Source organism: Oncorhynchus nerka, linkage group LG24 (genome assembly GCF_034236695.1).
Source record: "Oncorhynchus nerka isolate Pitt River linkage group LG24, Oner_Uvic_2.0, whole genome shotgun sequence".
In the NCBI taxonomy this organism is placed as follows: domain Eukaryota; kingdom Metazoa; phylum Chordata; class Actinopteri; order Salmoniformes; family Salmonidae; genus Oncorhynchus; species Oncorhynchus nerka.
Genome location: NC_088419.1, coordinates 69,726,575 through 69,843,584, shown reverse-complemented (window position 1 = coordinate 69,843,584; position 117,010 = coordinate 69,726,575). Strand labels below are relative to the sequence as shown.

At 44.9% G+C, this 117,010-nt stretch overlaps 4 protein-coding genes across 10 annotated transcripts; 1 reads left to right on the top strand and 3 right to left on the bottom strand.

Moving 5' to 3' along the window:
• The first annotated feature begins 4,668 nt into the window (after positions 1–4,668).
• Positions 4,669–22,487, top strand: LOC115108511 (F-box/LRR-repeat protein 5). The gene is made up of 11 exons (XM_029632925.1): positions 4,669–4,848; positions 6,665–6,880; positions 13,888–13,983; positions 18,003–18,198; positions 18,634–18,816; positions 18,971–19,096; positions 19,266–19,414; positions 19,579–19,661; positions 19,768–20,484; positions 20,607–20,755; positions 21,445–22,487. Exons 1-11 carry the CDS (start codon positions 4,765–4,767, stop codon positions 21,519–21,521), a joined length of 2,076 nt encoding a protein of 691 aa, XP_029488785.1. The 5' UTR covers positions 4,669–4,764; the 3' UTR covers positions 21,522–22,487.
• A 43-nt stretch (positions 22,488–22,530) lies between these two features.
• On the bottom strand, positions 22,531–59,877 carry cc2d2a (coiled-coil and C2 domain containing 2A). 3 transcript variants are annotated; one of them, XM_029632920.2, is made up of 39 exons: positions 59,741–59,877; positions 59,304–59,433; positions 59,061–59,145; positions 52,699–52,755; positions 52,249–52,329; positions 50,425–50,584; positions 50,161–50,261; positions 49,885–49,989; positions 49,603–49,704; positions 49,304–49,501; positions 42,105–42,264; positions 41,483–41,619; positions 41,232–41,363; positions 40,357–40,566; positions 39,905–40,152; positions 39,542–39,698; positions 39,190–39,449; positions 38,775–38,952; positions 38,457–38,610; positions 38,202–38,346; positions 37,919–38,057; positions 37,580–37,783; positions 37,400–37,492; positions 37,205–37,296; positions 36,576–36,590; positions 35,871–36,038; positions 35,570–35,675; positions 35,335–35,444; positions 35,093–35,189; positions 34,839–34,937; positions 34,556–34,732; positions 33,874–34,077; positions 33,637–33,726; positions 33,427–33,540; positions 30,789–30,923; positions 30,565–30,687; positions 30,385–30,443; positions 26,948–27,125; positions 22,531–23,227 (listed from the first exon to the last, which is right to left on the bottom strand). In XM_029632920.2, the coding sequence occupies exons 2-39, from the start codon at positions 59,315–59,317 to the stop codon at positions 23,039–23,041; spliced, it is 5,076 nt and encodes a 1,691-aa protein (XP_029488780.1). In that variant the 5' UTR covers positions 59,318–59,433; positions 59,741–59,877; the 3' UTR covers positions 22,531–23,038. The 3 variants fall into 3 exon arrangements, with proteins under 3 accessions (XP_029488780.1, XP_029488784.1, XP_064865177.1); XM_029632924.2 differs by lacking the exon at positions 36,576–36,590; XM_065009105.1 differs by lacking the exon at positions 52,699–52,755.
• A 955-nt stretch (positions 59,878–60,832) lies between these two features.
• Positions 60,833–76,135, bottom strand: LOC115108509 (complement C1q tumor necrosis factor-related protein 7-like). Of its 3 annotated transcripts, none has more exons than XM_029632915.2 (3): positions 75,858–76,135; positions 65,634–65,873; positions 60,833–62,573 (listed from the first exon to the last, which is right to left on the bottom strand). In XM_029632915.2, the coding sequence occupies exons 2-3, from the start codon at positions 65,863–65,865 to the stop codon at positions 61,945–61,947; spliced, it is 861 nt and encodes a 286-aa protein (XP_029488775.1). In that variant the 5' UTR covers positions 65,866–65,873; positions 75,858–76,135; the 3' UTR covers positions 60,833–61,944. The 3 variants fall into 3 exon arrangements, with proteins under 3 accessions (XP_029488775.1, XP_029488774.1, XP_064865180.1); XM_029632914.2 differs by lacking the exon at positions 75,858–76,135 and adding an exon at positions 66,286–66,531; XM_065009108.1 differs by lacking the exon at positions 75,858–76,135 and adding an exon at positions 66,281–66,385.
• A 1,424-nt stretch (positions 76,136–77,559) lies between these two features.
• On the bottom strand, positions 77,560–106,991 carry LOC115108507 (cytoplasmic polyadenylation element-binding protein 2-like). Of its 3 annotated transcripts, XM_029632911.2 has the most exons (11): positions 105,472–106,991; positions 102,018–102,290; positions 87,943–88,033; positions 85,556–85,606; positions 84,757–84,780; positions 83,569–83,736; positions 83,329–83,418; positions 82,912–83,030; positions 82,655–82,769; positions 82,151–82,332; positions 77,560–81,657 (listed from the first exon to the last, which is right to left on the bottom strand). In XM_029632911.2, exons 1-11 carry the CDS (start codon positions 105,997–105,999, stop codon positions 81,430–81,432), a joined length of 1,869 nt encoding a protein of 622 aa, XP_029488771.1. In that variant the 5' UTR covers positions 106,000–106,991; the 3' UTR covers positions 77,560–81,429. The 3 variants fall into 3 exon arrangements, with proteins under 3 accessions (XP_029488771.1, XP_029488772.1, XP_029488773.1); XM_029632912.2 differs by lacking the exon at positions 84,757–84,780; XM_029632913.2 differs by lacking the exons at positions 84,757–84,780; positions 85,556–85,606.
• Between the last annotated feature and the right edge of the window lie 10,019 nt (positions 106,992–117,010).

Genomic DNA, 117,010 nt, shown 5'->3' with positions numbered 1-117,010 from the left:
TAGACCGGTAGTAGTCCATGATATACAGTAACATGAAAATCCCAGCATCTCCCACACTAGACCGGTAGTAGTCCATGATATACAGTAACATGAAAATCCCAGCATCTCCCACACTAGACCGGTAGTAGTCCATGATATACAGTAACATGAAAATCCCAGCATCTCACACAAATAGTTGAGGATCTTCCACAACTGGCTCACATTAAACGACACGCCCATTACACTCTTTGTCAGCAAAAGTGAAAACTAACAAACCAATGTCCAATGCGGTGTAGTTCATTTATAAAATCCTAAAGATGCAAAGAATGATGCACAACAAAAATATATTTTGGTTTCCAACACCACCGACTCTGTCACAGGTGGCCATGAGGTGGGGTTAAGATGGCGGACAGGAAAAAAAGGAGAAAAGTGAAACAAACTCAGCAAAAAAAGAAACGTCCCATTTTCAGGACCCTGTCTTTCAAAGATAATTTGTAAAAATCCATATAACTTCACAGATCTTCATTGTAAAGGGTTTAAACACTGTTTCCCATGATTGTTCAATGAACCATAAACAATTAATGAACATGCACCTGTGGAACGGTCGTTAACACACTAACAGCTTACAGACGGTAGGCAATTAAGGTCACAGTTATGAAAACCTAGGACACTAAAGAGGCCCTTCTACTGACTGAAAAACACCAAAAGAAAGATGCCCAGGGTCCCTGCTCATCTGTGTGAACATGCCTTAGGCATGCTGCAAGGAGGCATGAGGACTGCAGATGTGGCCAGGGACATTAATTGCAATGTCCGTATTGTGAGACGCCTAAGACAGCGCTACAGGGAGACAGGACGGACAGCTGATCGTCCTCGCAGTGGCAGACCACATGTAACAACACCTGCACAGGATCGGTACATCCGAACATCACACCTGCGGGACAGGTACAGGACGGCAACAACAACTGCCCGAGTTACACCAGGAATGCACAAGCCCTCCATCAGTGCTCAGACTGTCTGCAACAGGCTGAGAGAGGCTGGACTGAGGGCTTGTAGGCCTGTTGTAAGGCAGGTCCTCACCAGACATCACCAGCAATCACCAGACATCACCGGCAACAACGTCTCCTATGGGCACAAACCCACCGTCGCTGGACCAGACAGGACTGGCAAAAAGTGCTCTTCACTGACGAGTTGCGGTTTTGTCTCACCAGGGGTGCTGGTCAGATTCGCATTTATGGTCGAAGGAATGAGCGTTACACCGAGGCCTGTACTCTGGAGCGGGATTGATTTGGAGGTGGAGGGTACGTCATGGTCTGGGGCGGTGTGTCACAGCATCTTCGGACTGAGCTTGTTGTCATTGCAGATAATCTCAATGCTGTGCGTTACAGGGAAGACATCCTCCTCCCTCATGTGGTACCCTTCCTGCAGGCTCATCCTGACATGACCCTCCAGCATGACAATGCCACCAGTCATACTGCTCGTTCTGTGCAGGATTTCCTGCAAGACAGGAATGTCAGTGCTCTGCCATGGCCAGCGAAGAGCCCGGATTTCAATCCCATTGAGCACGTCTGGGACCTGTTGGATCGGAGGGTGAGGGCCATTCCCCACAGAAATGTCCGGGAACTTGCAGGTTCCTTGGTGGAAGAGTAGGGTAACATCTCAAGAACTGGCAAATCTGGTGCAGTCCATCAGGAGGAGATGCACTGCAGTACTTAATGCAGCTGGTGGCCACACCAGATACTGACTGTTACTTTTGATTTTGACCCCCTCTTTGTTCAGGGACACATTATTCCATTTATGTTAGTCACATGTCTGTGGAACTTGTTCAGTTTATTTCTTAATTGTTGAATCTTATGTTCATACAAATATTTACACATGTTAAGTTTGCTGAAAATAAGCGTCGTTGACAGTGTGAGGACGTTTGTTTTTTTGCTGAGTTTATAAGTAAATATGGAATGGGGAACGCACAAGCCTTCTGGAACATCTGATCAAGGGGAAGATGGTTGGACAGGACCAAAAGGAGAAAAGTGGAACATGGTTTGAGTGAATATGGAGTGGTGGATCACACAGAGCTTTTGGAAGAGTCACAGAAGGAAACTGAACATGACAAGAGTGAGGATGAATTAACTGCGGTGGCAGGTGTTTGAGCCTCGTCCTGATGATGACAAAGATGATTCTGGCCCAGTGGGAGTGAGATGGCCCATTTGGAGAGAATGGATCCTTGCCTTCTGGCAGATCCATATGTGGTGTCAGTTTGGATGGTGAAGAGGTTGGGGAATGTTGGGTTGGTGAAAGTGACCTGAAGTGGAATTGTGTCGATTTTTTGCGTTTCTGCTGTCCAGAGAGAGTGTGCGCTCCGCACCACACGACTGGGGACAAGAAATGTGACTTGCTTTCCTCTCCGGAGTAGGGCGCAGTTGGAGTGTTACGGTGGATTTGGAAAGTATTCAGACCCCTTGACTTTTTCCACATTTTGTTACGTTACAGCCTTATTCTAGAATGGATTAAATAGTTTATTTCCCTCATCAATCTACACACAATACCCCATAATGACAAGGCAAAACCAGATTTTTTTAAATGTTAGAAAATGTTTTTAAAATAAATGTAAATATTACATTTACATAAGTTTTCAAATCAAATTTTATTTGTCACATGCGGAATCCAACAGGTGTAGACCTTGTGGTGAAATGCTTACTTATAAGCCCTGAACCAACAATTGAGTTCAAGAAATAGAGTTAAGAAAATATTTACTAAATAAACTAAAGTAAAAAGTAACACAATAAAATTCCATAACAATAACGAGGCTATATACTGGGGGTACTGGTACTGACTCAATGTGCGGGGGTACACGTTAGTCGAGGTAGTTTGTACATTTAAGTTGTGGTAAAGCATAGATAATAAACAGTGAGTAGCAGCATTGTGTAAAAACAAAGGGGAAGGGGGATCAATAAAATAGGCTTGGTGGCCATTAGATTCATTGTTCAGCAGTTTTATAGCTTGGGGGTAGAAACTGTTAAGGAGCCTTTTGGACCTCGACTTGGCGCTCCGTTACCGCTTGGCAAGCAGTAGCAGAGAGAACAGTCTATGACATGGGTGACTGGAGTCTTAGATACTGTTTTGGGCCTTCCCCTGACACCACCTAGTATATAGGCCCTGGATGGCAGGAAGTTTGGTCCCAGTGATGTACTGGGCTGTAAAGCACTACCCTCTGTAGCTCCTTACGGTCGGGTGCCGAGCAGTTGCCATACCAGGCAGTGATGCAACCGGTCACGATGCTCTCGATGAGGCAGCTGTAGAACTTTTTGAGGATCTGGGGACCCAGATTTTCAGACCCTTTACTCAGTACTTTTTTGAAGCACCTTTGGCAGCGATTACAGCCTCAAGTCTACTTGGGTATGATGCTACAAGCTTGGCACACCTGTATTTTGGGAATTTCTCCCATTCTTCTCTGCAAATCAGCTCAAGTTCTGTCAGGTTGGATGAGGAGTGTCGCTGCACAGCTATTTTCAGGTCTCTCCAGAGATGTTAGGTTGGGTTCAAGTCCAGGCTCTGGTTGGGCCAATCAAGGATATTCAGAGACTTGTCCCGAAGCCACTTCTGCATTGTCTTGGCTGTGTGCTTATGGTCATTGTCCTGTTGGTCGTTGTCCTGTGAACCTTCGCCCCAGTCTGAGGTCCTGAGCAGGTTTTCATAATGGATCTCTGTGTACTTTGCTCTGTTAATCTTTCCCTCAATCTTGACTAGTCTCCCAGCCCCTGCTGCTGAAAAACATCCCCATAGCATGTTGGCCAGGTGATGAGTGGTGCCTGGTTTCCTCCAAATGTGGGGCTTGGCATTCAGGCCAAAGAGTTAAATCTTGGTTTCATCAGACCAGAGAATCTTGTTTCTCGTGGTTCGAGAGTGCTTTATGTGCCTTTTGGCAAACTCCAAGCAGGCTGTCATGTGCCTTTTACTGAGGAGTGGCTTCCGTCGAGCCACTCTACCATAAATTCCAGAACGATCTCCCATTTCCACAAATGAACTCTAGAGCTCTGTCAGAGTGACCATCGGTTTCTTGGTCACCTCCCTGACAAAGGCCCTTCTCCCTCAATTGCTCAGTTTGGCCAGGCGGCCGGCTCTAGGTAGAGTCTTGGTGGTTCCAAACTTCTTCCATTTAGGAGGCCACTGTGTTCTTTGGTATCTTCAATGGTGAAGACATTTTTTTGGTTTCCTTTCCCCAGATCTGTGCCTCGACACAATCCTGTCTCAGAGCTCGACTGACATGGCTTGGTTTTTGCTATGACATACACTGTCAACTATGGGACCGTATATAGACAGGTGTGTGCCTTCCCAAATCATGTCCAATCAATTGAATTTACAACAAGTGGATTCCAAAGTTGTAGAATCATCTACATGATCAATGGAAACAGGATGCACCTGAGCTCAATTTCGAGTCTCATAGCAAAGGATCTGTATACTTATGTAAATAAGGTATTTCCGTTTTTTTTTTTTTTTTATACATTTGCACCATTTAAAAAACATATATTTTAGAATAAGGCTGTAATGTAACAATATGTGGAAAAGGTGAAGAGGTCTAAATATTTTCCGAAAACACTGTAACTGGAGTGGCGTTAAGTGTTGAGGAGGATCAACTTTCCCGGTGTCTGTGACGCCCGCTGTCTGGTACGTGGAGAAACAGGAGTGCGCATGCCCATTATCACTTCCCCAATGCTAAGCTAACCAATTAGCATCTAATACGCGACGCAAGAAGCAACTCAGTCAGTGCTGATTAGTTTCTATGGAGTGAAGATGGCTCCTTTTCCCGACGAGGTGGATGTTTTCACTGGGCCACACTGGCGAATGAAACAGTTGGTGGGACTTTACTGTGAGAAGGTCTGTATAAAGCAATATGAATTTGCCCAAATAACGTAAGCTATGTAGCTAGCATTCTGCCTGTTATTTGTTACGCAGTGGTTAGCTAGCTAGTCGGAGAAATGGGTGTAGTGTTTTTGGCATAGTTGTTATGTCCGTCGCTGGCTAACGTTACTTGGGAAATATCTAAACTAGCATGTTAGCTGGCTAGCAACTTCAATGACATTATAATTTTGCCAACTTGTATAGCAAACAGTTATAGCTAGTTAGTTACGTGGATTAACCAGTCTGAAGTTTGCGTGTCACGTTGTTATGCAACACGTTGTGCTAGCAGGGTTGGAGATTACCTTCTAGTGTAATCTGTTAGTTGGCTACCAACGTTAGTTACCTGTCAAATTGTAACCAGTAACGTCATTTTTGGAATACCCAAACTCAGTCATTTAATATGATTTACTTTTCCCGTAAGAGGCATTAGAAGAAGACTAAAATTATCAATCAAACGCATTTAGTCTGGACTGTGGTGAGCCTCGCTCAAGTGGAACATAACATACATTTGCGCCTTTTTTCAATGGTGAATTGAATGTCAACATAAAGGTGTCATAATGTATTTTTTTCTCACACATCCTTTCTGGATTTTTAAAAGTAATCTATTAAGTACTTATTTCGTTTTTCAAAGTATCTAATTTGATTACAGTATTTTTGCTGCTAATGTAACTGATTATAGTTCGTTTGTTTGTGATTACATGTTACTCCCAGTGATGTATAAAAACCCTGGATTGCTAATGCTATTATGGCACGTAATAAGCTTTGACGCCACCGTCGGCCATATTGGCACTCCCCAGAAGGAATGAATGGAATTCGACAGTTTTTCAATTACATTTTTTAAGGGCAAAATTACATGTATTTTGTTTATAATGGGTACAGTAACATAGCTTTCAAAAAATATATACTTTAGGGAAAATGTTTATTTTCTCATATTTAGCTCACATAATGATTTATTTAGTATTTATAAAAAACTATGCATCTGTAATAGATTACATGTGACAACAACAACTGTATATGTTAATAAATGCACTTCTATAACTTTATAAAAAATTACACTGGGGGGAGTGCCAAAATGGAGATGTGACGCTTCAAAACAGCGCCCACTGTTAGTCATCTAGCGTATATAGCAATTATTGGTTCTCCCCAACCCTGCTAGCCAGCTATTTACTACGCAGTACCGTGGCTAACTGTATTTTCCCCCAAGCTTTTACCTAATGTCACATAACTTGGCATGAGCAAAACACAATGAAATTGGTGAATACTGATCCTTCCTCACAACCTGTCCTCCATTTATGGGGTTGTTTTGGCCCAAGTTCCTCTCATACAGGCATGTTCACAATTATGTTGCTTATGTGTTCACGTCCGCAAGATAAATATATTGTAGTTTACACACACACACACAAAGGTGGTAGGCTGCCTAGTGGTTAGAACGTTGGGCCAGTAACCGAAAGGTTGCTAGTTCGAATCCCTGAGACAAGGTATAAAAAAAAATATCCCACTGTGCCCTTGAGCAAGGCACTTAAATCGAATTGCTCCAGGGTCGCAGCTGATAATGGCAGACCCTGGCTGAGGGTGTCTCAAGGAGAGTTGGGATATGCAAAAAAAACATCCAATTCACCCATGAGCATTTATACACACTTGTATATGTATTAAATAGGACAAATATAAGTCCCCACTAAATTATTATATTACAGTACACACATACACACACTTTGTTAATTAGCAACACACAGCTTTATACTTTTGTTATCTGAGTAACTTTGACATGTTATTTTTCTCCATTCTACAACAGCTGTCACAGACCAACTTCTCCAACAACAATGACTTCCGCTCATTTCTTCAGTCGCTGTGTGCTACCTTCAAGGAGTTCAAGATGCATGAACAGATTGAGAATGAGTACATCATCGGCCTGTTGCAGCAGCGCAGCTGCAATGTGTATAATGTACACTCCGACAACAAGCTCTCAGAGATGTTGTCCCTGTTTGAGAAAGGGCTGAGAAGCATTAAGGTGATATCAGCAGAAGCACTGACACTAACATAATGACATTTATGAAAAAGGCTCTCAAATAATCCCTGTTGCCCTTGAGGCTTTGTGTTGTGTCCAATTGAGTCATGCTTTTTATGAAATGGTAGACTATCACTGTAGTGATTCATCCTACAGACAGGCATGTAATATTACTAATCAAATCACATTTATTTATAAAGCCCTTTTTACATCAGCTGATATCTCAAAGTGCTGTACAGAAACCCAGCCTAAAACCCCAAACAGCAAGCAATGCAGGTGTAGAAGCACAGTGGCTAGGAAATACTCCCTAGAAAGTCCAGAACCTAGGAAGAAACCAGTCCTCTTCTGTCTGTGCCGGGTGGAGATTATATCAGAACATGGCCAAGATGTTCAAATGTTCATAGATGACCAGCAGGGTCAAATAATAATAATAATAATAATAATCACAGTGGTTGTCGAGGGTACAACAGGTCAGCACCTCAGGAGTAAATGTCAGTTGGCTTTTTCATAGTCGATCATCTACAGCTCCTGCTGTCTCTAGAGAGTTGAAAACAACAGGTCTGGGACAGGTAGCACGTCCGGTGAACAGGTCAGGGTTTTTTTTTTATTTTTTTTTTTTTATTTCACCTTTATTTAACCAGGTAGGCTAGTTGAGAACAAGTTCTCATTTGCAACTGCGACCTGGCCAAGATAAAGCATAGCAGTGTGAACAGACAACACAGAGTTACACATGGAGTAAGCAATTAACAAGTCAATAACACAGTAGAAATAAAATGGGCAGTCTATATACAATGTGTGCAAAAGGCATGAGGAGGTAGGCGAATAATACAATTTTGCAGATTAACACTGGGGTGATAAAAGATCAGATGGTCATGTACAGGTAGAGATATTGGTGTGCAAAAGAGCAGAAAAGTAAATAAATAAATAAATAAAATTTAAAAAAACAGTATAAAAACAGTATGGGGATGAGGTAGGTGAAAATGGGTGGGCTATTTACCAATAGACTATGTACAGCTGCAGCGATCGGTTAGCTGCTCGGATAGCTGATGTTTGAAGTTGGTGAGGGAGATAAAAGTCTCCAACTTCAGCGATTTTTGCAGTTCATTCCAGTCACAGGCAGCAGAGTACTGGAACGAAAGGCGGCCAAATGAGGTGTTGGCTTTAGGGATGATCAGTGAGATACACCTGCTGGAGCGTGTGCTACGGATGGGTGTTGCCATCGTGACCAGTGAACTGAGATAAGGCGGAGCTTTACCTAGCATGGACTTGTAGATGACCTGGAGCCAGTGGGTCTGGCGACGAATATGTAGCGAGGGCCAGCCGACTAGAGCATACAAGTCGCAGTGGTGGGTGGTATAAGGTGCTTTGGTGACAAAACGGATGGCACTATGATAGACTGCATCCAGTTTGCTGAGTAGAGTGTTGGAAGCCATTTTGTAGATGACATCGCCGAAATCGAGGATCGGTAGGATAGTCAGTTTTACTAGGGTAAGCTTGGCGGCGTGAGTGAAGGAGGCTTTGTTGCGGAATAGAAAGCCGACTCTTGATTTGATTTTCGATTGGAGATGTTTGATGTGAGTCTGGAAGGAGAGTTTGCAGTCTAGCCAGACACCTAGGTACTTATAGATGTCCACATATTCAAGGTCGGAACCATCCAGGGTGGTGATGCTAGTCGGGCATGCGGGTGCAGGCAGCGATCGGTTGAAAAGCATGCATTTGGTTTTACTCGCGTTTAAGAGCAGTTGGAGGCCACGGAAGGAGTGCTGTATGGCATTGAAGCTCGTTTGGAGGTTAGATAGCACAGTGTCCAATGACGGGCCGAAAGTATATAGAATGGTGTCGTCTGCGTAGAGGTGGATCAGGGAATCGCCCGCAGCAAGAGCAACATCATTGATATATACAGAGAAAAGAGTCGGCCCGAGAATTGAACCCTGTGGCACCCCCATAGAGACTGCCAGAGGACCGGACAGCATGCCCTCCGATTTGACACACTGAACTCTGTCTGCAAAGTAATTGGTGAACCAGGCAAGGCAGTCATCCGAGAAACCGAGGCTACTGAGTCTGCCGATAAGAATATGGTGATTGACAGAGTCGAAAGCCTTGGCGAGGTCGATGAAGACGGCTGCACAGTACTGTCTTTTATCGATAGCGGTTATGATATCGTTTAGTACCTTGAGCGTGGCTGAGGTGCACCCATGACCGGCTCGGAAACCAGATTGCACAGCGGAGAAGGTACGGTGGGATTCGAGATGGTCAGTGACCTGTTTGTTGACTTGGCTTTCAAGACCTTAGATAGGCAGGGCAGGATGGATATAGGTCTATAGCAGTTTGGGTCCAGGTGTCTCCCCCTTTGAAGAGGGGATGACTGCGGCAGCTTTCAATCCTTGGGGATCTCAGACGATATGAAAGAGAGGTTGAACAGGCTGGTAATAGGGGTTGCGACAATGGCGGCAGATAGTTTCAGAAATAGAGGGTCCAGATTGTCAAGCCCAGCTGATTTGTACGGGTCTAGGTTTTGCAGCTCTTTCAGAACATCTGCTATCTGGATTTGGGTAAAGGAGAACCTGGAGAGGCTTGGGCGAGGAGCTGCGGGGGGCGGAGCTGTTGGCCGAGGTTGGAGTAGCCAGGCGGAAGGCATGGCCAGCCGTTGAGAAGTGCTTATTGAAGCTTTCGATAATCGTGGATTTATCGGTGGAGACCGTGTTACCTAGCCTCAGTGCAGTGGGCAGCTGGGAGGAGGTACTCTTGTTCTCCATGGACTTCACAGTGTCCCAGAACTTTTGGAGTTGGAGCTACAGGATGCAAACTTCTGCCTGAAGAAGCTGGCCTTAGCTTTCCTGACTGACTGCGTGTATTGGTTCCTGACTTCCCTGAACAGTTGCATATCACGGGGGCTATTCGATGCTATTGCAGTCCGCCACAGGATGTTTTTGTGCTGGTCGAGGGCAGTCAGGTCTGGAGTGAACCAAGGGCTGTATCTGTTCTTGGTTCTGCATTTTTGAACGGAGCATGCTTATCTAAAATGGTGAGGAAGTTACTTTTAAAGAATGACCAGGCATCCTCAACTGACGGGATGAGGTCAATGTCCTTCCAGGATACCCGGGCCAGGTCGATTAGAAAGGCCTGCTCACAGAAGTGTTTTAGGGAGCGTTTGACAGTGATGAGGGGTGGTCGTTTGACTGCGGCTCCGTGGCGGATACAGGCAATGAGGCAGTGATCGCTGAGATCCTGGTTGAAGACAGCGGAGGTGTATTTGGAGGGCCAGTTGGTCAGGATGACGTCTATGAGAGTGCCCTTGTTTACAGAGTTAAGGTTGTACCTGGTGGGTTCCTTGATGATTTGAGTGAGATTGAGGGCATCTAGCTTACATTGTAGGACTGCCGGGGTGTTAAGCATATCCCAGTTTAGGTCACCTAACAGAACAAACTCTGAAGCTAGATGGGGGGCGATCAATTCACAAATGGTGTCCAGGGCACAGCTGGGAGCTGAGGGTTCCATAGCCGCAGGCAGAACAGTTGAAACTGGAGCAGTAGCAAGGCCAGGTGGACTGGGGACAGCAAGGAGTCATCAGGCCAGGTAGTCCTGAGGCATGGTCCTAGGGCTCAGGTCCTCAGAGAGAAATAAAGAATTAGAGAGCATACTTAAATTCACACAAGACAGGAGAAATACTCTACATATAACAGACTGACCCTAGCCCCCTGACACAAACTACTGCAGCATAAATACTGGAGCCTGAGACAGGAGGGGTCAGGAGACACTGTGGACCTGTCCGACGATACAGGACAGGGCCAACCAGGCAGGATATAACCCCACCCACTTTGCCAAAGCACAGCCCCCACGCTAGAGGTCGACCGATTAATCGGAATGGCCGATTTCAAGTTTTCATAACAATCGGAAATCGATTGGCCGATTTTGCCGATTGTTTTTAAATATTTTTTTTACTACTTTATTTAACGATGCAAGTCAGTTAAGAACACGTTCAAGGACAGCCTAGGAACGGTGTGTTAACTGCCTTGTTCAGGGGAAGAACGACAGATTTTTACCCGGTCAGCTCAGGGATTCAATCTCGCAACCTTATGGTTAACTAGTCCATCGCTCTAACCACCTGCCTCACTAGGAGCCTGCCTGTTATGCAAATGCAAAAGAAGCCAAGGTAAATTGCTAGCTAGCATTAAACTTCTCTTATAAAAAACAATCAATCAATCATATTCACTATTCATGGTTGATGATATTACTAGTTTATCTAGTGTGTCCTGCGTTGCATATAATCGATGCGGTGCGCATTCTTGAAAAAGGACTGTCGTTGCTCCAATGTGTACCTAACCATAAATATCAATGCCTTTTTTAAAATCAATACACAGAAGTATATATTTTTAAACCTGCATATTTAGCTAAAAGAATGGTTAGCAGGCAATATTAACCAGGTGAAATTGTGTCACTTCTCTTGCGTTCATTGCATGCAGAGTCAGGGTATATGCAACAGTTTGGGCCGCCTGGCTAATTGCGAACTAATATGCCAGAATTTTACGTGATTATGACATAACATTGAATGTTGTGCAGCAATATTTACACTTAGGGATGCCATCCGTTAGATAAAATACGTAACGGTTCTGTATTTCACTGAAAGAATAAACGTTTTGTTTTCGAAATGATAGTTTCCGGATTCGACCATATTAATGACCAAAGGCTCGTATTTCTGTGTATTATTATGTTATAATTAAGTCTATGATTTGATAGAGCAGTCTGACTGAGCGATGGTAGGCACCAGCAGGCTCGTAAGCATTCATTTAAACAGCACTTTCGTGCGTTTTGCCAGCAGCTCTTCCCTGGGCTTCAAGCATTGCGCTGTTTATGACTTCAAGCCTATCAACTCCCGAGATTAGGCTGGTGTAACCGATGTGAAATGGCTAGCTAGTTAGCGGGGTGTGCGCTAATAGCATTTCAAACGTCACTCGCTCTGAGACTTCGAGTAGTTGTTCTCCTTGCTCTGCATGGGTAACGCTGCTTCGAGGGTGGCTGTTGTCGATGTGTTCCTGGTTCGAGCCCAGGTAGCGGCAAGGAGAGGGATGGAAGCTATACTGTTACACTAGCAATACTAAAGTGCCTATAAGAACATCCAATAGTCAAAGGTATATGAAATACAAATCGTATAGAGAGAAATAGTCCTATAATTCCTATAATAACTACAACCTAAAATTTCTTACCTGGGAATATTGAAGACTCATGTTAAAAGGAACCACCAGCTTTCATATGTTCTCATGTTCTGAGCAAGGAACTTAAACGTTAGCTTTCTTACATGGCACATATTGCACTTTTACTTTCTTCTCTAACACTTTGTTTTTGCATTATTTAAACCAAATTGAACATGTTTCATTATTTATTTGAGGCTAAATTGATTTTATTGATGTATCATATTAAGTTAAAATAAGTGTTCATTCAGTATTGTTGTAATTGTCATTATTACAAATCTTCTTCTTTTTTTTTAAATCGGCCGATTAATCGGTATCGCCTTTTTTTTTGGGATCCTCCAATAATCGGTATCTGCGTTGAAAAATCGTAATCGGTCGACCTCTACCCCACACCACTAGAGGGATATCTTCAACCACCAACTTACCATCCTGAGACAAGGCTGAGTATAGCCCACAAAGATCTCCGCCATGGCACAACCCAAAGGGGGGCTCCAACGCAGACAGGAAGATCACGTCAGTGACGCACCCCTCCTAGGGACGGCATGGAAGAGCACCAGTAAGCCAGTGACTCAGCCCCTCTAATAGGGTTAGAGGCAGAGAATCCCAGTGGAGAGGGGAACCGGCCAGGCAGAGACAGCGGTTCGTTGCTCCAGTGCCTTTGCGTTCAACTTCACTCAACATAGGACCTACTGAAGAGATGAGTCTTCAATAAAGACTTCAAAGTTGAGACCGAGTCTGCGTCTCTCACATGGGTAGGCAGACCATTCCATAAAAATGGAGTTCTATAGGAGAAAGCCCTGCCTCCAGCTGTTTGCTTAGAAATTCCAGGGACCGTTAGAAGGCCTGCGTCTTGTGACCGTAGCGTACGTGTAGGTATGTACGGCAGGACCAAATCAGAGACATTTAGGTAGGAGCAAGCCCATGTACTACAATGACAACAGTCTGGTTAAAGAAGGTCTTGGTTTCCTGATAACCGTTTAAACACTTTTTTACTTTAGTGAAACTGGCGTTTCTAAACGCAACACACAATATGCCTCAATTCAGAAAAGAGAAATGGTTAGCAATTCTATGGTAGATGCATGCATTTTGAACAGAAATAAAATAATTGAGAGATCTTTTGAGTTCTTGGCATTATGTTGCTTGTATACAATTATGATATATATGTTTGGTGTTAGGAGGTACTTTATTTTGTAGCTTGTAGAGAGCGCCAAGCAGAACATGCATTAAATGGGCCTGTGGACATCGTTTATAGACAGAAAAAAAATGTTTTTAGAGAGGTAGCCTAATTCAAATGCTTTTTGTTGCATTTTTTTTGTTGCTCTAGATTGCAGGAAATTGCAGTTGCAGGTGTTCCTCAGCAGCACCACCTTGTTAAAAATATCCTGAGGAGAACCCGGAGTCTGTCCCAGGCTCAGTTTGCTAAAAAACAAATGAAAATTCCACTGTTTGGGCAGTGGGATTTAGTCTTCAACTAGGAGAGGAAAGAATGTTTTAATTAAACCTCATAAACAAGACTTTGTTACATTTTTTGTAAATGCCATTAGAATGCTTTTTGGTTTAGAGAGTACAGATTTGTTGATGAAATGCATGAATTGGAGGAAAACATTGCTCAGTTAAATCGAGGGTATTTCAAGTTTAGCCTCAAACATGTTTATTTTCTTATCCTGCAAGGGAAAGTATTTGAGTGTTTTGCTGTTCTGTTGACTCTTGTATGTTTGACAGTATTGATTTGGCAGAAGTGGAGGATTGCTGGCATTCTTAGGGGGAGTGAATGACAGTCAGTTGTTTGTGTCTGATGTGTAATGTTTGATATATTTGCAGAGTGAAAATGAGCAGCTCAACTATGCCCAGCAGCTGAAGGAAAGACTTGAGGCATTCACACAGGACTTCTTACCCCATATGAAGGAGGAGGAAGAGGTATGATATAATAATCTACAAGTCATTTTAATGTAGGGTATTCTGATGTAGGACTTTCTGTGTACAGTATTAATACACTGCTCAAAAAAATAAAGGGAACACTAAAATAACACATCCTAGATCTGAATGAATGAAATATTCTTATTAAATACTTTTTTCTTTACATAGTTGAATGTGCTGACAACAAAATCATACAAATTATCAATGGAAATCAAATTTATCAACCCATGGAGGTCTGGATTTGGAGTCACACTCAAAATGAAAGTGGAAAACCACACTACAGGCTGATCCAACTTTGATGTAATGTCCTTAAAACAAGTCAAAATGAGGCTCAGTAGTGTGTGTGGCCTCCATGTGCCTGTATGACCTCCCTACAACGCCTGGGCATGCTCCTGATGAGGTGGCGGATGGTCTCCCAGACTTGGGCCAGTCCATAGCATCAATGCCTTCCTCTTGCAGGAACTGCTGACACACTCCAGCCACATGAGGTCTAGCATTGTCTTGCATTAGGAGGAACCCAGGGCCAACCGCACCAGCATATGGTCTCACAAGGGTTCTGAGGATCTCATCTCGATACCTAATGGCAGTCAGGCTACCTCTAGCGAGCACATGGAGGGCTGTGCTGACCCACCATCAAACCGGTCATGCTGGAGGATGTTGCAGGCAGCAGAACATTCTCCATGGCGTCTCCAGACTCTGTCACGTCTGTCACATGTGCTCAGTGTGAACCTGCTTTCATCTGTGAAGAGCACGGGGCACCAGTGACAAATTTGCCAATCTTGGTGTTCTCTGGCAAATGCCAAACGTCCTGCACGGTGTTGGGCTGTAAGCCCAACCCCCACCTGTGGACGCCGGGCCCTCATGGAGTCTGTTTCTGACCGTTTGAGCAGACACATGCACATTTGTGGCCTGCTGGAGGTCATTTTTGCGGGGCTCTGGCAGTGCTCCTGCTCCTCCTTGCACAAAGGCGGAGGTAGCGGTCCTGTTGCTGGGCTGTTGCCCTCCTACGGCCTCCTCCACGTCTCCTGATGTACTGGCCTGTCTCCTGGTAGCGCCTCCATGCTCTGGACACTACGCTGACAGACATGGCAAACCTTATTGCCACAGCTCGCATTGATGTCCCGTCCTGGATGAACTGCACTACCTGAGCCACTTGTGTGGGTTGTAGACTCCGTCTCATGCTACCACTAGAGTGAAAGCACCACCAGTATTCAAAAGTGACCAAAACATCAGCCAGGAAGCATAGGAACTGAGAAGTGGTCTGTGGTCACCACCTGCAGAACCACTCCTTTATTGGGGGTGTCTTGCTAATTGCCTATAATGTCCACCTGTTGTCTATTCCATTGCACAACAGCATGTGCAATTTATTGTCAATCAGTGTTGCTTCCTAAGTGGACAGTTTTATTTCACAGACGTGTGATTGACTTGGAGTTACATTGTGTTTAAGTGTTCCCTTTCTTTTTTTGAGCGGTGTACATATTTGTTACACTTACCGTTCAAAAGTTTGGGTTCACTTAGAAATGTCTTTGCTTTTGAAAGAAAATAACATTTTTTGTCCATTTAAAATAACATCAACTTGATCAGAAATACAGTGTTAGACATTGTTAATGCTGTAAATGACTATTGTAGCTGGAAACGGCTGATTTAAAAAAAAAAAAAAAAAAAAAATGGAATATCTACATAGGCGTACAGAGGCCCATTATCAGCAACCATCACTCCTGTGTTTCAATGGCACGTGTTAGCTAATCCAAGTTTATCATTTTAAAAGGCTAACTGATCATTAGAAAACCCTTTTGCAATTATGTTAGCACAGCTGCAAACTGTTGTCCCGATTTTAAAGAAGCAATAAAACTGGCCTTTAGACTATTTGAGTATCTGGAGCAACAGAATTTTGTGGGTTCGATTACAGGCTCAAAATGGCCAGAAGCAAATAACTTTCTTCTGAAACTCGTCAGTCTATTGTTGTTCTGAGAAATGAAGGCTATTCCATGCGAGAAATTGCCAAGAAACTGAAGATTTCGTACTACTCCCTTCACAGAACAGCGCAAACTGGCTCTGACCAGAATAGAAAGAGGAGTGGGAGGACAAGTACTGTACTTTAGAGTATCTAGTTTGAGAAACAGACTCCTCACAAGTCCTCAACTGGCAGCTTCATTAAATAGTACCTGCAAAACACCAGTCTCAACAGCAACAGTGAAGAGACGACTCCGGGATGCTGGCCTTCTAGGCAGAGTTTCTCTGTCCAGTGTCTGTGTTCTTTTGCGCATCTTAATATTTTATTTTTATTCGCCAGTCTGAGATTTGTTGACGTTGAGACTGGTGCTTTGCGGTTATTTTTAATGAAGCTGACATTAACAATGTCTACACAGTATTTCTGATCAATTTGATGCTATTTTAATGGACAATTTATTTATTTTTTATTCAAAAAACAAGGACATTTCTAACTGACCCCAACCTTACATTTACATTTACATTTAAGTCATTTAGCAGACGCTCTTATCCAGAGCGACTTACAAATTGGTGCTTTCACCTTATGACATCCAGTGGAACAGCCACTTTACAATAGTGCATCTAGGTCTTTTAAGGGGGGAGGGGGAGAAGGATTACTTTATCCACCTTTTGAACAGTAGTGTATATCCAGTGTAATGTCCATGAATGGATACCTTCAAGTAGGGCTGTTGCAGTGACCGTATTACCACCACACTGACAGTCATTAGTCATGACCGCAGTAAAATTCCATATGACCATTGAGTCACGGTAATTTCTTCTTATGCACTCTGGACATGCTTTGGTAGTACCCAACTTGCTAATGACCATCAGGTCCTAATGGCCTGGTACTCAGGGCTCTATTGTCCTTCCATCAGGTTCTAATGGTCTGGTACTCAGGGCTCTATTGTCCTTCCATCAGGTTCTAATGGCCTGGTACTCAGGGCTCTATTGTCCCTCCATCAGGTTCTAATGGTCTGGTACTCAGGGCTCTAATTGTCCCTCCATCAGGTTCTAATGGTCTGGTACTCAGGGCTCTAATTGTCCCTCTAGCCACTCTGACATCAATGCAAATGCATTCAAAAATCACATCAAGACACTTATCATCAAAATAGTATTGTGCTTTAAAACTCACGTCACTGTGGCGATCAATTTGAAGGAAAGTTCAACAGCAGGTTGAAACTGAGTGTAAAACATGGTCATTGTGGATGTTGTTTCAAAGCCTAACACAACAAAATGGACATCGCTTTCTAAGGTGATGATTCATTCAAGACAAACATAAGCATATTACAGTGTAGGCTTTTGAGCCCAAGCCTGAAAAACAATTCATTAAAGTTATGATTGTGCCGTTATACAATAAATAACCTACCGCCTATTACACATTGCATAGAAACATAAATCAGAAAAGATCTTTGGCACATAATTGGTCTAGCCTGTACTACAAAATTAAACAAATCTATTATGTATACTGGATGGACTGGTTACCTAATGCTACGCTCCCAAATCTCTGTCCATGATTCAGGTAGAGAACGTATAGCCCTAGGCAATGCTGTTGGTTCATTGATTGTGCAGGGTGACTTAGTTAGCCTACAATTATAGTGAATTTGATTTTTGAATAGCCTAGTAATAGGACTTTTTATAATTAATCGGGTGACACATTACCGTTAGCTATGCAGAATCTCACCACTGTGCATTTCCATCTCCGCTCTCTCCTTTATTCCTTTCTTGAGCTAGCAGAGGGGCTGTCAAGAGTTTAGTGAAATATGTTTTGTTGCGAAAACATTTTACTATTAATGTTCCCGAACAGATTTCACTTGGTACCTAAATTAAGTTAATTATGTTAATAAACAGTAAATTACCGTGAACCGGTAGTTTTTTGCATGGCAATAACTGTCTGGAAAAAAATGTAATGACCGCCACAGCCCTACCAGCAAGTATAACATGTTCAGAACTGTGGGTCTTTCTGTATTTTCTATAGTAATGCATTGTTTTGCATGTGCTTGTGTGTAATGCAAATGAATGTGTATATCCAGGTGTTCCAGCCCATGCTGATGCAGTACTTCACTTATGAGGAGCTGAAAGACATCAAGAAGCAGGTGATAGCGCAGCACAGTAGCCAGCAGCGATGGAACTGTGCAGCAGAGGTGCTGAAAGGGCTCAGTCTGTGGAGCCAGGCAGAGGAGCTGCATAAGGCCTTCAAGTATGCTGACCATGAGAAGACTGATGATGGTGAGTCAGACAGACCCCTTCACTATCTTTCTTAGTTAGTACACATCTTTGTGATATCTACCCTATCTATCTTTCCCTACACAATCCTTTTACCTAATATCTTTCAAGAACATACATTCCAACTTCCTCATAACTATGCTGAATTGGAGGATGTGGTCAGTACTTGTTTAGGAAATTAATACTGACCACAAATTTCCCATAACCAAATGTTCCTTTGAGGCGTGGCTCTAACCCTTACCAAAAAACATTTTTACGGACCGCCGAATCACAATGCTGCTGCCTCATTTCCCACTGTTTGCTGCGGTCTAACAAGGATTCTTGGATGTCTATATTTACCGTAAACTGTAGAGAAGCATGTCACTTCTAGACTCTTATAAGAACTGTACTTAAATTCAGTGTGAACACTATAAAACTCTGCTTATTATCATTCCTCAGAATTGGAGAAAGAGCTGTGCTCCGCCCACATCTCCCAGCTGCCCACAGAGGTCCTGCTGTGTCTGTTCCGCTACCTGGGCCCTGAGGACCTGTGTCACTGTGGCCAGGTGTGCTCTGCCTGGTCTGACCTGGCCAAGACCGGCTCTCTGTGGAGACACCTCTACCCTGTACGCTGGGCCAGAGGTACAAAGATCAACCTTTACCTTTTTATACTTTTATCACCTCCAATGGGAAATCAGTCAACACTAGAAAAACTGCCATACCAATACAATCCTTTGACACCTTTCTCATTAAGAAAACAGTTGCTGAGTGTGTGCCTTCTGTATCTGTTTCCCAGGGGATTACTATCGCGGTCCCCCAGATGATCTGAACCAGGAGCCGGATGAGGAGTGGGTGAAAAGTCTGCAGGATGAGGGCAAGGCCTACCAGGAGTGGGATGAGGATGCAGATGTGGATGAGTCTGGTGAGTTACCAGTCAGTCTAATGTATTTGTCAGGAGTACATCTGATACGATCAAGTGAATGCATAGTTTGATTGAAGTGACACAGATGTGTTTACTGATTTGGGTGAACTGTTTGGATATGACTTCTAGAAAATGGTCCTCTTTTCTATCCACATTCTCCCTTGTCTAGATGCATCTTGTGAAGACTCCTTGGCTATAAGTGCTGCTCAGAGGGAGAAGAAGCTATTGAATGGAATGATCCAGAACCTTCTGCCAGCTGTGGGTTCCTCTGTCAGGTCCATCGTTCTGGCCTACAGCTCTACGGTCTCCAGTAAGATGGTATGGACCAGGAATATTCATGATCATATGCCTAGAACATCAATAAAGCAGAGCCTTGAGAAGCACTGGGTGCATATGAATGAAGGATGTTTGAGAATGAATAGATTATACATGGCAGAGTGTAGGTTAATGATCTGTATGTATATGGGTGTCTGCTGCTGCAGGTGCGTCAGATCCTCAGTCTCTGTCCTAATCTCACCCACCTGGACCTCACTCAGACTGATGTCACAGACTCCGCCTTTGACAGGTATGTCATCCGTGCCACACCAATTATGCTGAACACTACACGGTGTGATGTACTATTAAAATAATTTTGTATTTTCTAATTATATATATTTTTCTCTGTCTGTCAGTTGGTCATCTCTGTGGGCATGTCTCTCTCTGGAGCATCTAGACCTTTCAGGCTGTGAGAAGATCACTGACCGCACACTGAAGAAGCTGTCCCTGGGTCTTGGGGACCTGGCATCTCCCACCTGCTCTGACCGACGAGCCAAGCTTCTGAAGAGCCCTCCTTCTCCCATCAGTCTCGACAAGCGCAGCCTCCGTCCGACTGGGCACAGCCGGCAGGTCCTGATCTTCAAGCAGTGGCCAGGGAGACTGGGCAGAGCCCCCTGCAGCCCCACCAGGGTCTGGGTCCTGGACCCCTTGGAGCTGGCTGACATCGAGGATACTGCGGAGTGGAACCGACTCAGGGGAGTGTCTACCCCTGAGGTGCGGGGCTTTGTGGAGACTCAGCCAGGGGGGTTGTCGTGTTGCTGTAGGAGAAGGAGGGGGGGCTTCAGGACTGGCTTTAGCACCTCCTACAGGCAGAAGCAGTATGGGCTTGGGGAGGCCGGCTGTGGCCATTCCACCTGCTGCACTGGTGAGACGGCCCTGAGGACTTTAGGAGGGCTGCAGTATGAGTCACACACCACCAGGGGCAGTGCAGGGGCAGAGTTTCGGACTAAATGCTCCTCTGGGGGCCAGTTGTGCCTGGAGTGTGACAACAGAACTGATCAGTCAGACGGTCGGTGCTCACTAAGGTTCCTCAGCCTGTCTGGATGCTATCAGGTCACAGACCTGGGCTTGAGGTAAACTGCTTATGACCCCTCTGTATTATGTATTCCACCTATGTAAACATTGCTTTAACATAGATTTTGAGTAGGGAATGAGTGTGTGTATTATGGACATAAAATCTATGTGTGTGTTTCAGGGCACTGTCTCAGCGTGGAGGGCTTCCTCACCTGGAGCATCTGAACCTGTCTGGATGTCTCCTCATCACTGAGGTGGGGCTACAGGAGCTGGTGTCAGCCTGTCCTGCCCTCAATGATGAACACTTCTACTACTGCGACAACATCAACGGTAATGTACACATTAGTTTACAACATTAAGGGAAAATAACCTCTCAAAAAATAGAACTAAGTGATGCAATGTTATACACTTGAATGTTGCACAAATGTGTAGGAAGAGCATTATGTATCATATCGAGTTGTATGGATGACTTTTGGTGGTGGATTGTATTCCAGTATGAATGTTCCGAATCTCACCTGTACAGCTCGTTTCCCCGTGTAAGTTCCTTATGTAACAGCCCTGCTGATCTTATGAGGTGGAAGGTAAGTGGGCTTTAAGGTAGTCAGAGAAACGCATTCAGTGTACACTACAACTTAATGCTTAACGCCATAGTATTAGTGTAAACCATTTAACATTGTTTCTGAACCAAGAGCGTGGACAGAAGTCCAACTTGGCAATAGGTACATGTCCACATTACTGGGGACTCACACTAGGCGAGATAAATCACCAACCTAGCTACCAGTCATTTTCTATGAAATAAGGAGACTCCACATTGGTCAACAGTCAATCGGAAGAGGGCAGCTCTTATTAGCAAGCTTTGACATTGGTGAACAACAAACTGATGTTATGCTTGCTGTTTGAAGGATACACGTCAACCGCTTGATCGCTGATTATCTTGGCAAGTGTGAGACCCCTCGTAAGGACAGCAGTAACTGGCCCACTGTATGAGTGACTGGTCTAACGGTTCTGTTACTCTGCAGGTCCTCACGCTGACACGGCCAGCGGCTGCCAGAACCTGCAGTGTGGCTTCAGGGTGTGCTGTCGCTCTGGAGAGTGACCTTTGACCCAGCTCCACAACCCCCCCCAATGGTTCCTCATCTGCACTTTAATCACCTGGGAATAAACCAATCTCTGTACTTTGTCATTTAAAATAGTTTGTAGATATACAAAAATAAACTCATGACATTTCCATCTGTTTTTAGGAAGTAATCCTTTAGAAAAATATGGGTGTTAGATGTATGAAGTATCTGCAAATGTAAATTCTAGTTCCTTATTGAGAAAGTGTTCCTTTAACATTTTAATTTGAGTTGCAAAAAAAGCAGATGTTATACGTGACCATCAAGTACTTGTTTTTGACTAGGTCCACCACCTCTGCTCCTACTTCCTTGTTTTAGATCTCTGATTGCTGTATTGAAGTTAGAAACATCAGATAATTCAATGTTGAGATGTGAGTTCTCTTCACATGATACATGTTGGGAGTGGTGATTCACATGGTGGCAGATGGTGTGTAACGTCAGTGACTTAAGAATCTGAGGAAAACTGCACAGTCCTGGAGAACACTGATCATGTCACTTCTAGAGATGACAGGTGGCCAGATCACTGTTAGAATTGCCTCAGATGTGGGCAGGCATTTCAGGTATAGAGTTATGGTGGTATTTGTCTGCAGGTAATACCCTTATTCCAAATGTTGGATTTCAACCTCTAAAATTACATTCATAATGCTTCTTATCTTTCTCCTTTGTGGCTAGAAACATTGGATTGTGATAATATTTTCCCTTTGTCATTGTGTAATGAATCAATGGTAAGGGCACTGAAATTCACAAGCTCTCCCAGTTACTTCACAAAATGATCTAGACATACAGTTGAATGACAATGGAGCAGATTTGAGAAATAGCAACTACTCTGATCCACTGAGTGCTGGTCTTTATACATAGCACAACTTCTGGAGACCCATTTGCTTGTTCAAACAATCTGCATGAGAAGTTCTATTGGTTATGAACAATAAAAGTATATTGGATTTAAAGTGTGAAATACAGTATGTATGCGGTAAAGGATTCAAACAAATGTGGTATTTTGTTTAAAGTTTATGATAAAATCTGTTATTACACTGCACATAACACAAGACTGTCAGATTTGGTAGCTACAGTTAAGTTAATTGTGATTCCATAGGAATGGTAAACAAACCCAACTCTGTCATCCAGAGCTATCACACTCAAATACAAGACTAAATGACAATACCAAATCAATAGATTACGGTTACATGCACACAATGTGATTGTTGTGGATAGTCAGAATAATATAATGTTATAATATAATGACATGTTTTAATCGGTGTATGCTTGCTTTGATTTTGACATTATGCCAATTTAAGATAAGGAGTTAGGTGTTTAGATGACTATTGCATAATCAGCCTACTGCCATAAGCAGTTTGATATCGAATTATTCCTGTGCATGTATATGTACTGTAGTCTAAAAGGTAGCTGTGCTCTAAACGTTTCTTCATAAAGATACAGGTAAACAATATTGTAAAGTGCATTTATGAAAAACAAGCATGTCTATACCTCTGCAATGGAGTTATCGTGTGCGGATGAGTGAGGCCAGGTAAACCCAGACAGACAGGACATTGTTAGGGTAGGCATGGACATGAACTGCCAGGGCAAACTCCACATTGGACGCCTCCACGTTGTGGACGCCTGTACTGTAGACTGCCTCGATAATGGGCCGGACCTCTGAGAATGGAAGATGCAGGGGGAATCCTGAAATCTGTTAAAGGAGGAAATAGAGACCGTCAGTGAGGCTGTTCCACAGCCAAGGAAATCCTGTCATGTATCAACCGTTTCTTTCCGTAGCATGAGCTAACATTCTGGGAGACTGAAGAACTCCCCTAATTATAACAAATGTCAGTGCCATGACCATCAAAAGGCAATGCTCATAATTTCATCTGAAGAACTGGATGTTTTATGGACCGCTCCATGTCAGGACTACTACGTCATTCCCCTGTCCCTCCCAGCCATAGACTGTCCTCTCCCCTGTCCCTCCCAGCCATAGACTGTCCTCTCCCCTGTCCCTCCCAGCCATAGACTGTCCTCTCCCCTGTCCCTCCCAGCCATAGACTGTCCTCTCCCCTGTCCCTCCCAGCCATAGACTGTCCTCTCCCCTGTCCCTCCCAGCCATAGACTGTCCTCTCCCCTGTCCCTTCCAGCCATAGACTGTCCTCTCCCCTGTCCCTCCCAGCCATAGACTGTCCTCTCCCCTGTCCCTCCCAGCCATAGACTGTCCTCTCCCCTGTCCCTTCCCAGCCATAGACTGTCCTCTCCCCCCAGTCCCTTCCAGCCATAGACTGTCCTCCCCCTGTCCCTCCCAGCCATAGACTGTCCTCTCCCCCATGTCCCTCCCAGCCATAGACTGTCCTCTCCCCTGTCCCTTCCAGCCATAGACTGTCCTCTCCCCTGTCCCTCCCAGCCATAGACTGTCCTCTCCCCTGTCCCTCCCAGCCATAGACTGTCCTCTCCCCTGTCCCTCCCAGCCATAGACTGTCCTCTCCCCTGTCCCTCCCAGCCATAGCCATAGACTGTCCTCTCCCCCTGTCCCTCCCCCTGTCCCTCCCAGCCATAGACTGTCCTCTCCCCTGTCCCTCCCAGCCATAGACTGTCCTCTCCCCTGTCCCTCCCAGCCATAGACTGTCCTCTCCCCTGTCCCTCCCAGCCATAGTCCTCTCCCTCCCAGCCATACTGTCTCCCCTGTCCCTCCCAGCCATAGACTGTCCTGTCCCTCCCAGCCATAGACTGTCCTCTCCCCTGTCCCTCCCAGCCATAGACTGTCCTCTCCCCTGTCCCTCCCAGCCATAGACTGTCCTCTCCCCTGTCCCTCCCAGCCATAGACTGTCCTCTCCCCTGTCCCTCCCAGCCATAGACTGTCCTCTCCCCTGTCCCTTCCAGCCATAGACTGTCCCTCCCAGCCATAGACTGTCCTCTCCCCTGTCCCTCCCAGCCATAGACTGTCCTCTCCCCTGTCCCTCCCAGCCATAGACTGTCCTCTCCCCTGTCCCTCCCAGCCATAGACTGTCCTCTCCCCTGTCCCTTCCAGCCATAGACTGTCCTCTCCCCTGTCCCTCCCAGCCATACTGTCCTCTCCCCTGTCCCTCCCAGCCATAGACTGTCCTGTCCCTCCCAGCCATAGACTGTCCTCTCCCCTGTCCCTCCCAGCCATAGACTGTCCTCTCCCCTGTCCCTCCCAGCCATAGACTGTCCTCTCCCCTGTCCCTCCCAGCCATAGACTGTCCTCTCCCCTGTCCCTTCCAGCCATAGACTGTCCTCTCCCCTGTCCCTCCCAGCCATAGACTGTCCTCTCCCCTGTCCCTTCCAGCCATAGACTGTCCTCTCCCCTGTCCCTTCCAGCCATAGACTGTCCTCTCCCCTGTCCCTCTCAGCCATAGACTGTCCTCTCCCCTGTCCCTCTCAGCCATAGACTGTCCTCTCCCCTGTCCCTTCCAGCCATAGACTGTCCTCGCCCCTGTCCCTTCCAGCCATAGACTGTCCCTCCCAGCCATAGACTGTCCTCTCCCCTGTCCCTCCCAGCCATAGACTGTCCTCTCCCCTGTCCCTCCCAGCCATAGACTGTCCTCTCCCCTGTCCCTCCCAGCCGTAGACTGTCCTCTCCCCTGTCCCTCCCAGCCATAGACTGTCCTCTCCCCTGTCCCTCCCAGCCGTAGACTGTCCTCTCCCCTGTCCCTCTCAGCCGTAGACTGTCCTCTCCCCTGTCCCTCCCAGCCGTAGACTGTCCTCTCCCCTGTCCCTCCCAGCCGTAGACTGTCCTCTCCCCTGTCCCTCCCAGCCATACTGTCCTCTCCCCTGTCCCTCCCAGCCATAGACTGTCCTCTGTCCTGTCCCTCCCAGCCATAGACTGTCCTGTCCCTCCCAGCCATAGACTGTCCTCTCCCCTGTCCCTCCCAGCCATAGACTGTCCTCTCCACTGTCCCTCCCAGCCATAGACTGACTGTCCCTCCCCTGTCCCTCCCAGCCATAGACTGTCCTCTCCCCTGTCCCTTCCAGCCATAGACTGTCCTCTCCCCTGTCCCTCCCAGCCATAGACTGTCCTCTCCCCTGTCCCTCCCAGCCATACTGTCCTCTCCCCTGTCCCTCCCAGCCATAGACTGTCCTCTCCCCTGTCCCTCCCCAGACCATCCCTCCCAGCCATAGACTGTCCTCTCCCCTGTCCCTCCCAGCCATAGACTGTCCTCCCAGCCATCCCTCCCTCCCAGCCATAGACTGTCCTCCCTCCCCATGTCCCTCCCAGCCATAGACTGTCCTCTCCCCTGTCCCTCCCAGCCATAGACTGTCCTGTCCCTCCCCATGTCCTCTCCCAGCCATAGACTGTCCTCTCCCCTGTCCCTCCCAGCCATAGACTGTCCTCTCCCCTGTCCCTCCCAGCCATAGACTGTCCTCTCCCCTGTCCCTCCCAGCCATAGACTGTCCTGTCCCCTGTCCCTCCCAGCCATAGACTGTCCTGTCCCTCCCAGCCATAGACTGTCCTGTCCCTCCCAGCCATAGACTGTCCTGTCCCTCCCAGCCATAGACTGTCCTCTCCCCTGTCCCTCCCAGCCATAGACTGTCCTCTCCCCTGTCCCTCCCAGCCATAGACTGTCCTCTCCCCTGTCCCTCCCAGCCATAGACTGTCCTCTCCCCTGTCCCTCCCAGCCATAGACTGTCCTCTCCCCTGTCCCTCCCAGCCATAGACTGTCCTCTCCCCCTGTCCCTCCCAGCCATAGACTGTCCTCTCCCCATATCCTCTCCCTTCCAGCCATAGACTGTCCCTCCCAGCCATAGACTGTCCTCTCCCCTGTCCCTCCCAGCCATAGACTGTCCTCTCCCCTGTCCCTCCCAGCCATAGACTGTCCTCTCCCCCAGCCATAGACTGTCCCTCCCAGCCATAGACTGTCCTCTCCCCCCTGTCCCTCCCAGCCATAGACTGTCCTCTCCCCCCTCCCAGCCATGTCCCTCCCAGCCATAGACTGTCCTCTCCCCTGTCCCTCCCAGCCATAGACTGTCCTCTCCCCTGTCCCTCCCAGCCATAGACTGTCCTCTCCCCCATGTCCCCCTCCCAGCCATAGACTGTCCTCTCCCCCATGTCCCTCCCAGCCATAGACTGTCCTCTCCCCTGTCCCTCCCAGCCAGACTGTCCTCTCCCCCTGTCCCTCCCAGCCATAGACTGTCCTCTCCCCCAGCCATGACTCCCCCTCCCAGCCAGACTGTCCCCCTCCCAGCCATAGACTGTCCTCCCTCCCTGTCCTCCCCCTCCCAGCCATAGACTGTCCTCTCCCCTGTCCCTCCCAGCCAGACTGTCCCTCCCAGCCATAGACTGTCCTCTCCCCTGTCCCTCCCAGCCATAGACTGTCCTCTCCCCTGTCCCTCCCAGCCCCAGACCGTCCCTCCCAGCCATAGACTGTCCTCTCCCCTGTCCCTCCCAGCCCCAGACCAGACTCACCCTGTAGTCCCCTAGTAAACTCTGTAACTCTAGACGGTGCTCGTCGGCCACATCCCTCCCTCCACTCAGCTCCAGCTTTGGCAGGAAGTGGCGCAAGGTGGAGGTGCAGTAGCGGTTCCAGCGGGTCGGGTGGCGGGGCCGCCATTCCATGATCTTCTCTTTTAGAATCTTCTCAACCCTACAGGTAAGGGAAGTGGAGGTGTTAACCTCCATATAGCGTGCCTTCGGGAAGTATTCGGACCCCTACATTTTGTTAGGTTATTCTAAAATGTATTATTGTTTTTTCCCCTCATCAATTCACACAATACCCAATAATGACAATGCAAAAACAGGTTTTAAAAATGTTTGCTAATTTATTAAAAATAAAAACTGATATCACATTTACATAAGTATTCGAACCCTTTACTCAGTACTTTGTTGAAGCACTTTTTGCAGCAATTATAGCCTACAGTCTTCTTGGGTATGACCCTACAAGCTAGGGTTAGGGTTAACCCTAACCCACCTGTATTTGGAGAGTTTCTCCCATTCTCTGCAGATCCTCTCAAGCTCTGTCAGGTTTGATGGGGAGCGGTGCTGCACAGCTATTTTCAGGTTTCTCCAGAAATGTTAGATCGGGTTCAAGTCCGAGCTCTGGCTGGGCCACTCAAGGACATTCAGAGACTTGACCCGAAGCCACTCCAGCGTTGTTTTGGCTATGTTCTTAGAGTCATTATCCTGTTGGAAGGTGAACCTTCTCCCCAGTCTGAGGTCCTGAGCACTCTGGAGCAGGTTTTCATCTCTCTGTACTTTTCTCCGTTCAGCTTTCCCTCAATCCTGACTACCGTAATTTCTGGACTATTAAGCGCACCTGAATATAAGCCGCCCTCACTGAATTTAAAAAAAAATGTATTTTGTACATAAATAAGCCGCACATGTCTATAAACCGCAGGTGCCTACCGGTACATTGAAACAAATTAACTTTACACAGCCTTTAAACGAAACACGGCTTGTAAACAAAAATAAATAGGCTTTTAAACGAAACACGGCTTGTAACAAAAATAAATAGGCTTTAACGAAACACGGCTTGTAACAAAAATTTTAAAAATAGCAGTAAACAGTAGCCTACCAAGAAAGTCATTGGTCACTATCTTCCTCCTCCGGTGCACTGAAACCACTGAAGTCATCTCCTTCGGTGTCGGAGTTGAATAGCCTCAGAATTGCTTCATCCGATGTTGGATCGTTTTCATTGTCGCTCTCGTCACTTTCATCCGGAGGCAAATTCCCCACTGAGCTCATGCTGCCCTCTTCAACACGCAGCAGTCCAGCCTTTCGAAACCCGTTGATGATAGTGGATTTTTTGACAATGCTCCACGCTGTCAGGACCCACTGGCAGACTTCACCATAAGTTGCTCTTCGCATGCGGCCCGTTTTAGTGAAGGATTTCTCCCCACTTGTCATCCAAGCCTCCCACTGAACACGGAGCGCCACCTTGATGGGAAGTTTGAGCGCGCTCGATTTACGTCACATTATGTGACTGTGCTCAGTTTTTTGGCGGCATGAATCTTGTGAAAGATCACAACATGATGCTGCCACCACTATGCTTCACCGTTGGGATGGTGCCAGGTTTCCTCCAGACGTGACACTTGGCGTTCAGGCCAAAGAGTTGAATCTTGGTTCTCATGGTCTGAGAGTCTTTAGGTGCCTTTTGGCAAACTCCAAGCGGGCTGTCATGTGCCTTTTACCGAGGAGTGCTGCAGAGATGGTTGTCCTTCTGGAAAGTTCTCCCATCTCCACAGAGGAATTCTAGAGCTCCCTGACCAAGGCCCTTCTCCCCCGATTGCTCAGTTTGGCCGGTGCGGCCAGCTCTAGGAAGAGTGTTGGTAGTCCCAAACTTCTTCCATTTAAGAATGATGGAGGCCGCTGTGTTTTTACGGACCTTCAATGCTGCAGACATTTTTTGATACCCTTCCCCAGATCTGTGCCTCGACGCAATCCTGTTTTGGAGCTCTATGGACAATTCCTTCGACCTCATGGCTTGGTTTTTGCTCTGACATGCACTTTCAACTGTGGGACGTTATATACAGTCGTGGCCAAAAGTTTTGAGAATGACAAATATTAATTTTCACAGTCTGTTGCCTCAGTTTGTATGATGGCAATTTGCATATACTCCAGAATGTTATGAAGAGTGATCAGATGAATTCCAATTAATTGTAAAGTCCCTCTTTGCCATCCAAATGAACTGAATCCCCCAAAAACATTTCCACTGCATTTCAGCCCTGCCACAAAAGGACCAGCTGACATCATGTCAGGGATTCTCTCGTTAACACAGGTGTGAGCGTTGACGAGGACAAGGCTGGAGATCACTTTGTCATGCTGATTGAGTTCGAATAACAGACTGGAAGCTTCAAAAGGAGGATGATGCTTGGAATCATTGCTCTTCCTCTGTCAACCATGGTTACCATGGAAAGGAAGCAAGGTTACCAAGGAAACAAGTGCCGTCATCATTGCTTTGCACAAAAAGGGCTTCATAGGCAAGGATATTGCTGCCCGTAAGATTGCACCTAAATCAACCATTTATCGGATCATCAAGAACTTCAAGGAGAGCGGTTCAATTGTTGTGAAGGCTTCAGGGCGCCCAAGAAAGTCCAGCAAGCGCCAGGACCGTCTCCTAAAGTTGATTCAGCTGCGGGATCAGGGTACCCCCAGTACAGAGCTTGCTCAGGAATGGCAGCAGGCAGGTGTGAGTGCATCTGCACGCACAGTGAGGCGAAGACTTTTGGAGGATGGCCTGGTGTCAAGAAGGGCAGCAAAGAAGCTACTTCTCTCCAGGAAAAATATCAGGGACAGACTGATATTCTGAAAAAGGTACAGGGATTGGACTGCTGAGGACTGGGGTAAAGTCATTTTCTCTGATGAATCCCCTTTCCGATTGTTTGGGGCATCCGGAAAAAAGCTTGTCTGGAGAAGACAAGGTGAGCGCTACCATCAGTCCTGTCATGCCAACAGTAAAGCATCCTCAGACCATTCATGTGTGGGGTTGCTTCTCAGCCAAGGGAGTGGGCTCACTCACAATTTTGCCTAAGAACACAGCCATGAATAAAGAATGGTACCAACACATCCTCAGAGTGAAGCTTCTCCCAACCATCCAGGAACAGTTTGGTGACGAACAATGCCTTTTCCAGCATGACGGAACACCTTGCCATAAGGCAAAAGTGATAACTAAGTGGCTCAGGGAAGAAAACATCGATATTATGGGTCCATGGCCAGGAAACTCCCCAGACCTTAATCCCATTGAGAACTTGTGGTCAAATCCTCAAGAAGGCGGGTGGACAAACAAAACCCCACAAATTCTGACAAACTCCAAGCATTGATTATGCAAGGGGTCTGAATACTTTCCGAAGGCACTGTACTGTGATGCAGTATGATGTGTTGAATTCTTTCTAGGTTAGATGACTTGCCTGTCCTGCAGCTCTGCAGCCACTGCCTTGTCTGTGCGTTGATACACCAGCTCCTCAGGCTAAACAGAGAAGAGAAGACAGTAGGGTAAGCACTGTACAGGTCAAAGTCCAGAGAGATACTGAGGCTAGGTCTTAAGAGATAAATCATGTGTGGTGGCCACTGGTCACACTTGGCCTCACCTGAACACTGGACAGCCCAGGGTTTGGAAAAGCCCTGGAGAAGAATGGTTTCCAGAGTTTGGCTTTGGTGACATCAAAACTCATCCTCAGTGGAGAGGTGTACACCTGAATGTTGAACCATACCTAGAGGACAGAAGGAGGGAATATGGTATATAGAGAAACCTGTCAGACAAAACATCTTACTTCAGTCATATCATGTAAATTGGATTAGAATACCGACTCACATTGTCAGCACTGACCAGGCATCCCACAGTCTGTAGAGGGCAGAAGGAGTCATACTGGCCGTAGTACTGACCACTGCTGGGGTTCCAGATGAGGTAGCGACTCTGCTCATAGGTCAGCACATACGCTGTGGGTCCCTAGGATGGAGAGGTGACAAGAGTTTTCACGAAACAGATACCACAGAAAAGAGCTGTTATAGTATGGTAGAGGGAAGTAAGTTGACCATTTTTTACATTCAGCATCACTTTCTTTCAAAGATATCTACATATATTTCAAACATTACAGTTTTTAAAAGGTAGCTTGTCCCAAAAAAGCGGACTCTTGGCACAACATACCCTGGGTTTGGGGTAGGTTGAGCCGCCTACAAAAGTCTGTGCTGAATGGAATATTACCACTACCTTTTTAAAACCATGTCTATCTTTATTTTCCAAACACAATTCAACACAATCATGATGACATTTTTGTCATTTAATTTTAAGCATATTTTAAAAACAGACTTAACACCTAACAAACAGTTTTAACATAGGCCAGATCCTGTTGTTACCTCATATCACAGGAATAATGCCTTGCATTACACCTGGGATGAAAACAGTCCAATTTGCTCAACTTACCCCAAGGCAAACATTTTGACTATATTAGCTTACACAGGTACAGTGATGCACTTTCATGCTAGGTTTAGGACCTCATTTTGAAGCTTATAGGAGACCCCAACTGATATATAGAACACTCTTTAAATTGTTACTTGGGTTTAGATACAAGCATCGTGAAACCTCTTAACACAAATGAATTTGTGTTGGTGAAAATCAGTTTTTTGGACCACCATGTTGTTTATTCCTTCACAGACTATATGAAATGATGACCTCTTCTTAAATATTTGGCTGAATTTTGTGTATGGTTTCCTAGAAACAGGTGGGTCAACTTACCCCTTTGGCTCAACTTACCCACTCTCCCCTAACTGTAAAACAAGTAAAGGTTGGTCATCAGTCTTAACTAGTATGCAGTTCTTTAAATTTGTTTTGGACTAATGTAGTTAAGAAAATTCAATCAGTAAGGTTGGTCTAAATGGATCGTCACTTTTCATCTAGTAAACTCCTAATTCACATGGCTTCCTATCTCACTCATCAGTATATCAGGTATTTATAGGGTAGTGTCAATGTTAACTCATCAGCATGGCAGGTATTTATAGGTTAGTGTCATAATGTTACCTCATCAGCATGGCAGGTATTTATAGGTTAGTGTCATAATGTTACCTCATCAGCATGGCAGGTATTTATAGGGTAGTGTCATAATGTTACCTCATCAGCATGGCAGGTATTTATAGGGTCGTGTCATAATGTTACCTCATCAGCATGGCAGGTATTTATAGGTTAGTGTCATAATGTTACCTCATCAGCATGGCAGGTATTTTTATAGGTTAGTGTCATAATGTTACCTCATCAGCATGGCAGGTATTTATAGGGTCGTGTCATAATGTTACCTCATCAGCATGGCAGGTATTTTTATAGGTTAGTGTCATAATGTTACCTCATCAGCATGGCAGGTATTTATAGGGTAGTGTCATTGTTACTTCATCAGCATGGCAGGTATTTATAGGGTATTGTCATTATGTTACCTCATCAGCATGGCAGGTATTTATAGGGTATTGTCATTATGTTACCTCATCAGCATGGCAGGTATTTATAGGGTAGTGTCATTATGTTACCTCATCAGCATGGGAGGTATTTTTATAGGTTAGTGTCATAATGTTACCTCATCAGCATGGCAGGTATTTATAGGTTAGTGTCATAATGTTACCTCATCAGCATGGCAGGTATTTTTATAGGTTAGTGTCATAATGTTACCTCATCAGCATGGCAGGTATTTTTATAGGTTAGTGTCATAATGTTACCTCATCAGCATGGCAGGTATTTATAGGGTAGTGTCATTGTTACTTCGTCAGCATGGCAGGTATTTATAGGGTATTGTCATTATGTTACCTCATCAGCATGGCAGGTATTTATAGGGTATTGTCATTATGTTACCTCATCAGCATGGCAGGTATTTATAGGGTAGTGTCATTATGTTACCTCATCAGCATGGGAGGTATTTTTATAGGTTAGTGTCATAATGTTACCTCATCAGCATGGCAGGTATTTATAGGGTATTGTCATTATGTTACCTCATCAGCATGGCAGGTATTTATAGGGTAGTGTCATTATGTTACCTCATCAGCATGGGAGGTATTTTTATAGGTTAGTGTCATAATGTTACCTCATCAGCATGGCAGGTATTTATAGGTTAGTGTCATAATGTTACCTCATCAGCATGGCAGGTATTTATAGGGTAGTGTCATAATGTTACCTCATCAGTTTTTCTCCTTTCCTTTTAGCAACAGTGCAGAATGTCATTGACCTATTAACCTCAGCCTATGAGCATGGCACTAATGTAATTCCACCACGGTTGCTGATTAAGCTATTGGCTTACTAGTGCAATAATCACTTTCCTTTCAACCAATGTTGAATTCCAGCATCTGGCTCTATTCCTCAGAGACCAGGCCTACCCCTAACTATTTAAAAAAAAAACGTATTAGATTTAGTCTCTGTTCATTCAGTTAAGCCTGTACTTGATTGAAGTCTAGTTGTCCAGCTTTGTGTTGCTCACCTCAGGAATGGCGCTGCCGATGATGAGCCAAGCCTTCTTGCCCATAGACAGGAAGTAATTACAGAGCAGTACAGCATGTTCCTCCTCATCGCCCGCCAGCAGGGTCAGGAATTGCTTCAAACAGGAAAAGGAAACCCACAGTTACTAAGAGCCTGCCCTCTACTAAGACTATTGGAATCTACAATCAGAGTCTCTGAATATGTGTCTCACGTCACAGGTGCTCCACAGGTCACAGACACCAGCAAATGAGACGCTATCAGGCATAGAGGGGATGAGAGAAACATACCGAGCTATCAGCTCCTTGAGAGAGGGAAGGAGAGGGAGACACGGGTATGAAATCAAGCAACAGTCAAAGCTTGAGAGTGCTGTAACTCAGCAATCAGACTGAGGCTCCATTATCAGCAGTGACTGTTTGTGTTGTCTCAGTGGAGACCTGACCTGACTGACCGTGGCCTCCTGGGGGCTGTTGGGGAAGGCGTCGAGCAGCTCCTGCGGGGGGTTGAGGGGGCGGAGGTAACGGCTGATGAACACAGTCTTCCCGTTGATGTCGATGGCGGTGGTGAGGCAGGGACGGTTGGGGTAACTCACTGCTGCGTCCCTCTCAAAGACTTCTGACGCCAGCAGTAGACGCTCGCCCTCCTGGCTGTCAAACTGGGAGGGGGAGGGTCACCATAAAGCTACAGCAGTACACTTAGATCAGCGAGAGTCAGATGGTCTGCATATATTTGCGTCTAGTCTACTAATAACTGTGAGGGAGGAGGGATGTTGATGTGGGACCGCTGAACAATGGACAGTTAGACTGCTTGGGTACATTAGTCACAGTGTGATGTAGTCAACATCTATCTAATCAAAACACAATGTTAATGCCATCATTCAGTTTACTGCAGATAGCATATCTCAGTAAACAGGTACCTTCACTTCCTTCATCTAACAAATGCAGCAAAGGATAGAAAAACGAACAGAAAATTGACGTAAACCCCCCTCTTCAGACAATACGGAATAATGAAGGAATGTTAATAACTCATGCATTGAGTACATTTTGTTTTTTTAAAGGCTATGACAGATCAAACACAGAGAGAGCCTGGAGACAGCTAGGACATACAGAGACAGCCTGCCAGGCTGAACTAACCTTCTCCCTAACAGTCTCTCCAGGTACCAGCTGTGGTTCTATGGTGATGAAGAGTGTGATGAAGGCTCCTTCACTAAGACTGCGTACAGCGTCGTAGCCACCATCACTGGCCAGGCTGCGCTCCTTACTGTATCCCAACAACACCGGTGGGGTGTCCACCTTAAACGTGCCGTCAATCTGCCAGATCAGGTCAGACAACAGAACCACAGCAGTAAGTTACTTATGTCAATGTGAGTCACTGTCTGTCAATCAGGGGTCTGGTGTCATAGACAGTTAGTCTTACCCTGGACTGGAAGTAGATAGTACTGAAGGGAATCTTCACAGAGCCCAGCCAGTGTTTCTCTAGCCGTGTGTGGACTTCTCTCCCCCTATCCTCTCCATCCTGGAAATAGAAGAAAGATTTAAACTGACAAAACATAATGACACAGAAAGTGTATGGATAATGTAGTTAACTGTGCTGTAATGTGTAATATGTTTTCCTGAGCCAGAGGGCATGGGAAGTCCCTTTGATTCACATTCTTGTGATGTCCTACTCACCCCTCCCAATTCATAATGGACTTCATCAAATATGTTGATGAAGACCTCGTCTTTCACTGACTGCAGGCTAGCAGTGCTGTAGTCTCCATTTGGGGCACTGTGGCAAGAACAAAAAAACATGCTTGATAAATCTTCTAAACAAACAATGCTGGATAATACCATACATGTGATCATGAAATTGACCATGTGTGGTCAAAGAGATGTCCCAATTTAGACCAGTCATGGACCAGTCACACACTCACCTGAATGGCAGTTGCAGGTCCTCGTTCCAGCAGGGGTTTGGTCCGTCTGCTGTTGTGGTCTGAAGAACCGTGCGCTGGAACGATACCTCCACAAAGGGCCTGACCTGCACCTGGAAAACACAGATTCACAACACATACACAGGTAAGACAAACTAATACAGACAAATATACACATACATTAAGGGAATATTCTGCATTTACAGCCACTGATCCAGGTGAAGATCAGACGTGTTACCTGGTTGAGGAGCCAGTCGCTGCCCTGGATGGCACTCTGGGATGACTGGCCTGCTGTAAACGTCTCAGTGAAAGAGCGGACCGACTTAGACGCCACTGCAGGTTTGCTGGTAGAAGAGATAAACATTAGGAGTTTAAAATAGTCCAGGAATGTTGTGGACATAATACTCTCCAGTATGACCTTGTTGCTGCAGTAAATAAAAGCTTTCTTATTCTTTTATGTCTGGAGATGTTGTGGAAGGTTTATGGATGTCTGTAGATGTAATATACCCAGCATGTGACTAGAAGTTCTGAGGTTGTACCTGGCTTGGGGCTTGCGGATGGGGATGTCGTAGGCCCGGATAATGTTGAGAAGTAATCTAATGTCCCCGTCAGACAGATTCTGAGCTGTCACTTTCTTCCTCTCTTTCCTCTGAGGCTTCAGGGGCCGCTTAGGTTCAGCCAGCTTGAACAGATTCAGGCCAAGTATCCTGACGGTCAAAACAACAGCTGTCATTCCAGAGAAAGAGTATATTCTCCTTCACTTTACAGGGTAAACACAGACCATACTACCACATACTCTATCTTCCAACTGTTTACTTACTGTGAGGGGATGATTGACACAAATACCAATAGAACACCAATGCTACACTCAGAAAAAAAGGTGCTATCTAGAACCTAAAAGGGTTCGTCGGCTGTCCTCATAGTAGAACCCTTCTTGATTCTTTCTAGAATCCTTTTGGGTTCCATGTAGGCCTCTTTCTACAGAGGGTTCTACAGAGGGAACCAAAAAGGTTTGTCCTTGGAGCCAAAAAGGGTTCTCCTATGAACTAAAAAGGGTTCTCCTATGAACTAAAAAGGGTTCTCCTATGAACCAAAAAGGTGTTCTCCTATGGAGACAGCCAAATAACCCTTTTGAAACCCTTTTTTCTAACAGTGTATAGTATAATGATAAATAAACTAAAAGTAAACAAACTAACAGCCACAGACAGGTTGGGGAAAAGAGGAGAAAAGGCCTATGAACATACCCAGGGCCTGCACCACTAAATATGTCAATGCAAAGCATAACAGAGAAATGGGACACAGAAAAAAAGATGTTCAAATAATGTAAAGTAATATGACATAAAAAATAACAATAATGATGATAATAAAATGTATGTGTTGATACTATTTGCTAAGTGTCACATCCAGATGTGGTGTAAAAAGAGAAGAATGTGCTTTCAGATCCTCCGAAAGAGAACATCTCTTCAGCCAGGGAAATGAAGTGTTTGAGATCAAATATTCCAGAGACCCACCGGCCAAAGAGAAACTCATTCCTCTGGCCTGTGATCTATTCTGTGATCTACTTAGACCCTGTCAGCTTTTATGACAGATTTACAACAGATTATAACCCATCTTGCAATCCCCGTTAACCTAAACACAAACATTTGAGCAAAACAATTTGAACAATCCAATACAAAAGACAGCCAGTCAAGTACCGGAGCAAATGCCAGTTCGTCACACACACAAAGCAAAAGCATGTGGTGCTACCTACCTAAATCCACTGATGAGTCAAACAAGCACAATGACTATATTCTATCGAGTATATAAGAATATTAGCACAACAATTCTGCCTTGATATGATTTCACAAGTATGAAAATGCACAAATGTATTCACCCAATACTAGGAACTTCCTCTTCTTGGACCAGGTCAGACAGGAGGAAATGATGCTTGGCGATGAGGAAGCGGTTGATGACTGATTCTCTAATCTGATAGACAGAGAGAGTCAAATAAATCAATATGATTCATATGAGCAGATCCACACAGACTAGACTCCAGATTCAAAGCTAACTGCCCGACACATCTACTCACCTTCTGCAGGTATTTGGCCACCAGGGCTCTGTGTGCATCTAGGTGATCCTTAGTGTCAACGATTTCTCCTTCTCTCAATCTCCTCTCATATTCCTGAAAATGACAAAAATCAGAAAGTTGAACATGTTTTCGGGCTTATTAAACCTTATTAGTAATCTTTGAAAGTATACAGTGCCTTACCTGGAACACCTTATCAGTGACCTCCCGTTCCAGGGCAGGGACACACTTATAGTTACGGAACTCAGCCACCTCCTGGTTTCTGAGCCGGAGCAGACGGAACCTGCGAGAGCGCTCAATTTCCTCCTCAGACAGGAAGTTGAACTCCTCCTGCAGCTGCTCCAGTCTGAAGTAATCTGGTGCTGTCACCTCCCCACTACTGGCCACCTTATAGAGAGAGAGAGCAAATTATTATTATATATGGGACTGTATAGACAGTTAAATGCAGTCTCCTGCTCTCTGGGGCAGCTGGGTAATATGGGCCTGTGATATCTTAGTAATGTGTAGTGTCTAGTCACCCACCTTTAGGAGTTGCATGATGGTTGCGTTGTTTGGGTCATTGGGATCCAGTCTAGATTCAGTGGCCCACTCCCCAAGCTTCTTCATATCATTAAGGCTAGATGCCCCAATGCAGGCGATGGCATCCAACTGTTTCAGTCCACTGCACAGACAAAGGGAGTGGGGGAGAAATACATGTACTTATTTATGAATGTAGCCAGTAACATAAAATAGGTCTGCAGTATTTCACCTTACTATGTATAGTGTTTCTACTGTACGTAACTTGGATGGGATTGGTTTACTGTACCTGTGCATGGCCTTGGACTGAGTGGTGGGCGGGGCCAGGGGTACATCATCCTCCCCTATAGCCCAGGACACACAGCAGGACAGCTTCCCAGAGGTCAACAGGGTCTGACGGTTACTACCGTCTGCCTCAAAGGAGAAGGGCACATCTGACAGGGCAAATTGACAGCAGAGAGAGACCAAAGAGAGAGAGAGAGAGAGAAGGGTGTAAGAGAGATGTCCAAGTATAAATATGCACAGTGCGTCTATGGGTGTGTACCACTGCCGACGGCCTCGTGGTCAAACATGACCCTCAGGTTGCTGCTGAACTCCAGCTCCTCAGAGGGGGCACTACCCGTCAGGACTGATGATTCTGGGACTGGCACAAACACCTCTGCCAACAGGGAGGTGGATGAGCCCAACACCTCAAACACCTACAGAACAACAAGAATAACAGGAGGTTTAAATGTGTCTGAAAGAAAGAAATTCATTAGAGATAACATGGAGATAAATTACAATAATATAATCTCAAAAATCATTGATTTAGTTCAATCATTTAGTTTAAAAAATCATTAGCTGAAATCCAACAAAATTTCACCTGCAACTTGATACTTTCTGGCCAGTTGACTATCTTCAGGTTGAATATCTGACCAAAATGGACTCTGAAATCAGAATTTAGGGAGCGATTGTCTGTTCTGGAGACTTCTTTGTTGTTATATAAAACCTTAGTGAAGAGATAGCGCTTTGCAACATCTTCTCTTCTAGCAAACTCGCCCCTGTGGGGAAGAACAGACACAGTCATGCAAGTGAAATATGGATATCCTGTTCTGTGGACTTTTGGAACACCTCTAGTTGGACCCCTCTAGTTCTTAAAGGGACATTTCACTGTCACAAGTTTTTCAGTGGTTTTCAGACCTCAAAATTAGACAAACGTCAAGAAGAAATCATGTCCCTTAGAGGTCTGAAAATGTCTGACAAAGTGTATATCCTTTTAACTGTGTTCCTGTTCATACCTGGGACACTGTTCATTAGGAGTGATGGGTCCAGATGCAGTGAGTTCAGGCATCAGGATGGGTTCCCCTGGTTTCCTCCTGATTCTGGAGGCCTTCTCTCTGACCTGCTCCTCAACACCCTCCATGTCTGGTTCCTCAGGAGGGTCTGGCTTCGAGGGTCCCAGCTCCATGTCACCCTCTGACTGGTCATCATCATCGTCTTCGTCATCATCATCATCCTGAGACTGGGTTTTCTTCTTTTTCTTCTTCTCTTTGGCTTTCTGAGCATGAGAAAATGTATGTGATAAAAAATATATATTAATAAACCAGGATTCTCAAGGCCCCCATGCTTAATCTTAGGGGTGAAACATACCCGTTTCCTCCTCCAGGCCTTCCACTCCTCCTGCTGTCTCTTGTACTCAGTGAGCTTTTTCTGGTAGTCTTCCTCCATCTCCCCCTGCAGCTCATCCACTTCAGCCTGGATCTCAGCCTCATGGTCCCGCTCATCTGAAGCCCGCACCCCCTCCTCCCTGGAGCAGAGGGAGACACACACCAGTTATCAACACCAAGCACATGATTATCCACAACAAAACATATAAACAAGGTCACCAGCAGCACACTACTCCACATAGTGCCGGGGCCATCTACATTGTGACAGTACCCCCTGAACTTTGGACAATGTTTTTCCATCTTAATAGAGTAACACAGAGTCCTAAATGATGGGGTGTTACATTACCTCCTGAGGTAAAGCTTGTATGGTGTGTTGGTGAACCTCTGGAAGTCCCTCAGGGCTTTGATCTCCTTCCAGACCTTGATGATGCTCTTCAGCAGGGTTCTGTCCTTCTCCTGCTCAGTGTCCCGCAGCCTGCGAGTGTTCTTCACCTCCTGCTTATACTCAGATATCCTCTGCTGCATGACAGGAGTTAGGGCCTGCCTACCGTGGATCTCCAGCATGTTCCGAACAGCGTTCCTCAACCCATTCAGCTACAGTAGACATAAACCAGTATTAGACCACCAATTCTTTGACTTTTACTCAAAGACACTTACTGAATAAACAAATCACACTAGAAATCTCTAGATCTAGAGGAGAGGAGTCAGTTGAGGGTAAGTCAGAGTTAGTGCCACTGCTGAATAGCCTTTGTGCCAAATAGAATTAGAATATAAGTCATTATATGTTCTGTGCTTTACCTTGGTAGTGAGGTGTTCCGTGATGTTCTTGTGCTGCCTGCTGAGGTGTTGGTCATAGAGCTGGGCCAGGCGTGCTCCTAGGACGTGCTCCCGGCTGAAGAGGGGGTGATGGGAGAAGATGAGCCCTGAGACGTCCACATCCAGCTGGTAATCCCCGTTCGTGCCCCCTCCTCCTGCGATGTACTGACTGGCATGCTTTGACTTCAGTGCCTGTACCACAAAGGAACAGAGGTAATCAAACACTGGAACTCTCGAGTGTATCATACTACAGATGTAATCATATCCGCATATGTGTGTGGAGAGAGAACGAGAGACAGAGAGAAACAGACAGAGAGAGAACGAAGATAAACGACATCATGTAATAATAAGGAATTGTAGTAATAACTACATGACGACCCAAAACTGTGTTGTATTGTAACTCTTAACCTCCTGCTATAATACAGTCTTTGATGTCCTGGTGAACTCATCTGACAGCTGGAGCTACTTCCAAACTTCACACTCATCAAGAACAATATTATCGCCTATTCATGTTGCCAAGCAGCAGGATATAAAAAGAAATAAAGAGAGTTGCATACTCTATATACGAGCTCCCAATAATTTATTGGCTAAGCAGCAGTTTCCCAGTTCAGTGACACTGGGATTGAACATTCTGCAAGGTTGTTTGTGTGGAGAGCAATGTGCTTTGATGTTTATTAATAGACAGAAAGATAAGAGGATATGGCAGACAAGTGATTATTTTCCAGTGCAGAAACATGTCAGGTGGTATAGGACTAGTTTGAGTACTATAGATAGATAAGGATTACATGAGGTGAGCACAGTGGAGGTGTGTCTTTGTTATACAAATATAATTTATTATATTGTCCATTTTAATTTACCTTCCTATAAACAGTCTGCAGAGCCGGGTCCAAGTCTTCCTCCATGTGGAACAGAGGGGGTCTGGTGGACGACTCTTTAATGGGGTCAGGCAGAGCTATGATCCTGCCGTCATCCCCAAACCACTTCCTCCCCTGAGCAGATGAACAGTCTCTAAATCAGAATTGATGCTGACACCGCCCACTTGGAGGTACGTTTGTTATCAGAACACTAAAGCTCACATCATGTTCTAGTGGTACAGTGACACCTTTACCTGCTGTTGTTTCAAGACACGGTTCTCTAAGATGTTCTGATTGGTCAGGGATATGGGAGGCCTCTCCCCCACATATAGCCCCTCCTCCTCCAGATAACGTGGCTGCATGTTCTCTGGTACTTTACTGGAGGCTGGCACTGAAGCATAAATAGACAGAGCGTCAACATATAGAGTACATAGACATTCACAGAGACCATCTTATAACACAATGATATATGCAGTGCGCACATAATGAGGAATGTGAGTTGAGATGGGCTGTATTAGTTAGGGTTTGGTGCCGGTTCTTCAGTGTGGGTATGTTCTCCTGGGAATGGCTGTTGGTGCAACTATCTCATACCGAGGACACTCCAGAGTTCCTGTTCAGACTTCAGGGGGCTCTGCCCTTAAATAGCGAGCCTGGCTGACTGTCCTCCACAACGGGGTCCTTAACCTGCTGTCCTAGCTGTAGGAAAGATTCTGTCTGGCCTCAGATTGATGTGGTTGCCTGTCTTCAGACTACCGGTCTGGCTGCATTACAGGTGTTGTTGGGGTAGGGTGGATACCTGCTCTGAGACTACAGGTCTAGTGGTGTTATAGTTCTGACTGTACAAAATAACAGGTGTGCTTTTATTGGGGTGGGTACCTGTCAAAAAGCTTGGGGTGAAGAGGAAGTCATTCTCGCTCTGAAGACGCCTCTGGTAGCCCATGTACTCTGCTCTCTTCACCACCAGGAAGTCATGTGCTGATTGGTCGATAATGAACAGATCCTCCTCTTCATCTTTCACTAGAGGAGCATCCTCATCCTGGGGTGGGAGGGGTCACAGAGGACAAGATGCATCAACACTACAGCCATACTGACGTCCTCACCAACAAAACATACCTCCATACTGACGTCCTCACCAACAAAACATACCTCCATACTGAGGTCCTCACCAGCAAAACATACCTCCATACCGAGGTCCTCACCAACAAAACATACCGCCATACTGACGTCCTCACCAACAAAACATACCTCCATACTGAGGTCCTCACCAACAAAACATACCTCCATACTGAGGTCCTCACCAACAAAACATACCTCCATACTGACGTCCTCACCAACAAAACATACCTCCATACTGACGACCTCAACAACAAAACATACAGCCATACTGACGTCCTCACCAACAAAACATACCTCCATACTGACGTCCTCACCAGCAGAACATACCGCCGTCCTCACCAGCAGAACATACCGCCGTCCTCACCAGCAAAACATACCGCTGTCCTCACCAGCAGAACATACCGCCGTCCTCACCAGCAAAACATACCGCCGTCCTCACCAGCAAAACATACCGCCGTCCTCACCAGCAAAACATACCGCCGTCCTCACCAGCAGAACATACCGCCGTCCTCACCAGCAGAACATACCGCCGTCCTCACCAGCAAAACATACCGCCGTCCTCACCAGCAAAACATACCGCCGTCCTCACCAGCAAAACATACCGCCATCCTCACCAGCAGAACATACCGCCGTCCTCACCAGCAGAACATACCGCCTCACCAGCAGAACATACCGCCGTCCTCACCAGCAAAACATACCGCCGTCCTCACCAGCAGAACATACCGCCGTCCTCACCAGCAGAACATACCGCCGTCCTCACCAGCAAAACATACCGCCGTCCTCACCAGCAAAACATACTGCCGTATTGAGGGTCTTTGGCGTCTGTGTTATTAAAGAATAACATCAACTGTTAAAGCTATTAACACGATTCATGACTAATTGATTAATGATGATGTTTTTGGAAATACTGTATGTTGTTCAAGGACACAAACTGATGTAATTCACAGAGAGGGGTGATGTGCCTATGCTGTGTGTTAAATCAGTGGTTCCCAAACTTTTTAATAGTCCTGTACCCCTTCAAACATTCAACCTCCAGCTGTGTATCCCCTCTAGCACCAGGGTCAGCGCACTATCAAATTAGTTTTTTTGCCATCATTGCAAGCCTACCACATGATACATTTATTAAACATAAGAATGAGTGCGAGTTGTCGTCACAACCCGGCTCGTGGGAAGTGACAAAGAGCTCTTATAATGTAGGACCAGGGCACAAATAATAATATAATAATAATCAATCATTTTGCTCTTTATTTGGCCATCTTACATATAATTTGGGGAATTTTGCTTAAACTCATCAAAAAAGTTAGCTTGTAACAGTGAACCTTTTTTGTGGGATACACATAAGGCAATTCTAGGTCTTGTGGCATGTTTTGGTTAAACTGTCCCCAATTCAATGGAATTGCACATGGACAGCTGATTCTCAAGATCTTGCACACTAATGAGATGCTATTGAGCCCACACTATTACACTGTCTGGGCCAAGAACTACATGCTTTCTGGTAAGTTTGGATTACAATACTGGGTGGGGCGAGTTTTTGTTAACTAGTAAATAGTAGCCTACAGCAAAGTGTGTTTAAATAATTTCTAACAATTCCCGCTAGTTAGTTTTTGCTACCATGTGGGTTTTAGATTGCTTGAGCCTGCTAACTGAGGAGTTTAAATTGACCTGTTTCCATACATGTTTCATTTTAAAACATTTATCCTACAAAAGGAGTTGTTTAATCTAACTGCCTAACTATTTATCTGTACATGGAATTGTATTGGTTTTTTAAATGTATTTAAATTTTCTCCTAATGTTTACAGGAAAATGCCACAGGCACTATCTGTTGTGTGGAGAAATTTCACTGCAGCTAATGTAGAAGGAAAAGCTGTGTACATTCGCAAATACTGTGCCAAATCATATGTGAAGAATGCAACAAAGATGCAGAATCATCTGGACAAGTGCATAAAGTTCCCTCAGCGCTCACAACAAGCAACCTCTGACAAAAGTCCCTCATTTTCACTTCTATTCAAGGTGAAAATGATGAATCACACACCTTATCGATAGCAACAGCTCACGGTCCTCCTGGAATCAGAAGTTATTTGACTCAATAGAGGTACGTAGTCAGAGAAATGCTGATGAATGTCTTGCTCGAGCTGTGTATGCAACTGGTTAACCTCTGATGCTCACAGGCAATGTGTATTGGAATAGATTTCTGAACGTTCTTCGCCCAGCATACACCCCTCCAACCAGACATGCTTTATCTACTCATTTGTTGGATGCAGAGTTCAACAGAGTTCAAGTGAAGGTCAAACAAATCATAGAGAAGGCAGACTGTATTGCAATGATCTCTGATGGGTGGTCGAATGTTTATGGGCAAGGAATAATTAACTACATCGCCACCCCTCAACCAGTATTCTACAAGAGCACAGACACAAGGGACAGCAGACACACCGGTCTCTACATTGCAGATGAGCTGAAGGCAGTCATCAATGACCTTGGACCACAGAAGGTATTTGCACTGGTGACAGACAATGCTGCGAACATGAAGGCTGCTTGGTCTAAAGTGGAGGAGTCCTATCCTTACGTCCCACCTTTTGGCTGTGCTACTCATGCATTGAATCTGCTCCTCAAGGACATAATGGCACTGAAAACAATGGATACACTCTACAAGAGAGCCAAGGAAATGGTTAGGCATGTGAAGGGTCATCAAGTTATAGCAGCAATCTACCTCACCAAGCAAAATGAGAAGAATAAGAGCACCACATTGAAGTTGCCCAGCAACACCTGTTAGGGTGGTGCCGTCATCATGTTTGACAGTCTCCTGGAGGGGAAGGAGTCACCAAGAAATGGCCATTTCACAGATTTCCGATATGGACAGCGCCATCAAGAGGATCGTCCTGGATTATGTATTTTGGGAGAGAGTGGTAAGCAGCCTGAAACTCCAGAAACCCATAGCAGTACCCATTGAACAGATTGAGGGAGACAATACCATCCTGTCTGATGTTCAGACTGCTTGCAGATGTAAGACAATAAATCCTTACTGCCCTACCCACTTCACTGTGGTTCCAAGCAGATCTGAAATACATCAAAAAGTGTGAAGACTTCTGCCTGAAGCCCATACATACCGCAGCGTACATGTTGGACCCCAAGTATGCTGGCAAGAGCATCCTGTCTGGTTCAGAGATCAACAAGGCCTATGGTTTCATAACTATCGTGTCTCGCCACCTCGGCAGTCTGGCGAAGTACACTTCCAAGTAAGGGCTTTGGGATGGAGATGCAATATGGCAGTCGTGCCAACATATCTTATCAGCCACCTGATGGAAGGGACTTTGTGGATCTGAGGGTCTTTCCCCTGTTGCTTCCATCATCCTCCAAATCCCACCAACATCAGCTGCCTCAGAGCGCAACTGGTCCTTGTTTGGGAACACACACACCAAAGCACGCAACAGTCTGACCAATACAAGGGTTGAAACATTGGTGGCCATCCAGGCAAATTTGAGGCTTTTTGAGCCTGACAACGAACCATCCTCAACAGGGTTGGAAAATGACAGTGAAGATGAGGCCTCAGAGTCTGATGTTCAAGATGTGGACATTGAGGAGGTCCAGGGAGAAGACATGGAAGCCTGAGAGGAAGACAACCAAAGCTTTAGTTTCTACAGAAGTATGTTGAAAATGTTTTTGGGAGATGCATTGAATATTCCCTTTCTTTTGTTGTTCAGTGAAATCATCCCATGTGAAGTTCAATTTGTTTTATTTCTATTGGAAGGATTTAATAATTTGCAATTATGTCTACTTATGATAAGATAAAATGTTTGTTTCTGTCTCCATATGATATGGTAAATATATCCAATGCGAAAAACATTTACATTTAAATGGTATTCATTTGCATAGATTTCTGTTAATACCCATTTATTCCCGTTAATTCCCATATATTCCCGTTAATTTCCACCTCTGAATATTTCCCAAAATGTGCAACCCTAGTGCCTGTATTTAGTTTTCATGCTAGTGAGGGCTGAGAATCCACTCTCACATAGGTACGTGGTTGCAAAGGACATCAGTGTCTTAACAGCGCGATTTGCCAAGGCAGGATACTCTGAGCGCAACCCAATCCAGAAATCTGGCAGTGGCTTCTGATTACATTCAATTTTCACAGAACCGCTTGTTGCAATTTCGATGAGGCTCTCTTGTTCAGATATCGGTAAGTGGACTGGAGGCAGGGCATGAATATGGGGGTGCCACAGGGTTCAATTCTCGGGCCGACTCTCTTCTCTGTATACATCAATGATGTCGCTTTTGCTGCTGGTGGTTTTCTGATCCACCTCTACGCAGACGACACTATTCTGTATACTTCTGGCCCCTCTTTGGACACTGTGTTAACAAACCTCCAGACGAGCTTCAATAACCATACAACTCTCCTTCAGTGGCCTCCAACTGCTCTTAAATGCAAGTAAAACTAAATGCATGCTCTTCAACCGATCACTGCCCACACCTGCCCGCCCGTCCAGCATCACTACTCTGGACGGTTCTGACATAGAATATGTGGACAAGTACAAATACCTAGGTGTCAGGTTAGACTTTAAACTCTCCATCCAGACTAACATTAAACATCTCCAATCCAAAATTAAATCTAGAATCGGCTTCCTATCTCGCAAACAAAGCATCCTTCACTCATGCTGCCAAACATACCCTCGTAAAACTGACCATCCTACCGATCCTCGACTTTGGCAATGTCATTTACAAAATTGCCTCCAACACTCTACTCAACAAATTGGACGCAGTCTATCACAGTGCCATCCGTTTTGTCACCAAAGCCCCATATACTACCCACCACTGCGACCCGTGTGCTCTCGTTGGCTGGCCCTCGCTTCATACTCGTCGCCAAACCCACTGGCTTCAGGTCATCCTTCAAGTCTCTGCTAGGTAAAGCCCCGCCTTATCTCAGCTCACTGGTCACCATAGCAGCACCCACCCGTAGCACGCGCTCCAGCAGGTATATCTCACTGGTCTCCCCCAAAGTAAATTCTTCCTTTGGCCGCCTCTCCTTCCAGTTCTCTGCTGCTAATGACTGGAACGAACTGCAAAAATCTCTGAAGCTGGAGACTCTTACCTCCCTCAATAGCTTTAAGCACCAGCTGTCAGAGCAGCTCACAGATCACTGCACCTGTACATAGCTCATCTGTACATAGCCAATCCAATATACCTCATCCCCATACTGTATTTATTTATCTTGCTCCTTTGCACCCCAGTATCTCTACTTGCACATTCATCTTCTGCACATCCTACCATTCCAGTGTTTAATTTCTATATTTTGTAATAACTTCACCACCATGGCCTATTTATTGCCTTACCTCTCTTGTCCTACCTCATTTTCACATGCTGTATATAGATTTTTCTACTGTATTATTGATTGTATGTTTGTTTATTCCATGTGTAACTCTGTGTTGTTGTATGTGTCGAACTGCTTTGCTTTATCTTGGCCAGGTCGCAGTTGCAAATGAGAACTTGTTCTCACCTACCTGGTTAAATAAAGGTGAAATTATATATATTTTTTTAAATAAATGAAAGGGATAACGAATCCAGTTATTTGTGTTATCCATTTCTGGAAAGTACCTGCGTAATTGCGCACCCAACTCACTCAGGTGCTTCGCTACATCACATTTGACGTTGTCTGTAAGCTTGAGTTCATTTGCAGACACAAAACAAAAATCATACGATGGAAAGACCTGAGTGTTGACCTTGTTAATGCAGACAGAGAAGAGATCCAACTTCTTAATCATAGCCTCAATTTTGTCCCGTACATTGAATATAGTTGCGGACAGTTCCTGTAATCCTAGATTCAGATCATTCAGGCAAGAAAAAACATCACCCAGATATGCCAGTCGTGTGAGAAACTCGTCATCATGCAAGCGGTCAGACAAGTGAAAATTATGGTCAGTAAAGAAAACTTTAAGCTCTCTCAATTAAAAGAAAACATGTCAATACATTGCCCCTTGATAACCAGCGCACTTCTGTATGTTGTAAAAGCATTACACGGTTGCTGCCCATATCATTGCATAGTGCAGAAAATACCCAAGAGTTCAGTGGCCTTGCTTTAACAAAGTTAGCCATATTCACTGTAGTGTCCAAAATGTCTTTCAAGCTGTCAGACATTCCCTTGACATCAAGAGCCTCTCGGTGGATTCTGCAGTGTACCCAAGTGGCATTGGGAGCAACTGCTTGCACACGCGTTACCACTCCACTATGTCTCCCTGTCATGGCTTTTGCGCCATCAGTACAAATACCAACATGAGCAGCAGCTATGTTTGGCTACATACAGACCGTTAGTGGAATTCCCGCAAGAGACGTTTAATGTGATTGGATGTTCATTATTTGACTAGGCTACCTGTGTTTAACATTGTGATGTTATTTCGCTGAACATGAGATGGTTGAATTTTATTTTTGGCAGTGAAACGAGGCTACTCAGGCGAGAAAGAAAACTCACCCAAATGTATAGCCCCGTTGGAAAATATCAAATGGACTGTTTGAAAATGTGAAGGAAAAAAGTATAATATTTTTTAAATTGTGAATCACATTTTTAATTAGCGTACTCCAGACGGCATTGAGCGTACCCCAGTTTGGGAATACCGGTCTTAAAACAATGTGGCTCAGACCTCTCTCACTAGCCAAGATCAAATGAGAGACAGAAAGAAATCTTTTCATCTGACATATGGTGCCTTCAGCATCGATGCTGATCTAAGAACACTGTCCTGTCATGTTCCTAGCTGACTGGTTTAGGAGGGTCTCAGGGTCCCATATATTTTACAGCTAATTACACACAGATGCTGCAATCATTAGCAATCCATGGCAACAATATATGCTACTTGTACTCTGGGAGAACGTCTACCCTTGTTTTCAGTCAATTACATTTTCTTTAAATTAATTCAGGAGATGCATTAAAATTAAATGAGTTGAAAATGGTTCATTATCTATGCTAGTTTTACCCGCTCCTCGTTCTCGCCTTTCTGTTCCCTGTCCACTTCAGTGACCGCTTCCTCCTCCTCTTCCTCATCGTCATTCTCCCCTTCTGTCCTTGGCCTTCTCTTCTTACGACCTTTGCCCGCCTCTTCATGGGGTTCCGGGTCAAAGTTGAAAGTGAAAAAATTGTAGGCCTCCTCCGCTGTGGGTAAACCTGTCTCCGACTACATTTGCAATAAAACAGAGGACATTGATAAAATCCTTAACCTTAATCATACAATCTATTAGATTACAAGAACCAAAGGAGAGCAGTTTGGCCACTCACTATACTCTCTATCCTGACACGCCTGACTGTCTCTCGGAACTTGACTTTGGTGTTGAGGGGAGAAGAGTGGTCATCTCTCCCCGCCCTGAGGTCTGGCTCTGTCTGTAAAACATCAGCGGATCATGACCTTCACTTTCAGGCTAGTTAGCATAGTGAATTACATGCTTCAAAATATGGTTAATGAATTCTCCAATAAAAGATTATCTCTGTACAGTGATGCTGGTACTGGACTACTATATGCACATAGACAGTGAAGAAAGTGAGTAGAAGTCAGGTCCTCACCTCTCTGTCAAACCTGGTGAGTGTGTCTCTGTCTCTGAGACTCTGCAAGCGACTAGCTGGCGCCTCCAAGGAAGCCTCCTGCTGTAGAAGACTTTCTGCTTTGGACTGATGAAGTGTACAAGAGACAATACATTTTCAATCAATTTCAATCAAACAATAAGATTTGTGGAGAATAAACAGGAAGTTTGGTCCTGAAACCTTTGAAAAATTGTACAAAATTAGGAATCTCTGTAGTTAATCAATAATACATGTTGAGTAGAGCGAGGCTGTGTTTACCCTGGCTGCCCTCAGCTTGTCTCTCATTCGCTGTCTCATGGTGGAGCTCTCTGAGTGGCTCGAGCTTGGCGCGGGTTTGGCCTGAGGCCGGGGTGGCAGGTCTGAGGGGAGAGACAGGTATGAAACAACACCTATGGGAGACAGAGTAGGGAGAAACTACCCTGGTGGACCAGTCTGTTTGGGCTGTTAACCAACTCCTCTCTGTTTGACAGCAATAGGCTAGGGAGGACCAGGTTAGAGGACATGCAGGATAGACAGTCTCACCTCCTCTCTGGGAGTGAGTGGGACTGGACACGATGACATGCTTCTCTGGTTTGTCATCATCGTGGCTGATCTGTTGAACAGCAGTGACCTCCACCACTGTCTCATCATGGGGCTCCACCACTGAGTCATCAGGTGTATCATCTGTAGACGCCTTCTCAAGCTAGGAGAGGGAGCAAGTGTCAACATTTTGTAAGATAACCCTATGTGAGAATGCTGTTCATCGACTACAGCTCAGCATTTAACACCATAGTACCCTCCAAACTCGTCATTAAGCTCGAGACCCTGGGTCTCGACCCCGCCCTGTGCAACTGGGTACTGGACTTCCTGACGGGCCGCCCCCAGGGGGTGAGGGTAGGTAACAACATCTCCACCCCGCTGATCCTCAACACTGGGGCCCCACAAGGGTGCGTTCTGAGCCCTCTCCTGTACTCCCTGTTCACCCACGACTGCGTGGCCACGCACGCCTCCAACTCAATCATCAAGTTTGCGGACTACACAACAGTGGTAGGCTTGATTTACCAACAACGACGAGACGGCCTACGGGGAGGAGGTGAGGGCCCTCGGAGTGTGGTGTCAGGAAAATAACCTCACACTCAACGTCAACAAAACTAAGGAGATGATTGTGGACTTCAGGAAACAGCAGAGGGAACACCCCCCTATCCACATCGATGGAACAGTAGTGGAGAGGGTAGTTCGCCGAGGGTAGTTCCTCGGCGTACACATCACAGACCAACTGAATTGGTCCACCCACACAGACAGCATCGTGAAGAAGGCGCAGCAGCGCATCTTCAACCTCAGGAGGCTGAAGAAATTTGGCTTGTCACCAAAAGCACTCACAAACTTCTACAGATGCACAATCGAGAGCATCCTGTCGGGCTGTATCACCGCCTGGTACGGCAACTGCTCCGCCCACAACCGTAAGGCTCTCCAGAGGGTAGTGAGGTCTGCACAACGCATCACCGGGGGCAAACTACCTGCCCTCCAGGACACCTACACCACCCGATGTCACAGGAAGGCCATAAAGATCATCAAGGACAACAACCACCCGAGCCACTGCCTGTTCACCCCGCTATCGTCCAGAAGGCGAGGTCAGTACAGGTGCATCAAAGCTGGGACCGAGAGACTGAAAAACAGCTTCTATCTCAAGGCCATCAGACTGTTAAACAGCCACCACTAACATTGAGTGGCTGCTGCCAACACACTGACTCAACTCCAGCCACTTTAATAATGGGAATTGATGGGAATTGATGTAAAATGTATCACTAGCCACTTTAAAACAATGCTACTTAATATAATGTTTACATACCCTACATTATTTATCTCATATGTATACGTATATACTGTACTCTATATCATCTACTGCATCTTTATGTAATACATGTATCACTAGCCACTTTAAACTATGCCACTTTGTTTACATACTCATCTCATATGTATATACTGTACTCGATACCATCTACTGTATGCTGCTCTGTACCATCACTCATTCATATATCCTTATGTACATATTCTTTATCCCTTTACACGTATGTGTATAAGACAGTAGTTTTGGAATTGTTAGCTAGATTACCCGTTGGTTATTACTGCATTGTCGGAACTAGAAGCACAAGCATTTCGCTACACTCGCATTAACATCTGCTAACCATGTGTATGTGACAAATAACATTTGATTTGATTTGATTTAATGAAACCGACAGAAAATACTTTACTAGTAGTACTACTACTCTGTAATAACACTGGGGTTTAAGTTTAAGACTATTAATCAACAAGAAAAGTGGTGATGATTATAGCTAGGACGGAGCCAGGGAATTCTAACTTCAATACCTTTTTCTTCCTCTTCTGTCTCTGAGCCTTCAGGTTGCGTCTCAGTGTATCTCCAGGCTCCTCCTCACCAGCTGTTAGCTCCTAATAACCCAACACAAACACACAGTTGGTGCAAAGTCATAGACATCCTACAATATTACAGGTAGGCCTGTGACTTCATATGAAGGCAGCTGCTGCTTTTCAGATTGATAAAATATCCCCTTCGAGGAGGGAGAAAGAAAACAGAAGAAGAAGTAGAGTGTTATGAGGAGAGAACTACAGCACACAACCTATAGAACTCAGAGAACTCTACAGAGGAAAGAGAGAGAAGCAGTCTGGACACGTCTCTTGGCGAGGTGGTGAACAAGGCAGGTCAGAAGACTGCAGTCAGGAAGAAAGCACACAAGGTGACTTCAGGCTAGCTAGGCCACAGTACAGCTACAAGGAGGCTATGGGAGAAAACACACCAACCTCCATAGTCGTCTGTCCTCTCTCCTTACTCTGCTTCTTGTCTGTTGGGACCAGAGCCTACCAGGCAGATCAGAGCACTTAGACACAGAGCCCTGCCAGTTTGTGTGTGTGGATGTGTATTCACATTTGACTTCCTCAGTGGGTGCAGGTGAAACTCGCTTTCAGGACTTGTTGAGTCTTGTCAAAGCCTGTACTTCCTCTGTCTGGCAATAAAGTACCTTGTATCTTGTTTCTAGAGGCTCACAGCTGTATCAAAGTTAGTAAGATGGCGCCGGAGAAGAAGGCAGACGTTTTACGTGCTGCCATCCGATTGTGTTTTTTGTTTGTTTATTATTTTGTTAACATATTTTGTACATAATGTTACCGTCTCTTATGACCGAAAATAAATTCTGGACATCAGGACTGCTATTACTCACCAAGGACTCCTTTTTCCCTTTAACGAGTCTGACGAGGCCAACGCAAAACAAAATGCTTTCTCAGGAACAGGCCCAAATGCCTGTGATTTGCGTGAAGAGGAGGCGGGGAAAAAGGGGCCGGAGGGCGGGCTGCCTTCTTAGAATTCGTAGGCGATCTAATAAACCCCCACTTCCTTCCATTCTGATAGCAAATGTGCAATCTTTGGACAATAAAATATATGACCTACGCGGAAGATTAAACTACCAACAGGACATTCAAAACTGTAATATCTCATGCTTCATGGAGACGTGGCTGAACGACGACACTATCAACATACAGCTGGCTGGTTATAAACTGCACCGGCAGGATAGAACAGCGGCGTCTGGTAAAACAAGGGCCGGCGGACTACATATTTTTGTAAATAACAGCTAGTGCACGATATCTAAGGAAGTCTCAAGCTATTGCTCACCTGAGAGTATCTCATGATAAACTGTAGACCACATTACCTACCGAGAGTTTTCATCTGTATTTTTCGTAGCTGTTTTACAAACCACCACAGTCAGAGGCTGGCACTAAGACAGCACTGAATGAGCTGTATACCTCCATAAGCAAACAGGAAAACACTCACCCAGAGGCGGCGCTCCAAGTTGCCGGGGACTTTAATGCAGGGAAACTTAAATCTGTTTTACCAAATTTCTATCAGCATGTTAAATGTGTAACTAGAGGGAAAAAAACCTCGCCCTCCATTTAGCAAATCTGACTATAATTCTATCCTCCTGATTCCTGCTTACAAGCAAAAATTAAAGCAGGAAGCACCAGTGATTAGATCAATAAAAAAGTGGTCAGATGAAGCAGATGCTAAGCTACAAGACTGTTTTGCTAGCACAGACTGGAATATGTTCCGGGATTCCTCCGATGGCATTGAGGAGTACACCACATCAGTCATTGGTTTCATCAATAAGTGCATCAATGACGTTGTCCCCACAGTGACCGTACGTACATACCCCAACCAGAAGCCATGGATTACATGCAACATCCGCACTGAGCTAAAGGCTAGAGCTGCCGCTATCAAGGAGAGGGACTCTAACCCGGAAACTTATAAGACATCCTGCTATGCCCTCCAACGACCCATCAAACAGGCAAAGCGTAAATACAGGACTGAGATCGAATCGTACTACACCGGCTCTGACGCTCGTCGGATGTGGCAGGGCTTGCATTACAGACTACAAAGGGAAGCACAGTCGAGAGCTGCCCAGTGACAAAAGTTGCCCAGTGGCTCACTTGAGGCAAATAACACTGAAACATGCATGAGAGCACTAGCTGTTCTGGAAGACTGTGTGATCACACTCTACGCAGCAGATGTGAGTAACCTCTTCAACCTATGGGGGCGCTATGTCATTATTGGATAAAAAAACGTGCCCGTTTTAAGCGCAATATTTTGTCACGAAAATATGCTCGACTATGCATATAATTGCCAGCGTTGGAAAGAAAACACTCTTACGTTTTCAAAACTGCAAAGATATTATCTGTGAGTACCCCAGAACTGATCTTACAGGCGAAACCAAGATGAAACTTCAAACAGGAAATGAACAGGATTTTTGAAGCTGTGTTTTACTAACGTCACCTTATATGGCTGTGAATATGCTGTGAACGAGCTTATGCTCTCTGCCGTTCATCCAAGATGTCTGCAGCATTGTGGCGTATTTGTAGGCATATCATTGGAAGATTGGCCATAAGAGACTACATTTACCAGGTGTCCGCCCGGTGTCCTGCGTCAAAATTGGTGCGCAATCTCCAGCTGCAACCATTCTTCCATGTGATTGAGAGGAGAGAGGAGACTTCCAGGAACGATATATCATCGAAGAGATATGTGAAAAACACCTTGAGGATTGATTCTAAACAACGTTTACCATGTTTCAGTCGATATTATGGAGTTAATTTGGAAAAAAGTTTGGCGTTTGGATAACTGAATTTTCGGGTTTTTTTGGTAGCCAAATGTGACGCACCAAACGGACCGATTTCTCCTGCACAAAAAATCTTTCAGGAAAAACTGAACATTTGCTATCTAACTGAGAGTCTCCTCATTGAAAACATCCGAAGTTCTTCAAAGGTAAATGATTTATTGAATGTTTTTGCAAAATGTGGCCTGCTAATGCTAACGCTAAATGCTAATGCTAAATGCTAACGCTAAATGCTAAATGCTAGTTCGCTATGGTAGAGAAGCATATTTTTGAAAATCTGAGATGACAGTGTTGTTAACAAAAGGCTAAGCTTGAGAGCAAATAGATTAATTTCATTTCATTTGCGATTTTCATGAATAGTTAACGTTGCGTTATGGTAATGAGCTTGAGGCTGTAGTCACGATACCGGATCCGGGATGGCTCGACGCAAGAAGTTAAACAGTTCAACATTCCCAAGGCCGCAGGGCCAGACTGATTATCAGGACGTATACTGCGAGCATGCACTGACAAACTGGCAAGTGTCTTCACTGACATTTTCATCCTGTCCGAGTCTGTAATACCAACCTGTTTTAAGCAGACCACCATAGTGCCTGTGCCCAAGAACACTAAGCTAACCTGCCTAAACGACTACAGACCCGTAGCACTCACATCTATAGCCATGAAGTGCTTTGAAGGCTGGTCATGGCTCACATCAACACCATTATCCCAGAAACCCTAGACCCACTCCAATTTGCATACCGCCCCAACAGATCCACAGATGATGCAATGTCTATTGCACTCCACACTGCCCTTTCCCACCTGGACAAAAGGAACACCTATTTGAGAATGGTATTCATTGAACGCTGAGCTGTAGTCAACACCATAGTGCCCTCAAAGCTCATCAATAAGCTAAGGACACTGGGACTAAACAACTCCCTCTGCAACTGGATCCTGGACTTCCTGACAGGCCGCACCCAGGTGATAAGTGTAGGTAGCAACACCTCTGCCACGCTGATCCTCAACACAGGGGCCCCTCAGGGGTGCATGCTCAGTCCCCTCCTGTACTCCCTGTTCACTCATGACTGCACGGCCAGGCACGACTCCAACACCATCATTAAGTTTTCCCATGACACAACAGTGGTAGGCCTGATCAATGACGAGACAGCCTATAGGGTGGTCGGAGACCTGGCTGTATGATGCCAGGAAAACAACCTCTCCCTCAATGTAATCAAGACAAAGGAGATGATTGTGGACTACAGGAAAAAGAAGACTGAGCACCCTCCCATTCGCATCTACAGGGCTGTAATGGAGCAGGTTGAGAGCTTCAAGTTCCTTGGTGTCCACATCACTAACAAACTAACATAGTCCTAGCACACCAAGACAGTCATGAAGAGGGCATGATAAAACCTATTCCCCCTCGGGAGACTGAAAAGGTTTGGCGTGGGTCCTCAAATCCTTAAAAGGTTCTACAGCTGCACCGAGAGCATCCTGCATCGAGAGCATCCTGGCTGGTTGCATCACTGCCTGGTATGGCAACCGCTTGGCCTACGACCGCAATGCACTACAGAGTAGAGGTCGACCGATTATGATTTTTCAACGCCGATACCGATACCGATTATTGGAGGACCAAAAAAGGCCGATACCGATTAATCGGCCGATTAACTTGCTTTTCTTGTAATAATGACAATTACAACAATACTGAATGAACACTTATTTTAACTTAATATAATACATCAATAAAATCAATTTAGCCTCAAATAAATAATGAAACATGTTCAATTTGGTTTAAATAATGCAAAAACAAAGTGCTAGAGAAGAAAGTAAAAGTGCAATATGTGCCATGTAAGAAAGCTAACATTTAAGTTCCTTGCTCAGAACATGAGAACATATGAAAGCTGGTGGTTCCTTTTAACATGAGTCTTCGATATTCCCAGGTAAGAAGTTTTAGGTTGTAGTTGTTATAGGAATTGTAGGACTATTTCTCTCTATATCATTTGTATTTCATTAACCTTTGACTATTGGATGTTCTTATAGGCACTTTAGTATTGCCAGTGTAACGGTATAGCTTCCATCCCTCTCCTCGCTCCTACCTGGGCTCGAACCAGGAACACATCGACAACAGCCACACTCGAAGCAGCGTTACCCATGCAGAGCAAGGGGAACAACCACTCCAAGTCTCAGAGCGAGTGACGTTTGAAACGCTATTAGCGCACACCCCGCTAACTAGCTAGTCATTTCACATCGGTTACACCAGCCTAATCTCGGGAGTTGATAGGCTTGAAGTCATAAACAGCGCAATGCTTGAAGCATTGCGAAGAGCTGCTGGCAAAACGCACGAAAGTTCTGTTTGAATGAATGCCTACTAGCCAGCTGGTGCCTACCATTGCTCAGTCAGACTGCGCTATCAAATCATAGACTTAGTTATAACTTGATAACACAGAAATACGAGCCTTAGGTCATTAATATGGTCGAATCCGGAAACTATAATCTCGAAAACAAGACGTTTATTCTTTCAGTGAAATACTGAACCGTTCCCTATTTTATCTAACGGGTGGCATCCATAAGTCTAAATATTCCTGTTACATTGCACAACCTTCAATGCTATGTCATAATCACGTAAAATTCTGGCAAATTAGGCGGCCCAAACTGTTCCATGTACACTGACTCTGCGTGCAATGAACGCAAGAGAAGTGACACAATTTCACCTGGTTAATAATTGCCTGCTAACCTGGATTTCTTTTAGCTAAATATGCAGGTTTAAAAATGTAAACTTCTGTGTATTGATTTTAAGAAAGACATTGATGTTTATGGTTAGGTACACGTTGGAGCAACGACAGTCCTTTTTCACGAATACGCACCGCATCGATTATATGCAACGCAGGACACGCTAGATAAACTAGTAATATCATCAACCATGTGTAGTTAACTAGTGATTATGATTGATTGATTGTTTTTTATAAGATAAGTTTAATGCTAGCTAGAAACTTACCTTGGCTTACTGCATTTGCGTAACGGGCTCCTTGTGGAGTGCAATGTAATCAGGTGGTTAGATCGTTGGACTGTAAGGTTGCAAGATTGAATCTCCAAGCTGACAAGGTAAAAATCTGTCGTTCTGCCCCTGAACAAAGCAGTTAACCCACCGTTCCTAGGCCGTCATTGAAAATAAGAATGTCTTCTTAACTGACTTGCCTAGTTAAATAAAGATTAAATAAAGAATAAATCGGCCAAATCGGTGTCCAAAAATACCGATTTCCGATTGTTATGAAAACTTGAAAACGTCCCCTAATTAATCGACCTCTACTAGAGAGGGTAGTGCGAGTGGCCCAGTACATCACTGGGGCCAAGCTTCCTGCCATCCAGGACCTCTATACCAGGCGGTGTCAGAGGAAGGCCCTAAAAATGGTCAAAGTCTCCAGCCACCCTAGTCATAGACTTTTCTCTCTGCTACCGCACGGCAAGCGGTACCGGAGCACTAAGTCTAGGTCCAAGAGGCTTCTAAACAGCTTCTACCCCCAAGCCATAAGACTCCCGAACACCTAATAAATTGGCTACACTGACTATTTGAATTGCCTCCCCTCCCCCCTCTTTTACACCACTGCTACTTTCTGTTGTTATCATCTATGCATAGTCACTTTAATAACTCTACCTACATGTACTGTACATATTACCTCAAGCCCCCACACATTGACTCTGTACCGGTACCCCCTGTATATAGTCTCGCTATTGTTATTTTACTGCTGCTATTTAATTACTTGTTACATTTATTTCTTATTCCTATCCATATTTTTTTAACTGCGTTGTTAGTTAGGGGCTCGTAAGTAAGCATTTCACTGTAATGTTGTATTCGGCGCATGTGATTTCAATGTAATGTAGAGTACTGGTAGGCACAGTGAGTCAGTTGTGTTATTAGAGTGAAGCGCTATGACAACAATACATTTGGAGATACTCTCAAAACCTCAGCAGCAAGCTAGTCCCTTAATCAAGGACTGGGCGATTGTGTATGACTGACTGTATGTTATGCATTACCTGGGTATCTGTATCCACGTCGTCTTTGACCTGCAGAGTCTGTTGTAGCGCCCGTCGTTTCTTTCGTAATTTCTCCCGAAGATCACTGAAATGGAGGACAGTTTCACAAGCAAATTAGGCCTGCTATGCATAGACTATTTCTATTCATTCAACAAGAAATAATACTATGGTCAGGGAAACCCAATGCAAATGCTAAGTAAATATGTTTCTAAAAATAAAAAGTTAAAACAATTTGACAGTTACCTTGAGGAGGCCATATTGATGATGGGAAGAAGTTCAACTTTAAATGGCTTGGTTTTCAACGTTAAATCTATTGGTATCCCTAATGAGAACCGCTACATTATATCCTGTCGAACGAGATATCCTGTTGACTCTGCAATGAAACATTGCAACAGTTTAATTTGAGCGTGCAACAAATGAAACATTGTAACCGTTACTAGAGCGTGTAACAAATAATCAACAATGTAACTAAATGTACCGCTCTGTGGAACAAAGGCGAACATTCTATAAAGTAATTTAGCTAGGTAAAAGCCCTCGAGCTCAGACAATGGTGTGAAAACGATATAATATTTAGCCTACAGTCCATTGGGCTGATAAACAACTACAAAGGTGGCCTCGGGTAATATTATAAGACAACTAGGTTATTCGATATACAAAAACTGAAGAATATGTGTACAGACCTGGAGGTAAAAAGACTATCCATTGGACAACAAAAAATGTGACTAATTTCTCCCTCTTGATAACTATAACATACAGGCTTACTGCTATTGCTGCTGCTTAGTAACGATATCAACTACTCCTCGAACAACCTTGCAAACAGCATTGGTTCACTCTAGTATTGTATCCTATTCTCGCCCAAACATCTAGGATTTTCATTGATGCACGGATTTGTCAATCATCGAACAGTGATTGCGTCACATTCTACGGTGTCCGTAAAGTCTCACAGGTTTGCTTCCGTTTGTCGAATGGTATCTCGATGCGTACAGCAGTTGCTCAGCGGAACATTCTTCATGGTCTTTCATGCCCCCCCCCCCCCCCCCATTTGGTGATTTGAATGGAAGAGTGTGTGGATTAACATCATGATATTAGACTTTTCAAATGAACACTTACGATGTACAGTAATTACATTTGTCATAGAAAATATTCCTTTAAATCCAATAATCAAATACCAGATCAGTAATAAAATCGAACATATTTTTGTCTTGTGGCGTTATTAACTAAATTCTGGCAAGACTATTTGGCAACATTGTATCTTCCCATCAGTTTAGATCCAAAAAGGGATGAACACTGTATAGTTTAGTAACACTCTCCAGAAGCACACATGCAACACTCTCCCACTCTTCTCTCTCATATATGTGTTCTAGAATTGTATTTCCCCAAAGGCTCTACATGCTACAGCTGAGTTAGAAACAACACACACACACACCCCTCATGTCGGTACAGATTTGTTTCCGTGTTTATGGGCTCCCAACCTCTCCATACTCCCATACTCACCTGCAGAATTTTTATTAAATGAGAAAAAACCTATTTTCCGATGGTAAACATAACAAGAACACAAATAGCTTCTCAAATTCCAGTGATCATGCCAAAAACACACAGGGAAGAGTCCAAGACACACCACTTTCATTCAGCTGGACCAGACCACAATGGTAATCTCTGGATAGTAGAGATACAGTAGATGACTTGATTACTTGTCTGCAGAGTCAGACTATCTGCCATACTTATAGTGTTATGTGGGATATTATGAAGATAGTCAAGTGTAATGATTGTGCTGATAGGGATGAAATGGTTTATTACAGCCAGTGTTCAGTAATGTGTTTAACATCTGTGTTGCATTACACTTTTGGGATTGAGCATCTATATCATATCACCACACTCAAAGACAGTACAGTACTTGTGCCTTAAACTCTAATAGTATTCAACTAATACTATTCAATACTTTAAAAAAATAAGGTACAGGGAAGACTCATTAATGACTGAAGTAAATATCATAACATGTATTCATGAAATATATAAATCATAGCTTATTATCACTTAGATACTTAGATATTTTTCTCCCAAAAAACATTGTTTACTTTCACCAAACAAAAATGATTTCCTACATGACTTTACCCCCAAAATACACAAGGTCATACACACACATCCGGAATGAATTGTGAATAATGATAAGAGAGAAAGTTACAGACTCACAAATATCATACCCCCAAGACAACCTTTACAATAATGGGGAGGTTAGCATTTTTTAAAAATGTATGCCTTTGTAACTTTCTCACTCATCATTACACACGATTCATTCAGGATTATCCGTAATCATGGTAACATCCACTTTAATGTAGAAGTGTTTAGAAACATACTATATTTCTTATTTACAATAAAAGTGACTCCAAAATGACACAATACATTATTTACCATTATTTTCTATTGGCCACATAATAATCTGGAACACAACCCAAACAAACAGCAAAAGCATCCAACAAATGTGTAGAGTCAGAAGCTTGATGTAATCATTGTGTGCTATGAATAGGGACCAAATACATACCTTTGTACTACTTTAATACACATATAAGTGAATTTGTCCCAATACTTTTGGTCCGCCAGAATGTGTACAAAAAGTGCTGTAATTTGTAAACGGTTAATCCGGTATGGATGAAAATGAAAGTTGACAGTCTGCAACTAACCTCATGTATCATTTCAAATCCAATGTGCTGGAATACAGAGCCAAAACAACAACAACAACAACAAAAATGTCGCTGTCCCAATACTTTTGGAGCTCACTGTATTTATATAGAATATAAATAAAACATTATGAAATAGATACTCTAAATGCATCAAGGGGAGGCTATAAACTCAGTCCTCTCAGTTCTTTATTGAATGTAATAAGAAACTATGCGTAGTCCTCTGCTAGTGAGTCCAGGTAGTTGGTGTCTGCATAGATCAGGAATCCAGAGAACAGGCTGTCAGACCACCCTGCATCTGCAAACAGGCCATTCTGGTCCTTGAAGAAGATCTCCAGCCACACCTCGTCTTCTGGGTTCAGGAACATTACTAAGGACCCAGAGGCCACGTCATGGTTTCCTGTGTTTGCGTCAAATGTCTTGATGCGGTACTGTCCGTTCTGCACCAGCCCGATGGCCAGATGCTTGTTGGCCAGTGTGATGTCATAGGAGAAGTAGTAGATGCCTGGGTAGGCGCAGATGAACTTACCCGTCTCTGGGTTGTAGTGGCCCCCCTCATTGAGGAGGACCTTGTTGAACTTGATAGGTTCCTTCTCAGCAGGGTAACTGCTGGTGATTCCCACAGAGAAGGCTGCTTTAGGCACCAGGCTGCCACACCGGCAGACTCCTGCCACCCCCCTTGGCCCTCGCTGGCCCTTGTCCCCTTTCTTCCCAAGGGGCCCTGGAGGACCAGGTAGGCCCCCATCCCCGCTCTCTCCACCAGGACCCCTCTTCCCACCAGGACCCCGGTCACCCCGCTGGCCAAGTTTACCCGTTGGGCCGACTTTCCCCTTTACCCCTGAAATGGAGACAGTTGGTGTTCTGACTGACTGTAACTCCAGCTGTGTATTGCCATTGACACATACTTGAACAGTTATTATCACATTTGACCAGTATTGTTGGATTATTTGTAATATGAGTAAGCTGATTCCCTGTGCATGTAAAACCCTACTATTTAAGGATTAGTGAATAGGCTCAGTGCCAGTGGTGTAAAGTACTTAAGTAAACTTTCTTTAAAGAACTACTTAAGTTTTTTTGTGGGGTTACATTACTTTACTACTTATATTTGGACAACTTTTACTTCACTACATTCCTAAAGAAAATAATGTAATTTTTACTCCATACATTTCCCTGACACTCAAAAGTACTTGTTACATGTTGAGTGCTTAGCAGAACAGAAAAAATGTCAAATTCACACACTTATCAAGAGAACACATGGTCATCCCTACTGCCTCTGATCTGGCAGACTCACTAAACACACTTATCAAGAGAACACGTGGTCATTCCTACTGCCTCTGATCTGGAGGACTCACTAAACACACTTATCAAGAGAACACATGGTAATTCCTACTGCCTCTGATCTGGCAGACTCACTAAACACACTTATCAAGAGAACACGTGGTCATCCCTACTGCCTCTGATCTGGCAGACTCACTAAACACACTTATCAAGAGAACACATGGTAATTCCTACTGCCTCTGATCTGGCAGACTCACTAAACACACTTATCAAGAGAACACGTGGTCATCCCTACTGCCTCTGATCTGACAGACTCACTAAACACACTTATCAAGAGAACACGTGGTCATCCCTACTGCCTCTGATCTGGCAGACTCACTAAACACACTTATCAAGAGAACACGTGGTAATTCCTTCTGCCTCTGATCTGGCAGACTCACTAAACACACTTATCAAGAGAACACGTGGTCATTCCTACTGCCTCTGATCTGGCAGACTCACTAAACACACTTATCAAGAGAACACGTGGTAATTCCTACTGCCTCTGATCTGGCAGACTCACTAAACACACTTATCAAGAGAACACGTGGTCATCCCTACTGCCTCTGATCTGGAGGACTCACTAAACACACTTATCAAGAGAACACGTGGTCATCCCTACTGCCTCTGATCTGGCAGACTCACTAAACACACTTATCAAGAGAACACGTGGTCATCCCTACTGCCTCTGATCTGGCAGACTCACTAAACACACTTATCAAGAGAACACGTGGTCATTCCTACTGCCTCTGATCTGGCAGACTCACTAAACACACTTATCAAGAGAACACGTGGTCATCCCTACTGCCTCTGATCTGGCAGACTCACTAAACACACAAAAAAAATGGTGGCGTCTATTTTGCTTTATATTAGGAATTTGAAATGATTTAGACTTTTACTTTTGATGCTTAAGTATATTTAGAACCAAATACTTTTAGACTTTTACTCAAGTAGTATTTTACTGGGTGACTTTCACTTTTACTTAAGTAACTTTCTATTAAGGTATCTATACTTTTACTCAAGTATGAAAATTGGGTAGTTTTCCACCACTGCTCAGTCCCTCACAGCCATCCTCGGTTATTATGTCGCCCTTGGAGTCCAGCCACAATCTATGTTTGACTACTGCACTGACTGTTGTACAGTGTCGTCAAATCTGGGATTGTATCAAACCAAACCATCACACAATAATTGTATTGGAGCTAGGAAAGAATGGACAGGATGCATGTGTATGCATGTACTGAATGTGTGAAAAAATGTGTGCTATTCTGATGTGTGTGAGAGAAAGAGTCCGTGTGGTATTTGCATGCCTAGGTTCCTCTTAAATGTGTATGTCTGTAAAAGAACATCATGCAGAATGCAGGTACTGTGAGCCTGACATTTACAGCTCATTGACATAGTACATATTGGATCTAAAACAAGGTGTATCTTAAAGCCGTGTTGCACTTGGATGACACTAACAGACACTAACAGACACTGACAAAAAAAAAAAAAAAACAGAGGCGGTGATTTAACTTTGTTCTTCCAAATATTCCAGCTTCCTTGACCCATATAAAATATTATCTAATGGATCACTCCAAAGGCAGGAGAACCAGGCATCCAACCATTGGGAAAAATATGAACACACCCCAAATAAAGGGAACTGCGTGGGAAGCTCAGAAACATGGAAACCTTGGTCTTAGAAAAACACCTGGTAGAAGTAGTTTTGATTTAAACCAAACATCACATACATGTTTTGTCTGGCTCATGGTCTCCCTGGTGAAATATGGCTGTGTAGCTGATGTAGTTTGACCATGATTAATAAACCCAATTTCAGAGATCACTGGAGGGTCCCATTTGTCTTCTACATCAATCACTGAAGCCTCTTTAATGTCCTGAGAGCAAACCCATCTGCAGGGCAGATTCAGATTGTGAAATGCTTGGGTTAGGATAATTAAAAAGGACTGAAATGTATTTTTGGTGGTGTAAACTTGTCTTTCGATGCAATCGTTATAATGTTTATATATTTACTTACTGCCAAAAGGTAATGGCGTGTTCATGGAGGTAAAGTAGACAATAAGTAAATATACAGTCGGAGTCCATATTTGAACTGTGTGCAAATACCCCAAAAATCTGAGGGGCCACAAAGTACGTGAGGATGGCTGGGGAGGTGATCTGGAGGGGGGCTACGTCTCCTGTCTGTAAATTGGAGAATTTAGCATTTTTCACCTGAAACAGCTTTTTCCTGCAATCTAGAGCCATAATCATTATGCTTAATTCTATATTAAAAAATATGTTTATTTTTCTTCATATCTAATCAGATCTCTTGAGCTGTCTGTATCTTCCTGACGGGTGGCACTTAAAAAAACTAAAAACTAAATATGCTTCTCTGCAATATCCAGTACATTTAGTAATTGCTTGCTTTTCTAACGTCTATTAACCTTGCCAGCAGGCAAGCCAGCTAAGATACAGTAGTTCTACAAGCTAGCTACTCTAACTTGATTATTTATTTTTACAATGATTATTGTGCCCCTGTGCTACTTATGGGCATGCCGCCTCTGATTGTGGGTATGTTTTATGGAGTTAGATGAGGTCAGTACTGTACCTGCTCCACCCTTCTCTCCTTTCTCTCCTCTCCTGCCATCTCTGCCATCTCTTCCTGGGATTCCTACGCTCCCGTTGGCCCCTGGAGGCCCGTTGGGGCCAGGTTTACCTGGTGTTCCTGGCAACCCCGGAACACTGCAGATCAGACGAGGTGGAGTTCCTCTCACCTTGGCCTCCAGCAGCTGACCAATCACACACTGGCACAAAAAGGCCACGCCTACCAACCGCCACATCCTCAGCTCTGTAGAGAGAGAAAAGAAAACGACCGCCACTTCATCAGACCTACTGTATAGTACTTGAAACACAACCTCAATGACCACATTCACAAACGGGTGACATTCTCTTATAATGGCAGAGTGTGCATGATCTGAGTGCATATTAATCTAACAAATCTGGAAACTTTCTTCTAAGTTGAGAAACAGCCCAGTTTAGATTCCAGTTATTAGAGATGACCAGAAATGAAAACACAGCAGTGTCCTGGCGGGAGAAGAGCATGTTCTAATGCCAGCTAGCCAACAGACAGACTGAGATAAGGTCGGAGGGACTAAACACAGGAACCTGCTAAAATAATAAGCATTAGACACAGCACTATAAAACACAGCATATTCCCCTGTAAAATAACATATGAAAGAATCAAGAATCACGCACCGCACCTCTCTCCTGCCAAACTACAGCCACAGCGCCAGATGTGGGTCCTAATGGATAACGCTGCGTTTTGGACTCTCTTTTTCTCTTCCTCTCTGTTGTCAGCCCCCCCAGTCGCATTAATGTGTTAGCGGCTGCAGCAGTGAGAGAAGCCTTTGCCTCGCTTCCAAGCCAATTCCATTTTGTCAATGCATTCCTTAGTTATGACACAACAGCCAGAACAACTATGTCAGAGCAACCCAAGGCTGAAATAACCCTCTGGACACAGACACGCACAGAAACACAGCCATGTTATCTGCTCTTGGACCTAAGAAACATTGACCGAACACAATAACAATCATGTTATTGAAAGAGTTGATGATTGCACTTAGCAATGAGATAAATTATGGTTTAGAAAGAGAGCGAAAGAAAGGTAACTTTGGTTCTGTACGGACTGGGCAGCAAACCAGGGGTCATCAAGTGACTGTATGGATGGGATATAAGAGACCACATCATGGAAACCTTTCTTCCCTGGAACCAATACTGTAGCTAGATACCATACTGTAGCTAGATACTATACTGTAGCTGGATACCATACGGTAGCTAGATACCATACTGTAGCTTGATACCATACTGTAGCTGGATACCATACTGTAGTTAGATACCATACTGTAGCTGGATACCATACTGTAGCTAGATACTATACTGTAGCTGGATACCATACTGTAGCTGGATACCATACTGTATCTAGATACCATACTGTAGCTAGATACCATACTGTAGCTGGATACCATATTGTAGTAGGATACCATACTGTAGCTAGATACCAGAGTGTAGCTGGATACCATACTGTAGCTAGATACCAAACTGTAGCTGGATACCATACTGTAGCTAGATACCATACTGTAGCTAGATACCATACTATAGCTGGATACCATAGTGTAGTAGGATACCATACTGTAGCTAGATTCCATAGTGTAGCTGGATACCATACTGTAGCTAGATACCAGCTAGAACTCAAATCCTTCTGTTCACCTGATTTAGAATTCCTCACAATCAAATGTAGACCGCATTATCTTCCAAGAGAATTCTCTTCGATTATAATCACAGCCGTATATATCCCCCCCCAAGCAGACACGTCGATGGCTCTGAATGAACTTTATTTAACTCTTTGCAAACTGGAAACCATTTATCCGGAGGCTGCATTCATTGTAGCTGGGGATTTTTACAAAGCTAATCTGAAAACAAGACTCCCTAAATTTTATCAGCATATCGATTGCGCAACCAGGGGTGGTAAAACCTTGGATCACTGTTACTCTAACTTCCGCGACGCATATAAGGCCCTGCCCCGCCCCCCTTTCGGAAAAACTGACCACGACTCCATTTTGTTGATCCCTGCCTACAGGCAGAAACTGAAACAAGAGGCTCCCACGCTGAGGTCTGTCCAACGCTGGTCAGACCAAGCTGACTCCACACTCCAAGACTGCTTCCATCACGTGGACTGGGACATGTTTCGTATTGCGTCAGATTACATTTACATTTACATTTAAGTCATTTAGCAGACGCTCTTATCCAGAGCGACTTACAAATTGGTGCGTTCACCTTAAGACATCCAGTGGAACTGCCACTTTACAATAGTGCATCTAAATCTTTTAAGGGGGGGTGAGAAGGATTACTTTATCCTATCCTAGGTATTCCTGAAAGAGGTGGGGCTTCAGGTGTCTCCGGAAGGTGGTGATTGACTCCGCTGTCCTGGCGTCGTGAGGGAGTTTGTTCCACCATTGGGGGGCCAGAGCAGCGAACAGTTTTGACTGGGCTGCGCGGGAACTGTACTTCCTCAGTGGTAGGGAGGCGAGCAGGCCAGAGGTGGATGAACGCAGTGCCCTTGTTTGGGTGTAGGGCCTGATCAGAGCCTGGAGGTACTGAGGTGCCGTTCCCCTCACAGCTCCGTAGGCAAGCACCATGGTCTTGTAGCGGATGCGAGCTTCAACTGGAAGCCAGTGGAGAGAGCGGAGGAGCGGGGTGACGTGAGAGAACTTGGGAAGGTTGAACACCAGACGGGCTGCGGCGTTCTGGATGAGTTGTAGGGGTTTAATGGCACAGGCAGGGAGCCCAGCCAACAGCGAGTTGCAGTAATCCAGACGGGAGATGACAAGTGCCTGGATTAGGACCTGCGCTGCTTCCTGTGTGAGGCAGGGTCGTACTCTGCGGATGTTGTAGAGCATGAACCTACAAGAACGGGCCACCGCCTTGATGTTAGTTGAGAACGACAGGGTGTTGTCCAGGATCACGCCAAGGTTCTTAGCGCTCTGGGAGGAGGACACAATGGAGTTGTCAACCGTGATGGCGAGATCATGGAATGGGCAGTCCTTCCCCGGGAGGAAGAGCAGCTCCGTCTTGCCGAGGTTCAGCTTGAGGTGGTGATCCGTCATCCACACTGATATGTCTGCCAGACATGCAGAGATGCGATTCGCCACCTGGTCATCAGAAGGGGGAAAGGAGAAGATTAATTGTGTGTCGTCTGCATAGCAATGATAGGAGAGACCATGTGAGGTTATGACAGAGCCAAGTGACTTGGTGTATAGCGAGAATAGGAGAGGGCCTAGAACAGAGCCCTGGGGGACGCCAGTGGTGAGAGCGCGTGGTGAGGAGACAGATTCTCGCCACGCCACCTGGTAGGAGCGACCTGTCAGGTAGGACGCAATCCAAGCGTGGGCCGCGCCGGAGATGCCCAACTCGGAGAGGGTGGAGAGGAGGATCTGATGGTTCACAGTATCGAAGGCAGCCGATAGGTCTAGAAGGATGAGAGCAGAGGAGAGAGAGTTAGCTTTAGCAGTGCGGAGGGCCTCCGTGATACAGAGAAGAGCAGTCTCTTCTCTGATAAAAATAAAAAAATAAATATAAGATAAAAATATTGACGAATACGCTGATTCGGTGTGCGAGTTCATTAGAACGTGCGTTGAAGATGTCGTTCCCATAGCAACGATAAAAACATTCCCTAACCAGAAACCGTGGATTGATGGCAGCATTCGCGTGAAACTGAAAGCGCGAACCACTGCTTTTAATCAGGGCAAGGTGTCTGGCAACATGACCGAATACAAACAGTGCAGCTATTCCCTCCGCAAGGCTATTAAACAAGCTAAGCGTCAGTACAGAGACAAAGTAGAATCTCAATTCAACGGCTCAGACACAAGAGGCATGTGGCAGGGTCTACAGTCAATCACGGACTACAAGAAGAAACCCAGCCCAGTCACGGACCAGGATGTCTTGCTCCCAGGCAGACTAAATAACTTTTTTGCCCGCTTTGAGGACAATACAGTGCCACTGACACGGCCTGCAACGAAAACATGCGGCCTCTCCTTCACTGCAGCCGAGGTGAGTAAGACATTTAAACGTGTTAACCCTCGCAAGGCTGCAGGCCCAGACGGCATCCCCAGCCGCGCCCTCAGAGCATGCGCAGACCAGCTGGCCGGTGTGTTTACGGACATATTCAATCAATCCCTATACCAGTCTGCTGTTCCCACATGCTTCAAGAGGGCCACCATTGTTCCTGTTCCCAAGAAAGCTAAGGTAACTGAGCTAAACGACTACCGCCCGTAGCACTCACTTCCGTCATCATGAAGTGCTTTGAGAGACTAGTCAAGGACCATATCACCTCCACCCTACCTGACACCCTAGACCCACTCCAATTTGCTTACCGCCCAAATAGGTCCACAGACGATGCAATCTCAACCACACTGCACACTGCCCTAACCCACCTGGACAAGAGGAATACCTATGTGAGAATGCTGTTCATCGACTACAGCTCGGCATTCAACACCATAGTACCCTCCAAGCTCGTCATCAAGCTCGAGACCCTGGGTCTCGACCCCGCCCTGTGCAACTGGGTACTGGACTTCCTGACGGGCCGCCCCCAGGTGGTGAGGGTAGGCAACAACATCTCCTCCCGCTGATCCTCAACACGGGGCCCCACAAGGGTGCGTTCTGAGCCCTCTCCTGTACTCCCTGTTCACCCACGACTGCATGGCCACGCACGCCTCCAACTCAATCATCAAGTTTGCGGACGACACAACAGTGGTAGGCTTGATTACCAACAACGACGAGACGGCCTACAGGGAGGAAGTGAGGGCCCTCGGAGTGTGGTGTCAGGAAAATAACCTCACACTCAACGTCAACAAAACTAAGGAGATGATTGTGGACTTCAGGAAACAGCAGAGGGAACACCCCCCTATCCACATCGATGGAACAGTAGTGGAGAGGGTAGCAAGTTTTAAGTTCCTCGGCATACACATCACAGACAAACTGAATTGGTCCACTCACACTGACAGCGCCGTGAAGAAGGCGCAGCAGCGCCTCTTCAACCTCAGGAGGCTGAAGAAATTCGGCTTGTCACCAAAAGCACTCACAAACTTCTACAGATGCACAATCGAGAGCATCCTGGCGGGCTGTATCACCGCCTGGTACGGCAACTGCTCCGCCCTCAACCGTAAGGCTCTCCAGAGGGAAGTGAGGTCTGCACAACGCATCACCGGGGGCAAACTACCTGCCCTCCAGGACACCTACACCACCCGATGTTACAGGAAGGCCATAAAGATCATCAAGGACATCAACCACCCGAACCACTGCCTGTTCACCCCGCTATCATCCAGAAGGCGAGGTCAGTACAGGTGCATCAAAGCTGGGACCGAGAGACTGAAAAACAGCTTCTATCTCAAGGCCATCAGACTGTTAAACAGCCACCACTAACATTGAGTGGCTGTTGCCAACACACTGTCATTGACACTGACCCAACTCCAGCCACTTTAATAATGGGAATTGATGGGAAATGATGTAAATATATCACTAGCCACTTTAAACAATGCTACCTTATATAATGTTACTTACCCTACATTATTCATCTCATATGCATACGTATATACTGTACTCTACATCATCGACTGCATCCTTATGTAATACATGTATCACTAGCCACTTTAACTATGCCACTTTGTTTACTTTGTCTACATACTCATCTCATATGTATATACTGTACTCGATACCATCTACTGTATGCTGCTCTGTACCATCACTCATTCATATATCCTTATGTACATATTCTTTATCCCCTTACACTGTGTATAAGAGAGGAGTTTTGGAATTGTTAGTTAGATTACTTGTTGGTTATCACTGCATTGTCGGAACTAGAAGCACAAGCATTTCGCTACACTCGCATTAACATCTGCTAACCATGTGTATGTGACAAATAACATTTGACTACCATACTGTAGCTAGATACCATACTGTAGCTAGATACCATACTGTAGCTGGATACCATACTGTAGTAGGATACCATACTGTAGCTAGATACCATAGTGTAGCTGGATACCAAACTGTAGCTGGATACCATACTGTAGCTAGATACCATAGTGTAGCTGGATACCATACTGTAGCTAGATACCAAACTGTAGTTGAATACCATAATGTAGCTAGATACCATACTGTAGCTGGATACCATACTGTAGCTACAGTGGGGCAAAAAAGTATTTAGTCAGCCACCAATTGTGCAAGTTCTCCCACTTAAAAAGATGAGAGAGGCCTGTAATTGTCATCATAGATACACTTCAACTATGACAGACAAAATGAGAAAAAGAAATCCAGAAAATCACATTGTAGGATTTTTAATGAATTTATTTGCAAATTATGATGGAAAATAAGTATTTGGTCACCTACAAACAAGCAAGATTTCTGGCTCTCACAGACCAGTAACTTCTTCTTTAAGAGGCTCCTCTGTCCTCCACTCGTTACCTGTATTAATGGCACCTGTTTGAACTTGTTATCAGTATAAAAGACACCTGTCCACAACTTCAAACAGTCACACTTCAAACTCCACTATGGCCAAGACCAAAGAGCTGTCAAAGGACACCAGAAACAAAATTGTAGACCTGCACCAGGATGGGAAGACTGAATCTGCAATAGGTAAGCAGCTTGGTTTGAAGAAATCAACTGTGGGAGCAATTATTAGGAAGACATACAAGACCACTGATAATCTCCCCCGATCTGGGGCTCCATGCAAGATCTCACCCCGTGGGGTCAAAATGATCACAAGAACGGTGAGCAAAAATCCCAGAACCACACGGGGGGACCTAGTGAATGACCTGCAGAGAGCTGGGACCAAAGTAACAAAGCCTACCATCAGTAACACACTACGCCGCCAGGGACTCAAATCCTGCAGTGCCAGACGTGTCCCCCTGCTTAAGCCAGTGTATGTCCAGGCCCGTCTGAAGTTGGCTAGAGAGCATTTGGATGATCCAGAAGAAGATTGGGAGAATGTCATATGGTCAGATGAAACCAAAATATAACTTTTTGGTAAAAACTCAACTTGTCGTGTTTGGAGGACAAAGAATGCTGAGTTGCATCCAAAGAACACCATACCTACTGTGAAGCATGGGGGTGGAAACATCATGCATTGGGGCTGTTTTTCTGCAAAGGGACCGTGTAAAGGAAAGAATGAATGGGGCCATGTATCGTGAGATTTTGAGTGAAAACCTCCTTCCATCAGCAAGGGCATTGAAGATGAAACGTGGCTGGGTCTTTCAGCATGACAATAATCCCAAACACACCTCCCGGACAACGAAGGAGTGGCTTCGTAAGAAGCATTTCAAGGTCCTGGAGTGGCCTAGCCAGTCTCCAGATCTCAACCCCATAGAAAATCTTTGGAGGGAGTTGAAAGTCCATGTTGCCCAGCAACAGCCCCAAAACATCACTGCTCTAGAGGATATCTGCATGGAGGAATGGGCCAAAATACCAGCAACATTGTGTGAAAACCTTGTGAAGACTTACAGAAAACGTTTGACCTCTGTCATTGCCAACAAAGAGTATATAACAAATTATTGAGATAAACTTTTGTTATTGACCAAATACTTATTTTCCACCATAATTTGCAAATAAATTCATAAAAAATCCTACAATGTGATTTTCTGGATTTTTTTTCCTTCTCATTTTGTCTGTCATAGTTGAAGTGTACAGGCCTCTCTCATATTTTTAAGTGGGAGAACTTGCACAATTGGTGGCTGACTAAATAATTTTTTGCCCCACTGTAGATACCATACTGTCGTAGGATGCCATACTGTAGCTAGATACCATAGTGTAGCTGGATACCATACTGTAGCTAGATACCAAACTGTAGCTGGATACCATTTGGCAAAACATGATAGGTCATAAGGCTTAAATCATACAGATGAAGTTAGACACTTTGTTACACACCACATGGAAACATAATTGATTTCACAAGTGTTGTTAGATATGCTTCACAACAGTAATTATATTTCATTCTCTATCTCAATTATACTGTAAACTATATGCATGTATGGCGGTAATGGTTGGCAGCTGTGGAAAAATGCTGTGGGAAAATGCTTGTGAGTTTATCTTCAGCTTAATATACACTTAGTGTACCAAACATTAGGAACACCTTCCTGGTATTGAATGCCCCCCCTTTGCCCTCAGAACAGCCTTAACTCATCGGGACATGGACTCTACCAGGTGTCGAAAGCGTTCCACAGAGTTGCTGGCCCATGTTGACTCTAATGCTTTCCACAGTTGTGTCAAGTTGGCTGGATGGTCAATGTCACTGGAATGATGGACGAACTAACAAATGCCAGCCCTTGGCCAGTCCAGTGTTGTGTCGTGTGATTGGTTGAGCATTCTTGTGTACGTGACTTCAAACAGATGTGTTGCAGAGACGTCTGTTTAGCTGGCTAGCCGGATTGATAATTTATAGCTCAGTGGCTTGAACAGCATGCACTGAATGACTTGGTAAACCCAGCTTCAACTTGATACAGGAAAAATGCCTGGGAGTTTATCTTCAGCTTCAGCATGTATAATGTAGTTAATAACTGAGTGTACCAAACATTATGAACACTTTCCTAATATTGATTTTCCCATTCGTCCTCTGAATGGCACACATACACAATCCATGTGTCAATTCCTTAAGCTGTCTCCTTCATCCACACTCATTGAAGTGGATTTAGCAAGTGACATCAATGAGGGATCATAGCTTTCACCTGGATTCACCTGGTCAGTCTATGTCATGGAAAGAGCAGGGGTTCTTAATGTTTTGTACATTCAGAGTATACAGTAATGTAACAAAAACCTGAACCATGGATTCAAACAGGTACAGTCATGGATATTTGTGAGATCTGAGTATATCAATGCCTGTAATTTTGCTCTTTGTTGTTGTGTGTATACAGTATGTCTGGGCAATTGGACGTGAGCATGTTAGCTCTGTGTGTCTGTATGTTTCTACATCTGTTCCACGTCTTTGTATCTGACAATAGCGTGTGTTTAGGAATAGTGGAACTAACATTGGGTTTCCATGGCCATGAGTTTTTTTAAATTCTGCAACGTTTGTTGTGAGATGTTAGAGATACAGAATGAACACTGTCCTGAAGATGGAAAACTTGAAGATCATGATCAGGGGAATCACAACCCACGGAACATAATATAAATCATTTGTGTAAATGCTTTATTCTCACACATGCAAATGATTTATAGTCCAACACACACACACACACACACACACACACACACACACACACACACACACACACACACACACACACACACACACACACACACACACACACACACACACACACACACACACAAAGGCCACCCAATGGCCACCCAATGAACATACACTCACAAATTCACATACTGGTGTGAACAAGCTCAGCCAGCACTGTGAAATAGATATCCCCTGGCCCCCCATTATTAATTAGGGCTATTTACGCTAAAGGCAGCTGCTCTCAGTGGAACATGTTTTTCAATTTGAGGGTAGTACTGTAATGAACTCAGCATAGAGCCAGTGTGAGAAAGGCCCTCTGAGGGAGAATCCCCGCCCACCATTTCTGCCCAGCAGAGATGATGTCATGACTGGGACCTACCCATTATTAAAGCACTGACCCTGCTCTACTCTCAGATGCATTTCTCACACACAAAATGTTCACCTAGGCATACACACGCTCACACACAGAAAGAAAGGACAGAACTCACACATTCTTAAAAGCATAGTGCCATTATTTTAATTGGTACACATGCTAAAATGAACATTATTACCTGGGTGGTTTGAGACCTGAATGTTGACTGGTTGACAGACGGGGAATATCAAACCGTATACCAAGGGCATGACAAAACATTTCTTTTAACTGCTCTAATTACATTGGTAAAACTTTATAATAGCAATAAAGCACCTCAGGGGTTTGATATATGGCCAATATACCACGGCTAATGGCTATGTCCAGGCTCTCCATGTTGCATTGTGCATAAAAACAGCCCTTAGCCGTGATATATTGGACATATACCACACCCCCTCAGGCCTTATTGCTTCAATTAAGACAAAGGTGATGACCAGCTGAGGTTGTTATTTTGAGATGATGAGAGTGAAACAGCATGCCAGCGTCTCTGATCTATTCTGAAAATGTATGGCCCATCCAATAACTTATACCCCAAAGTAAAGAACATTAGTTTTATTTGATTATAATGTGAGTGATCATAGCACTGGCATACTGTATGTATGGTATTAAGAAACATGCAGATGTTATGTTTGCCAGCTGAATGCTCTTACCACAGGTTGAGAGCTGCTGCTCTTGTTGACTGCTTGAACAACTTCAAATCAGTATAATTGTGTCAATCCTCAGATCTCCTTCCTGGTCACAGTCCTGTGTCCTTGGTGATGAGAGATGAGTAGAATGTCCTTGGATAACATAGTCTCCTTCTCAACCTCTCTGTCTCGCTCTCCTATCCTTCGTCTTTGTAGGGCTCCTTCAAACATTTGTGTAGGGCTCCTTCTGTCTCTCTGCTCCCTCTCAGAGTCTTGATTTGTAATAGTAGCCTCCCTAGAGTCATTCAAACCTCCCCCTCTCTGTTTCACTCACACCCCTCCCTCTTTCTCCCTCATCCACTTCCTCTGTCTCGTTATAAACTTTCCACAAAGCAAAACAACTATCACCAACTCAAGGACTGACTTCATAAGTTCAGAGTGCAGGCTTGAATACACACCCTTTCCACCAGTCCACATTAAAGAGTCAACTACTGACATTATACTTCATTCTGCAGTGTGATTCTTGTAACAGCATGATCATTCAGAAATGTTTTTTTTGCAACTGAGAAGTTGCAGCAATAGCAATATTTAGCCTCTAGATGGCGGTATACTGCATATGCACGAAAACTACAGGTAAGTGAAAGAATCATAGGAACACTTGAGTAAATGAGGAATGCAAAGTATATTGGAAGCACGTCCTTCCACACAGGTGTTGTTAATTAAGCATTTAACATCCCATCATGCTTAGGGTCATGTATAAAATTCTGGGCAGGCCATTGTTTTGGCTACCATGACTATGCCCCCATAGATTAACAATGCCCCATCCACAGGGCATGAGTGGTCACTGAATGATTTGATGAACATGACAATTATGTAAACCATATGCCATGGCCATCTCAATCACCAGATCACAACCCAATAAAACATTTATTGGACATTTTGGAGCGGCGCCGGAGACAGCAGTTAACAAAACACCAAATGATGTAATTTCCCATGGAAGAATGTTGTCGCATCCCTTCAATAGAGGTCCAGACACTTGTAGAAGCTATGCCAAGGTGCATTGAAGCTGTTCTGGCTTGTGGTGGCCCAACACCCTATTAATACACTTTATATTGGTGTTTCCTTGATTTTAGGACTGTGAGGAGGATGGCTATGGTATGGTATAGGGCCTTTGGTATTGGGGTGCTGTAGGATGGGCTCCTGGCTGGTGTTTGGCTAGTGACACACAATCTCTCCGTGGAAGCACAGGCAGGTGTTCTGAGTGTGCAAATGACGGCCACCTTTACCCTGGTAATGGTCACATCTGGCCACCTGTCAAAACTGATCTCCAAACCCATTTACTGTGAATCTACCCTTGCCTCGCCTCTCTCGCATACTCTCCCAGGATGCTTGCTGTGCTAAGCAGTTTACCATATTGACTGCACAATGACCCTGGCCATATATCTACTAGTCACAGGGGAGCCCAGCCTCTGTCCGGGTCTAAAATGCATTTAAGAACTTCTCAAGAATAGTCGCTGTTCTATAGACTCAGAGGAGGCATATAATGATTAATATCACTCATTACACTCCTATTCAGACATACAACTAGAGGACTCCTTGTACAGTTAGGCTAGTAAGCAGAGGGTCATTTCTCCCTGTAGAGTGAAGTCAAAGTATACCTACGCAAAAGCAATGTCATCCTAAACAATAGGCAAAGCCTTTTGACAAACACAAAAAGGCAGGCATGTTGTGTCTGAACAGAATGGGTCTTTATTTATTCAGGAAATGAAAGAAAACAGATTGTAATCAACACCCCATTTAAATACAAAACAAAAATTAAAATCGACATGATATTAATTTTGCATATCAAAGAACCATTGAGTAATAATTACAATCCGAACACCTCATAAACCACTTTTGTGAATTCATACACAAACTCCGATTTAGAAATGAGTTACTTTAACAATATTACAAAGATTTAGCTTAAAAATAATTCAAATTAAAATAATATCTTAGCAATTGGCATCTTAAAATTATATATATTTCCACATAAAAATACAAAATAATATCAATGACATAATATGAAAAATTATTCCAAGTATTCTGCTTCTATTAAATAAAATAAAAAACGGAATAAAATTAAATAGAAATATGCATGAAAACTTCTCTCCTTTTGGTAGCAAAACACTATCCAAAATAACTACAATCATTTACATCAGTACAAAGATATCTGGATTGAAAAATAGTTGCAATGAAAAAAAGGGGTTTCTTTTCTGACAGTAAAAAATGACACTGTGGATCAGAAATCTGCAAAATATGCAATGAAAAAAATAAATCTGCATTAAAAAGGTTTACACTGTCATTTTTACTTTTTATACAAACATTAGAAACAGTATTGCACGTCACAACACATATTCGAGGTTAATCAGCCTTTCAAAATGTGTTATATTCAAGTTTCAGAGCATCCATGAGGAGAGGCACCGCAGGCCTCGATGCAACAGGGGGAGAATCTCAAGTGTCTTCCATGAATATAATAGAACCCTCAATGTTTCCTTCCTTCAAATAAAAGGTGTAAATGTGTACTTGTATATTAACCATATTGATATATTAAAACAGTCATATATTGATACATCAATTACATAATTATTTGTTCAAATCTTTTGTTTATTTTTGTCTTTCAACAGAGCCAGACATAATTAGAATATTAGGGTCACTAAAATGTGTGTAATACTACTACTACTACTACTAATAATAATAACCTATTGAAATAGAAAAATACAATCAAAATCAAATAGTTATTTGTCTACAAAAATAGTGAAATAAATATGATTCTTACAAAAAAAAAGACACACATACAAAGTAACAGTGTTCAACTTAGAAAATAGGACCCATTACTCAACAAACAGCACAAGGAGTCGTGTTACATGTCAATGGTGACAAAGTACAAGAGAGCTCTGTTCTGTTCTGAGCACAACACCAACCACACCACGAGAGCCGAGGCCACCGGGACAAAGAACAAACAGGGTGGGGGCTTAATAACGATCCTTCATTTGCTTTGAATGGTTGCTCATCGTTTTTTGGCCACCATTTTCTCTAGAGCCAATCATCATAGCACAGTACCCTGTGGCACTTCTTCCTTCTTTCAGTTGACGGAGAGACTGACAGACAACAGGACCCCCTACGAATACATTAGAACATATTAGAATACTGCTTCATTCACATAGAAAAACCTAAGACCAATGCCTCCTCACAAAATTTCTTAAATAAGTCATTATGAAAAAATAAAATCATCTGGTAGAATTATAAATCGGTAGAAGTTCGGCAGAACTGAATCTTTTAAGAGTGATTAAATTGAGCAAAATAGGTTGTTGCCCAAACCATGTCTGCATTGAATCAGCTGACTAACTGGTAGGGTGAAAACGAGTCAAGAATCAAATAATCAGAGGGAAAATATAGAAAAGGTAGTGCATAATATATTATCAAAAGTGATTAGAGAGGCAGGGGACAGAGAGGGGGTCCCAACTCACAAGTTAAAGACATGAACAAATAAACAATCTAATAGGTGAATAAATTAACATAAACAATCTTATATCCATGAAGTAGTAGTAGTGACAGTACACACTTGACCCTTGAACCACGTCTAAACCGCATACCAAGGACTGACTCCACACCAGGAAACACAATGACACAAGGATAACAGGGATATTATACTGTAGAGATACAGACATGTACAGTACCAGACAGCTGGCTAGGGCACCAGCAGGTCATTGCTCACAGAGAGACAGGGTCACAGTTAGATAAACAAAGAACACAGTTATCCAATTTTTTAAATTAAAATTATTTCCCCATCACTGAAAATATATGAGGGAGTGTGTCTTTGTCATCTTGCATTAGCAGGACATACAACTGGATCACTTTCTACAGGTCTGGAGTCTAATAACTTGTAACTACAATATGTATGGGAGCCTGGTTGTTTTGGAGAACAGTGTATCAAACTGAGTAGCCTGATAACACAACTCAGGAACAGATGTTGGACAGACGCTTTCTTACGGATCCTTCTTCTTACGGATCCTTCTCTTGTTCAACATCTGAACAGTGGTTTAAATTGGCCAACTAGCCTAACACATGGCATAAACACACATCTCCCAGTCTTATGCCTGTAGAAATCAGATCCAGCCTGGCTTCTGTGTATGCTTTCGGTCTGCAAAGGGTTATGCTACATTAGAGTAACCTCTGGAACTATACAAAGGTGAGGAGGATAGGAAGGGTGAAGGCAAAATGTTGTGATGTTCTCATTCTCCTCTAGTTTACCTACATTGTTACTAAACTAAAACCTCATTCCACACACCAACAAGATCCACACAGACAGCACAGACACGACACAGACACTAACCACTGACTGAACGCCACTCAGCTTCTCAACAGGGTTCATTACTCCATACAAACCACCACATCACAAAATGGCGGCATCCACTAGTTTAGAACCAATATCGCTTTTCTTGTATAATAAGTATGTAAATGGTTCAAACAACAGATCAACATCAATGCATGCAAGATTTTTGAATGTTAAGTCGTTTTCATGTATTTTCCTTTGTCTTCATTTTTATATATATATTTTCTTACACCTAGGCTTCTGACGTTTTTGTTGTTGTTGCTATTCAAAGTAGGATTTGAGTGTTTTCTGTTATATAGTTTCTGTAGTTTGTTTTTTATCCTACATGTATTGGTTAAGTCTATCTTGCATGCAAAGGGTGTATAGACACAAACATGCACTTCAATTTTCACATTCTATTCTTCCATGGCAAAGGTGGCCATGAGTGTGTGAGTGCGGACTGCATTTCATTTTTCAAGATTCTGGTTTATAGCTGGCGTTAATATATACCACCTATACATCTATTCATATATTATATATAGCAGCAAAGCTTCTAATATAGCTTGTGATTAAAAAGGTTAAATAGAATTAATAAAAACCAGATTCATATTTTGAGGTAATATTTTTTCAGGTCAAAATGAGAGCAAAAATAACCTCAATTTTTGTAAATGGCTTCCCTGATGGGAAAAAAATAACAAATTATTATCAACAATAAAAAATAAGAGTTTGTTTTGTGGCAGAAATGTATCACTTTTATGCTTACTATCGTTTTGTTACCTTTGGTAAATGACCTGGGGCAGGCGTTCAGATTATAGAATCAAGGTTTTCCCAGAAACAAGGGCACGCTACACCCACTAGGGGGTGGCTAGCAGCAGACAGACAGACAGACAGATGGGCTGCTCCCATGCAAAAACATTCTCATATCTACGTTAAATCTCACATATAAAAATAATTTGAAAAACCTACAAAAAATCAATCTCTTTTTAAATCTCCTCTTAAAAAACATTAAAGTACCACAAAAAAGTTGTCAGAGCCTGAGATGTGAGGGGGGTTTTGGTGAAAAACTGAGGCTTGTAGTGTTTGGCTGCTACAAAAGATATATATACTGTATACTGTTATGTACTCTATACTGATAGCTTAGGGTAAGAGGCAGAGCGATGCACTTTTTCCTGCCTGGTGATGTCTCTCTTCCTTGACCGTTCCTTCTGACCGTGTCGCCATGGTGACGTGTGGTCGCGTTCCTCTTCAGTTCCAGCGGAAGTGGATTTGGCGTGGGCGGTCAGCCCCCTCTTTGACCAGCGGCTTGTGGAATTCTCGGCCGGCGCGGGAGTGGATGTTAGCCCAGCAGAACTCACAGTAGTACTGCAGGCAGGTCACGTTGGCGCAGAAGAAAGGGGCAAACTTCCCACCGCAACGTGCACCCTGACACTCATCACACAGCTGGTCGTCCAGAACATAGGGCTTTACCTCCACCTGTAAGGGTACAGGGAGATAACATAGAGATAACATAGAGATAACACAGGTACTGAGAGAGCAAGAGTGTATAAAAGGGTGCATAATATACCTAAAAACAATAGGTATGGATACATTGCATGTACTGTAAAAGAGAGAGAGAGAGAGAGAGAGAGAGAGAGAGAGAGAGAGAAAGAGAGAGAGAGAGAGAGAGAGGAAGAGAGAGAGAGAGAGAGAGAAGGGTGAAAAGGGAGAGGAGACTGGAAATGGAACTAATTCAATCAGCACTAATAAGCTTTCTCCTCTCCATAGCAACCACCGTCAGACTATCTGCGTGTGATGCTATTGGAACACACACTGTTTTTCTTTGAACCACAAATCCTCACGAGGACTGACTCTCTCACACACTCACTCTCTCATTCTCTATCTGCATCCCTAGGAAATCAGGAGGAGAATGTCTCCAGCAGGATTGTGTGGTTAATTAGATGGGAAGTGGAGGGAGGGAGGACTGTACCCTCTTGTCAATGTCTCCATGTTGCAGCTGGACAAATCTGGCGCTGATGGCAGCGATGTAACTCTGCTGATTGGAGAATGCGACGCGCCCCGCACCTTTGGGGTACTTGAGCTCTGGATCGGTGTCGATGCCAGCATAGCAGACCCCCCCATAGAGACGGTCCATAATCATGGCCAACTCCACTGGAGAGAGACGGAACAGGAGAAGAAACAAAAGAGTAAAGAGTGGGGGAAGGAGATGGAGAAGTGACACATGGGTAGGTGAGATGGTTAAGGGGTGAGAGAGAAAGTGGAGGAGGGGTTGTCAGATTGTCATTACATAGGGAAAACATTGGCCGCTCTCAGGTGCTCCTTATTACTCAAAACACAACATCTGTTTATCTACGTATTTCAACATCTACCATCACCAACACAAACATCCCAGTCCAATTACAGAGTAGATCAACTAGAGGCCCAGCTGAGATGTCATGTGGATCTGATAGAGGGAGATGAGGGAAGTGTTTACCTGCTCTGAGAGGGCGGGGGACCCCTCCTACGAAGATGGTCTTGCGAGGATCCAGGGGCTGAGAGCCGTCCATCACAAAGTCACTGTCACTCAGGTTCCACGGACGAATCTGGACCTGGAGACACACACACATCACACATATCCCATACATTGAATAATCGCAAGATGGAATTACACTGCGTAGGTGTTGCTAGTCTCACAGATGTCCTTGCTGGTGGGAATGGCCCTACAGAGAGCTGGGTTTGTGTTGGACTCACAGGCTTGTCTTTGATGGTGGGGCTGGAGACACACAGGTAGAGCTTGCCGTCCTCCTCCATGCAGGCCTCAATCAGAGCCTGCACTGAGCTCTCTTCCTGGAACAGCAGGAAGGCGTAACCTAGGCAACACACACAACACACTCTCAGGAACAGGACAGCATATACAATAGTGTGGGGTAATACTGCTACAAATACACTGAATTATTTCAATTTGAAAAAGTACTATATACAGACTATGTAGGTTAGTCATCTGGGAAAGAGGATGTTGGTCAACCAGCTGTACTGTCTCTTCCAGGAGTCTTAAGGCCATCATTGATTGCTACCAGCCATATTTATACAGTATACAGTGCTAAAACATACCTTTATGACATACATTTATTTCAATTTCAGTTAAAGAAAGTCTGAGGTGAGCTTTACCTTTGGGGGGGAAGTAGGATTTGCTCTCAGCCTTGTGTGGCCAGTCCACCACCAGGTGGCCAAAGCGACGGAAACTGTTGGTGATCTCATCTGACGAGAGATAGAAAGAAGAGGCGAGAGGAAGGCAGATGTGTGAGGAGTAACGGGAGAAGGAAAAACAACCTTTCATAACAGCATATCAACTGATTCACTGAACTAACAACACTGTGTTATGCTGTGTTATGCTCTTCCTCCTCTCACCTTCATCTATGTCAGGGGGCAGGCCGCCCACAAACACTTTGCGTGAGAAACGCTCGATGCGCTCCCCGTTCTGGTGGGGGTAACAGTTAGGGCCAAGCCCTGGGATGCCCTGGTTACCGTGCCCATCATCAAGGAGGCTGTCTTCAATGGGGAACAGGGAGGAGCGGCCTGGAGAAGAGGGGGTCACAGGTCAGCGGTCAGAACACCTGCAGACATGGACAATGACATCCACATAGATACACACATGCATAGAATACATACAGTCACATCACAAGCAGATGCACATACTTCTGCTTTGCCAACAACAGAAGCAACCAACCTGCTGTAGCTCTGTTAACACCCACTGACAATTCCTAGATTGAACACATTCATGGAGCCCAACGTCTTAATGTTATATAGAGATAGTATTATTATAATGAGTCATGATAAATGAGCGGGGTCCATAACAACATGTGTAATGGCTGTTTACATCTGTCACCAGGATTTGTGCTGAGTAGCTACAAGATAAAGTACAAGCATAAAGTGATAGAGGATTATGTCCAATGTAGTATTTATACTGTAAATGTGCTGTAAATCCAAGACACACAACCGTGAATACTCCAGCCAGAGCTCTGTGACTGACTGACAGACAGTAGACAGAGAGGACAAGCTTGAGGTCTGGCAAGGAAGCTGTGGATTCACGTTGTTACCATGGGGCAAAGCAGTAGCAGTAGTCAGAGCAATGGACTGAGGTAAACTAGTGGTAACCAAGCCTGAAACCTATGGTTTCCTATGGCAATGTCTGGATGTAAACGTGTTGTGCAGTATTCATATACGTCTGCAATTATATACTGTAGTGACCTTAACCCAACACCTAGCGACCTTGTCTAGAGATTAGGGTCTCTTGGAGTAAAGACTAAGATGTTGGGGCGAGAGTCGCTTGGACCTGGGTTCAAATCTACCCACCTAATCCACGGCAATACATTCAAAAAGGAGCAACTGCTGGTAAAAATGCTTGGGATGTCATAGTAAATGATTTAGATTGACTGTCAGTGGCGATCATGTTGACACTATAAACCCTGAATTGTTTGTATCCAGACACTGTTTTGGCAGCTGCAGTTCAGTAGCATTAAAGCATGCTGTGTGGTGGATGAACACGCAACACACATGACATGACACAGACTGCACGTCACATGAAGGCGGCTTTACCTCGACGTCTCCCATAGCTCCTTGCTGCATGGAAACAAAGTAAAGAGTGGTTTTATGCCCTGCAGACATTCCTCGCAAGGTAAAGTATCCCCAGACCTGGTACTACAGACACTACAGATACTGTACCATTATTTACCCCTACCCCATTCAGCCCCTCATCATCTAACTGCATAGTTGGAGTGTCATGAAACCTTATTATCGTCACAGTATTGACATCATGTTGAATAGTTAGGTATATGACAATGTGTCAAGCAGGAATGTAGGCTATTATGTAAACTGGACTAGGCTGACTACGTATGAGGAGCAGCCTAATGGAAACGACACCAGTCTTCTCCTGACATCTAGTCATGTGACCTAGCCTACATAAATAAGCTAAGTGACCTAGCTACTACACCAAGTCATGTGACTTATACAACTAGGCATTCCACCTCGTCATGTGAGCCACACTACTAAACATTCCTCTTCAACATCTCAAGCCCCAGTAGGATTACAACAACAATGCATATCCTTCAACAGGAGACATGTTTACTACACTATTACAACACACAGCACAGCCTAGGAGAACCAACACTACTAATTTAACAAAAGCAATCCAGCATAGTCCACTATAGAGAAGGATATATCCCAACACAAATGAAGTTCAGAAAAGCGTGACAGGAAGGTCAATCCCATACTAGCTTCTCGATCTATAGCCTGGTTGAGTCTCCCTAACGAGTCATAATATGGAAACATGAACACTGGGCCATGATAGTGATGGAAGAAGACACACAAGTTGGTGTTGGCCAGGAGAGATAATTACCATTGAGCATGAGCAGGCCGTCAGCCCCGGGATGAGGGCATCCCACACGACCTGACATGACAGAGACACACACACACACACACACACACACACACACACACACACACACACACACACACACACACACACACACACACACACACACACACACAGGGATGAGACTCTCAGCAGATGGAGAGGACAGGTTGAGGACATCAAGGGCACGGCCATGTACTGTATAAGGAACAGAAGCACCACGGTCACATGACAGCCTACTGAGCTGTAGTGTCGGAACAGAACACTGAACCCTCTTTTCCACGGAGACAGCTTGAGCTGACAAAATACAACAACAACAAAACAACACCCTGAATAGATTTGGGTAATTAACCCCAATGAACTATCAGAAGCACATGTCAGCTATTTATGTTCTCTCTACATTCAATGGGAAGAATTGCAGATGTGTGAACAGAGAAAGAAGAGATGCTGGCAAATGATCCGATCTCCAGTTAAAAAATCAGCAACCCTATTTCCACTGCAATGTAAGCATGGTACATCTCCTATGCCCAGTTAGCTGAGCTCATTTCTAAAGTCCTGTGAGGTTAGTCCTTGTCTTCTGCTTCTATACTAGCAGTCTGTGCTATAAATGGCAGAGCCCACTCTCCCCTCCTCTCCACCCTCTTCTCACCCTCCACCCTCCTCTGGCTGTCACACAGCGTGTGAAAGTGTGTCTAAATTTAGTCCCCCTCTGGTTCTCTGTGCTGTGAATAATGGCCTATGCCCTCACCATCGGCTCCAGAGTCACAGTCAGGACCAGAGGACTATAGGACAACACCACACCCACTAATACTTATGGAGGCCCATGTTGAGCCAACTTCAACATTTAGACTAGTTTATGAACAATAATAATAATGAAGGTTGGGGAGTAACTGATTACATGTTATCTCATGTTATCTGATTACAAAAAACTGTAACTTTAATCAGTTAAATTACCATGAAAACATTTGTAATCAGATTACAGAAAACTAGATGATTACTTCTTGGATTAAATTTAAATTCAGAAACGATGCTTGCGTAAAAAAACACATTTTGACATCTTTCTGTTTTCCCAATTATATTCAATGGGGCGACAGGTAGCCTAGTGGTTAGAGCGTTGGACTAGTAACTAAAAGGTTGCAATGTAAAAAAATCGTTCTGCACCTGAAAACACTGTTCCTAGGCCGTCAATGAAAATAAGAATTTGTTCTTAACTGACTTGCCTAGTTAAAAATTCAGCATTAAATAAAGGCACAAGTTTAAAGTTTTTCCACCTGAGCGACTCTGACCACAATCCAGAGAACACTATGATGATACACCAAATGCATTTGATGGATCCTTTTTGACTTCTTCTAATGCCTGTTAAGGGGAAAGTAATCCAAAAGTAACTGATAGTAACCAGATTACGTTACTAAATTTGGGTCATCCAAAAGTTATGTTACTGATTACAATTTAGGACAAGTAACTAGTCACTGTAATGGATTACATTTAGAGGGGTAGTATACTGTGCAAAATACAATGTGAGGGAATGTGTTGTTTACTATAAATGTCAATCTAAACTTTTCGGTCCCTGTCCATGGTTTGGGGGAGTAAGTATGTTGACGCCAGTGGTCATAACTATGTGTGAAGCTAGCTAGCTAGAAGTCATTTTTACACTGACTACAATGCACCTGCTTAGAGTATTTTCTAAAAGTCCAGTAGCTGAGCTGAGCTGAGAGGAGAGGCCTGCCATGCAACTGTGTGTCAGCCCTGTCTCTGTCACTCTACTCCTGGGCCAGCCCTGTCTCTGTCATTCTACTCCTGGGCCAGCCCTATCTCTGTCACTCTACTCCTGGGCCAGCCATGTCTCTGTCACTCTACTCCTGGGCCAGCCCTGTCTCTGTCACTCTACTCCTGGGCCAGCCCTGTCTCTGTCACTCTACTCCTGGGCCAGCCCTGTCTCTGTCACTCTACTCCTGGGCCAGCCCTGTCTATGTCACTCTACTCCTGGGCCAGCCCTGTCTCTGTCACCGTACTCCCTGTCCCTGTGAGGAGTGTTCCTATCCTATCAGGACAGAGAGTGCTGCAGTGCTGCCTGACTCCTGTCTGTCTGTGTGCCCCAGGTTAGGTTAAGCAGTAGCAGTAGCAGCAGGATCAGGGCTGTAAGGTCATTTAAAGGCACAGCCGGTTGTGGAAGAAAAAAAACATGCCTGTAGGAGGGAGCAGGAAGCCTGTCAGTGCCTTGGAAAAGGGTATACTTCACCTCATATGCATTCCCTCTAACCACTGTTCTCCCTAACCACAATCACAATGACTTTCCCCATTATACAGTGAGTCAGTAACTAAGTAAGTATGATAATTAAAGACAGTGAGAGGGAGTAAGTAAGTAGTCTCACCCTTCATTGGATCTTGCTCCGCCCGCATGATGTCAATCAGAGAGCTTTCCAGGGAGTGCATGTTCAGGCTGTCGTACATTCTAGAGCGTTCCTAAAACACACACATACAACAAGCGGAAGGAACCTGCAGTGTTCTGGCACATAGGTATGGGTAATAAAGTCTGTGGGTGACATAGGTATGGGTAATAAAGCCTGTGGGTAACATAGGTATGGGTAATAAAGTCTGTGGGTAACATAGGTATGGGTAATAAAGTCTGTGGGTAACATAGGTATGGGTAATAAAGTCTGTGGGTAACATAGGTATGGGTAATAAAGTCTGTGGGTAACATAGGTATGGGTAATAAAGTCTGTGGGTAACATAGGTATGGGTAATAAAGCCTGTGGGTAACATAGGTATGGGTAATAAAGTCTGTGGGTAACATAAGTATGGGTGTAATAAAGCCTGTGGGTAACATAAGTATGGGTAATAAAGTATGTGGGTAACATAAGTATGGGTAATAAAGCCTGTGGGTAACATAGGTATGGGTAATAAAGCCTGTGGGTAACATAGGTATGGGTAATAAAGTCTGTGGGTAACATAGGTATGGGTAATAAAGCCTGTGGGTAACATAGGTATGGGTAATAAAGTCTGTGGGTAACATAAGTATGGGTAATAAAGCCTGTGGGTAACATAGGTATGGGTAATAAAGCCTGTGGGTAACATAGGTATGGGTAATAATGTCTGTGGGTAACATAGGTATGGGTAATAAAGCCTGTGGGTAACATAGGTATGGGTAATAATGTCTGTGGGTAACATAGGTATGGGTAATAATGTCTGTGGGTAACATAGGTATGGGTAATAAAGCCTGTGGGTAACATAGGTATGGGTAATAATGTCTGTGGGTAACATAGGTATGGGTAATAATGTCTGTGGGTAACATAGGTATGGGTAATAATGTCTGTGGGTAACATAGGTATGGGTAATAATGTCTGTGGGTAACATAGGTATGGGTAATAATGTCTGTGGGTAACATAGGTATGGGTAATAATGTCTGTGGGTAACATAGGTATGGGTAATAATGTCTGTGGGTAACATAGGTATGGGTAATAAAGCCTGTGGGTAACATAGGTATGGGTAATAAAGCCTGTGGGTAACATAGGTATGGGTAATAAAGCCTGTGGGTAACATAGGTATGGGTAATAAAGCCTGTGGGTAACATAGGTATGGGTAATAAAGCCTGTGGGTAACATAGGTATGGGTAATAATGTCTGTGGGTAACATAGGTATGGGTAATAAAGCCTGTGGGTAACATAGGTATGGGTAATAAAGCCTGTGGGTAACATAGGTATGGGTAATAATGTCTGTGGGTAACATAGGTATTGGTAATAATGTCTGTGGGTAACATAGGTATGGGTAATAATGTCTGTGGGTAACATAGGTATGGGTAATAATGTCTGTGGGTAACATAGGTATGGGTAATAATGTCTGTGGGTATGTGGCTTAATATTTCAGAGTGTGTTAACAGCACATACATGGATTAAAATTCTTTCCGTATTTATTCACTTCAGGGGTACTAAGGTATGCTAGTGAGCAGAGTGTACCCAATGATGGATTCAACAGGAACTTTGGAGCACGTCCCAGAGACAGACAGACAGAGAGCAGAAACCAAATCCAGGAATGGCATTTACCCAGAGTGCCCACTGGGATGAGAGGGAGGTTATGAGCTCATCAGAGGGGCTATAAGACAGCCATGCACGGTGAATCTAAACCCGAGGCCTGTCAACCTTTATAACATACCACAGATGGCAGAACCTTTAAAGAAAAGGGTGTACTTTACTGTGTATGTACATGACAAGGGCCCTCTCATGGTTGAGAACATGAGGGAAGATACAAGCTCATATGAGCACCTCAAACACCTCCAACTTAATGTTTACTCCCTTACCTAATTAGACAATAATGGCATTTTCTAGGTGCCTAAGATAAGTTGCTAGAGGTATGGTCATCATACTAGCCTGACAACCACTTGAAAGTACTCCACACACTACTGGTCCTGACTAGAGGTCAGGCATGACCATTGGCATGGCCAATTAATTAGGGCCGATTTCAAGTTTTCATAACAATCGGTAATCTGCATTTTTGGATGCCGATTATGGCCGATTACATTGCAATCCACAAGGAAACTGCGTGGCAGGCTGACCACCTGTTATGCGAGTGCAGCAAGGAGCCATGGTAAGGTGCTAGCTAGCATTAAACTTATCTTAGAAAAAACTATCAATTTTAACATAATCACTAGTTAACTACACATAGTTGATGATATTACTAGGTTAACTAGCTTGTCCTGCGTTGCATATAATCAATGAGGTGCCTGTTAATTTATCATCGAATCTCAGGCAACTTCGCCAAACGGGTGATGATTTAACAAAAGAGCATTCGTGAAAAAAGCACAATCGTTGCACGAATGTACCTAACCATAAACATCAATGCCTTTCTTAAAATCAATAACAGAAGTATTTTTTAAAAAACTGCATATTTATTTAAAATAAATTCATGTTAGCAGGTAATATTAACTAGGGAAATTGTGTCACTTCTCTTGTGTTCATTGCACGCAGAGTCAGGGTATATGCAACAGTTTGGGCCACCTGGCTCGTTGCGAACTAATTTGCCAGAATTTTACACAAGGTTGACATAACATTGAAGGTTGTGCAATGTAACAGAAATATTTAGACTTAGGGATGCCACCAGTTCGATAAAATACGTAACGGTTCCATATTTCACTGAAAGAATAAACGTTTTGTTTTCGAAATGATAGTTTCCGGATTTGACCATATTAATGACCAAAGTCTCATATTTCTGTTTTTATTATATATATATATATATTTTTTAAAATATTATAATTAAGTCTATGATTTGATATTTGATAGAGCAGTCTGATTGAGGGGTGGTAGGCGGCAGCAGGCTCGTAAGCATTCATTCAAACTTTACTTTGTTTGCCAGCAGCTCTTAGCAATGCTTGAAACACAGAGCTGTTTATGACTTCAAGCCTAACAACTCCTGAGATTAGGCTGGCAATACTAAAGTGCATCCAATGGTCAAAGGTATATGAAATACACATGGTATAGAGAGAAATAGTCAACGCGTCATAATTCCTATAATAACTAGAACTTCTTAACTGGGAATATTGAACCACCAGCTTTCATATTTTTTTTAACCTTTATTTAACCAGGCAAGTCAGTTAAGAACACATTCTTATTTTCAATGACGGCCTGGGAACAGTGGGTTAACTGCCTGTTCAGGGGCAGAACGACAGATTTGTACCTTGTCAGCTCGGGGGTTTGAACTCACAACCTTCCGGTTACTAGTCCAACGCTCTAACCACTAGGCTACGCTGCCGCCCCGTGTCTCATGTTCTGAGCAAGGAACTTAAACGTTGGCTTTTTTACATGGCACATATTGCACTTTTACGTTCTTCTCCAACACAGTGTTTTTGGCATTATTTAAACCAAATTGAGCATGTTTCAGATTAACTGGTATCGGCTTTTTTTGGTCCTCCAATAATCGGTATCGGCGTTGAAAAATCATAATCGGTCGACCTCTAGTCCTGACACAGGATTAAAAACACTTAACTAAACAAATGATACTGTCCAGTGGTCAATCTGTGTGTGATTTGTAGCCCAATGTTAGGCTAACATTTCCTGGCTGACTCTTCGGCATCAATCAGGGACCCTGGCATTAGGACTAGATTCAGCCACGGGACGATTTTTGTCGGAGTGGATGGTCGGGGGGCCAGAACATAATAATAATAATTTGAACACTGCAAATTGACCACAACTATGCCCAAAAAGAGATTGGATTTGAAACTAACAACAATTTCATACCTTGCTTACATTGAGACACAATCAAATGTATTTTTTTTTTTTTTGGGAATAATTGGTGAACAGATTTCTAAAATGAAACTCATATTTGATTTGAGTCTTTTTTGTACACCATTTTTTGGTTGGCCGGTTTTGGTTCACGGGCTGCCTGTTGCCGACTCCTGCTATAGTCTGTCTTCAGGTGGACATTATGCTTTAGGTGATGCTGTATCCACTGTATAAACTGAGGAGTGTTGCCACACAGTCACCCAATGAGAATGTAGTACAGATCTATGTAGGAGACTAATCCACTAGCTAGATGAACGTGTATTATAATTGCCTTGATATGATGTGATATTTCCTAGCTACCTGCTACCGAGTGGCTATAGTGGCTAACGCCCCTGCCCCGAAGCTAGCACCAGTTAGCCACGAGCCAGGCGCATCTCCCGGCTAGCAAACAAAATTACTACAACTACAATACCTCTTTCGACATCTTGCCTGGACCCTTTGTGGACAAGGCGCCCCGCTGCACCCCGCCGACGTAACTCCATCCGCTGTGCCCTCAACCGGCCTTTGTCGGACGTCGGAGCAGATGCTTCTACTTACCCCGGTCTGCTAACTTTAAACGCGGTGTCTCCCGCGTGCTAGCATAGTAACGACTACCTCGTGGCTTCCCTGTTCCATCTATTGCTGTTCACTGGACCCTATGATCACTTGGCTACATAGCTGATGCCTGCTGAACTGTCCATTAATCACGGTACTCCATCTTGTTTATTTATAATTTTTTGTTTATCTGTCGGCCCCAGTCTCAAACTCAGGCCCTGTGTGTAGTTAACCGAACCTCTCTGCCCATTCATAGCCATTTTACCCGTTGCTGTTGTCTTAGCTGATTAGCTGTTGTTGTCTTACCCGTTGTTGTCTTAGCTAGCTCTCCCAATCAACACCTGTGATTGTTTTATGCTTTGCTTTATGTCTCTCTCAAATGTCAATATGCCTTGTACACTGTTGTTTAGGATAGTTATCATTGTTTTAGTTTACTGCAGAGCCCCTAGTCCCACTCAACATGCCTCAGATACCTCCTTTGTCCCACCTCCCACACATGCAATGACCTCACCCAGCATAACTAACGCGTTCAGAGATGCAACCTCTCGTATCATCCCTCGGTGCCTAGGTTTACCTCCACTGTACCAACACCCCACCACACCCCTGTCTGCACATTATGCCCTGAATCTATTCTACCACGCCCAGAAATCTGCTCCTTTAATTCTCTTTCCCCAACGCACCGACCAGTCTTGATAGCCTTTAGCCGTACCCTCATCCTACTCCTCCTCTGTTCCTCGGGTGATGTGGAGGTTAACCCAGGCCCTGCGTGTCCCCAGGCACTTTCATTTGTTGACTTCCGTAACTGAAAAAACTTGGTTTCATGCATGTTAACATCAGAAGCCTCCTCCCTAAGTTTGTTTTACTCACTGCTTTAGCACACTCCGCCAACCCTGATGTCCTTTCTGAATCCTGGCTTAGCAAGGCCACCAAAAATGTGGCGATTTCTATACCCAACTACAACATTTTCCGTCAAGATAGAAATGCCAAAGGGGGAGGAGTTGCAATCTACTCCAGAGATAGCCTGAAAAGTTCTGTCATACTTTCCAGGTAAACAGTTCGAGCTTCTAATTTTAAAAATTAATCTCTCCAGAAATGTCTCTCACTGTTGCTGCCTGTTATAGACCCCCATCAGCTCCCAGCTGTGCCCTGGACACCATATGTGAATTGATTGCCCCCTATCTATCTTCACAGTTCGTTCTGTTAGGTGACCTAAACTGGGATATGCTTAACACCCCAGCAGTCCTACAATCTAAGCTAGATGCCCTCAATCTCACACAAATTATCAAGGAAACCACCAGGTACAACCCTAAATCCATAAACATGGGCAACCTCGTAGATATTATCCTGACCAACTTGCCCTCCAAATACACCTCTGCTGTTTTCAATCAGGATTTCAGCAATCCCTGCCTCATTGCCTGCATCCGTTATGGGTCCGCGGTCAAACGACCACCCCTCATCACTGTCAAACGCTCCCTAAAACACTTCTGCGAGCAGGCCTTTCTAATCAACCTGGCCCGGGCATCCTGGAAGGATATTGACCTCATCCCGTAGGTCGAGGATGCCTGGGTGTTCTTCAAAATTAATTTCCTCACCATCTTAAATAAGCATGCCCCTTTCAAATAATGTAGAACTAAGAACAGATATAGCCCTTGGTTCACTCCAGACCTGACTGCCCTCGACCAGCACAAAAACATCCTGTGGCGGACTGCACTAGCATTGAATAGTCAGGAACCAATACACGCAGTCAGTCAGGAAAGCAAAGACTACAAAGACACTGGGACACTGTAAAGTCCATGGAGAATACAAGCACCTCCTTCCAGCTGCCCATTGCACTGAGGCTAGGTAACACTGTCACCATCGATACATCCACGATAATCAAGGAATATCAATAAGCATTTCTCTACGGCTGGCCATGTTTTCCTCCTGGCTACCCCAACCCTGACCAACAGCTCCGCAGCTGCTTGCCCAAGCCTCCCCAGCTTCTCCTTCACCCAACCCCAGGTAGCAGATGTTCTGAAAGAGCTACAAAATCTGGACCCGTACAAATCAGCTGGGCTAGACAATCTCTTGGGCTAGACCCTCTCTTTCTAAAAGTATCCGCCACCATTGTTGCAACCACTATTACCAGTCTGTTCCACCTCTCTTTCGTATCGTCCGAGATCCCTAATGATTGGAAAGCTGCCACGGTCATCCCCCTCTTCAAAGGGGAAGACACTCTAGACCCAAACTGTTATAGACCTATATCCATCCTACCCTGCCTTTCTAAAGTATTCGAAAGCAAAGTTAGTAAACAGATCACTGACCATTTCGAATCCCACCGTACCTTCCCCGCTGTGCAATCCGGTTTCCGAGCTGGTCACGGGTGCACCTCAGCCACGCTCAAGGTGCTAAATGATATCATAACCACCATCGAAAAAAGACAGTACTGTGCAGCTGTCTTCAACGACCTGGCCAAGGTTTTCGACTCTGTCAGTCACCGTATTCATATCGGCAGACTCAACAGCCTTGGTTTCTCAAATGACTGCCTCGCCTGGTTCACCAACCACTTCTCAGACAGAGTTCAGTGTGTCAAATCGGAGGGCCTGTTGTCCGGACCTCTGGCAGTCTCTATGGGGGTACAACACGATTCAATTATAGGGCCGACTCTCTTCTCTGTATATATCAACGATGTCGCTCTTGCTGTGGGTGATTCCCTGATTCACCTCCACGCAGACAACACCATTCTGTATACATCTGGCCCTTCTTTGAACACTGTGTTAACTAACTTCCAAACGAGCTTCAATGCCATACAACACTCCTCCCATGGCCTCCGACTGCTCTTAAACGCTAGTAAAACCAAATGCATGCTTTTCAACTGTTCGCTGCTCGCACTCGCCCGCCTGACTAGCATCACTACTCTGGATGGTTCTTACTTAGAATATGTGGACAACGGGGATTGGAGGGACGCCATGTGCGACTGACGTGTTTTACGTTTGCTCCCGTGGTATTCTTAAAGTTTATGTGAATTCTGCAGCAGAACCATATTTATTTTCAAATATTCGTTTGGTGATCCCTTTCCGTAAAAACCAAGACTACTTTGCTTCCGAATGTCAGCATGTCGATGAAACATAAGGCCAAAAGCATGACTTTGAGAAAACCCGGCCTACAAGACCAATTCTCATGATGTCACGTTCTGACCTTATTTCGTTTGTTATTTATTGTTTTGTTCAGTGTTCTAGTACGTCATTAAAAGCTATGAACACTTACCACGCTGCGCATTGGTCCTCCTCTCTTTCTCCCAACGACGATCGTTACACATCGCCCTCTCTTGAGTCTGAGGGCCCAGGGACTCACACTTTACCCGGGGGTGCAGCTTGGCCTGGCGGTGCTGAAATGAACATTCTCGAGGCCGTCAAACTACTACGCTCTGAGATAGTTGAAATGAAAACGGAGGTTGTTGCTACGATTGAGGCCCGAATACAGGAGGTTTCTGATACTTTAAAAGCAGATCTAACCATCCTGCGGAACGAGACGGTGCCAGCAATCACATTACTCAAAACAACAACAGCGTCGCACACTACAATGATTGCAGCACTGGAGATCTCCGCAACCAATGTCTCCGACTTAGCTACATCCCTGGAGGCTGACGTGAAACGCCTAGCTGCGGATTTGAAAAAGGTGAAGGAGAACTGTGTGAGTTTAGAGGGATTCTCTCGCTGCAACAACCTGAGACTTGAATCGGTCCCAGAGTCAGCGGAAATGCCTCGCGCCACGGATTTCGTTCTGGACTGCTGAAGGATGTTCTTGCCTTAGATGAAAAGCCCCTGATTGATCGTGCCCACTGGTCGCTGCGCCCAAAGCCCAGGGACGGGGAGAGGCCCCGTGACATAATTCTTCGAGTGCACTTTTTCCATGAGAAGATGGAGATTCTCAGACGAGCCCGCAATACCACTCTGAACTTTCAAGGACAGAGCTTCTCCATCTACCAGGACTACTCCCCCACTGTTTCCAGGCAGTGCGCAGCTTTCGGACAGGCCAAACGACTACTTCGGGACCATCCAGGTGTGAAGTATGGACTGCGATTCCCGGCCCGGAAGGAGTAATGTCATCAAAATGAGTGTGTTGCCAAAATTTTTATATTTATTTCAATGTTTACCCATTTTTATGAATTGTTCAGTTCTAATGTTGTCATTCTGTCTTTTTAGTTTTTTTTGCTGTACTTTTTTCAAACATCTACCACCATACATTATTACTCTGAGACAAGTTATTCTGGGGTTTTTGGGCGCTCATTGGGATTTCAACTGTAAAATGTCCCCAGTTCTTGACAAGTCCTCACGAACAACTACAGGCCCATCTAAATGTGCCCTACTTATTCAAACCTTTCTTCAGAAATATGCTATGTTTGAGGCCTGGTGTTTCCTACATCCTACAGATAGACAGTATTCCTTTTATTCTCATGTTCATCAAACATACTCCCGGATTGATTACTTCTTTTTGGACAAAAAACTTCTGCCTAACCTTCGACAGTGTACTTACGAGAGTATTGTTATCTCTGACCATTCGCCATTAGTGCTTGAATTAGAGTTTCCCCAGCGACCTCCTATGTGTTATCAATGGCATCTTAACCCCATTTTACTCTCAGATAAGAAGTTTGTCAATTTCATTTCTTCTGAAATCACCTTATTCCTAGAAACTAATTCAACACCAGGTATGTCCTGCTCTACCATATGGGAGTCTCTCAAAGCATACCTACGTGGCCAAATGATTTCTTATACAGCCAACCAAAACAGCGACTTCGGGACCTGAGCGAGTCCATAGCCACATTGGATGAGAAGTATGCTCCGGATCCTTCCTCTGATCTGCATAAAGAGCGCCAACTACTCCATTCTGAATTTAAAGAGCTTTCTACCAGGAAAGCTGAACAGTTACTCTTGCGAGCTCGGTACAGAGTGTATGAACAAGGCGACAAGGCCAGTAAACTCCTTGCACATCAGATCCTTAAATCTGAGGCCTCACGTTTAATCCCACAAATAAGGACCCCGTCTGGTGCCACCACAGTTATACATAAAGAGATCAATGATCAATTCAAACAATTTTACTCTGCGCTATACACCTCTGAATCCCCTCAAGACCCTTTGCTGATTGATTCCTTCTTTAATGGCTTGAATATGCCTTCAATTGATACAGACTCCCATGACTATCTAGAAGAAGAATTTACACCTGCTCTGGATAAGAGCGTCTGCTAAATGACTTAAATGTCTTAAATGTGAGGAGATTGCAACAACAGTGTCCGCAATGAAAAGTGGTAAATCACCGGGTCCGGACGGTTTTCCAACCGAATTTTACAGGACGTTTTCTGGTCTGCTTTGCACATTCTTGTCTCGACTATTTGCAGAGTGCCTTAATACCTCAAAGCTACTGCCTAGTCTTTATCAGGCTTCAATTTCATTACTATTAATGAAAAACAAAGACCCCCTGGAATGTGGATCCTATCGCCCAATCTCGCTTTTAAACTGTGATTACAAAATCCTAGCCAAGCTTTTAGCCATCTGTATGGAAGGCTCGCTACACCAAGTAATACACTCTGACCAGACTGGCTTTGTGAGAAATAGGCATTTGTTTTTCAATATTAGGCGCCTTATGAATATACTGTACTCCCCAGCGTCGGAGGACCCTGAGATGGTGGTCTCACTTGATGTGGAAAAAGCGTTTGACCGTGTTGAGTGGGATTACCTAACAGCTGCCCTTTATAGATTTGGCTTTGGCCCCAAATTCATTGCGTGGATAAAGATTCTTTATTTTCCCCCCATGGCTTCGGTACGGACTAACAACTTGTCCTCTGACTATTTTCCCTTGCACCGCGGATCCAGACAGGGTTGCCCACTCTCCCCCTTGTTGTTTGCTTTGGCAATCGAGCCTTTCGGCCTTGCACTACGCTCTAATGATGCCATTCAAGGAATAATCAGGATGGGCTTAGAGCAGAATGTCTCGCTATATGCTGACGACCTCCTTTAGTTTATCTCTAACCCTGATACCTCATAGCCACGTGCCTTATCTGTTCTTAAAATGTTTGGATCAATCTCAGGGTACAAGCTGAATCTAGGCAAGAGATAGCTTTTTCCTGTAAACAAGGCTGCTTTAAAGTGCTCTTTTACAAGTTCTCAGTTTAGGATTATCCGGGATCAATTCACCTACTTGGGAGTTAAAGTGACAAGGAAATATTCAAATTTGTTTCAGGAAAACTTTGTTGCTCTAGCAGACAGTTTGAAACAATCTTTTACTTTTTGGAATTTACTACCTCTTTCCCTTATCGGAAGGAGTAATGTCATCAAAATGAGTGTGTTGCCAAAATTTTTATATTTATTTCAATATTTACCCATTTTTATTACAAAATATGTTTTTATTTCACTGGATCAAACATTCATGCATTTTATTTGGGATGGCAAGGTACCACGGATTGGTAGAAAACATTTACAGAAGCCTAAGTCATTGGGGAGTTTAGCTCTACCAAATTTTCAGACATACTATTGGGCTGCAAATTTCAGAACCCTTCTGTACTGGCTGCAGACTGATCCTACTGGCCCTAGACCACTCTGGGTCCAGATGTAGTCTGAATCGTGTAAACCTGCAGCACTTTCTTCTGTCTTGTGCTCGTCTCTCCCAGTGTCCCTAGGCAAAAGGTGTGTCAACCTAATTGTAAAGCAGTCTCTTAAAATTTGGAATCAGTTCCGTTTAGCCTTTAGCCTCCGAGGCTTTTCTCTATCAGGCCCAATCAATCAGAACATTTTATTTCCTCCATCTTTGAATGATGGGGCTTTTGGCATCTGGCACTCACTAGCATCTGGCACTCACAACTACAAATACCTAGGTGTCTGGCTAGACTGTAAACTCTCCTTCATTTTAAACATCGCCAATCCAAAATTAAATGTAGAATCGGCTTCCTATTTCGCAGCAAAGCATCCTTCACTCACGCTGCCAAACATACCCTCGTAAAACTGACTATCCTACCGATCCTCGACTTCGACGATGTCATTTACAAAATAGCTTCCAAAACTCTACTCAGCAAACTGGATGCAGTCTATCACAGTGTCATCCGTTTTGTCACCAAAGCCCCTTATACCACCCACCACTGCGACCTGTATGCTCTAGTCGGCTGGCCATCGCTACATATTCGTCGCCAGACCCACTGGCTCCAGGTCATCTATAAGTCTATGCCTTATCTCAGCTCACTGGTCACGATAACAACACCCACCCGCAGCACGTGCTCCAGCAGGTATATCTCACTGGTCATCCCCAAAGCCAACACCTCCTTTGGCCGCTATTCCTTCCAGTTCTCTGCTGCCAATGACTGGAACGAATTGCAAAAATCGCTAAAGATGGAGACTTTTATTTCCCTCACCAACTTTAAACATCAGCTATCTGAGCCGCTTACCGGTCGCTGCAGCTGTAAATAGCCCATCTGTAAATAGCCCACCCAATCTACTTTCCTCATCCCCATATTGTTTTTATGTACTTTTCTGCTATTTTGCACACCAGTATATCTACTTGAACATCATCATATGCTCATCTATCACTCCAGTGTTAATCTGCTAAATTGTAATTACTTCACTACTATGGCCTATTTATTGCCTACCTCCTCACGCCATTTGCACACACTGTATATTGACTTTCTTTTTTTTCTATTGTGTTATTGACTGTACGCTTGTTTATTCCATGTATAACTCTGTGTTGTTGTCTGTTTCGAACTGCTTTGCTTTATCTTGGCCAGGTCGCAGTTGTAAATGAGAACTTGTTCTCAACTGGCCGACCTGGTTAAATAAAGGTGAAATAAATAAAAGAAATGAATGGTTATAAAGGCATTCTTATGGAAAGATCGAAGCATTTAGGAATGTAACCTCCATGGGTTAGGCAACAGGACACCCCTCTAAATCCCCCAGTGCCAGCATACTACCCCCTTTCTACTTCTGCTTATCTCTGTTAATGACATTCACATCATGATGAAGCACAAATGCATATCCCCTATCCAAAACATTACACACAGGAAGGAAGCGAAAGACAGGAGACGCGTATGGAATTTGAGGAATTCCTGGTCGGACACTGTTTATAGAAATGATAAATTCATGGAGGAGGGCCTGCTTCCTGGAATAGGATGTGCAGAGCCATGACAGAGGGGAGAAAGTAACAAGGGATTACTGTGAAAAATGTGTTAGGGAAATAACTTGCGTGTTTTTCCGGTCTCAACCAAGATACAGTATGGTGATGGTGGCCCACCCAAAGATCCTTTCTTAAGGTCTGCTGCCTCCAGTTTCCCCCTTTGTACTTAAAAGGTCAGAACTGTGCTGTACACAATTAGATGACATCAGTTATGGGTCTCTAAGTATGTCTGCAATGAGTTATAACAACCCCCATCCTGAAATAGACTCTGCTAAATGTGGTGTTACCTGCTAAATGTGGTGTTAAAGTAGCTTTAAAGCAGCACTAACTGCAGCCTGCTCCCTGACACCTCCACTATGGCAGAACGAAATAACATCGCTCCCGCCTGATGGAAATGGTAATTCTGCTCGTCATCTGGGAATTGACATTCATTCTCAGCTGTGTGTTTTCTAAACAGCCCCTTTACACTCTCTCCCCTCCTCTCTCTCCCCCTGCTCCCTCCCAGCTCTCTCTCTTCCCCTCTGCATCCTGATCTGCTCTCACTGTCTGGCTCTCTGCGTTTGATGGTTGTCACCTCCCTGCTTCTTCTTTCCAACAATCCTATACTGTGAAACACTCTGCACCCTGAAAACAGTGCTGTGAATATTAAACTGTCTCATTCCCATCACGTAAAGCTTTTCCCTGCTCTCTCTCTACCTTCCACCGACCACACGTACTCTCTCTCTCTACCTTCCACCGACCACACGTACTCTCTCTCTCTACCTTCCACCGACCACACGTACTCTCTCTCTCTACCTTCCACCGACCACACGTACTCTCTCTCTCTACCTTCCACCGACCACACGTACTCTCTCTCTCTACCTCCCACCGACCACACGTACTCTCTCTCTCTACCTTCCACCGACCACACGTACTCTCTCTCTCTTGCTCTCTCTGCCTACCACCGACAACACGTACTCTCTCTTTCTACCTTCCACCGACCACACATACTCTCTCTCTCTACCTTCCACCGACCACACGTACTCTCTCTCTCTTGCTCTCTCTACCTTCCACCGACAACACGTACTCTCTCTCTCTTGCTCTCTCTACCTTCCACCGACCACACGTACTCTCTCTCTCTACCTTCCACCGACCACACGTACTCTCTCTCTCTACCTTCCACCGACCACACGTACTCTCTCTCTCTTGCTCTCTCTACCTTCCACCGACCACACGTACTCTCTCTCTCTTGCTCTCTCTATCTTCCACCGACAACACGTACTCTCTCTCTCTTGCTGTCTCTACCTTCCACCGACCACACGTACTCTCTCTCTTTCTTGCTGTCTCTACCTTCCACCGACCACTCTTTCTGAAACACGTACTCTCTTGCTCACTCTCTGGCTCTAATATCGAATTCAGGATATTATTACGTTAAACCCCTTTGCACTCCTTCCACCAAAATGTATACAGTACATATACACACACACAGACCCCATGTATATTTATGCTTACTGAGAAAAAGCATGTACCTGGAGAGGCATAAGCGTGTTACTGTTACTGTCTGTTCGGAACATGTTCTCCTCCATCCAGGACTTGGGGCCCATGGAGCCGGCGGAGCGGGGGAACTTGGGAGGTGCAATGACGTTACTGGGGAAGGGCTTCTTCATGGGGGAAACCTGGCTGACAGAGCCCGGGATGCCCATGCCTCCACCACGACGGTGGTCCCGACCCCAGGACATATTCCCAGAGCCCCAGCCACTCCCCTGGTGACTGCCAGTCCAGGGAGACTGCTTCACCATGGACTGAGGAGAGAGAGAGAGAGAGAGGGGGAGAGAGAGAGAGAGAGAGAGAGAGAGAGAGAGAGAGAGAGAGAGAGAGAAAGGGAAGGAGGGGTAAGAGACCCAATGTGAAATTGTGTGTTGTTGAAATAATATTTATTGTTTGTATTTGATGTGTTTCTTTGATCCTGTGTTTCTCCCTCTGCCACAGTTTACCATTTCCTGTGTTTCTCCCTCTGCCACAGTTTACCATTTCCTGTGTTTCTCCCTCTGCCACAGTCTACCATTTCCTGTGTTTCTCCCTCTGCCACAATCTACTATGACCTGGTCCTGTGTTTCTCCCTCTGCCACAGTCTACAATTTCCTGTGTTTCTCCCTCTGCCACAGTCTACTATGACCTGGTCCTGTGTTTCTCCCTCTGCCACAGTCTACTATGACCTGGTCCTGTGTTTCTCCCTCTGCCACAGTCTACTATGACCTGGTCCTGTGTTTCTCCCTCTGCCACAGTCTACTATGACCTGGTCCTGTGTTTCTCCCTCTGCCACAGTCTACTATGACCTGGTCCTGTGTTTCTCCCTCTGCCACAGTCTACTATGACCTGGTCCTGTGTTTCTCCCTCTGCCACAGTCTACCATTTCCTGTGTTTCTCCCTCTGCCACAGTCTACTATGACCTGGTCCTGTGTTTATCCCTCTGCCACAGTCTACTATAACCTGGTCCTGTGTTTCTCCCTCTGCCACAGTCTACTATGACCTGGTCCTGTGTTTATCCCTCTGCCACAGTCTACTATGACCTGGTCCTGTGTTTATCCCTCTGCCACAGTCTACTATGACCTGGTCCTGTGTTTATCCCTCTGCCACAGTCTACTATGACCTGGTCCTGTGTTTCTCCCTCTGCCACAGTCTACTATGACCTGGTCCTGTGTTTATCCCTCTGCCACAGTCTACTATGACCTGGTCCTGTGTTTATCCCTCTGCCACAGTCTACTATGACCTGGTCCTGTGTTTCTCCCTCTGCCACAGTCTACTATGACCTGGTCCTGTGTTTATCCCTCTGCCACAGTCTACTATGACCTGGTCCTGTGTTTATCCCTCTGCCACAGTCTACTATGACCTGGTCCTGTGTTTCTCCCTCATTACTCTCTCTCTCTCTGTCTGTCTCCACTATACATCCACACTGACACCACCAACGTCCATTACTGTCTATCTCTGTCTGTCTGTCTCCACCAACGTCCATTACTGTCTATCTCTGTCTGTCTGTCTCCACCAACGTCCATTACTCTCTCTCTCTATGACACTCAGGACTAGGATGACCACTGTGTCTGTCTGTCTGTCTGGCTATGACACTCAGGGCTAGAAGAACCACTGTGTCTGTCTGTCTGGCTATGACACTCAGGACGAGAAGGACCCTGTGTCTGTCTGTCTGTCTGTCTGTCTGTCTGTCTGTCTGTCTGTCTGTCTGTCTGTCTGTCTGTCTGTCTGTCTGTCTGTCTCCACCATACATCCACACTGGCACCACCAACGTTCATTACTGTCTATCTCTGTCTGTCTGTCTCCACCAACGTTCATTACTGTCTATCTCTGTCTGTCTGTCTGTCTCCACCAACGTTCATTACTGTCTCTCTCTGTCTGTCTCCACCATACATCCACACTGACACCACCAATATTCATTACTCTCTGTCTGTCTGTCTGTCTGTCTGTCTGTCTGTCTGTCTGTCTGTCTGTCTGTCTGTCTGTCTGTCTGTCTGTCTGTCTGTCTGTCTGTCTGTCTGTCTCCACCAAACATCCACACTGACACCACCAACTCTCTCATGCACACACTCAAATGCTGTCATGCAGCAGTCTCCAGCCCCCTACCCTATGCTGTATGTATGTACAGCTCTTGATGCCAATAGCACTTTGGAGCCTGCAAATAGGAGTCATGAAATCTCCCTTGTGACTGAGAGCAAATCTATTGCTGCAGTGGGGATGTTCTTTCTAGCTGACACAGGCAGGCCACCGTATAGCATCACCCCACCCCCATGATGAGGGCTATGTGTATAGGCTCTGGTTATCAGATATACGCCCCCATCAAGTAAAATCCCATGACCCCCAATGTCAGTAGAGCCTCTCTCTGCCTCTCTGACTTCAGATAGAGAGCATCAGCCTGAACCAGTGATAAGTGATGCCCTGCTCTGTGCCAGCCTCAAGCAGAGAACAAAAGTCAGATTCAGTGATGCTCCCTTGTTTGCCTCTCACCCCTCCCTCCCTGTCCGCCTCCCCTGCCCTGCTACTGAGGGAGAAACTATGCATACAGATGTAGGATCTTCATTTGATCACCCTGTTGCAGGAGAACTTTCCTGCAATGCGGCACATTTAAAACTTGTGGTGTATTTGAAGTTTAAAAAGGCTTCTGAAGTTCGTAATTCCCACTTTGAAAATTCAGACTTGATTTTCCCTTAAGAAAAACGTATCAAGCCCTATAAAAATGTCTATAAATAATTCCCCTTCCCTGTTGCTGTATGATTATTTTCTTGCTGTAGCAAACTGGCTCAAATTAAGATCCTACATCTGTATAGCAGCAGTTATCTGTATAACAGAGGACACGACAAATGCATTACAGATTAAACCTATTTGCCTTCTATGATCATGGGTTTAGATTGATGAAAGGTACACACACACACACACACACCCAAAGAGAGATAGCTGCTTTTCAGGTCATGCCTTATCTCAGCAGTGTCACATGAGAAGGTCCTAGCCATTAGGAGTGCTGGTTGGCAGTTTCTCCATAATGGTTTTGGGGGTTGAGGCAGGCCTGAAACTGTTTGCGGTAGGTTAACTGACAACTGGAGAAGACAAGCCAGTGTGGGGTTCGTCTATGAATACTGCAGTCAGTCCCTCCCCTGCCCTACCCTAGCCGGGCAGCCCTTCTACATGGACCTTCTGTCCCGGGAGCACAGGGCCACATTCGTTTTCATTATCATAACTGGGTTTATGCACTTCTGCATAGTAACATGTAATAACATATATGTATAACCATGGCTTGAACCCAATACAATCTAAGAGGTGTGTATAAGCCTAGTAGCATACGTTAGCTTTACAAAAATGATGATATTATCTCCCACCTCTTTAACAGCTTCTTTCTATCTGTCATTTTAAAGGCTCAATCCTCTATTCTATGGGGATGCTGATGTGGGGTTTTCATGTGAACAGGTGAATAGAGCTCACCTGGTGGTGGTGGTTGTAGTTGTTCCTCTGCTGCAGGAAGGCGCCCTGCTGGTGCTGATGATGGTGCTGGGGGTGCATCTGGGGGCTGACGGGGGACCTGCGGCTCTGCTGCTGCGGCTGCTGGTGGGCGTTGATCTGGGGTGAGAACTGGCTGCTGAAGCCCTGCACGTTAATCCCTGGGCATGGATTAGTCGACACCGGAGAAAAACTCTGGAAGAAGGCCGGGTTGATAGACGAGGGGATACCGGGATAGAAGCTGTTGTCTGGGTCGGTATGAGGCAACTGATTAATCGCGTTTGAGTGGTGGATAGGGTTGGCCGAGTTAGAAACGGGTGGTGGTGGAGAGCTGGTCTGAACGGACCACGGGGTTCCGAATCCAGGAAGGGGAGGTGAAGCTGAGGCGCCACTCGGGTTCTGCATCTCTTGGTTCTGGAGGTTCGGAAAACCGCCCCCGAGTCCTCCGGACAACATATTGCCGGTGCTACTGCCATTGCCGTTATTTATATGGTGGGTGATGGGGGAGTCCATTTGGATCCTAACCTTGTTTGGATTTACGGAAGTCGGCGATGGCAACGCGGCAGTCTCCACATCGGCTTCAACCTCCTCCACTGGCTAGCGGCTGATTTGTCCCGGTCTGGAGTATGCGCTGCGCTCGGGTTCGATGGAGACTTGAGCGGTGAAAGGCTGCCTCTGCGGCAGGTGACTGAATTTTCCTTGGGGTGGGGGCGATTCAGTGCAGCCAAACTCAGCTCTCTGACTTAACTGCTGATGTATTTTCCGGTCGTGCTGAAGGTCACAGATAGACTGCGTCGGGCAAAAATGACCAAAATATGGAAAATCTGGATTCTGGTTCAGGTGGTTGTGGAGGAAGTGAGGGCTCCTCCTAGCTGGTTGTTGGTTTGGTTTGGTTGCTGTATCCCGGTTTTATTGATTGTGTTGTTGTTGCTGCTGTAGTTTTCCGCTGTTGACTAGGGTCGTTGTTCGGTTGTCACCCCCACAGACTCATTCTGCATGTTTTGCCGATGCGCAGCAGCTGACAGGAACAGTGGGGACAAGGCAGCGAGGCTACTGCGCGAAACCAAGGGTGAGCCGGGGCACAACTGGACGATGGAAACCGCAGAAGAGGAGGAGCATTATATGATCAGAAAGCGCGTCCGTCGAGAAGGGTATAGTTGTGTCCAATGGTCGCTGTCTGTAATAAACCGAACCCGTAATCATCCATTTATTTATGTAAAAATATGTATTTGGACGAAGTTTTTTCAATTCTCCGCCTAGAACAAGAGAACACAGTGCAGAATAGATGCGTCGACAAAGAAGTAGCCTAACGAGAGAGGAGGGGTTTGTCTCTGTTCAGTCGGCGTTTTCAACAATTAATATTATGTTCTTATTTTAAAATCGGTTAATATAGGCCCCTATTTATAAATATATCCGGTTATATTGTAGCCTGCGCAATCCAATCCTGACTGACCGTGTACCCCTCCTCTCGTTACCGGCCGGGCTGCTGCGGCAGCGGATTAAAGGTCCCCAGTGAATGACGCCTACGTCACGTCCGCATCATGTTCTGTTCTGACCCTCGTTTCGCCCTTTGTAGTGAATGAATGCTGCTGAGCCCTTCTACCGGCCGGAGCTGTAAAGAACACCGCATTGTTTACGTCATTCTTTCCTTATTCACAAGGTCCAGTATTTCATCATGATGTCCTGAATATTAAGCTTTAAATTTCATTTCTGAGTTTGTTTTATCTACTGCAGGTTTGGGCAGAATGAGCACATCCAGTGTAGCTTGACATGGACAGGAGCTCACTGGAGCAGAGTACCGGCACCTCAAATGTTCTACTGCTTGACCTCCTATTCCTTTTATTGAATATTAGCTCAAAAGTATTGTGGAGTTCCTGCTCCTAAATATAAACAGTAGGCCTACCAGATCCCAAAATGTGTACCAGCACCTAATTCAGTCCAAGTCAAGAACTGATCCAGTCCCCTATGTCAGATACCCCAACCCCCACCATCGTTAGTCCAAAATCCGGCAGATGGTGATATTGAGTCATTTCATTTGACTGTCCAAAGGGAATATGCAGCTGGCTATACATTCTCCATTTAGGCTGCAAAGGCGTCGATTTCCTCCTTAACTCCATTTAATGGCATAGGAAAATGCATACTTTCTTTCTTTAACACAACACACATGATCATAATCAGAAGTGGCTATACCTTTTCAAAGCTTTATAAAGTGCTGTTTAATGGATTTAAACATTAGAGTCTGTGTTGATCCAGTCACTGAATGGGGCGTTTCCCTGGGTCAGTATTTGCATTCAATCTCATCAATCTGTAAATGATTGCTGGTAGAAAGTCTATCTAGTTACTACCTCCAATACTGATGGTTTGTGTTGATGAAAGGGACCAAGAACTCAAACGATTGTGAAGATCATTGGGTGTCTGTTGCGTTTAAACCTGCATAGAGACTGCATTTAACATGGTATACACAGAATATGGACTTGGTATTTTACCAAATAGGGCTTTCTTCTGTATACCACCCCTACCTTGTCACAACGCATCTGATTGGCTCAAACCCATTCATTAAGAAGGAAAGAAATTCCACAAATTAGCTTTTAACAAGGCACACCTGTTAATATAAATGCATTCCAGGTGACTACCTCATGAAGCTGTTTGAGAGAATGCCAAGTGTGTGCAAAGCTGTCATCAAGGCAAAAGTTGGCTACTTTGAAGAATCTAAAATCATTTTTTATTTGTTTAACACTTTTTTGGTTATTACATGATTCCAAATGTGTTATTTCATAGTTTTTATGTCTTCACTATTATTATAGAATGTAGAAAATAGTAAAAATAAAGAAAAATCTTTGAATGAATAGGTGTGTCCAAACCTTTGGCTGGTACTGTACATATATACAGTATATATCATCTGACATAATGAGGAGGAATATCACCGAACCACACTGGTGTGTGTCATAGTCAACATTCCATTTGCTGAGCACCTAACAATCACTTACATACACATACGTACATACAGGGCTAGTTTCTTAGGTAAACATCTGTCGTTCTGCTCCTGAGCAAGGCAGTTAACCCACTGTTCCCCGGGTGCCGATGATGTGGATGTCAATTAAGACAGCCCCCTGCACCTCTTTGATTCAGAGGGGTCGGGTTAAATGCGGAAGACACATTTCAGTTGAATACATTCAGTTGTACAACTGACTAGGTATCTCCCTTTCCCCTTTCCCTTTCTCATTCCATGACCTTTCACCCCCAAAATGTATTATATCCATGTAATAAAAGTATGACATCTGCAATAAAGATTTTGTGACAGATATGCAACCTATCAGAATCTGAGGAAATCTTGAGATCAACACAAGCAAAGGCTGCCACTATAACACATTGGTATCGGACCACAACTGGCTGTATGATGCTTCACTCATTACGTTTTTTTCCAAAACAAAGAATTTCTCTCCAGTGATCTCTTACTTATCTCATTAAGCAACAGAGGTTACTCTTCTCTGTCCTCGTTGCACTTTCAACTGTTTAGTTGGTAAGTAGACACCATCTGTACCCCACCAACCCTCCCCCCATGTGTCCCAGAAGGGACATCCCACCAGTGAGGGAAGGGGCAGGTGTGGCAGCCACTGAGGGTGCTGTGAAATCATATGGCTGTGATTACCCAGTCTGGGGTAAGTGGTGGGGGAGTGATGATGGGGCAGGCAGGCTGCCAGCTGTTAGTGCTGGCCCTCCTACACACCCACACACACTGATTAGACAGGGCCGGGGGAGGGGACCATGGCTGGGGCCTGGAGGGTGCTGTTGCAAGGGTGACTGGTGTGGGTTGTTCTCTGAGGCTCAGGCCTCCAACTGCCCTATCCCTGGGCTGGCAGTGGCACATGCAGAATATGACACCTAAATCCCAACCTCTAACCTACACATCTTATTCATTGTGTATTTTTATTTAACCTTTATTTAATGCCAAGTAAGTTAAGAACAAATTCTTATTTTACAATGGCGGCCTACCCTGGCCAAACCCTCCCCTAATCCGGACAATGCTGGACCAATTGTGCGCCGCCCAATGGGACTCCCGATCCGGCCGGTTGTGATACAGCCCGGGATTGAACCAGGGTCTGTAGTGACGCATGGAGCCCTGAGATGCATTGCCTTACACGGAACCCAAACCGGCTGCGCGCGCATGCACCATCGTGCATACATTTATTTTGTCCCCCTGGCCTACACCAAACGTGATTAGGACATGCAGGTTAAAATATCAAAACAAACTCTGAACCAATTACATTAATTTGGGACAGGTCGAAAAGAATTAAACATTTATGGCAATTTAGCTAGTTAGCTTGCACTTGCTAGCTAATTTGTCCTATGTAGCTAGCTTGCTGTTGCTAGCTAATTTGTCCTGGGATATAAACATTGAGTTGTTATTTTACCTGAAATGCACAAGGTCCTCTACTCTGAAAATTAATCCACACATAAAACGGTCAACCAAATCGTTTCTAGTCATCTCTCCTCCTTCCAGGTTTTTCATCTTTGAACTTATATGGTGATTGGCATCTAAACTTTCATACTATTACTACACCGAACGGCAACACAGTTCGTCTTTCAATCACCCACGTGGGCATAACCAATGAGATGGCACGTGGGTACCTGCTTCTATAAACCAATGAGGAGATGGGAGAGGCAGGACTTGCAGCACGATCTGCGTCAGAAATAGAACTGATTTCTATTTTAGCCCTTTGCAATGCAGACGCTCGTTGGCGCGCACGAGCAGTGTGGGTGCAATAATTGAATAACATAGATTTCTAAATTTATTTTGCAACACTCGCGCACGCGACGCGAGCGGTGTGGTCAGCCTATTAGACCGCTGCACCACTCGGGAGTCATCTAAACACAGACAGGCACAAAACACTAACCTTGGATGGCTCACACACAAACTCACATTTACACACAACTCAGTTTCGCATTAGCACAGTTGTAAAAAAACAAAATTGAACGACATGTAAAAAGCACTTGGTATACTCATATACACCATCAACACTTTCTATTCACACAAACACACACACACGTGTGTAAATGCGACTTACAAAACCAAACAGGTCTTAACATGGTTACATGGTTGGTTATAACGCTACCTTTGGCCATCACGGTACACCTGTCATGTTGATCTAGACCTATCTCAGATTTCATGGTGTGTGTTAGGCAAGCTCAAATTAGGCCTTGGTCTGGGTGGGTTCACTCTGTGACACAGTTCAGCTGCTGTAGTCACGGCAACAGGTAATCTGCATTTCCCTTTGTCAGTTTGATTACTCTATTTGACTCAGGGCCGTTTGTGTGTGTTTGTGTTGTAAGGGGTGGGGCGAGGTCGGGCATTGATCAGCTCATCCTGACAGACCTGTCCATCAAGCCTGATCCCTTTATTCCTGCATTGAAGTAGCATAGCCGATCATCTCTCAGATCCCTCCACCAGAACACAAGAAGTGTGTCACTTGTGTATCTGACGTCTTGTATTTCAGTTATGATGCTATTCTGTACAAAAATATGAACGCAACATGTAAAGTGTTGGTCCCATGTTTCATGAGTTAAAATAAAAGATACCAGGGATGTTCTATACACACAAAAAGCGTATTTCTCTAAAATGTTGTGCACAAATTTGTTTACATCTCTGTTAGTGAGCATTTCTCCTTTGCCAAGATAATCCATCCAATGGACAGGTGTGACATATCAAGAAGCTGATTAAACAGCATGATCATTACACAGGTGCACCTTGTGTTGGGGACAATAAAAGGCCACTCTAAAATGTGCAGTTTTGTTACACAACACAATGCCACAGATGTCTCAAGTTTTGAGGGAGCGTGCAATTGTCATGCTGAATGCAGGAATGTCCACCAGATTGGTTGACAGATCATTTTATGTTAATTTCTCTAACACAAGCTGCCTCCAATGTCATTTTAGAGAATTTGGCAGTACGTCCAACCAGCATCATAACCACAGACCACATGTAACCACGTCAGCTCAGGACCTTCACATCTGGTTTCTTCACCTGTGGGATCGTCTGAGACCAGCCACCCGGACAGCTGATGATATATGATGATATACAGTACATGTTCCCTGAAAGTTTGTAAGGTCATCTGGTGGTTTGTGGAAGTCTGTCTGAATGGTTGTCTTAAGGTCTCCTTAGGGTTTGTGGGAGGTTTTGTTCTGATTTGCAGCCAGCATGGCCTGCAGGAAGTGGCTGCCTTTGTTCCTTTAAATTGTCCCTTTGTTGTGTTTCTCTGGCCACTGAATAGTGTCTCTGTGCAGCTGACTGATAAAGCCTCTGAAACACCCACTGATGTCCTTCTGACATATTCTCAACCACATCTTATTTAGTCAAATATGTCACATTGTAATTGAGGTCATTCAGAAGCAGGATTGTTTTGTCAACAATTTTACAAAGAAACATTCTACAGACATTCTATTTACAAACAATAAGGAAAAGCAATGACAAGATCAATGATTTTCTAAATGAGACATTTTTACAGCAGTGTGGTAATTCTAGTTGACAAGGTCTGTCAACTTCAGGGATGTATATTCATGGCTATTAAAACGTTAATGTCATGATTAGAGTGAAACATATCCCATCAAGTCACCCAGTTGTGTTTGAACAGAAGTGTGACTTAGTTGTTCCTCTGGGATACAGAAGGCTATTCTACCTGACACAGAAACACTGACACACTGAGTAGCTAACATCAAACCTTGGGTAGAGGGGCCCAGTGAATGTAGAGTGGAATGTGTGTGTGTCAGAGTAGACGTCAGAATTTAGTAACCCTTCAACAATCAATCACTTTTTATAAGTATGTTTATAACAGAAAGGTCTTAATAAATAAATAAATAGATTAGACACTTGTGCAGAACTGATTGTTTGAATAGTGGCTAATGAGTCGATTATTAATTAATGAATGCAATTATTAGAAACTTGTGCAGACGTGATTAGTCGAGGAGGAGCTAATGAGTCGAGTCCCTGGGACCGGTCAAGTGTCTCTGTGAAATAAGACCAGCATTTTGGTGTGGCACACTGAACATGACCCTTCACTTTCTCTCCCTCATCTCGTGTCCTCCTCTCCTTCCTCCAGGGGAGAATGCCCCCTTTCATTTAGGATTTCAAGTTAAAGGCTAACCGGAGTACTGAAGGCAATGTCTTCAAAAGGCAGGATCCCCAATTATAGTCAAAGGTAGTATGGCAATCTTAGTAGTCAATATTTGTATATACATTTTTTTACGTATTTTTTAAACACAATCATGGTACCAATACTTGCTTCTATTTCACCAGATGTATATCCTTGAACATGTTATTTTATAATTTAAGGATAATTTGCCGCCTGCAGTACCCTGGTCGGCCTTAAACGTGAGATACTCCATGAGAGGTGGCAGCACTGAGCTAACCTGCAACATCACTTCCTAGAGCAGCTCAAACTGCTCATGCAATATTTCCAAAAACTCCTCCATGAAGCAAGATATCGACATGCTAAAATGACATTCCTGATCTTCAAATGCGCCACTGAGACTTCACATAGGAAACAATGGAGTGATGTCATCTTTGGCTTTGTCCATTCTTTTTAAAGTCAATGCCTTCCTCTCTCCCCTCTTCCTCTTCCCCCGTCTCTTCCTCTCTCTCCCCTCTTCCTCTTCCCCCCGTTCCCTCCCTCCCTCTTTCCTCTCCCCGTCTCCCCTCTTCCTCTTCCTCATCCCCGTCTTTCCTCTCTCTCCCCTCTTCCTCTTCCCCCGTCTCTTCCTCTCTCTCCCCTCTTCCTCTTCCCCTGTCTCTTCCTCTCTCTCCCCTCTTCCTCTTCCCCCGTCTCTTCCTCTCTCTCTCCCCTCTTCCTCTTCCCCCGTCTCTTCCTCTCTCTCCCTCTTCCTCTTCCTCTCTCTCCCCCTCTTCCTTCCTCTCCCCTCTTCCTCTTCCCCCCGTCTCTTCCTCTTCCCCCTCTTCCTCTTTCCCCTGTCTCTTCCTCTCTCTCCCTCTTCCTCTCCCCTCCTTCCTCTTCCCCCTCCTCTTCCTCTCTCTTCCTCTTTCCCCCTTCCTCTCTCTCTCTCCTCTTCCTCTTCCTCTTCCCCTCTCTCTCTTCCTCTCTTCCCCCTCTCTCCTCTCCCCTCTTCCTCTTCCTCCTCTCTCCCTCTTCCCCTCTCTTCTCTCTCTCCCTCTTCCTCTTCCTCCTTCCCTCCTCCTCTTTCCTCTTCCCCCGCTCTCCTCTCCCCCTCTTCCTCTTCCCCCTCTCTCTCCCCCGCTCTTCCTCTCTCTTCCTCTCCCCCGTCTCTTCCTCTTCTTCCTCTCTCCCCCTCTCTTCCTCTTCCCCCGTCTCTTCCTCTCTCCCCTCTTCCTCTTCCCCGTCTCTTCCTCTCTCTCCCCTCTTCCTCTTCTTCCCCCCCTCCTCTCTCTCTCTCCCTCTTCCTCTTTTCCCCCCCCCCTCCCTCTTCCTCTTCCCCTCTCTCTCCCCTCTTCCTCTTCCCCCGTCTCTTCCTCTCTTCCTCTTCCTCTTCCCCCGTCTCTTCTTCCTCTCTTCCTCTTCCCCGTCTCTTCCTCTCTCTCTCCCCTCTTCCTCTCCCCCTTGTCTCTTCCTCTCTCCCCCTCTTCCTCTTCCCCTGTCTCTTCCCTCTCCCTCCTCTTCCCCCTCTCTCCTCTCTCTCCCCTTCCTCTTCCCCCCCGTCTCTTCCTCTCTCTCCCCTCTTCCTCTTCCCCGTCCCCCTCTCTCTCTCTTCCCTCCCCCTCTCTCTTCCCTCTTCCCTCGTCTCTTCCTCCCCCCTCTTCCTTTCTCTCTTCTCTCTTCCCCTCTTCTTCCTCTCTCTCCTCTTCCTCTTCCCCCGTCTCTTCTCTCTCCCCTCTTCCTCTTCCCCTGTCTCTTCCTCCCTCTCTCCTCTTCCTCTTCCCCCCCGTCTCTCCTCTCTCTTCCTCTCTCTTCCCTCTCTCCCTCTTCCCCCCCATCTCTTCCTCTCTCCCTCTTCCCTTCCCCCGTCTCCTCTTCCTCTCTCCCCCTCTTCCTCTTCCCCTCTTCCCTTCCCCTGTCTCTTCCTCTCTCCCCTCTTCCTCTTCCCCTGTCTCTTCCTCTCTCTCCCCTCTTCCTCTTCCCCCGTTCCCTCTTCTCTCCCCTCTTCCTCTTCCCCTGTCTCTTCCTCTCTCTCCCCTCTTCCTCTTCTTCCCTCTCTCTCCCCTCTTCTCTTCCCCGTCTCTTCCTCTCTCTCTCCCTCTTCCTCTCTCCTCTTCCTCTCTTCCCTCCCTCTTCTCTTCCTCTCTCTCTCCCCTCTTCCTCTTCCCCCCGTCTCTTCCTCTCTCTCCCCTCTTCCTCTTCCCCCTGTCTCTTCCTCTCTCTCTCCCCTCTTCCTCTTCCCCTTCCCCTGTCTCTTCCTCTCTCTCTCCCCCCTCTTCCTCTCTCTCTCCCTCTTCCTCTTCCCCTTCTCTTCCTCTCTCCCCTCTTCCTCTTCCCCCGTCTCTTCCTCTCCCCGTCTCTTCCTCTCTTCCTCTTCCCCGTCTCTTCCTCTCTCTCCATCTCCTCTTCCTCTCTCCTCTTCCTCTTCCTCTTCTCCCTCCTCTCTTCCCCTCTCTCTTCCTCTCCTCCCTCTTCCTCTTCCCCTGTCTCTCCTCTCTCTCCCCTCTTCCTCTTCCTCTGTCTCCCTCTTCCTCCCCCTCTTTCTTTCCTCTTCCTCTCTCTCCCCTCCCCCCGTCTCTCTCTCCCCTCTTCCTCTTCCCCCGTCTCTTCCTCCCCTCTTCCTCCTCTTCCTCTCTTCCCCTGTCTCTCTCCCTCTCCTTCCTCTTCCTCTGCCTCTGTCTCCTCTCTCCCCCTCTCTCTCTCCCTTTCCTTCCTCTCTCTCCCTCCTCTCCCCCGTCTCTTCCTCTCTCTCCCCTCTTCCCCGTCTCTCTTCCTCTTCCCCGTCTCTTCCTTCTCTCTCTCCCTCCCTCTTCCTCTTCCCCCTCTTCTCTTCCTCTCTCTCCTCTCCCTCTTCTTCCCCTCCTCTTCCCCCGCCTCTCTTCCTCCTCTCCCCTCTTCCTCTTCCTCCATCTCTTCCTCTTCCCCCCGTCTCTCCTCTTCCCTTCTTCCCTTCCCCCGTCTCTTCCTCTCTTTCCTCTTCCCCTTCCCCTGTCTTCCTCTTCCTTCCCCCTCTCTTCCTCCCTCTTCTTCCTCTTCCCCTGTCTCTTCCTCTCTCCCCTTTCCTCTTCCCCCATCTTTCCTCTCTCCCTCTTCCTCTTCCCCTGTCTCTTCCTCTCTCCCCTCTTCCTCCCCCTCTCTTCCTCTTCCTCTCTTCCTCTTCCCCTTCTCTTCCTCTCTCTCCCCTCTTCCTTCCCCCGTCTCTTCCTCTCTCTCTTCCCCTCCCTCTTCCCCTCTTCCTCTTCCCCTGTCTCTTCCCTTCTCCTCTCTCTCTCCCTCTTCCTCTTCTCTCCCCTCTTCCTCTCCCCTCTTCTCTCTCCTTCTCTTCTCCCATCTTCCTCTTCCCCCGTCTCTTCCTCCTCCCGTCTCTTCCTTTCTCCCCTCTTCCTCTTCCCCTGTCTCTTCCTCTCTCTCTTCCTCTTCCCCTGTCTCTTCCTCTTCTCCTCTTCCCTCTTCCTCTGTCTCTCCCTCCCTCTTCTCTTCCCCTCTTCCTCTCTCCCTCTTCCTTCCTCTTCCTCTTCCCTTCTTCCCCTCTTCCTCTCTTCTCCCCTCTTTCCTCTGTCTCTCCTCCCCCTCTTCCTCTTCCCCTCTCTCTTCCTCTCTCCCCTCTTCCTCTTCCCCTCTGTCTCTTCCTCTCTCTCCCCTCTTCCTCTTCCCCTGTCTCTTCCCTCTCTCCCCTCTTCCTCTGCCTCTGTCTCTCCCTCTCTCTCCCCCTCTTCCTTTCCCCGTCTCTTCCTCTCTCTCCCCTCTTCCTCTTCCCCGTCTCTTCCTCTCTCTCCCTCTTCCTCTTCCCCGTCTCTTCCTCTCTCTCCCCTCTTCCTCCCCCTGTCTCTTCCTCTTCCCCTGTCTCTTCCTCTCTCTCCCCTCTTCCTCTTCCTCTGTCTTCCCTCTCTCTCCCCTCTTCCTCTTCCCCCTCTTTCCTCTCTCTCTCCCTCTTCCTCTTCCCCCGTCTCTTCCTCTCTCTCCCCTCTTCCTCTTCCCCCGTCTCTTCCTCTCTCTCCCTCTTCCTCTTCCTCCATCTCTTCCTCTTCCCCCGCCTCTCTTCCTCTCTCTCTCCCTTCTTCCTCTTCCCCGTCTCTTCCTCTCTCTCCCCTCTTCCTCTTCCCCTGTCTCTTCCCCTCTTCCTCTTCCCCCCGTCTCTTCCTCTCTCTCCCTCTTCCTCTTCCCCTGTCTCTTCCTCTCTCTCCCCTCTTCCTCTTCCCCATCTCTTCCTCTCTCTCTCCCCTCTTCCTCTTCCCCTGTCTCTTCCTCTCTCTCCCCTCTTCCTCTTCCCCCGTCTCTTCCCCTCTCTCCCCTCTTCCTCTTCCCCTGTCTCTTCCTCTCTCTCCCCTCTTCCTCTTCCCCCGTCTCTTCCTCTCTCTCCCCCTGGTTAGTTGTATGTTATTTTATTGTGTTAAGTGCTCCCCCTCTTTTCCCTCTTTCTC

Excerpts from the sequence above, each read along its gene's own strand:
- LOC115108511 (XM_029632925.1), top strand. The coding sequence starts at position 4,765 with ATGGCTCCTTTTCCCGACGAGGTGGATGTTTTCACTGGGCCACACTGG. Across the intron at positions 19,097-19,265 it reads TGCAGATGTGGATGAGTCTG|ATGCATCTTGTGAAGACTCC; the intron begins GTGAGTTACCAG and ends TCCCTTGTCTAG. Across the intron at positions 20,756-21,444 it reads CTACTGCGACAACATCAACG|GTCCTCACGCTGACACGGCC; the intron begins GTAATGTACACA and ends GTTACTCTGCAG.
- cc2d2a (XM_029632920.2), bottom strand. Across the intron at positions 52,330-52,698 it reads GAGGACAGACGACTATGGAG|GAGCTAACAGCTGGTGAGGA; the intron begins GTTGGTGTGTTT and ends TTGGGTTATTAG. Across the intron at positions 38,953-39,189 it reads CCTAATGAACAGTGTCCCAG|GGGCGAGTTTGCTAGAAGAG; the intron begins GTATGAACAGGA and ends TCTTCCCCACAG.
- LOC115108509 (XM_029632914.2), bottom strand. The coding sequence starts at position 66,397 with ATGCGACTGGGGGGGCTGACAACAGAGAGGAAGAGAAAAAGAGAGTCC. Across the intron at positions 65,874-66,285 it reads TGTAGTTTGGCAGGAGAGAG|AGCTGAGGATGTGGCGGTTG; the intron begins GTGCGGTGCGTG and ends CTCTCTCTACAG. Across the intron at positions 62,574-65,633 it reads AGGAGAGAAGGGTGGAGCAG|GGGTAAAGGGGAAAGTCGGC; the intron begins GTACAGTACTGA and ends TCTCCATTTCAG.
- LOC115108507 (XM_029632911.2), bottom strand. The coding sequence starts at position 105,999 with ATGGACTCCCCCATCACCCACCATATAAATAACGGCAATGGCAGTAGC. Across the intron at positions 85,607-87,942 it reads GGAGCAAGATCCAATGAAGG|GTCGTGTGGGATGCCCTCAT; the intron begins GTGAGACTACTT and ends CTGTCATGTCAG. Across the intron at positions 83,737-84,756 it reads GAGCTATGGGAGACGTCGAG|GCCGCTCCTCCCTGTTCCCC; the intron begins GTAAAGCCGCCT and ends CCTCTTCTCCAG.